General features: G+C 37.0%; 10 protein-coding genes, 2 long non-coding RNA genes and 2 other non-coding genes across 22 annotated transcripts; 7 read left to right on the plus strand and 7 right to left on the minus strand.

Annotated features, from left to right (window-relative positions):
* Positions 1 to 14,342: 14,342 nt before the first annotated feature.
* Positions 14,343 to 16,328, minus strand: LOC147485692 (mediator of RNA polymerase II transcription subunit 7a-like). The gene is made up of 5 exons (XM_086571352.1): positions 16,188 to 16,328; positions 16,029 to 16,098; positions 15,027 to 15,193; positions 14,874 to 14,947; positions 14,343 to 14,733 (listed from the first exon to the last, which is right to left on the minus strand). Exons 1-5 carry the CDS (start codon positions 16,323 to 16,325, stop codon positions 14,673 to 14,675), a joined length of 510 nt encoding a protein of 169 aa, XP_086427478.1. The 5' UTR covers positions 16,326 to 16,328; the 3' UTR covers positions 14,343 to 14,672.
* A 131-nt stretch (positions 16,329 to 16,459) lies between these two features.
* On the plus strand, positions 16,460 to 17,663 carry LOC147485693 (small ribosomal subunit protein eS28). The gene is made up of 2 exons (XM_086572259.1): positions 16,460 to 16,585; positions 17,280 to 17,663. Exon 2 carries the CDS (start codon positions 17,289 to 17,291, stop codon positions 17,484 to 17,486), a length of 198 nt encoding a protein of 65 aa, XP_086428385.1. The 5' UTR covers positions 16,460 to 16,585; positions 17,280 to 17,288; the 3' UTR covers positions 17,487 to 17,663.
* A 1,805-nt stretch (positions 17,664 to 19,468) lies between these two features.
* Positions 19,469 to 19,541, plus strand: TRNAR-CCU (transfer RNA arginine (anticodon CCU)). The gene has a single exon. It is a non-coding gene; the product is annotated as a tRNA-Arg (tRNA).
* Positions 19,542 to 19,600: 59 nt separating this feature from the next.
* On the minus strand, positions 19,601 to 19,673 carry TRNAK-CUU (transfer RNA lysine (anticodon CUU)). The gene has a single exon. It is a non-coding gene; the product is annotated as a tRNA-Lys (tRNA).
* Positions 19,674 to 19,849: 176 nt separating this feature from the next.
* Positions 19,850 to 22,848, minus strand: LOC147485696 (protein SOSEKI 1-like). Its single transcript, XM_086571613.1, has 7 exons — positions 22,819 to 22,848; positions 21,946 to 22,070; positions 21,773 to 21,842; positions 21,561 to 21,661; positions 20,709 to 21,441; positions 20,516 to 20,614; positions 19,850 to 20,177 (listed from the first exon to the last, which is right to left on the minus strand). Exons 2-7 carry the CDS (start codon positions 22,064 to 22,066, stop codon positions 20,039 to 20,041), a joined length of 1,263 nt encoding a protein of 420 aa, XP_086427739.1. The 5' UTR covers positions 22,067 to 22,070; positions 22,819 to 22,848; the 3' UTR covers positions 19,850 to 20,038.
* A 199-nt stretch (positions 22,849 to 23,047) lies between these two features.
* Positions 23,048 to 32,579, plus strand: LOC147485697 (WAT1-related protein At3g18200-like). 5 transcript variants are annotated; one of them, XM_086572161.1, is made up of 7 exons: positions 23,048 to 23,520; positions 23,839 to 23,901; positions 24,036 to 24,362; positions 24,468 to 24,626; positions 24,731 to 24,882; positions 24,979 to 25,108; positions 32,190 to 32,579. In XM_086572161.1, the coding sequence occupies exons 3-6, from the start codon at positions 24,315 to 24,317 to the stop codon at positions 25,076 to 25,078; spliced, it is 459 nt and encodes a 152-aa protein (XP_086428287.1). In that variant the 5' UTR covers positions 23,048 to 23,520; positions 23,839 to 23,901; positions 24,036 to 24,314; the 3' UTR covers positions 25,079 to 25,108; positions 32,190 to 32,579. The 5 variants fall into 5 exon arrangements, with proteins under 5 accessions (XP_086428287.1, XP_086428285.1, XP_086428288.1 ...); XM_086572159.1 differs by having other exon boundaries at positions 24,979 to 25,116; positions 32,190 to 32,577; XM_086572162.1 differs by having other exon boundaries at positions 23,048 to 23,377; positions 24,979 to 25,116; positions 32,190 to 32,577.
* A 21,227-nt stretch (positions 32,580 to 53,806) lies between these two features.
* On the plus strand, positions 53,807 to 57,428 carry LOC147485698 (protochlorophyllide-dependent translocon component 52, chloroplastic-like). Of its 2 annotated transcripts, none has more exons than XM_086575249.1 (7): positions 53,807 to 54,354; positions 54,429 to 54,616; positions 55,362 to 55,448; positions 55,583 to 55,763; positions 55,861 to 56,046; positions 56,651 to 56,838; positions 57,009 to 57,428. In XM_086575249.1, the coding sequence occupies exons 1-7, from the start codon at positions 53,860 to 53,862 to the stop codon at positions 57,301 to 57,303; spliced, it is 1,620 nt and encodes a 539-aa protein (XP_086431375.1). In that variant the 5' UTR covers positions 53,807 to 53,859; the 3' UTR covers positions 57,304 to 57,428. The 2 variants fall into 2 exon arrangements, with proteins under 2 accessions (XP_086431375.1, XP_086431376.1); XM_086575250.1 differs by having other exon boundaries at positions 55,864 to 56,046.
* A 415-nt stretch (positions 57,429 to 57,843) lies between these two features.
* Positions 57,844 to 67,510, minus strand: LOC147485699 (cytokinin riboside 5'-monophosphate phosphoribohydrolase LOG8-like). The gene is made up of 7 exons (XM_086575251.1): positions 67,217 to 67,510; positions 67,032 to 67,129; positions 66,704 to 66,734; positions 66,494 to 66,593; positions 66,326 to 66,396; positions 62,610 to 62,753; positions 57,844 to 61,820 (listed from the first exon to the last, which is right to left on the minus strand). The coding sequence occupies exons 1-7, from the start codon at positions 67,310 to 67,312 to the stop codon at positions 61,755 to 61,757; spliced, it is 606 nt and encodes a 201-aa protein (XP_086431377.1). The 5' UTR covers positions 67,313 to 67,510; the 3' UTR covers positions 57,844 to 61,754.
* On the plus strand, positions 57,959 to 59,861 carry SUB1 (calcium ion binding protein). Its single transcript, XM_086575248.1, has one exon. The coding sequence runs from the start codon at positions 57,959 to 57,961 to the stop codon at positions 59,630 to 59,632; it is 1,674 nt and encodes a 557-aa protein (XP_086431374.1). The 3' UTR covers positions 59,633 to 59,861.
* Positions 67,511 to 78,914: 11,404 nt separating the features above from the next.
* On the minus strand, positions 78,915 to 82,794 carry LOC147485701 (uncharacterized). The gene is given in 5 exon segments (XM_086571430.1): positions 78,915 to 79,289; positions 79,424 to 79,618; positions 79,729 to 79,954; positions 80,396 to 81,491; positions 81,494 to 82,794. Coding segments are annotated over 2 exon segments (2,190 nt in total). The 5' UTR covers positions 82,656 to 82,794; the 3' UTR covers positions 78,915 to 79,289; positions 79,424 to 79,618; positions 79,729 to 79,954; positions 80,396 to 80,463.
* Positions 82,795 to 82,805: 11 nt separating this feature from the next.
* On the minus strand, positions 82,806 to 95,178 carry LOC147485702 (P-loop containing nucleoside triphosphate hydrolases superfamily protein). Its single transcript, XM_086571429.1, has 32 exons — positions 94,836 to 95,178; positions 94,656 to 94,745; positions 93,922 to 94,040; positions 93,208 to 93,321; positions 93,035 to 93,116; positions 92,859 to 92,926; positions 92,670 to 92,744; positions 92,292 to 92,437; positions 92,106 to 92,208; positions 91,919 to 91,999; positions 91,667 to 91,735; positions 91,523 to 91,582; positions 91,270 to 91,431; positions 91,060 to 91,116; positions 90,404 to 90,658; positions 89,992 to 90,054; positions 89,704 to 89,889; positions 89,476 to 89,580; positions 88,393 to 88,479; positions 88,081 to 88,230; positions 87,801 to 87,914; positions 87,637 to 87,723; positions 87,339 to 87,542; positions 86,476 to 86,646; positions 85,702 to 85,908; positions 85,461 to 85,550; positions 85,229 to 85,369; positions 84,443 to 84,540; positions 84,233 to 84,311; positions 83,798 to 83,911; positions 83,649 to 83,723; positions 82,806 to 83,311 (listed from the first exon to the last, which is right to left on the minus strand). Exons 1-32 carry the CDS (start codon positions 94,957 to 94,959, stop codon positions 83,087 to 83,089), a joined length of 3,801 nt encoding a protein of 1,266 aa, XP_086427555.1. The 5' UTR covers positions 94,960 to 95,178; the 3' UTR covers positions 82,806 to 83,086.
* Positions 95,179 to 96,097: 919 nt separating this feature from the next.
* Positions 96,098 to 98,770, minus strand: LOC147485703 (hypothetical protein At1g04090-like). 2 transcript variants are annotated; one of them, XM_086572480.1, is made up of 3 exons: positions 98,665 to 98,770; positions 97,912 to 98,024; positions 96,098 to 97,800 (listed from the first exon to the last, which is right to left on the minus strand). In XM_086572480.1, the coding sequence occupies exons 2-3, from the start codon at positions 98,003 to 98,005 to the stop codon at positions 96,224 to 96,226; spliced, it is 1,671 nt and encodes a 556-aa protein (XP_086428606.1). In that variant the 5' UTR covers positions 98,006 to 98,024; positions 98,665 to 98,770; the 3' UTR covers positions 96,098 to 96,223. The 2 variants fall into 2 exon arrangements, with proteins under 2 accessions (XP_086428606.1, XP_086428605.1); XM_086572479.1 differs by having other exon boundaries at positions 98,581 to 98,692.
* Positions 98,771 to 138,510: 39,740 nt separating this feature from the next.
* On the plus strand, positions 138,511 to 139,974 carry LOC147485704 (uncharacterized). Of its 3 annotated transcripts, XR_015202493.1 has the most exons (4): positions 138,511 to 138,859; positions 139,064 to 139,211; positions 139,300 to 139,437; positions 139,755 to 139,974. It is a non-coding gene; the product is annotated as an uncharacterized LOC147485704 (long non-coding RNA). The 3 variants fall into 3 exon arrangements; XR_015202492.1 differs by having other exon boundaries at positions 138,511 to 138,955; positions 139,300 to 139,974; XR_015202491.1 differs by having other exon boundaries at positions 139,300 to 139,974.
* Positions 139,975 to 140,425: 451 nt separating this feature from the next.
* LOC147485705 (uncharacterized) lies at positions 140,426 to 143,493 on the plus strand. The gene is made up of 7 exons (XR_015201781.1): positions 140,426 to 140,544; positions 140,649 to 141,053; positions 141,171 to 141,235; positions 141,692 to 141,871; positions 142,167 to 142,238; positions 142,387 to 142,541; positions 143,353 to 143,493. It is a non-coding gene; the product is annotated as an uncharacterized LOC147485705 (long non-coding RNA).
* The last annotated feature ends 686 nt before the right edge of the window (positions 143,494 to 144,179 follow it).

The raw sequence follows: 144,179 nt of genomic DNA on the forward strand, positions 1-144,179 counted from the left end.
ATTTAGCCCCGGAATGTACTACCAAGAAGTCCCGATCTTTGTGAAACATGGGTCGGGTTGATCTGACCACGTCCGGATCATCACAATGCATGGCAGGACCAGTTTTCAGCAAGTTCGGCTTAATATACGAGGTACGGGGCTTGGTGAGGGCAGGTCCAACTTTACAATTCCATGTACTGAAGTAATGCGAAATTTTGCCGATACATTCCACAGAGAAAGTCGCATACATAAGGCAAGCGTCCATTTTACCGACCCTTTTTCCTTAAGGGTTTGATTCACAACCCATGAATAAAAAAAAAGGGGGCATCTGTGTGTGCATATTTTAGCAAATAGATATGCAACACGTGGCAGTATCTTCTTAAGTCTCGGATATGGTCTTGGTATGGGTAGAAAGTACCAGAACATATCTCAAGTCCAAATCCTCTTACTTCCTAGGTTCGGAAGTAAGATACTTCCTAGGTTCGGAAGTGAGATAAGAAGAGGAGGTTCGTGGGCTTTGGAACTAGTTGGAGTAATAGGTTCGTATAACCAACTCCTAACTATGAACTCCAAATCCGGAACTCAACTACTAGGTCCGGAACAGGTTCGTGGGCTTTGGAACTAGTTGGAGTTGTAGGTTCGTATAACCAACTCTTAACTATGAACTCCAAATCCGGAACTCAACTACTAGGTTCGGAGCAGGTTCATGGGCTTTGGAACTAGTTGGAGTAGTAGGTTCGTATAACCAACTCCTAACTATGAACTCTAAATCCGGAACTCAACTACTAGGCTCGGAGCTCTAACTACTACTCCGAACCTAAACATGTTTTTCTGTTGTTTAAGTCAATAAAGGAGACCTATTTGACTTGGGAAACATGGGCTTCTAGAAGAGTCAAGATGAGACTTAACAAGAGACAGTTTCCTAGTTAAACACTAACTGGGAAATCTTATCAATTCATCAAGATGATATTTAACAAGAGACAACATCTTAAACGCTCCAACATCAATTCTGTGTGTATATATTTTAGCAAATAAATATGTAACACGTGACAACATCTTCTTAAACGCTCGGGTATGGTCTTAGTGTGGGTAGGAAGTATCAGAACACACTTTAAGTCTAGGTCCTGACTAACTCACCTCCTAGGTTCAGGAGTGAAATAAGAAGAGGAGGTTCGGAATTGGTTGGAATAGGCTCGGAGAACTGGAGGTTCGAAACTAGTTCGAGTACCAGAACACACTTCAAGTCCAAATCCTCTTACTTCCTAGGTTCGGAAGTGAGACAAGAAGAAGAGGTTCGTGGACTTTGGAACTAGTTAGAGTTGTAGGTTCGTATAACCAACTCCTAACTATGAACTCTAAATCCGGAACTCAACTACTAGGTTGGGCTTGGGGTTAAGTGGGCTTTGGAACTAGTTGGAGTTGTAGGTTAGTATAACCAACTCCTAACTATGAACTCCAAATCGAGACTCAACTACTAGGCTCGGAGCTCTAACTTCGACTCGAACCTAAACATGTTTTTGTTGTTTAAGTCAATAAAGGAGACCTATTTGACTTGGGAAACATGGGGTTTCTAGAAGAGTCAAGATGAGACTTAACAAGAGACGGTCTCCTAGTTAAACACTAATTGGGAAACCTCATCTATTCATCAAGGTGATACTTAACAAGAGACGGTTTTCTAGTTAAACACTAATTGGGAAATCTCATCTATTCTTATAAATAGAATAGTTGAACTACGCTTTGAGTTTGATTCCTATTCACGGGGATCGTGGGCGACCATTAAAGAGCGTGGTTCAACTCATCATCTTCTACATCTCTTTTTCTTCTTGATCTAATACTTATCATTGTTCTTTGATCATCAACAAAATATTTGTGTTTCTAGATTAGAAAAAATCATCACACAATTGGCGCCGTCTGTGGGAAAAACTATACAGAATTGATTTGATTTCTTGGTCGAAATTTTTTCAGTTCTAGGTTCTCCTACCCACCAAATTTTTTTTTGGGTTTGTTGTTCTTTAAAAAAAATATATATATATATTTTCTTCACTTTGATTCAAAATCATAGTTCTGCAAGAGCCAATGTGAATCAAAGTAACGAGGGGAATAACGAGATCAATAACCCCGTGTTACTTCTCAAAGACAATCGAGCGTAGAGGAGATCATCGTTTTTTGGCCGGTCGTGAAGAATATGAGCCTAACAACGATACTCCCCAATTTGCCATAACCAACCAAGCCATCATGGATGTTGTGATGGCCGAACGTGGTCGACAAGAGGCTCGTTTACGTTTTTTACAAGACTACTACCGTAGTGTTGCCTCACGATGGAAACTTCGAGGGGGCAGTTATGGCCACCAAGTCTTGACCATAGTGAGGGTTACGTCCCTACGCCTTATATCCCTTACTTCGTTGGGTATCATAGCGACCAACCAAATTCGGATTATAATATGAAATTGGATCCAACCCGACACTTGAGTTCACCGAAACCGACCTCTCTTGGTATTCAAAGTTCTAGAGGTGCGAGGGATGGGCGTCGAATGTGTTTTTCCAGAATCCACAACTATCAAGGTCACCACCGTCGAAGAAAACTTTCAGTTCAAAGGGAACCTTCATTGCCTCGAAGAATCCTCCGGTTCCCGATCAGGTTTGCAAACTCCTCCACTCGATCTTGGGATCGAACCCACGTTATCATCGAGATGAGAACTATGAGAGTCTAGGTCTGAGGTATAACAACGAGAGAACTCAAATTCATTAACCGACTACTCTTTTACGGCAAGGCACAAATCTTTGGAGGAATTGCGAGGTTGAAACCAACTAAGATGGATGAGTCGGTTGTTCACCAAAGAATCGAGGGAGGCGTTGGAACTCCTTTTCACGACATGTTATGAGTGGATACATCCCCATTATTATAAATCACCGAAGTTCTCTAAATTTAATGGCAAAGGTGATCCGGTCTCTCACGTGCTCGTTTATCGTCAAGCAATGGTGGGTCTTTCTAAGAAAGATCATTATTTGTGCGGTAGGTATTTTGCTTCAAGTTTGACAGACTTGGCACTCATCTAGTACACGAAGCTGCCCAAGGGCAGCATTCACAAGTTTAAGGTGTTATCCATCAATTTCATTGTGAAATTCAGTTGCAACCGACCCTACATTAAAACCGCTGATGCACTATTTGACATGAAGATCTGAAAGGACGAGCATATTAGGGATTTCACCAAAAGATTTAACAAGGTGCAATTGCATATTGACAACGTCGATAAGACCCTCGCCATTGTGGCCTTTAGCAAGGGGTTAGATCCCACTTCTGGTCTATACATGTCCTTGAAGAAAGAGGAGCCTACGAACATGACAGAGTTGTAGGCTCGGATCGATAAGTATGCGGAACTAGAAGAAGACCAATTGGATAGGGAATCTTCTCATAAAAGAGTGATAACCAGTGTCACCTCCGTTTCTGTTGGTAGGAGCTCGCTAGTCATTATAATGATAGGAAGTCCGAGGAACCACAATCGAGACACAAGTTAGTCGACGAGAATTCCTATCAAGATAAGTCCAAGAGACGTAAGACTAGTGATACGTTCGAAGTAATAAATTACCCCACGGGGATAGGGACTTTACCACTTTAACTTATCCTTATGAGGACATCTTTGAAGTTAACTAGGAACAAGATGTTCATGAAAGATCCTCCAAATAAAGGTGAATCTCGATGCTAACATGTCTTGTTCCAAGTAATGTTATACTACTCTTAGCTTCTAAGAGACAAAATTTTCACAAATTTGGATTTGCTTCCACTATCTTGGGGAATGATCTATGCCAATCAATTCTCAATAAAAGTTATATTTCTCTTTTTGAGCATTGTTTCTTTTATAATTTTCTGTTGTGATACTTTTTGGATGTTGGGTGAGAGATCCCATATGTTGACCAAAGTTGTAGAAACTTTTAGAAAGCTTTCACCGGGATGATGAGTGAAAGATCTCATGTGTTGTTTCCGTGTGATGGAAAAAGTTTAACTTAGCTTGGATTTTATCCTCCAAGCAAAGCAGTTCTAATGCCTTATGCTTATAAGTGTCGGTTTATGCATTAGATATCAAATCATTTAAGTACTTTATAGGAAATAATACAGGGGCACACCCTACGTTCCTACAAAGTCTTATTTCTTAACAAAACTAAAGGTATTTACAGGAATTGACACAGGGGCAAACCCTATTTTCCTACAAAACCTTGTTTTTCTAAGATTCAGAATAATAATTTGTATAAAATATAATTCGACACTTTTGTCATTTTTCTTCAACGGTTGAATGTGCAACCATCGTTTGAGAGAAAAATGGGGCATCTGTGTATACATATTTATGCAAATAAAGAGAAAAGAACACCACTTCCTAGCTAGTATGGAACTTCACGTTCGGAACTTGTCCAAGTTCGAAACTCCACTTCCTAGCTAGTTAGGAACTCCACGTTCGAAACTCTACTTCCTAGCTAGTCTGGAAATCCACGTTCGGAGCTTGTCCAAGTTCGGAACTCCACTTTCTAGCTAGTCGGGGAACTCCGAAGTTCGGAACTTGTCCAAGTTCGGAACTCCACTTCCTAGCTAGTTAGGAACTCCGTTCGAACTCCACTTCCTAGCTAGTCGGGAATTGCGTTGAACTTGTCCAAGTTCCGAATTTCACTTCCTAGCTAGTTAGGAACTCCACGTTGAACTTCGCCCAAGTTCGAACTCCACTTTCTAGCTAGTCGGGGAACTCGCGTTGAACTTGTCCAAGTTCGAATTTCCTTCCTAGCTAGTTAGGAACTCCACGTTCGAATTTGTCCAAGTTTGGAACTCCACTTCCTAGCTAGTCGGAACTCCGTTCGAATTTCAACTTCCTAGCTAATAAGGAACGCGGGGAAGTCCAAGTTGATTACTACTCTCTCAAGTAACAAACCGAAACTATTTTGTGGATGGAAGAATCTGAAACTACATTGTCAATTACAATACCCGGTCTATCCGAATTGCATTGTAACTTGACATATCCAAACCGGCTTGATAATTGAAAAGTCAAAATGATCGAGAAATTGGTAGTGTGCAATCAATTGTCAAAGCCGGAACTGACCATTCAAGTTCTTAAAGAGGATGATGTGGCTATTGTCACTAAATGCTTCAATTTCCTCTAATACAAACTTGAAGAAGGACGATCTAATGCAAAGAGAAAGGTGTTGTGTGGTGACAAAGCAGCTTCAACAACCCATTAATGGTGGTTTCATAGAAAAGAAACCATCCAATCTTTAGACAAAGGTAAACTGTTGGATCCAAAATTAGAGCTTACTGTTTTCTTTTCGGCGAAATCGATAGACGTCGGATGTAAGCACAATGCTACAAACTTAAAAAGATGTATGGGATGCTTGAAAGGGCAGACACAACCAAATTGGTTCGGGCGTGAAAGGACTTTGTGGATGAGATAGATTAGTAAGTTTACTTTCTATTTCTACTATTTAAAGAGAACAAAAGCGATTCAGGTATGCTAAAAGAGGAATTCAAGCGGGTGAAGGAGTTATACAATAGAAACAAAAAGGAATTCAGCAAAATGCGTGAGGAATTTCAGGGAGTTATACTTGATTATTTTCTCTTCGGAATTAATAAGGAGTTATAAGGAATTTCTCTTCCAGTTCGGATGAGTCGCGGCTTACAAGTTACAACTCGGATGGGAACAGTTATAAGAAATCAGACTTGTCCCACGCCTAGTGAGCAGTTATGGGCTTATGGGATGTGAGCCCATATCCGGACGCATACAAAAATGAAAACAAAGAGAATTAGTTCGACTCACAATCACATACGCTGATTTAGTGATTTCTTCTTCATCTCAAGTCCGGGTCTTGTGCGGCATGTGCTCAGTCGAGGTTATCATGAGGCTTGGTCGGATCTACCCAAGTCCGGGTAAGTAAAATAACAAAGAGTTACAGTTCCTACGCTTTGACACAAATGATCTATATATGCGTGCTATATAGGCGGAGTTTATCTATCCAAAGTCCGGGTCATGATGATGTGAAAAAGTCGATATGTTCAAGTCAGGGTTATTATAAGACCAGTCAAGTGGTGGTCATCGTATATCGGACTTGTTTCTTGAGCTGCGATAATGGCCAATTTTGTATATAAATTACAAGGAGCAGATAGAGGTATATTGCTCGTTGCTTTTTATATGATTGCCGCGTGATGAGTGTCTACCTTTTTATCCTTTTTCCTTGAGGGTTTGAATTATCACCCATGAAAAAAAAAAGAGGGGCATCTGTGTGTATATATTTTAGCAAATAAATATGTAACGTGACAACATCTTCTTAAACGCTTCGGGTATGGTCTTAGTGTGGGTAGGAAGTATCGAGAACACACTTTAAGTCTAGGTCACGACTAACTCACCTCCTAGGTTGGGAGTGAAATAAGAAGAGGAGGTTGAATTGGTTGGAATAGGCTCGAGGCTGGAGGTTGAAACTAGTTCGATACGAGAACACACTTCAAGTCAAATCCCTCTTACTTCCTAGGTTGGAAGTGAGACAAGAAGAAGAGGTTAAGTGGACTTTGGAACTAGTTAGAGTTGTAGGTTAAGTATAACCAACTCCTAACTATGAACTCTAAATCTGAACTCAACTACTAGGTTGGGCGAGGTTAAGTGGGCTTTGGAACTAGTTGGAGTTGTAGGTTCAGTATAACCAACTCCTAACTATGAACTCAAATCCGAGCTCAACTACTAGGCTCGGAGCTCTAACTTCGACTCGAACCTAAACATGTTTTTCTGTTGTTTAAGTCAATAAAGGAGACCTATTTGACTTGGGAAACATGGGGTTTCTAGAAGAGTCAAGATGAGACTTAACAAGAGACGGTCTCCTAGTTAAACACTAATTGGGAAACCTCATCTATTCATCAAGGTGATACTTAACAAGAGACGGTTTCCTAGTTAAACACTAATTGGGAAATCTCATCTATTCTTATAAATAGAATAGTTGAACTACGCTTTGAGTTTGATTCCTATTCACAGGATACGTAGGCAGCCATTAAAGAATGTGGTTCAACTCATCATCTTCTACATCTCTTTTTCTTCTTGATCTAATACTTATCATTGTTCTTTGATCATCAACAAAATATTTGTGTTTCAAGATTAGAAAAAATCATCACACACTGTATGCGAACAAAGAATACAATAAAGAGACAAGAACAGCAGTAACAGGGAACAACTAAGACGCGGATTAGGCTGTCCTTAAGGAAAGATTTCGCCCCTTCCATTGGTGCAGAAAGACAACAGTGACGTCTTCCTCACAGGATACAATAGTTTAGTAGGCTGACTTGCACTCGAACAGGCTGCTATCTAGAATGGCAATATAACTCTCTCTAGTGGCTAACCGAAAGAAGAGAAGAAGAATAGGGTTTGTGATGTGCGAGTTTTGTTTCTCTGGATGTGGAAGTACTCTATAGACGCACAATCCTAATTATATAGAGGTAAGGTTGGTCACATCTAGTCAATTTCCAAAATAGATAGGCAATTGGCCAAGCCACTACCCACTAGCTAGACACACACACAGAAAGCCCAAGCCCGACTCGACGCGGTGTGGGCGTGCGCGCATGTGTGGCTTTGTGTGAGTCCTCCCTCCTAGCACAAAAGCCTTTGTACCCTAAGGGCACGCCCTTATAGTATAGGAAGTCATCATATACTTACATAGCTAGTGGTGGATAACCAATGTGGGACTATCTTCTATGCACAATAGTGGAGGTAACACTCTATGTTCTTCTCCTCCACTTTGCACACACTCACTAATAATTTGAAATACACAAGAGATTCAAACAATCCCCCACTCTTTTGGAATAGGATATTACAAAAGAAATGGGTTTACGAAATGCCTGAGAGAAACGAAAACGCAATGCCTAAGATACTGGTGTTTTACGGGCTTAAACTAGTCATAGGGTAACATGTCTTATATCCCGTGAAAGTGGTGGATTAAAAAATATTTGAACCAACATTCCCTTGTTGTAAAATAGATGACATGCACCCACACTGTTTTTTCATTATATGTCAGTTCTGCGGTATTGCGCTTTTTGGCCCTGCGCTACCTGTGTTTCATGAATGCTCTATAATACATGCCTAAATATCCATAAGAACCGATCCAGTTCTACATTCATATAGGGGGATTTCCATCAAGTGTACATTGTAGTTAAAATACACTATCTCATAATAAAAATGGAATATAGATTCCAATAAGAGAAAAATAACTCGTCCTTACTCATTGCAATTCAAGTTATACAATGTATACAAAAATACTATCTCATCATAGGGGGGGACGTCTCAAAATAAAAGATTATAGTATATCAGAGCGACTATGTGACTTGTTTTTCCTTTTGAACATACTTCATGAGATCTCCAATCACATAGGTAGGGTTGCCGTCAGTATCACCCTATATTTTAGGCAAAAGTCCCATCCCCCTCGACATTTCAACCACTTGCCTCCTGCTAAGTGGTTTCGTCAGAGGAACGGCCTAATTTAACTCTGACCCTCACATAATCTAGAGCCACAACTCCAGATTCTAGCAGCTGCTTTATAGACTTGAGTCTCAGACGTATATGTCTGCTTTTCCCATTGTACAATTTGCTATTTGCCTTTGCTATTGCAGCCTGACAGTCACAATGCATAGGTACAGCTGGAGGCAGTTTTGTACCAATAGGAAGAATTGCCAAGAGGTTTCGAAGCCACTCAGCCTCAACATTTGCTTTATCTAAAGTAATAAGCTCAGACTCCATGGTTGAACGAGCTATCAAGGTCTGCTTAGACGATTTCCAAGCGACTGCACCTCCACCAAGGGTGAATATATAACCATTAGTGGACTTGATATTATAAGAATCAGATATCCAAGTTGCATCACAATAACCCTCTATCACAGGTGGAGTTTGTCTAAAACATATGCCATAATTAATTGTTCCTCTCAAATACTTTGCTAGTATCTCTAAAGCACTCCAATGTTATTTGCTAGGACAATTAGTGTATCTGCTTAACCTGCTAACTGCATAAGCAATATCAGGTTTAATGCAATTCGTCAAGTATATGACACTACCAATAATTTGGGCATATTTAGACAAAGAGACTATGTTGATTATTTTCCTTAAGTTCACTATTTGCCTCATAAGGTGTCGACACGGGCTTATTATCATAATAGTTAAAAAATTTCAAAAACTTCTCAACATAATGCTCTTGTGAAAGCATATAACCATCACAATTTCCGATGATTTTGATTCCAATAATCACATCAACTTTTCCCAAATTCTTAATTTCAAATTGGGAGGATAAGAACATCTTGGTGTTTCTCACAACATCAAGGCTAGGACTCATGATTAACATGTCATCCACATATAGACAGATAATCACATATGTATTCACATCAAAAGATTTAAAGTAAATACATTTATCAGCATCATTAATTTGATATCCATTGGATATCATGACATTGTCAAATTTTTTATGTCATTGTTTTGGCACTTGTTTCAACACATATAAAGACTTAACTAATTTGTATACCTTATGCTAATTCCCTGGTACTATAGTACCATCAGGTTGCATCATATATATTTATTCATCAAGATCACCATTCAAAAATGTAGTTTTTACATCCATTTGATAAATAAATAAATTATGAATAGCAGCTATAGCCATTAAAACTCTTATAGTTACAAGAGCATAAGTATCAAAATAGTCAATGCCCTTTTTTATGGGAGAATCCCTTGACTACTAGTCTAGCCTTGTATTTATCGATGGAACCATCTAGTTTCAGTTTCCTTTTGAAGATCCACTTGTAACGTATAGGTTTCACCCCAAGAGGTAGATCAACTATCTCTTATGTGTGATTTGATATAATCGAATCTAGTTATGAGTTGATAACATCTTTCCAGAAAGGTGCATCTCTAGAACTGATTGCCTTATTATACGTCACAGGATCATCATCAACGAGAAACGTGTAAAAGTCATCACCAAAATTGGTAGATTTTCTATCTCTTTTACTCTTCCGAATTTCTTGTTCAGAAATTTTAGGATTTGTTGATTGTTGTTCACTAGGAGCAACTAACCTCTCAATGCCAATTTTCAAAGGAAACATATTCTCAAATAAATCAGCATTTTTACTCTCTATAATAGTGTTAGCATCGACAAGGTTATTATCAGATTTTACTACTAAAAATCTATATGCAACACTATTATGAACATACAATCAACAATTCTAGGTCCCAATTATATCTTTTTAGGTTCATTCACTATAACCTTTGCAAGACACCCCCACATTTTGAAGTATTTCAGGTTAGGTACATGACCTTTCCATAATTTGCATGGTGTCTTATTCTCTGTTTTCTTGTTGGGTACCTTATTCTGTATATGGCAAGCAGATAGGATTGCTTCCCCCCACAAGTTCAGGGAAGCTTCAGAACTTACAAGCATATCATTCATCATCTCTTTTAGTGTTATGCTTTTTCGTTATGCTACTCCATTAGACTTAGGAGAGTATGGCAGAGTAGCCTCATGAATAATGTCATTCTTGTCACAAAAGCCCTGGAAGGGGTTAGCCAGACTCGTATTCTCCACCCCTGTCAGACCAAAGTCTTTTAATCTTACAGTTAAGTTGGTTTTCAACTTCAACTTTGTACTTGAGAAACATCTCACCTGCCTCGTGCTTGTTTCTAAGTAAATATACCATGGTGTACCTAGAGAAGTCATATATGAATGTAATATAATAAAACTTTCCTCCTCCAGACATGATACTTCTAAATTCACCAAAATTCGTATGAATAAGGGTAAGTAATTCAGTTTTATCTCTAGAAACAGTTTTGCAAGGTTTATTTATAGCTTTAGTCTCAGCACATATATTTCACATTTATCATTAGAAAAATTAGAAATATCAGACAATGAACCACATGCTTTCGTCCTTTTTATATATTGAACATTCACATGTCCTAATCTATCATGTCATATATCAAAAGAGTCAAGCAAGTAAAGCAGAATCAGATTCATTCTCATTAATAATAATGTTGTCAAGTACATTTAACATGAAAATATCATTGTTATTACAATAACATTTCCTAACAAAACTCTTATTCATACTCAGAACAAACTTGTCACTTTCAAAAGTCATATTGATGCAGCTTTTCCCAGTAATGACACAGAAATCAGATTATGACGAATCTTAGGAACATGGAGAACATTACTAAGTGAAAGGGTTTTTCCTGAAGTTAACTTCAGAAGAATCTTGCATGTTCCCTCAACAGGAACAAACCTTGAGTCACCCATATAGACATTTTCATCTTTCATTAGCATGTAGTCTGAGAAGGGTTCAACATCACCATAGATATGGCAGGTGGCACCAAAATCTAGTACCCAATTCTTCTTCCTAGTGGCCATAAAAACCTGTGACACTACAACAACTATGATGTCCTTTCCCCCAACTAAATTAACGCTGGGAGGATCATCATCAGTGTCTTTCTTGTGCCTGCACTAAAAAGCCATATGTCCTGGTTTACGACAAACATAACAATTTCCATTGCCAGTACCACTCCTTTTAAAAGAAGTGTCTTTGACCTTGAAATTCTTATTTTTGTTGTACTTTTGCTTTTTAGAGTTTTTGTTGTATTTGCTAGGATTACCTTCAACGATATTGGCTTTGGAATTGAATTCCTTAGACAACACGTCATCCCGAGTCTTATTCTTTTTCTCTATGTGAATATGAATGATCACATCCTCAAGAGTCATCTGTTTGCGTTTATGCTTCATACTATTCTTATAGTGTTTCGAAGACTCTGGGAGTTTCTCAATTAAACATCCAGCAATAAAGGTCTCGGGTAAATCAATACCCTCAGTTTTCAAATCATTAACTAGCACATGAAAATCATGGATTTGAGACGTTACATCTCTATCCTCTCTCATCTGGAACTTTAGAAAATTCCCTACAACATATTTTTGAGTACCATCATCTTCAATTATGTATTTTTTTGTTCAAACTCTCCCATATATCATGTGCATTCTTGTTTGAACAATAAATATAAAAAATTTCATTAGATAAGGTACTCAAAATAGCATGTTGACATACATTATTTCCATTGAGCCAAGCAGCTTAATTTCTTTCGAAATCAATAGAACCCTCCATGGGTGCTGTATCAGTGAGATGCTTCGCATAGTTGAGTACATCTAAGGCTGAGAACACCCTTTCTCTCCATCACTTGAAGTGTGAACCGCTAGAGGATTCAATCTTTGACACATTGGGTAAGTTGTGAGCAGACAGTAGAGGTGCAACATCCTTCATATTCGAAGTAACCTCCATGACTCCAGAATTGGTTTCTTTGTTCGGCATGTCTGGTGGTGTAGACATATCGATTCCTTCCTTAAGATTGTTGTATGTGAACAAAGAATACAGTAAAGAGACAAGGGCAGCAGTAACAGGGAACAACTAAGGCGTGGATTAGGCTGTCCTTAAGGAAAGATTTCGCTCTTTCCAGTTGTGCAGAAAGGCAACAACGGCGTCTTCCTCACAAGATACAATGGTTTAGTAGGCTGACTTGCACTCTAACACTCTAGAACGACGATATAACTCTCTTTGGCGGCTAACAAAAAGAAAAGAAGAAGAATAGGGTTTGTGATGTGCGAGTTATGTTTCTCTGGATGTGGAAGTACATCTCTATATGGATGTGGAAGTACATCTCTATATGGACGCACAGTCCTGATTATATAGAGGTAAGGTTGGTCACATCTAAGGAAGAGGAAGCCTCCTAGGAATAAAAGTCTGAAACTTGTTGAAACCAAGGCAATTGGCCAAGCCACTACCCACAGAAAGCCGAAGCCCGACCCGACACGATTCGGTGTGGGCGCGTGTGGCTTTGTTCGAGTCCTCCCTCCTACCACAAAAGCTTTTGTACCCTAAGGGCATGCTCTTATGGTAGAGGAAGTCCTCATATACTTACATAGCTAGTGGTGGATGACCAATGTTGGACTATCTTCTATGCACAAAAATGAAAAGAACACTCTATGTTCTTCTCCTCCACTTTACACACACTCATTAGTAATTTAAAATACACAAGAGATTCCATCACATCTTTCTCGCTTAATCAATATGGATATCGTATTTCAATCATCGTTTTATATACTTGCGTTTGAGTATATTATTCTATGGACACACTCCTAATGACATTTATTTTATTTCTTTACGAGTCATGTTGAGGTAAGTTCCTAATCGGTGACAGTAGAATATTTTATTCTTTTTGTGTGCAGAAGTTTTTTACGTATGTAGAAATGTCCTACGATTTGCTATGGAAGCACTCCTAATGAAATTTGAGGTAAGTTCTCAATATGTGATTGTAGCATATTTTCTTCTTTTTTGCGTGCAGAAAGTTTTTTATATATGAAGAAATATCCTACAATTTGTTAGAAAAATTATTTGCTCAAATCTATTTGAGATATGAATGAGTAATTTGTCTCCCAAGTTATCCCATATTGATATGAAATGGGTTTCTGAAAAGAAACAATACGTAAAGTGAGAAAAACCTTTTCGAAAGGGTGCACTGGTTCGAAACAGTGCATTATACCAAAAAGGTGCGACCTTTCGAAATGTATCTTGGTTGAAGCGATTGCATTATCTTGAAAAAGTGTGACCTTTCGAAATAGGCACTGGTTTGAAACAGTGCTTTATACCGAAATGGTGTGTCTTTTCGAAACATGTGACTTTTCAAAGAATTAATTACTTTTTCCCAAGAGTCACTGTGTTGTTTCGAAGAGGCACCACTCACCTATAAATAGTGGATGAATTTGGAGAGAAAGACACACCGGATCACAATGAGTTCTGATTTTTCTTCTCCCCCTGTTTTTAGTCAAATACTATGTTGTGTTCACGATTCTATAGAATTGAAGTCTTAGCTTTCTATAGAAGGAAATCCGTTCTATCTTGGGAGACGGTTCCCATCAACCTTTAAGCACCGTGAGGGGGAAAATCTGTCTTAAGGACATAGTGTATCTACACTAGGCTCGGATTTAACAAAGAAATACAAGACACGTACAAAACAAAAAGTTTGTATAGGTTGGTAATTGGTAAAGAGTAAGTACAATTAAGTTGTATATTCCTAACACAATTTGCTATAGAAACCTCCTAAAGAATTTTCTTTTCTTCTTATTTTTATTTCAAGGAAGGGGAGGGATGGATAACTGAATTCCCAATTTCAGGATACACACTGAGGCTAATTGAGTTTCAAGGTTAAAGATGTCCTGACATTCCACTTGGATAAATTACTGTGACAAGTTATGGGGAAGTACTCCAATTAGATGTGAACACAATAATGAAATATATATTTGTTGCTAAGTTATTAATCAGACGCATCTCTGAGAAACACCCTTCGTGACATTGAATCCCATAGTGCCATTTTGTAATTGAAGAAGATTTGTATTACAGAAGTTCTATCATTTTAATGACACTGATATTGCAAACTGCAAAGTAGTGCTAAACTAAACGACCAAACTGCTCATCATAAATATCAATCTTCCAGTTGTATCAGTTAAAGATGTTCTATTAGTTCAACACACAGATCTTGAGCAAGATGATAAGCTTGAATCATGTCAAACGTGGTGCTATCACAAAAGCTGCATATGGTTTGGAGTTGTTCCGAGTGTCTTCATCAAGTTGTAACTTATGGCTGGCGTCCATTGAAGGTGGAAGTTGTAATTCATGGCTACTGTCCATCTAAGGTTCCGAGAGACTCCTTAAGCAATTTCTGTGCATCCTCTCTTCTCCTAAACAAATAACCAAAAAAAATGTCAGCACAATCCATTATTGCATTACAGAGTACAAGTGCTAAGGATCACATTGTAAAATAAATTACAAATACAAAAACAGCGCAAGTATTAATATGCCTCTAGAGAGAGAGAGAGACCTTTTAATATCCTCCACGGCTTGTTTACGACGTTGTATTTGGAGTTCAAGTATGTGGATCAGTGTTGCTCTGGCCTGAGCAAGACACAAAATGATCAAGATGGCGAGAAGAAATGAATAACAGTATATATGAAATATGTAAATAACAATTTACCTGATGGGGACGCAAAGCATTGAGAAGGTGGTGTAAGTTTTTAAATATAAGAGAGATGTCCTCCACCCTCCTTGCATACTGGGAAGGCCTCTCAACAAGAACATCTGCCAGTTCTAAAATATGTAGCTGCAGTTCTCTGTTCAGTGATCTCAGCTCCTTCTTAAAATCTGTTTCGCGAACATTTTACAGACACCAATAGCAGAACTGAGGTCAGTGTTAACTGAAGATGACAACGGCCACAAAGTCATCATACATTCTTCTCAACGATTTGACATTAATATCGATTACAACATATATTTTAAACAAACATAATTCTTCATAATTGATATTTAAATTGTTGCTTTAGTGAACAATAAAACCAGAAAAAAGTAGAGCACTGCCAAGGGATTCTGCTCGTATCACAATACCTGACTGTGTTACGTGGTGGTTCGCAAACAACAACAGTGTCCACATGCAAATTGATTTTGTGGGCCACGACCATGACAAATATAAGCTACGTGCAACCAAAGAAACCCTTTACATCATCTTCCATAGATAGACTTCAGCACTTCAGTATATCTCCACTAAAAATTTCTAAAACATCTATACCTAAAGCTGTGTGTGTCAAACTTCCACTAAAAAACCATTTCCCAGTGCCTCTCTAAGAATGTTACCACCATGTGTGCCAAACTTTATTGGCGTCTCCATTATTCCCTTTCATATAAAAATGAAAACGCAGACATACATAAAACAGATGTTCTTATATAGTAAATTTCCCACTTCCAAACCCACAAAAAAAAAAAAGGTAAGCAAAAGCATTTCCTCTTTCCCTTGCTATCTAAACTGAATGATACACTCATACGAAAGAAAGTTCTTAATACAACATCTCAGTTCTTGGGGACAATCACAAGCAATCTACTAAAAATCAAGCAATTATGAACATAATAATTACAATTTCTACATCCATTGGCAAGATAGAGGTTTCTAAAGTGCAAATGCAAGATTTAATTACTTCCAGCATACCAATATTTGACCCTTTTGGATACAATTGACGAACGCCTTGATCTTCTAAGCTCGGGAGCACTTCATCAGTCTGAAAAAAAAAAAAAAATAAAAAAAATCAAACAAACAGGTTTGGAGCACATGGATATAAACAGTGGGCATGGAGGAGAAGAGACTAACAGTGTAATTAGCACCATAGAGAAGGTAGGTCCCTTGAATTGGAGGTGGAGGTTCTGGTGCTGACTTGGGGTTTTCAATGTAATCTTTGTATAGTCTGTAATATGGTGGTGGTGGTGGATATGTGGCCGTCGCTGCCATGTTTCTCTCAATCCGGAATAACGATGTGGAGGTGTTTCTCTAAACTCTAAACTCTAAAGTTTGTAATTGGGCCTGGGCTTGACCCAAAAGCCCAAACACACACCGACACACGTACGATAATTTGTTGAGGGTATTTTAGTAATTGGATAATGAAACCTAGGTTTTCATTCTATATAAATAGAAACGAAATAGGGTTTTGAGAGGTCCTCTTATTCTTCACCAGAGAAAAGTTTCTTTCGTGCAAATCAATTTAACAAAAGGTTTGAACACCACTATCTTTTCTATTCTCTTCTATGTTATTGATTGATGTAGCTATTTTGTGTTTGTTTGAGCTAGCTTTATTACTCGTGTTTTTGGTTAATTTAATTGGTTGAGAATGTTTGGTTATGTTTTGGTCTAATACAAAGATTAATTGGTAATTGAGGTTGCTATAATTATTAACTGGAATATGTGTTGATTGTTGGTATTGAGATTGATAAACTAAATCCCATACTTGGATTTAGATGTTGCGTTTGAAAATTTGATATAGCTTCTTTTGCTTTTGCTGATGCTATATTATCCCCATTTTGAGTATGCCCTTGTTTATATAGCTGAGTAGTAGTTGTATATACCTGTTGAACACATTGAGACAGTGATATGTTTGTGTTAACTTGTTTGGTTTGTGTAGTATGTTTGTGTAGAAATTTTGGAACAAAGGTGCTTTACGTGTCACTTAATGCTATGGCTCAATTGCATGTGCTTGTTTGTCTAATTTATATTTTATACGTACTGTTTCCTTTTTTGTGTTTCACCTGCCAATTTGAGAATTTGGTTTCAGTTGTTAAACTCGAAGACTGTCAGTTAATTTTTTCTCAGATTATTAGTACGCAGTTTATTTTATATAGTATTTGATTGCTTCCTGGTGATTTTGTTGATTAAGTTGGAGCAGCCTTCTTATCTTTTTCTTTATTGCAGCATTTAATCATGGATTCTGGAGTGAAGTTGGCATCAGTTGTGAAGGTGATGGGTCGAACAGGATCAAGGGGTCAGGTGACTCAGGTGAGAGTGAAGTTTATGGATGATCAGAACCGTCTCATCATGAGGAATGTCAAGGGACCAGTCAGAGAGGGGGATATCCTTACCCTGCTTGAGTCTGAAAGGGAAGCAAGAAGGTTGCGTTGATTGGTTTCTGTCCTTTTTGTTCTCAATGGACCAGTTACTATTATATTTCCCTTCTTCAAGTCTGTTGTCTTTACCCGTGTTCTTATGTTGAATTTGGATTAATTTTTTTTATGGATTAGACTTGGTTGTGTTTTGGATTATGATTTTTGAGAAGTTATGTATGGGTTTGATATCTTACTACCTTATGTTTCCATATTTCACTATATGTGCAGTTTATCAAAGTTTATTATATACACAAGTGGACACTCTTATGCACTGAAATTCCTTTACTTTTTTATGTCAAATCTATGCAAATACATGCGTAAAATGTTAAATTAATGTTGTTAGATTTTTTTTTTTATCTTTCTAAAATTAGTATAGTCTCTTTCATTTTTTTTTAATGTTTGTGTTGCTATGGAAGTTTAATTTCATGTCTGTTATGGTTTTTCTTTTCTTTTTTTCGGTAAAGGTGAGTAAGATGTTTATATCCAGAATGTGAGTACTGCAATTATATCATGTTCTTAATTTTTGGAAATGTTGTTGTATATTAGTCAATCTGATAGTTTGTTATTTTCATATTCCTGCTAATATATTTCTGATCAAATAAAGTTTTATTGCATAACTAAAGGTTACAGTTTATTATCTTGGGCAGGGTAGAGTAGATATTCCTACTAAATCAATTTTGAAATTGTATATTGCTGATTAGTAAAACCACCAGTAACAACATTAATTTATGTATGATGGATTGCAAATTGATTCCATTAGAATAATGCCTTGGGATATATATGTGTTTCACTGATTATTCTGACCTAGCCTAATTAGGAGGTAATAAAAGTTGGTTTTGCGAACTGCTAGGAAGTTACTCTACCAGTCATCACCCAAAACTTATTCTGAGCACTAACCTGGCAGAAGTGAAACACATACACAGTTACCAACACATACACAGTTACCATTTAATTATGATGAGTAGAGCAACAGCTTTTAAATTATACTGACATTTTTACTTAGTATGCGTATAACCTGGATCTGCAAAATCAAGTTAGATAGTGTTGTATGCATTGACAAAAATTGTTGAATTACGAGGTTCATAACCAGCCAGTATAGAATGAATTTTGCCATGATCAGCTTCAATTGTTATCGGAGTGCCCCAGGGGGTGACCTGAGAGCACATGTGAAAATTGATATTTTCCTTTGCGGCACTATCACCACCATCACTTGTGTTTTCAGTGCCGCTTCTATTGGTTGTACTTGATTGGATGTAGCTAACGATGCTTCATGTGGTGGAAGACCAAACAAAGGATTTACAGAATCAGGCCCAATGTTTATAGTTGATTGTGCATGGTGATCGTGAAAAATCTAGCTGTCATCTAACTAAGTACCATCAGTGTCACCCAAACATTACTAAACTTGAGATCCACACTCAAATCTATCAAAAAACATTGAAGACTTCAAGTACAATACCTAAATGCGAAATTTCTCTGGTTTCTAGACCTTTGGCACGTAAAACAGTTGAAATACATGTTTTCCTCTATTGTTTTCTTGGTTTTCTGATCTTTATATGAAACAAGAAGCTTCAACTTTTACACTGAAGTTTTCTGACTTTGGTGTTTAAACTTTAGAGCTCCACAATGATTTAGTGAAACTATCGATCTTAAATCCTTGTGTTATTATTGGTGTGGTTCTCTTTGCTTGTTGATATTATTAATTGGGTTGTGTGTTTGATTATTGTTGGAACATTTATTTTGGTATAAAGGTCACACCTTTGTGGTTAATATGGTGTTGTTGACACCCTTCCGCATTTAGTAGCAAAAATTTTAACATAAAATATTATAGAATTGAGCGGTAGTTCAGTTTGAAGTTAAGCGTGAGGTAAAAGTCTCTCAGAAATTGCAATTGTCACAATGTATTGTGTTTACAATTATTTGCAACCAACACCAATCAAGCATTGCAATTGTCGCAATGTATTATGTTTACAAATATTTGCTGCAGCCAACACCAAACATGCGCCTGTAGCTCAGTGGATAGAGCGTCTGTTTCCTAAGCAGAAGGTCGTAGGTTCGACCCCTACCTGGCGCGTTTTGAGTACTTCTTTTGCTTCTCTTTTTGGATGTCCCTTCAATGTCAAAAAATTAGAACGCCCACCGTGGGGCTCGAACCCACGACCACAAGGTTAAGAGCCTTGCGCTCTACCAACTGAGCTAGACGGGCTTCTGCTTGTTGGGTTAACAATAAATAAAGTACTCTAGGCATGTAGGTATCATTTGTGCGCAAATTAATTCTTGATAAAGACGGAAGAATTATTTCTTGCTAAGATGGTTGAAAGTGTAGTATTTCACATTGTTGAGGACTTGAAGGCATATATCATCAAACATCACTACATCTGCTTTCACTAAAGCATATTTTGAAATATATTTTCAGAAGATAAGAATAACTTTCTTCAGATTTTTTTTTTGTTCGGACATAAAGGGATATAAAGGAAGCGACACTAAAAAAGTTCTACCAAAATTCTGATGTTTGTTAAAAGATATAACATGCATCTGGATTATTATAAACCAATATGGAGAGCAATTTGATCAACAACCACCATTCTCTGCTGACATCCTTTCAACAATAGAAGATGCCACTCTATCAACCTTGCCTTGATTTTTCAAACCTTTACAAGTCTTCATGTGTTTGTGTAGTTTATCTGGCTTGAAACCTTTTCCACATTGCCTGCAATTGTTCATCAACAATCTATCAGAAGTTTGATGAAAAATCTACTTGCATTTAAGTATATATCATAAAGATTAATTTACACCCTGAAGTTGCCAAGCATGGAACATATATCGACTGTTACTCATTTCCAGAGTTTGTGTCAAGTGACAAGATATACAATAACTTGTAAGTCAAGTTACAACACGAGAAAATGATCAAAAACGTACTAGGCCTAGAATTTACTGCGTCTCGTATAAGACACCTCTAATGCAAAATGCAAAATGCAAATTATTGAGACACTCATTCTGTGGGAAAAATTGAAGTGTACGTAAGTCTTATCTCGATAATTAACTTACGAGCAATTCGGTACCATAGCAGGCTTAGTATTAGACCATGTTTTGTGGATAGTGAATTCACTTGATTCCTCAGGAGTCATCATTCCAATGCAACAACCCCTGGAATAAAAACACATGCTAGAATCAAATTCCATTCAAATACTAGACTTAGTTAAGCTTTGTTCGATCATTGTGAGTCCTTATTGTGACCTACCTGGTGCTATGCTGTTGTTTGCGAGCAACATTTGAGATTTTCCCAGACTCACGCAACATATTATTGTTACTTGTGTCATCTGCTCCAGTGGAAGGACTTGTTGAATTCTTCTTGATCACCTTCATAGCTGAATCATTTGTCTCAATTACACCGCATGTGAGTAAGCTTAGGAGCACATTTGAAGTTCCACTAGAATAACTCTTTTTCTTGGGAGACATGTACTGTGATGGCGGCGTTATGAACAATTCATCCCTCTCAATAATCTCATTCTGAAATAGACCTGAAGACGCTTTAGAAGAACAAGAAGAGCTATTTTCTGCGTCATCAATCACTTCATCTATCTCTGATACCGTTGTCATCCAGTAATGCTTTCCCTCTTTAATTGGAAAATTCCATTCATTGGTCATCCTTGATATCTCTGACTCACTTGGTCCTGCTGGAGATGGCATGGTTAGTGGTTCTTCAAGGTTAAACAGTTTGTTGTTTAGAATTCTTCCATAAAGAGGTTTTTGTAGTTTGTGTTGCAAGGGGTATTGCTTGTTGTTCTGCTTTGGTATGGAATCCACATTTGGCTTAACTGGTGACTCCAAGGGAAGTAATCTTGAGGAGTTCTTTTCAGGTTCGAATAACTTGGTGTATGATTCAATCATGGTATCTGGGATGGTTTCTTCAGGAGATTCTTGTGGCCCTACTCTTTGAACTGAAACTTTATTTTCACCACATGCAATAGAATCTGTTAATCAATAAAAATTCACATTGAGAATTTTTGACAAAAGGAAAAGAATATATGCTACATGAACTTATATAATGCAGACTGAAATTGATCAACTTCAAGTATGTCTAGGCTATTACCGGGGATTTGCGAGCCCTTGAGGACATATTCATGGTCTGAGTTGGGAGAGACAAGGTCGTCATCCATTAAGTCTTGCCACACATAACCCGTCCTGTACCTTCTAACTCAAATAAAATCAGTGTCTAATTAGCAAAATAAAAATCCATGATGCTTGTTATGATTAAGAACATGAGCACGACGCTACTAAAATCACAAAAAAATATATATAAACCTTTTACAAGACCAGGCAAATGAATCTGGCACATCTTTTCCACGAAAGTCTGATATCCATTTCTTCACATCTTCAAAGAAAGTAACAAATGAAATGCTTAAAATCTAGATCAATTAGTAAGTTAAATAGACGATCAATCAAGACGAGGATCTAATTTAATGTAGTTTTAATACCTCGTAAATGGATATCGTTATGAGTCAGGTGATTAACTCGGATAAGATGAGGATGCTCAACTCGACCCATATGACTTAGAAAATATACAACATCAATTGGATTTATCTCTTCTTTTCCCATTATTCTGCATTAACATCAAAACAATCATGTCTCAAATTTCAGTGGAAGTTGAAAAAAATATAATAAAACCGAACAAGTATCACCAGTCTTCAGAAAATGAGAAAAATTCTTTAAAATTTAATATTCTCAAAGTTACCAAATTATATATCTAACTTTTTGGCGGAATTAACTTCCCAATACGGGAGATGTAGAAACTAACGATAACTTGCACGGTGGCACTACAAAAAAAATGCAAATCCTGTTGAAGGAATGATAGATTCCAGGCTATGATAAGAAATTAAGAACTGCATTGAACTTATCCGAGTGTTACGATTGATTTCCCGGGAAAATTGTACAGTTCATTACTTAATTAGTTGACTGAGTTTAACAGAAATATTGTGCTTAGATGACACATTCTTGGCAGGTATTTAGGCAGGCAATGACGTCTCTGACTTTTTCTTCCATAAACCATTTCATGCACATGCCTACTTTTTATATACTCAAGGCCAAAAATATAAAATTTCCCACATCTATAGACTATAGGTGAGAGGACAATATCATATCAAAATACAGCAAATTGATAGAATAGGGCCCTGCTATGAAGAAAGAAAAACGGAGTATATACTATATCTAGTGACGTTTAGGTGTATTTTGATTTTTGACACAGTGCTAAATCACTAGTCTTACACTGGGGGAAGAAAAAGAATCAAGTGGGAGGGACTGTGGGAGCTCACTTTAGAAAATGAAAGAAGAATCTCTAATCACCAGATTACCTGAACAAAGTTCTGAATCCCAAGACTTGATTTTTGTGTACGGAAATGGAAAATTTCTCAATTATGGTTCAAGTGCGTAAGTTTTAATCCTTTCAAAAAAAGGAGTGCACGTAATCGCTGATAATTAAACAACTCCTAAATCCTAATGACGTTGATGTATAAAATCTGAGATGGAAATTTGCCCACTATGGTGTTCCTTTTGTTTTTGGCTGAAATAGGGTATAAAAATGTCAAAGTTCTAGCATTTCTATGATGTATGATAATTCTTTTTCTGGTAACTGATAGGCAATCTCTCTTGATATAGCTCCCAATACAATGTTACATAAATTCTTCTTTTGCAACATTTAACTTGGAAGTTTGACTACAACCTTTGTTATAAAAGATGATTGATACAAGTTAGACGTCATTAGTTTATTGTAGTAAGAATTACTAAACTGGAGAAACTTTGAGCTGTGTAGCTTAAATAGAATCTGTAGGTGAGGAAGTAATGACGAACAAAAAGATGGACTGGTCCAATGTGAAGAGTTGTGCAGAGAAGATGGCTCCTTATTGCTTCATGGTAATGACTCAGCTTATGTCAGCTATATGTACAATTCTGAGTAAGCTCATTTTTACTCAGGGAACTAGTGCTATTGTTTTCAATGTGTATCAGTCCATTGTGGCCTCCTTGTTCATGGCTCTTCTTGCTTATTTTCTTGAGAGGTACTATCGGGATCTCTATCTCCTCATCTCCGTCTATCCATCCATTTATCATCAAACTTCCACTAAATTTTTATGCATACACCCCATTATTTGATAAAAAAAAAACTCAACGAATTGATCTTCGTCAAAATTATTTGGATTGATTAACGATATATTGTTGGTTCAGTGAATACCTTACTTTCCTAGATACTATCCTGTTCTAGGGAATTATATGATGTAATACTTTAAAGGGATTTTAAATTGGACTTCTGAGCCAAGCTGAATTATCAATTTCTCCTAGGAGTAAGGCCTTTCAGCAATTTCTTTCTTATGATCCAGGAAATCAAGGCCTCCGCTTACGGTTTCCATTATATGTTGGATGTTTTTATTAGGCTTACTAGGGTAAGCACAATATGGATATCTCTCTAATTTTGTACCAGTTCTTATGATGTGTTTCCATTACTTTTATGAATTTTCTTAGTACCTAATTTTCCTGCGCTATTGAAGAACTAATTATTTTGAACAACTATTGGCAGGGGAACATTGGGTCAGAGCCTTACTACTTCTAGCTTGGACTATATTTCAAGTGCATCCCAATCTGCTATAAGCAATTTATTTCTTGCTTTCACTTACATAATTTCAATTGTTTCAAGACAAGAAAAGGCTGAGTTAGATACTCTAAGGGGCATTGGGAAGCTACTTGGAACTTTAATATCTCTTTCTGGTGCATTTACTCTGATCTTTTGGCCTACGGAAACAACTTATTCAATCATCTCAGTGTCTCAGAATACGGCTATAGGATACATTATGCCATTATGGTGACCTTGGGAATATTTGCATATAGTGCATGGGTTATTTTCCTAGTGAGTTACATTTTGAACCTGATTCACATGTTGCACTTATTATTATATGCATGTGCACCAATATAATTACCTTGACATAAAAAAACACTTAAATATGTTTTGCAGCGTCCAGCGGCAACAATGTACCCAGCTATACTATCCATAACTGCCATGGCGTCTTTTTTCGCAGCGTTACAAACAAGCGTAATAGCAGTATTCCTTTGCCGAAACATCTCAAATTGGAAACTTAAATGGGATTTAGAGCTCTTAGACATCTTTCTTGGAGTATGTTTTAATTCAAATATATGTCTAGTCGTACGTATAAGAGAACTGTTTAATTTCACTACTCATAAATCATAACGAAAAAGCATCCTGCTTTGACGATATAGGGTGTGTTGAACTGTGGACTAGGAAGCTATGCTTATATTTGGTCTGCGAGAAAGAAAGGGCCACTTTTTGCAGCTGCATTTGCACCCTTGTATTTGCTACTAACAGCAGTCCTGCAGTGGGTAATACTTGGCAACAGTATGAATGTTGGAAGGTGAATTTTAAAAGAAAGGCTTGCATACGTATTCTTGCTATGTATCACTTCTTAATTCTTGATTCAACTGGTTCTAATTTCTATTTCGTTTTGCAGCACTGTGGGATCGGTACTAATAGTGGGAGGCTTGTATCTATTTCTTTGGTCGAAGTCAAAAGAACAGACAAATGAGGCAAAGGATACAAGTGGACTTTGACTCTACAAATAATAACGAACTCATATTAGGGTGGGCATGTATGAGGGGCGGATGGGCAATAGGGGTATGATATCATTCTGAACAGTTTTCTTTAGCAAATATATACTCATAGATCCGCCCCTCCATGTATCATTCTGCATTTCTTTAGATACTAGCCTGAAGTTTGCGAGTTTACAGAAAGGATGAAAAAGAAACATAAACTTAAAGTATCTCTTTGTGGTTGAATAAATAACAATAACAATATTCTCTTAACTTTTAGATAGAAGAAAATCATTTTAAGCTCTCAGTTTTATAAAATCTATCTGTTGAGAATAAGAGAGAAATCCAAAATCAATTGCTAAAATGAAAAAGAAGGAGTTTTAAGAACGGGTTAAAATGGAGATAAAATTTAAGAATTGAGATAAGATTTAAGAAAGGTTTTTATCTAAAATTCAAATTTTGAATCGGAAATTATTATGTCGCGGTTTTTCACACTTATTTTATGCTATTTATCCGAAACCGAAATCAATCGTGTTAATAAAAAACTCCAATTCTAAAATTCAAATTTGAATCGTTCATTAAAATTTTTAATTCCCGACCCGATTTGTTGCTCTAGAAAGAGGTCCCACTAACCCACTAATTTAGACTAAATATGTTAAATTTGTCGGGATAAAAAAAATAAATTAATTAATTAAAAAAAAATCTGAAAATTTATTTGAAATTTTAAATGGAATTGTCGAAATTTCGAATGGCATAGGTTGTGGCATGGGTTGTAATAATAGTGTGAAAATTTCTCCAAAATTTCCGATGAAATTGTCAAAATTTCGGATGGCATGGCTGTGGCATGGGTTGTAATAATAGTGTTTGGTGAGGCTGGCCAAATGGCGTTTGAGTCGTTGACATGTTCAATGGTCTCTACTGGAAGAGTAATAAACGTCTGCAATAAATGGCGTTTTAAAGATAAAAAATACGATTACCTAACCCACCCACCCCCCAATATTTACAGAACACATAATCACGTATCCACGTACACGGAAATTGAAAAGAGTCTAAGTGCATGGAGAACCCACTCACACAATTTACAAAAATCAATACCGAAATGAGATAGGTTATTATGGAGAGCAATAAATATATGTGGAGAGAATAGTAAGAAGAATTACACACCTTACATTGAGGGAGTGATATTAGGAGGGGGTGATATTGAGGGAGGAAGAGTCGGTGAGTCGGTGATTGTTTTTCCTTATGTCTCTTGCGTGAGCAAATTTTCTGGAAAAAGAAAAATAGGCGAATGCAAAATTGGAAAAAAGAAAAACGACGTATGAAAGTACTGTAATTGGGGAGTAATCTTTAAAGTAGTTTTCTGGAAAAAGAAAAATAAGCGAGGGCAAAAAAAAAAAAAAAAAAAAAAAATGAAAGTACTATAACTGGGGCGCACTCTTTAAAGTAGTTAGATTATAGTTGTACCCTCTCTTGGCTCTATTTTTTGAACATTCACAGAGTTTCCAATATTTGTAAAACTCTTTGGCTAATTACGAAAAAATAGGAGACTAATATAGAAAAATCAGACAATTGGAGCACTCATATCGACTCCAGTTTTTTCTAAACTATATTAGGGCATCTCCAATGGAGAGTATATATATACACCTCCACATAAGTGCCACATAGGTGCCACTAGGATTTTATGGCCCCTCTTACACGTTAATAGTTTCCACATCCAAAATGGTATCCAATGCAACAAAGTTTAAGAGTTTGTAAAATTAAAAAACTAAGAAAAACCGACGGTCAAAGTAAGTCGCAAGGGGTTTAACCAAAAATAAAATAAAACGCATGTCACTTTGAGTAACGTCCATAGTTTATTAAAACTGGGCCAACCAATAAATAACGGTCTTTACCCGTCGCAAATGTTATAATTCTAAAAAAAATAAAACAGATGTGAGTTTAAGTGACGTCCGAATTTCTTTTTAATTGGGACGTTATTTCAAGTGACGCCTGAGATGTTTATTAACTAATAGCCGGATGGGAAATTCCCCACCCCCTCTATTAGCTATTAGCTTATCACCTGGGATTTACACCCCCATTGGAAACATGTTTTTGACATTTAGAATGTAAATTTTACACTTTAAACAATTTACACCCTCCATTGGAGATGCCCTTACTAATTACGAAAAAATATGATATAAAAAAGGAAACAATCCCATCTAGAGTTTCACAGATTCTCCAACTTTTTCTAAACACTATAGCTAATTACGAAAAAATAGGAGACAAAAAAACTAAATTGCTAAAAACAATAGCTTCCACCGAAAACGATTTTCCTAAAACTCTTACGCCACAAAGAATAGATTTCCATACTAATCTTAGGTGAAGTTTAACATAACAAAGTTTCTTTTCTAAAAAAGACAATGAAATAACGAAGGAAAAAATGAATTGAGTTGTCTAAACATTTACTTTCTACATTTATTAACCTCACATGTGACCGGGACAAAAAAGGAAAAATAAAAGTCAACTAATTATAAAATAAGTAACAGTGTACACCTAAAACTAAGCGGACAACAAATAAAATTATATTGTATGCACTATATGTGTATATGAGCCTAAACAAATAAAGTTGGATATATTTAATGCACCATCCACTTTGGGATTTAGACATTTAGTCATCGTTAAGGATTTCAAAAAACACAGTAATTACGACATATTCCAATTAAATTTATGAATTTATAATTTTTTTTTAACACTATAATGTAATTTCCAATTTTATAATATACCAAACCAAAACAAATTACAGTGGAAAATTAAATTATACAAAAAATAACATCACAAAACATATAATAGAAAATTTTGCATTCATTCTAATGCAAGCTCACATATATATAAAAAAATAACAGTAAACCAATAATGACAAATATTTTAAAATATATATAATACTACATGAAAATAAACTCAAAGAACAATTAATGGGAAACCGAAAACTGGATGCAAATGCATCAAACTAACCTCAAATAATTAATATTTAATGGAAAATCAAAAACTTGATGCAAATGCAAACATTAAACTAATCTTAAAAAGTAATTAATGGGAAATCGGACTATGGATACAATTGCATTAAACTAACCTCAAAGAATAATTAACGAAAAATCAAAACTTGGATGCAAATACATCAAATTAACATAAAAAAATAATTTTGTCGAGAAATCGAAAACTGGTTAGAAATGCATTGAACTAGCCCTCAATGATTAAATTAATGGAAAATCAGAAACTGGCTGCAACTGCATTAAACTAAAATAAAAAAAAAATTAACTATAAATTAGGAACATAATGCAAATGCGTAGAACTAATCTTAAATAATAGTTAATGGGAAATCGGAAACCGGATGCAACTGCATTGAACTAATCTCAAAAAATAAACTGGATGCAAATGCATTGAACTAACCTCAAGAAATAATTAATGGAAAATCGAAAACTGGATACAAATTCATTGAACTAATCTCAAACAATAATTAACGAGAAATCGAAAACTAGATGCAAATGCAATCTTATCAAATAAAAAATAAAAAATAAAAAACTGGATGCAAATGCATTAAAATAATCTCAAAGAATAATTGACGGGAAATAAAAAATTGGGTGCAAATGCATTGAACTACCTCGAAGAACAATTAATAGGAAATTGTAAATTGGATGTAAATGCATTGAACTAACCTCAAAAAATAAATAACGGGAAATCAAAAACTAAATGCAACTGCATTGAACTAACATAAAAAAATAAATAATGGAATCGAAAATCAGAAACTGGATGCAAATGCATTGAACTAATCTCAAAACATAGTTGTGTTATATGTTGTGGGACTGTCTCAATAAATATAGTTTTGCATTTAAAATAGTGTTTATCTTATCTCTTTTCGTATGATTGGGAACGTCTTGCTATTCAAGTAGCTTCAATAAATTTCACCTTATTAGGCAATCTCACAAAACTTCAATCAAACTTCTATTATTAAACAACAAAATAAAGTTGGAGGGTTTTATCAAAGGTGAGTTTTTTTTTTAATAGATAGTGGGGTTTTCATGTTATAAGAAATTTGGATGAGTGATCAATATAATATTCATATATAATACTTCTGCATATATAGTTGCAAATATTTTTCAGAATAATTAATATAACATCACACGTTCGTAGATAATCTTTAAAAATCTCACATAGTGAGTCATGTATAATTTAAAGAATAATTAACGGGAAATCGGAAGCTGGATAATTTTTTATGATCCCACATAGTAAATGAAACTTAATTTATTTTTATGTCCTGTTTGAAGTTGGTATTACACACCACATTGGATAATTAAAAGAAAATCAGAAATTGGATTCAAATACATTTAACTGAGCTCAAAGAGTAATTAACAGAAAATCAAAAATTTTATGCAAATATAATAAACCAGACTCAAAAAGTAATTAACTAAAAATCGAAAACTGGATGTAACTACATTAAAATAACGTCAGAGAATAACTAACGAGAAATTATAAATTGGATGCAAATTTTTAAAAAATATTTAACAGGAAATTGGAAACGGTATGCAAATACATCAAACAAACTTTAAATAATAATTAATGGGAAATTGAAAACTGGATGCAAATGCATTGAACTAATATCAAAAAATAATTAACAGAAAATAAAAAATCGAATGCAACTGCGTTGAACTAACCTTATAGAATAATTGGTGGAAATCAGAAATTAGATGCAAATGCATTGAAATAACATCAAATAATAGTTAATGAAAAATAAAAAATCGGATGTAATTGCATCGAACTAACCTCAAAGCATAAATAATCAAAAACTAGATGCAGATATATTGAACTAACCTCAAAGAGTTATTAACGAGAAGTCAGAAACTGTATACAAATGCAATGAACTAATCTCAAAGACTAATTAACGAAACATCAAAAAATGGATGCAACTGCACTGAACTAATCTCAATGAATAATTAATGGGAAATTATAAATTTGATGCAACTACATTGAACTAACCTCAAAAAATAATTAACGGGAAATCAAAAACTTGATGCAAATGCATTGAACTAACCTCAAAGAACAATTAACTAGAAATTGAAAATTGGATACAACTACATTGAACTAACCTCAAAGAATAATTAACGAAAAATCAGAAACTGGATGCAACTTCATTAAACTAAAATAAGAGATTAACTAATGGTAAATCAGAAATTGGATGCAATATCTTGAGGAATATTTAACAGGAAATCATAAACTTGATACAAATGCATTGAAATAACTCCAAAGAATAGTTAACAAGAAATCAGAAATCGGATGTAACTGGTCAAACTAACTTCAAAGCATAAATAACCATAAATTTGAAACTAGATACAAATGCATTGAACATCGAACTAACCTCTAAAAATAATTAACTGGAAATCAGAAAGTGGATGAAGATGTATTAAACTAATATGAAAGAGTAATTAACGAGAAATTGGAACCTGGATGGAAATGCAATGAACTAATCTCAAAACCTAATTAACGAAATATTGAAAATTGGATGCAACTACACTAAATTAACCTTAATGAATAACTAACGAGAATTCATAAATTTGATGCAACTGCACTGAATTAACCTCAAAGAATAATTAACGGAAAATCAGAAACTTGATGCAACTGCATTGAATTAACCTCAAAGAATAATTAATGGAAAATCAAAAACTAGATGCAATAACTACATTGAACTAACCTCAATGAATAATTAACAGAAAATCGGAAACTTGATGCAAATGCATTGAACTAACCTCGAAACATAGTTGTATTATTTGTAGGGGAAATATAATGTCTCGACAAATATAGTTTTACATTTTAAATTGTGTTTATCATAATTCTTTTATTATGATTGAGAGTGTCTTGCAATTCAAGTAGTTTCAATATCATCTTCGCCACATTGACCATTCTCATCAAACTTCAATTATTAAACCTAACAACTAAAAGAAGTCGGTAGGTTTTATCAAGGTTTGGTGTTTTCTTTTTATTGAAGTTATATATATCATAGTTATGCATAATTGCTAATATTTTTTGAATAATTTAATATAACGACACTCGTTCGTAGGATGGATTCGAAAACTAGTTCACTACTTAAGTTTCTACTATAAGGCTTTGTTTTGTTGGATGCAAAAGATAGCAAATTTGGAGATTATTGTTTTAGAAAGTTTTGTTTTGGAAAGTTGTTCAAAAGAATTTTTTGTACATATTTCTACACATGTTTGGTTGAGTTTTTTTTTTGAAGGTTTTAGGATTCTTAATCAATTTGGGTTTAGAATCCTAACAGTCAAAAGTAGAGTGAGAGAGAGGAGAAAATAGAGAAAGTTCAAATTTCGCGAGATGGAAATCTAGGAAGAAAACCGGCAATGGATTTAAGGAAAGTTTTGGAAATCTAGGAAGAAGACCGACAATAGATTTCAGGAAAGTTTTGTCGTGAGTTTTAAACTACAAAAATATCTCTACATTTTAATTCTTTTTAGAAATATTTCCACGGGCCCATCTTTTCACAACTCAACCAAGCACCAATAAAGCAAACACGTGGAAAACTTTCTAAAACAAAGTGTGACTAGTTAACTTAGCTTGTACATGTTTACGCCACGTGTGGTCAGTTGGTTTGGGTTGGCCGACAGCACAAAAATACACATTTGAATTTTATTGTACAAATTGACATATTTACCCCTCCATCAACTATGTTATTACATAATGCCCTTTTGACCGTGATCTTAATAATTAAAACCATATAGAAGTATAATTGGAAAATACCACTATCCACCGAGTCATTCTCTTTAAAGTAGTAAGATTTATGGAATAAACAAACGAACCCTAAATCTCAAAGTTTTAACATTATATACACAGTACACTTAGAACTATTGGCTGATAGTACAATGGGAAATACTCAAATATGCGCCAAATTGCGAACTTTTACAAATATTTGAACGAGATGAAGTGAAAAGTATTTGAACAAGCATGGTCTTCCAATTAATTTTTATAGAAGCTTTCAGAAAAAATTACAAATAAATTGGGTATTTCCAAAGAAGTTAAGTTTACTCTAACAGATAGAATACCATATTTTTCGGTTGATACTTGATAGCAATTGGTTCTTTTCCACCAGATTGAGTTACTGCAGGAGGTTCGAGACCGAATCTTACATGTGCCAATAATTATCCACTGCAAAATTGGTCTGTCGAGATCGAAGCTTGAGGTGCATGACAAACATGACTGAAAGAATTACATGCTTGCAGGGATTAGTTCGGTAGAGATGGTGGAGTTTGGTTTACACTTGCTACATTTCCTCATGCATGAAACCTGTTGAGTTGTAATACCAACACCACCGTACCTTTAGACTGTTAGTGGTCTTTGGATGGCTTTGTTGGAATTGTTAGTTTCAACATGTTGCATTATTCAGTTATATCTAATGAGAGACAACATGGTTTGTAATTTGGTTTCACTTGACTAGCCAAAAAAATACAAAAAATTAAATAAATATAGGGTAATCTTAGTCACACCCAAAGAAACTGTCGCATAGCCCAAATGTTTTACAAACTACTAGTTTTATCCTCTATTTATTTCTTGGAGTGTGGCTAAAAATAAAAATAAAAATACTAAACTATTTTTTTTTCTTTTATTTATTCATTTATTTTTTATTTCTCAACCAAAATTCTTCTCAAAGCGCTATCACCTCTACAATTTTCAATTGAAACTGCTTCTTGTTCTACCTAACCAATTTTAACGATGACACTAATATTCCTTCTTTTTATTTCCTCATTCTCAATTTTCCTCTCTTTTTAATTAGGGGCGGACCTAGGACTTCAACTCTCCTCGAGCTAAAAGCCTAAAAGATGATAGTCATGCCATTGTGTAAAATGATATACTTATTGACAGAACTACCGAGTTAAGAAAATGGAGCACATGCCATTGTGTTTACTATAGAATTGTTACTTATGATTATGAGGGAGAAAGAGGAATAGGTTCATGATAGTTCCCTAGCAAAATATATCTCTAGTATAATTCCGATAAAAACAAAGCATAACCAATAAGAAGAAAATACTTGAAGTCCCAGACAATTGCATCAAAGCAACTTATGAGCTAGATTAACAACCACTCCAGAAAAAGAGAAAATGAAGTTGATTAAGCACAACATTTATTCATTCAAAACATATCTCAAGAGCAACAACAATAAGTAACAATTACCATTAAACAAAACAAATTCAAGACTAAAAATAAATAAGGCCAGTAACATGAAACTAGAATCTTAATACAAAAGTCATTTGTTCTTTATTTGAAACATCTTGTTACTCATCAACAAGAATACAAAACTTAGCATCTCTAACTTCCTCACGAATCTTTCCCCTCACATGATCACTAATAATGTTCAAAAGCTCTTTCGGAATCTTCAGAGAAGTATAATTGGCTTTTTTGGAAGAATTATCTAAGATATATAACAACATCAATATTATGATCCAATTCAGCTAAAAACTCAATAAATTCCAAGAAAGTTTTCACGATTACTTGACTTGATTGATTCATCATGTCCTCTAAGTGCACAACTTTGTAATACAAGCCATTGGAGAGTCCGTAATATTGTTTTCAACATAAACCTATTCTTCACTACATCCTGTTTGTATTGGGCATTTAAAAGATTACCAATATGTCGAGATGAATTCACTAGATCCTCACAAAAAGCTACAACAGACATATGAGCAGAACAAGGGCCTCCAACATGTTGTAAAAATGCACATTTAACTCCACAATTAACTATCTTCCAACTTCTAAATCCATCAACAACAAAATTAGAATGACTAGAACCAAAGACAAAGCAAGGAAAACAATAAACACTATCTTTTTATTCATAATACTCTAGCCATGAAAAACCATCAAACCAATGACGATTAAAATAGCGGTTTTGCTTTCCATCTTTGGTGGGTGGAAATTCGTCGAGTTTGGAATGAAATGGGCCCTAATGTGACATAAGCTCATCGAATCCCATCACGTTGATTAATAGGATATTCACTTATACAACGCAACCCTGAATCACGTACCAAAGAACTAGTAATACCGGTTTTGCTAGATTCAATCCCTTGAGAGTTGGGGCGATCTTGTTCAATGGGTTCAACTCTTTGAAACTTTGAACGACCTTGATCATCCTTTTCAATAGTACTAGCAATATTTGATATCTCAGTTTCTTTTGGTTTAAAGAAGAAATCTATTTTTGTACTCCCTTCGGCATTGGACATTTGTTTGACATTGATTCTGAAACATTAATAATAATTAATATAAAAAAATACATATAGAAATAAATAATACCAAAAGTCCAAATTAAACCCTTCCTAAAAAAATTCAAACCAAATACATTATAATTTAATAATTTATACATACATTGACACACAATCACAAAATCATTAACTATGTAACTAACAAGTAACAAACAACAATTGAATTGATGAAAAAAAACAAAAAAAAAAACTATACAAAAACAAAAAATAAAAGTAAATTATAGGGAGAATGAGATAGGAACATGTTGAGGACTTGAGGGGAGTTAACTATTCAAATTCATTCAACTGAGAGAGAGGGATGTTAATTATAGGGAGAACGTACTGAGATAGAGAGAGAGCAGCTAAAAAATAAAGAATACTTTGATAACAAACCATCTTTATTATCACGTTTAATGTCAGTAGCAAATACTTTTGACCTTTTGGACTATTAATTCTTCAAGCCCAACTTTTAAGTATGTGGGCAGACTTTTTTGCCTTGGGCAGTTGAGCTTTAGGTAGTAGATTTTTTTTTTCGTAGCAAAAGGACCCCGGGCTGAAGCCTGGTCTAGCCCTCTCCTAAGTTCGCCCCTGTTTTTAATAGGTCTCAAAATAGGGTTTTTAAATTCCACAAAAGAATATTATTCTTTTCAATTCTCATTTGCAGGCCAATTCAACAAGTTAACTTTTAAGTTTTGGGGAGATGAAGAAAGTATAGTAATTGTAGGGTTTTTTTTTATATATAGTATATATATATATATATATAAAATGATATAATTGACAATTTGTAAAACATATATATATATTTACAAATTATCAATACTTATTAGAAACCCTACAATTAAATACTTATTTTAATTTAAAATAAATATTTAAGTAAAATTTCACCAATAAAATGAATTCAAACATTATGTTTTGTGGATATGTTTTACTCACTATAAATATTTAAAATAACAAAGCAGTCGGTCAATTGATATTCAAACATAATGTTTTGTGGATATGGGATTCCATCTAAAATGGATAAATCAAAGGTCATGATAGCACTATAGATTCCATCTAAGGGTGTGATAAGATTAGAAATTGAGTGTGTGCAAGATTAGAAATGTAGAATTAAAAAGTTCCTTTATTAATTATTAATCATTAATTAGGCATAATTATTTCTAAACAGTTATATATCTTCATCTCCCCACTCCTTACTACTTTTCCTCTCTTTCAACCTTAATCTTTCTCAAATCACCATTAGTACGTCTCTCTCTCTGTAATCAAGGGTGAGAACCCAACGCCAGATCACTGAGCAAGATTAAATTATTAAATGACATTAAATTAGCACAATAAGATTTAAAGTTCGCAATTAAAACCATTCGTCTTTCTAAAACAAATAAAAAAAAAATTAAAGAAGCAGGCAACTCCTCATCTCTTGATCTGATCTAAACTCTCTTCCCATCCGTTCATTTGTTTCATTTTTGTAGTTGCGCAGGAACTCTCAACCCAAGTGTAGTCTGCCTCTCATCTCTCATGGTCTCTCTCTCATCTCTCATGCTCTCTAAACTCTCTCACATGAAACGGCTATCCATGCACGCAGCTTTCCAGCAGCCTTTCACCATCTGGAGTGGAACTTTTATATAACAGGTTATTATTTCCATTATTTATTATTTTAAATTGTGTGATTAGTTCCATTATAAATTACATTTTCTATTTTGTTTTCTGAGTGTCTTTCCCTGATTGGTTTTACAATTTGATGTTAGTATTGCTTACTCAAATCATTGTTCCCGGGGATCTTTATCTCAGGAAATATACCCACTACTTGGTATGCATGTTTCTTTCTCTTTTGTGGATATGTATGCTCTTTGTTCTGATCAAAATTATTTTAATTGTTCAAGACCTTCAATAGTCATGTTTAAACTTTCAAGATAATTGGTTTCACCTTATGGCATGATTGGTTATTAAATGATTTGTGTTCCTTCTTTAGTTATTGTTATCTTCTGATGACGTATATTGTTTGTTTGCTTTGGGATCTTGAATTTGGTATCATAACGTTAGACGGGGTTCTGTTAGAGATTAGATGTTGTTTAGATCAATTAAGCCACTAATTCAATATTTCTTTTCTTTTCATACCAACACTTATTTTAGGAATGCAGTGAATTGCTAACAATTTAAAAGTACTTCTTTAGTTATTAGCTCAAGTAAATTTCATATCTGTTGACAGGAAAACACTTTGCCGAGATTTAATTTCCTCCATTGGACAGTTTATTTGTTAGTCTTGCATTTCCTGATGACCAAGTTCATCCTTCAATAAGTTGTTGTAAGCAATCCAAAATACACTACCTTCACACTTTCATGTTATACTTATTATTCAAATTATTGCAGTGTTATGTTTGAATCATAGATATATCATGTGGATGGCCAACACAAAACTTGATGATATTAGAGATTAATGCTCCCCTCCCCCCCCCCCTATTTTCTATTCTCTTTAGATGTTGTTTATAATGTGGTTTTCCCTCACCTATTCAAATTTTTAGCTTCGGAAACCCCATCGGCAAGAATATGCGGTATAGTGCCCCGCCACAATTTTAATTCGATTAGAAATTAATTGGGATATTAATTTGAAAACCTTGGAAGAAACCTTTGGTTCTCTCTACCACACCCATCGGTTCTCAACGAAACGAATGAGGCAATTTGTTCTCCTTTCGTCTCTTACTTTTTCTTACTCCTCGAATCATATAATTATAAATTAAATGTGAAAATCTTCTTTCAAAGAAAACTTGTTGGTTTCCCTTTCGTTCTCATTGTCTTGGCTTATGTTTATATATATTTTTTATAGATACAGGTTCCGAAGGCTTATGTTTGATTCTGCCTCCAAGTAAGTTTATTCTTCCATTTTATTCGAACTTTTATTTTGTTTAGTACTCAATGGGTTTATCATAGTATTGGGCTAGATCACCTGAAGAAACTCGAAAGCTAAATGCAGAATAGCTCAATGATTGCAATTGGAACTGGGCATGAATAGGTTATTTATTAGGAAAAACAATGTAGAGATTGATTTCATCTATTGTGGTAGTACAAATGCTAGATCTGCTATACTGACCGGAGTTCAAAAGGTTTAGAAGTTGGCATGACAACATCTTAGATTAGCATGGAATAAACTATAGCGAAGTCAGATTGCAAGAGAGCTATACAAGTTAGAATGGGTCAAGAAGAATGTCCTATTGCCTCCTTGGTTTGCCATAAACTCCAAAAGCTTATATAAGTACATTGATAGCAAAAATTGAAAGCATTTAGTTTTCTTATCTATTTAGAAAAGTAAGTAGAACAATTGTCCTACTTCCTAAGTCATGTAATTTGAACGGAAAGGTATTGTTGTTCAGCATACCTCAATTTAAAGAAATTCTTCATGTATTAGTAAAAGAGGTGTTAGGGGTAAAATGTACTTGAGATTACGGAGTTAATATAGGTTGGAATCTCCATAAATCCTATTTGTTTATAAAATGACAATTGTATTCTTATTTTAGTATATAACTTCAAAAGGATTTTGGAATTTATCCAAAAACAATTATCGAAAGTATTTTAGAATTGGTAATACTACCACTTAAGCCTATGAACTTGTTAGAATATTCCACTTTACCCTATATACTTTTTTTAGAGTGCAAACCACCTTAAACTTGTAATAAAATTCCATTTTATCTATTGTTTCGGCAGTAAACTGCTTCAACACAACGAGAGCAATGGTAAAGAACGCACTAAGAAACAGAGGAATTTGATGTTAGGGGAGATGAAACTGAACCAAATAATGGCTGCCTACGTACCCAAGATCTATTCTCTAGGGATCAAGTTTCAACGTAGTTCCTTATGAAAAATAATGTGGTATTTATATAGGTAGAGTAGAGAGTCCTTGTAGCTCAAGTAATCTTGTAGCTTGAGTAATTGTGATAGAATATAACTGTCAACTGATAATTATCTCTTTGATAATAAATGAATCTGGACATAAATTAATGTACATTAGTGGCAAGCCATGTGGCTAAGGTTCAGCCTTAGACACATGAGTTAATGGGCCTGTACATCGATTCATGGTATTGCGAATTGGGCTTTAGCCCTGTCGATTAAATGAATAAAGTGGAGACCCCTACTAATGGACGTTTGCCACGTAGGTGGGGGTCGAAACACCGCCCCCTCTTTGGCATGCGAACAAAGGTCATATGGCAAAGAAGAAAGAAAAATGAGCGGAATGTATAACAAAGTGTCATGCGAAAAGAAATAATTGGAAAATTGACTATCGAAAAAAAATCGTGAATTAGCGGGAACGAAATAATGTCAAACTAACGTATACGGGACGTAATGTAGTTAAATAAAAGATGGCCGAAAATGCACAGAAAAAAATAAAATATGCACAGAAATAAAATTGCAAAAAAAGTCGATTGGCGAAAACTGTACCGAACATGTCATGTAATAATACGAAAGTTGAATTCGACGATGCGTGCCAACGGAAGAGCGATACTTGGATTATACCGTTGAAAATTAAACGTAGGGGCAGTTTAGTAATAATAGTAATAAAAGGAAGTTAAATACTAATTGGACTCAAAATGTTCGGATGAGATAAGAATGTGGAGGAGATAAGAATTGAGATTAGAGATGAAGTTGGATTTAGAAAAGAATCCAACCAGCAATGTAAAACTAGATCTAAGAAATATTATATAAGTGTTGGCTAAGCTCCATACGCAAAACAGTAGACGAAAAAAACTAAGTAGAGAAAGATATACAAGGGTGAGCGATATGGCGTGGCAAGGCAAGGTAGCATGCGATGAGGAATCAAGTTTCGAATCGGTGGCGTTTATGCAGAGACAATGAAAAAGAAAAGGTTAGTACAAGTGGTGAAGCCGATGCATGCATGGTATTTTCTTTTTCTCGTTCGTATCTGCCTCTTCTCAAAATGATAGGCGTTCCTGCCTCTTCTCAAAAACCATATTAACCTCATCGATTAATTATCAAAGCAGAGATCGATAGAGAGAAAACAGGGTTAATTTTGGCTATCTTTTTTCTCTCTGCACCTGTTCTCTTCAATAATTTCCAATATTCAATCTTTATCTTTCAAGAACGAATCTAAAGCAAGAAAGAGATGAGATCGTTAGAAGATGAATTGTTTCCATCTACTGAAGATTGAAAGAACAAACATGTTAAACCGACAATTCTATAGATGTTTGGCATCAACAAATACGATGTTCTTATGGGCATTATTCTTGATAGCATTAACAGCTTCCTATCTAAGTTTCCATAGTTTTGTTGATTCAGGTTTGAAGTATTGAACAACATCATGGGGTGGTATTCAATGAGATCATTATCCAAGCAAAAACCCACGCTGACCTTAAAGATTGAATGGTGGGGTTATGAGAAAACTTGCTGGAAATATAAGTGGGAGGAGTGGACGCAAAAATTTGTGGTGGGGTATATATCTCTACTGTTGAAGAGAGTCATATCAAACAAAAGGAAATAGATTAACTAAGAACCAAAGAGAAAAAAGACAAATTAAAGTGGGAAGGCAAACAAATATCGAACAGGAACTTAACGAATTCTTTAAGTTAATAGGATTGTTGACTTGTTGACTTTGGTAGGAAGAACGTATCTGACGTTGTTGTTTTTTTTTTTTAATTTTATTTATTTATTTTTTCTTATTTATTTATTTATTTTTTGCTTCGTCCTGCTGTACTGCCTTTGAACGTTGGAACTCTGTCCTTAGGATGTCTTCTGTATGGAACATGTGGTGGCGACACAAAAAGGAAGACATTTTGGTGTTGTGCGCGACTTCTGCATAAGCTGTTGAAGAGTAAAGACAATGATGGCGTTGTATCCAAACCAATATCAATCAAACATGATATGGTGCAATGCCTTCTAACGAAGGGCATCGTAACCGCTCTTATATAAACTGGCCCGGTGCATTCGGAAGACTTAGTAATAAACAAGATATGGTGAAATGCCCTCTAAGGAAAGGCACCATACCTATGTCCCATTGAGTTGGCCTGGTTCGTCCTTGACACAGTGAACCCGGTTTCCGAGCAATCTGACCCGATTTTGCTTTTCTTTTTGTGCAGGTAGAACTACCGTACTATACGGGCGAAAAATACTCAAGAAGAAAACTCGATGACGATCGCAGACTTGGTGAGGTGGAAAGAAGGTGACAGATATAACGACTACACGAGGCCACGGCATAATCTAGCTCAGGATCGAGCAGCTTCAAATTGGATCGGCTAGGATATTAAGCTTAAATTATTGAGTTTCGATAAAACTTAAATTTGGCCTGTCGAAGAAGACGAAGAAAACGGAGAAAAGTGTGGAGAATATGACAAAGTGGTGTCGGAAAAAGATATGTTAGTATTTTTTTTTTATCAATTATCGTAAAATTTTGGTTAAGTCTGAAAGATTGACGAAAATATTTATATTTTTGTCGTAGGTTGAAACGGTGGAATTACGAGCAAAAGATATTGACGAAAAGTTTCGAGCGGAAAATCTCAATGCCTTAGAAAAAATAAAGAAGCTGAAGAAAGGTTTTGCTCAGGGTGATCGCGCGGCAATGCCGTAGAAGAAATAAAGAAGTCAGAGAAAATTTTCGCTCGGAAAGATTGGCTCAATAAAGCTGTCGGAATGATTCACTCAGAAAAATCATCTCGTTGCCTTAGAAAAAATAATGAAGCTGGCGGAAAATATTTAACCGAAAGCGCTAAGCGAAGCGAATGTAGATTTCGAATAAGAAAACGAAGATTTAATCGAGCGACCATAAGACAATTGGCAGAAACAATTAATTAGGTAAATGTATGAATGTAATACCATAGAGCGAAAAATTCTTTTGATGAAAAATAAAAATAAAGTATAGGTTTGCTATTGAATATTGTTGTTGGATCAGATAACATACCTGCGAAAAATTGACAATATTGTAGATTTATGCAGTTGTAATGAAATAGAACGAGACGCCCCCACGTAGAGAAAAACGCCCCTAATGCGTACTTAACTTTGTAAAATTAGGCTAAGCGAGCATAAAAACGTTCAAACTTAGGTTGACGAAGCTAAATGTGGTAACCTCGGCAGATTTTGTCGGAACAATAGTAACGAACTAAGCGAGCGTAAAATCGTTCAAACTTAGACTGACGAAGTTAAAAGTAGTAACTTTGTCAGATTTTGTCGTAGCGATAGTAATGACTAAGCGAGCGTAAAAAACGTTCAAACTTAGACTGACAAAGCTAAATGTGGTAACTTCGTCAGATTTTTTTCCGTAATGATAGTAATGAACTAAGCGAGCGTAAAAGCGTTCAAACTTAAACTGACGAAGCTAAATGTGGTAACTTCGTCAGATTTTTTCGTAATGATAGTAATGAACTAAGCGAGCGTAAAAACGTTCAAACTTAGACTGATGAAGCTAAATGTGCTAACTTCGTCAGATTTTTTCGTAATGAGAATAATGAACTAAGCGAGCGTAAAAACGTTCAAACTTAAACTGACGAAGCTAAATGTGGTAACTTCGTCAGATTTTTTCATAATGAGAATAATGAACTAAGCGGCGTAAAAACGCGTTCAAACTTAAACCGACGGCTAAATGTGGTAACCTTCACGATTTTTTTTGTAATAAGAATAATGAACTAAGCGAGCCGTAAAAACGCGTTCAAACTTAAACCGACGGCTAAATGTGGTAAACCGTCCGATTTTTTGTAATGAGAATAATGAACTAAGCGAGCGTAAAAACGTTCAAACTTAGACTGATGAAGCTAAATGTGGTAATTTCGTCAGATTTTTTCGTAATGAGAATAACTTAACTAAGTTTGGCGTAAAACGCTCAATTTTAGACCGATTTAAAAAGATGATCGCAAAAGTGATATGTCTTGATTCTTCGCTTCTAACGGCGGCGGAGAGATAAGCCAATGAATCGGCATAACGTAAGTCATTTCGAGATTTTGAGTGATAGAGAGGCTATCAAATTGTCGAGCAAGACTATGTATTAAACTAAGATAAGCCGCCATACGCTCATCTCTTGCTTCAAAAGACCCACCAAACTGATTGGCAACAAGGCGAGAATCTGTGTATAACTGGAGCTTTTGCGCCCCCAGTGTCAAAGCTGTTCTCAAGGCACAAATGGCAGCCTCATACTCGGCTTTGTTATTTGAAACGGCAAAGCCAAGTCGCACAGATTTCCCAATCTTTTCTCCATCGGGTTTAACAAAAATGCATCCAACTCCAGACCCAGATTTACTATGGGAGCCATCTGAGTAAACAATCCATAGGTCAATGGGATTAGGAATTGCATTTTCATGTTAGTCTTCGTTGCCCCCAGTTAGTGGCGGCAAAATGTCTTCCATAGATTCATCCTAGCGCAAGAAATCGTCAATAGGAGAATCATCAATCAAAAAATCAGCTATCAAAGAAGCCAGAGCATGTCCTTTTTCAGTAGTACAACATCATTAATGAAAAGAACAACACTAACAGCTTGAGTTGTAGCTGCCAGGTATATGCCACTAAGTTGACCCGTTGAAGGACTTGTCAATATAGGAGGACTGACCAAGTATTTCTTCAGTTGTTGCAATGTCATCTCACAATCAATGTTTCAAGTTGCCGCCCTCTTTAAAGTTTGGAAGAAGGGATGACAACGATCGGAATATTTAGAAATAAATCTATGAAGAACGGCAAGTGATCAGTAAGTCGTTGAATTTCCTTCTTATTTTTTGGTGATGACATATCAATAACGGCGCGTATCTGATCAGGATTAGCCTCAATACCTCTATGAGTCATGAGGTATCCCATAAATTTTCCAGAAGAGAGGTCAAAAGAACATTTGGTAGGATTGAGTCTCATGTTATATTTGTTAAACCTATCAAAAACAAGTTGAAGATCGGAAAGATGATCACCAGTATGCTTCGATTTAACAACTATATCATCGATATAAGCCTCCATTATTTTTCCCAACAGATCGGAAAAAATTGTATTGACAAGCTTTTGGTAGGTTGCACTGGCATTTTTTAGACCAAAAGGCATAACAGTGTAGCAGAAAATGCCTTGGTCGGTGATGAAGGCGGTGAACTCTTGGTCATCCACATTCAAAGATATCTAGTAGTACCCTGAAGAAGCATCCATGAAAGATAGGCGTTGGATGCCCGAAGTGGCGTTCACCAGTTCGAAATTCGTGGCAACGGATACGGATGAATTAGACAAGCTTCGTTAAGGTTCGTTAAGGTTCAGATGAATTTTATGATGAGTGGGAAGTTACATCAAGGGGACTTCGTGTTAAGTGGGGTGAAATCCATTTTATCCAGAAGATTTAAACAGACAGACGCCCCCGGTCGAGCCTATGTGGAAGATGACACCTGCCATTACCTCTTACAAGAGTTAGAGATTTTAGGCGGTACACACGTTCAGGTCCAACTAGAGATTGTCTTTTTCTTTGCGTATAACCAGCCTATCTAGGTCGGTAGTTTGTCTGGGATTGTGGTCTTCCCTCTAGTTGCTTCTGTGACACCTTCTTTCCCCCACCTTTCGGACGGACATGCGGGATGGCAATTTTTCTCAAATCTGCGAGGTCGGCCTTCCCTGTCAGGTCGGTCCAGTCTAGGATGAAGGTTTTCCTTATACTTTCTTCCGTGACACCTTCTTTTCCCTGTCTGGTCGGACCTGTCTAGGATGGCGATTTTCCTCAAATCTGCGAGGTCGGCCTTCCCTGTCAGGTCGGTCCAGTCTGGGATGAAAGTTTTCCTTATACTTTCTTTCATGGCGCTTCTTTTTTCGAACCTGTCTAGGATGGCGATTTTCCTTGCGAGGTCACCTTCCCGTCCGTCGGTCCACCGGGATGAAGGTTTTCCTTATACTTTCTTCCGTGGCGCCTTCTTCCGGGCGTTTGTGCCGCGTTCGCGGTAAGCGGCGCGGCGTGTCTGCTTGCCTTCGAACCTAGTAACAAAAGTACGTAACTTGTCGTCACGTTGTTGCTTGATGTTCAAAAGTGAGTCGACATCCTTTGGCGTCTTTCAATTATGGCAGAAACGATTAACAAAATGATTTTCTAGTTTATTGTATTGGTGAATTGATCTTGAAGGCAACTCACTAAACCAGGGTAATGCTTCTCCCTTTAGAGTTGATGGAAAGAGCTTACATATGAGCGGATCATCTCCACCCCATAACACCAATTTATTTTTGAACGATAGAACATGCAAGCCGGGATCTCCTCCCACTCATCATAAAGTTCAAAATCGGGTTGTTTGAAGTCGGGATGGTGGTAAGCTTCCTGAATGTCGAGCGAAAACTTATCAAGTACGCCATCATTGACTGTCAAGTTTTTCATTCTTACATCCCTTGACTCTTTATCGTTAAGTTCTTTTGCAATCAAGTCTTTCAACTGTTGTTCTGTTAGAGTTAAAGTATTGGCTCGAATAACTGGAAGCCCCCGGTCGTGCCCACGTGGAGAAGGATACCTTCAATTATCTCTTATTGGAGTTAGAGATCTTTAGTGGTACGCACGATCAGCTCCAACCCGTGATTGTCTTTGTCTATCCCAGTAAGAAATGTCAGGCGGGTTGTCACCCTCGCCGGGTGGTCGGTATAATTATACCACTTCTCCATGTTTTGTTGCTCTTTTGCGGGATGCCGCGCTTTCCGATCATGTCGGACATATCTCGGATGGCGGTCTTCCCTAAAATTGCTTCTCCTCGAGGTAAATCTTCCCTTTGAGATCGGACATGTCTAGGGTAGTAGTTATCCCTACCAATCGATTCTCTCCATAAGTACGGGTAATAGGGTCATTACTCTAGAGCGCTTTGGTTAATTGTGTTTGAGAAATAACACGTCATTCGATGACGATGAAGTGGATCTTCAAGATGGTCCCATACACTGGAATGGCTGCGTCCCCCGTGGTCGCCTTGATGTTGTTGAATTTGCGCAAAGATCGCCCACCGCCTTTGCCTCTTTGCCGACTTCCTTCTCAAGTTCATATTTAAATTTTTGACTCGTCGTAACTCACGCTCAACCGTATTAGGGGTGAATTGGCTGTTACTATCACCTTTTCCGTTAGTTGGTGTGAGAGTAATGTCCACGTCCATATCCATGTCAACTGAAGGATTGACATAGACAGACGGCGGACCGCATGGAGGATTACTGACTTGACGGTTTTCTTGTTACAAAACTGTTAGAGGTGGTGGCGGCACTTGTACTGCCTTTTGCGGTGGAGGTGGCGGAGGCGGTGGCGGTTGTGCTGCTACAGTTGGATGTTGAGAATTGATCCTACCACTAGGAGCAACTTGATTGTTCAACGGTTCTTGCATTGGCCGATTTGAATTTCGAAGGTTGCGATTCCTGTTAGCAAGGGGAATATGTTGACTATTTGGTTTGCTTCTTGTGCTTACCATCTTGATTGTTTCACGTGATAATGAATTCTAACTCCCCCACAGACGGCGCCAATTATGTTTCGGTAGTAAACTGCTTCAACACAACGAGAGCAATGGTAAAGAACACACTAAGAAACAGAAGAATTTGATGTTAGGGGAGATGAAACTGAACCAAATAATGGCTACCTACGTACCCAAGATCTATTATCTAGGGATCAAGTTTCAACGTAGTTCCTTATGAAAAATAATGTGGTATTTATATAGGTAGAGTAGAGAGTCCTTGTAGCTCAAGTAATCTTGTAGCTTGAGTAATTGTGATAGAATATAACTGTCAACTGATAATTATCTATTTGATAATAAATGAATCTTGACATAAATTAATGTACATTAGTGGCAAGCCATGTGGCTAAGGTTGACCTTTTAGACACGTGAGTTAATGGGCCTGTACATTGATTCATGGTATTGCAAATTGGGCTTTAGCCCTGTCGATTAAATGAATAAAGTGGAGACCCCTACTAATGGACGTTTGCCACATAGGTGGGGTCGAAACACCTATCCAGCCCATTCCATTTATTCGACACAGTGATGTGGTAGATGATACATGTCTTGTATCATCGTGCTACATGTCATGTATCATTGTGTAAAAGAGTGATACATGCCATATATCATGATGATATATAACATGTATCATCCGCCACGACACTGTGTTAGATAAAGGCAAAAAACACGTAGGTGTAAAATAAGACACATCAACAATCCAGTGCCTGAAATGGGCCGGATAGGTAAAATGGAATTTTATTACAAGTTTAAAGTGGTTTGCGCTCTAAAAAAAGTATATGGGGTAAAGTGGAATATTTTAACAAGTTCATAAGCTTAAGTGATAATATTGCTTTTTAGAATTTAGAGGCATCCATTCATGTGTTCCTTGTGTCCGTCTGTTTTTGTTGAGATGTTCGTTTGGTCAAGACTACTCTTCATTATTAGTTACCATAGAAAGTTACGACATGCTTATTCTTCAAGAATACATTAATTCACTATGCATTAAGGAATGAATGTGTAATTTTATATCACAGAGGATGCCTCTTTGTGAAATCCGTGCGAAAGCATGGGCATTAGGTAATGCGATATAACTAATGAGATATTAGCCCTTTTTGTTTTCTTATGGATTTGGTGGGTCAACCTGTATATGACCCAGATCTACAATATATCCCAGTTCCAAGTCTTCCAACTTCCAAGTAACCATTAAGTAGGGGTGTTCATTCGGGGATTTCGAGCTAGTAGGGGTGATAATTTGGCCCTCAGGCTCTCAACCCGTTTTATCATTTATCCGAGGATTAACATATTCATTTTAAAATTGCATGTCAAACTTCATTAACATACCAAAAGTTGGCCCTCCTCACCTATAAATATATTCACATATTTTAACATTTAGGGTCTAGGTTTGAAGCATGGGCCCAACCCTCATTAAGCTATGTAATAATAAGTAAACCCTCATATTATCATTTGGCCCTCATACATTTTCTTGTTATTTTACAATACATTTATGTATTTATCTAAGTTGTTATAAAAAAAATCATTAAATTAATTTTCAATAGGAGATAGATTATAACATAACATATGCGTTTTTTGTAATTGATTGAAGAATAGATATATAAATCATACATAAAAGCAAATTCAACCTAACAACATAGTTAAGTACGAAAAATGTATATATTCATTTGTAAGCAGAAAAAAATGATCTTGGCGTAAGAGAGGTAATGGGTATCTTGGACAAAACCAAATTAGTTGGTTTACGTAGAATCTCGTCTCAACTTCTCTCATTTTTTTTCTTTGCCCCAATACCCTTTCTCCTTCAAAGGTGGTTAGTCTCTCTCTCCCCGCATCACCCAACTCTCTCCCCCCCAGCTGATTTATCTGACGCTCGGCTCACTCCCACTACACGCCATGAATATACTAGTTTAAGAATATCATCTCTTTCACCATACGTAGTTAAAATTAGTTTTGTATACGTAGTTAAAATTGATATACATAATCAAAATATGATAAAAATAAATAAATAAACACAAAAAAAATTAAATAAACTAGTAAAGTATAATTCGATTGGGTCTGACCCAGCCCTAAAAAATGAGGGTCGAAAGGGGCGGATTAAAGACTCGAGTTTTCATGCATGACCCTATTCCACCCGGTCCTTAGTACAAAATAGGGGTGGACTAGTTATGAGGACTTTTATGGTTCGAGGGCCGGCCCTTTTATCACCTCTATTTCGGGGTAGTCGAAAGTTCAGGTTTTTGTCGGATTCAGGTTTTTGTCAGATTCGGGGTAATCCGGAAATCTAACGGACAATTTCGGTTCGCCTCGGGTTCAGGTAGACAAGGAAAACAATCACCGAATGACCGAAACCTATCCTATATTCCACTGGGTCGGGTATTCTGTCGGTTTCGGTTTTGAGTAACCCGATTAAAACCCGGTTCTTCACCACCCAAAAACAAAAATCTGAAGAGAAAAGGATGGAAGATGGCGGCGGCTCAAACAAGCTATATGCGTGAAAAAATCATTTACAAAGCTATAGACTTCAAGTGGTGTTGTGATAGTCATCTTCAAGGTGTGGCTAGAAATATAGACTTGTGTTGGCTTGATGAGAACACTTGTCGATCTCATTAGTTTTCAGTAAGAGGGTGGAAGATGATATCAGTTTTGATGATAAGGATTTTGATGAGTGGTCTAAAATTCACCAAAGAAATTAAAGTTGTTGGAGATGGACAGACGGTGGAGTGAATGTTTGACTTGTGAGGTCTGCTTTTTTCTTTTGTGTTTTTTGATGGTTCCTTGTTATCCTATATTTGTTCACGGCCAAATGCTAAATAAGCCAGTAGACTGTAGACTCAACATTAGAGCATTGCAAGTCACAAACATTCATTTCTACTTAGATAGTATTTTTTCTCTTTTTCACCGTTTTAATAAAAAGCAAGGTGAGGCTATCCAATACAAATGTGAAAAATAATTTCGAATGGGATGTTAGATTCGTCTGAATGTAAAAATTGAAAAAATGCGCTGGACGTATGAAACATCCCGTTAAAAAAAAAAAAAAAAGTCGAAAACACGCGAAACGGAATCCAACATCCTGTCCGAAAAACAAACCGAATTTTTAAAAAAAAACACACAAGACAGAATCTAACATCCCGTCCGAAATTCACAACTCAGCCACTATCTCGGTTGAAGGTTTCACCCTCGTTTTGACTTGGAAAAATAGTCACCGAGATATTCACTTTTGCATTGGGCAAAAATGTTAAACCATAAAGAAGTGAATAAAGTCACATTCCCACCATATCCACCTGCATTGTGAATGCTCTTATGACAAATATCTACACAAGACAAGACAGTACTAAACTATAAAGCAAGAACCAAAAAACGTGGACACTAAAATAACAGTACAACATTGTAATTTTTTGGAATTTGTCAGTTTCGGGTTAAAAATAAAGGTCGGGTTTGGATAAGTTTTGGGTTTAGGGTTTTATCAAATCCTCACCTAAGGTGATAATTAGGCCATTAGGCTTTCAACCTAGCCTTGAAAAATGTTTGCAATAGCTCTCAAAAGGTGGCCCTAATAGATTTGAGGGGCGTGCTAACCCATTTTGTCCTTCATACCTATTAGGGCTAGGGCCTAGGTTCTGGAACATGAACCCAACTCTCATAATTTTTTTGTTATTTTACATTATATATATATTCTAACTTAATTATCTTGGTTATATCAATTTTATTTCACTACAATTAGTATTCAATAAGAATTAGATTATAACATAATATATACATTTTTTATAATTAAATGAAAGAGATATATTATTAAAAGTGTGAGACTCTCATCTCTTCCACCATCTCTATATCTCATTTTCTAAAAGTATAAGAATAAATTTTATATCCTTAGTTGAAATTGATATACATAATCAAAAGTATAATAAAAAAATATTAAAACCACAAAAAAAAAAAATAAGTAAATTAGTAGTGTATAATTCGATCGGGCCCAGTCAGGCTCTCATTTGGCCCTCAAAATTGAGAGTCGAGAGATGAATAAGGGTTTGTGTATTTATGTCATGACCCTACTCAACATGCCCTTGACACACATTAGGGCACGGGCTGGTCCGACTCTTAGTCATGAGGGCTTTTATGGTTTGAGGGTTTTAAGACACCTGTGACCCCACGGCCCACCAAATCCTATACTTATAGGTAACCCTACTTATATGTCGGTAGGTTTGGGTTCGAATTTTATCGGGTGCGGGTCGGTTTTTGGGTCCATGCGAACACCCCTGTGGCCCTGTCCTCATTAACCAAGGTGTTTGTTACTGTCGGACCCCATATTGTGTTGGGCAGACCCCAAAAATAAAAACAATTATTAAAAATATGTCATTGGCCCCAAAAGTTGTTTTGTGTTGGGCACCTCCCAAACCAAAGTGAATTTGACTTGTTGCAACCTTTTCAACCCTTCTCTTCTATTCTCTTCTTTTCCACTATCAAAAATCTTAAACCCTTAAACCCTTAAACTTTAAAGAAAATTATATCCTAACACTAACACTAATGGAAGAGCCCAACCCCATTTTAGAACATGAAGATTAAGAAGAAAATGTAATGCATCATGACCCCATTCAAGAAGAAAATGTAGAACAAGTTCCAAGTGACCCCATTCAAGAAGAAAATGTCATTTGGGACTTAGGCCAAACGGTGTGGCCATGTCGTTTGGAACTTAGTCCAAACGGTGTGGCCACATCGGTCAAGAGCTAGGCAAAAAAACAGAAGTTTGGGATTTTTCAAAGTTCAAATCCCAAACGACATGGCCACACCGTTTGGGACTTAGGCCAAACGGTGTGGCCATGTCGTTTGGAACTTAGTCCAAACGGTTTGGCCACACCGGTCAAGAGGCAAAAAAACAGAAGTTTGGGATTTTTCAAAGTTCAAATCCCAAACGACATGTCCAAACCGTTTGGGACTTAGGTTAAACGACATGGCCACACCGTTTGAACTAAGTCGCCAACGGTGTGGCCATGTCGTTTGGAACTTAGTCCAAACGGTTTGGCCACACCGGTTAAGAGGCAAAAAAACAGAAGTTTGGGATTTTTCAAAGTTCAAATCCCAAACGACATGTCCAAACCGTTTGGGACTTAGGTTAAACGACATGGCCACACCGTTTGGACTAAGTCCCCAACGGTGTGGCCATGTCGTTTGGGATTTGAACTTTGAAAAATCTCAAACTTCTGTTTTTTTGCCTCTTGACCAGTGTGACCATGTCGTTTGGGATTGAAATTTGCTGAACCTCGATTTCTTTTTTTCTTAACTTCCATATTCAACTTCCAACAATTCTAACACTTCCAAATTCAAAACCAAACACATAAAATTGAATCGCAACATCAAATTCAAGTATTTTGAAATAAAATGGAATCACAAACACATAAAATGGAATCGCATAACATCAAAACCAAATTCACATAACATCAAATAATATTTTGAAATAACATACGACAAAATCAAGTATTTGGGTACAGATATCACAACGTCACTCTTTACAACAAAAGCAATCTAAACAGCCTTATACTACTAGAACTCCAGAGTTAAGATCAATGCTCAAGCTGCTTCTTCATCTATGCTCCTTCACGATATCGTCCGCCAATAAACTTGCACCGGGTCAAATTGTATGCCTCTATGAACTCGTTCCGTGCATCGTCTGGAGTCGCAGTCCCACCAAATTGCAGGCCTTGATTGAGCAAGCGAGAAATTTCATCGACCATGGGGTGTTGTCAAAATTAAAACGAAAAACTACATTAGTATATACATTTATAAAATACCAAAACAAAAAAAAAACAAAAATATCATCAATTAATGATTAACCCGATACAAATATTAACTCGATTCAATTACCGCTCAACAATGCCGCACAAATATATTAATAGAAACACAATCTATAACGTTAAATTAGTCTAGCAAATCACAAGCAACAATGTCGCACAAAGACCACAACACTTCATACAAACTTAATACAATTTACGTACACTTCATACAAATTTAACATTTTACAAACTACAATGCATAAAAAAACTCACTTTGAAATTAGTGTTGAAGCGTGTTTACGTGTGAGGAACCAAATAGAAGAGCTTGAGGTAGTTTCAGATACTCACCGAACTCACTAATGGTGGTTTTAGTAAAACACTGTTTAGTTGATCGACGAATTGGGATCGAGATTGAGCAGTAATTGGGTGGGTTTGATCGAGATCGAGATAAAGAATCGAGAGTTTGATGGAAACAAAGAATTGAAACAAATAATCGAGATCGAGAGTTTGATTTTGTGGGTTTTTGGTCGAGTAGAAATCGCGAAATCGAGGGTTTGAAGGACGAAAAGTGGTAGCCGGTTTCTCAGTTTCTTGGGTATTTGGTTGGGGGGTGTATGATTCGAAGTTGCGCCCAACACAAACTCGGGGTCTGCCCAACACAATATGGGTCAGGCAGTAACAGGACTCTTAACCAATCAAAAAAACACAATTTAGAAGAGCTAGGCAAAAAAACAGAAGTTTGGGATTTTTCAAAGTTCAAATCCCAAACGACATGGCCACACCGTTTGGGACTTAGGCCAAACGGTGTGGCCATGTCGTTTGGAACTTAGTCCAAACGGTTTGGCCACACCGGTCAAGAGGCAAAAAAACATAAGTTTGAGATTTTTCAAAGTTCAAATCCCAAACGACATGGCCACACCGTTGGGGACTTAGTCCAAACGATGTGGCCATGTCGTTTGGCCTAAGTCCCAAACAGTTTGGACATGTCGTTTGGGATTTGAACTTTGAAAAATCCCAAACTTCTGTTTTTTTGTCTCTTGGCCGGTGTGGCCATGTCGTTTGGGATTAAAATTTGCCGAACCTCGATTTCTTTTTTTTCTTAACTTCCATATTCAACTTCCAACAATTCTAACACTTCCAAATTCCATATTCCAACAATTCTAACACTTCCAAATTCAAAACCAAACACATAAAATGGAATCGCAACATCAAATTCAAGTATTTTGAAATAAAATGGAATCACAAACACATAAAATGGAATCGCATAACATCAAAACCAAATTCACAAACATCAAATAATATTTTGAAATAACATACGACAAAATCAAGTATTTGGGTACAAATATCACAACGTCACTCTTTACAACAAAAGCAATCTAAACAGCCTTATACTACTAGAACTCCAGAGTTGAGATCAATGCTCAAGCTGCTTCTTCACCTATGCTCTTTCACGATATCGTCCGCCAATGAACTTGCACCGGGTCAAATTGTATGCCTCCATGAACTCGTTCCGTGCATCGTCTGGAATCGCAGTCCCACCCAATTGCAGGCCTTGATTGAGCAAGCGAGAAATTTCATCGACCATGGGGTGTTGTCAAAATTAAAACGAAAAACTACATTAGTATATACATTTATAAAATACCAAAACAAAAAAAAACAAAAATATCATCAATTAATGATTAACCCGATACAAATATTAACTCGATTCAATTACTGCCCAAGATATTAATAGAAACACAATCTATTACGTCAAATTAGTCTAGCAAATCACAAGCAACAATGTCGCACAAAGACCACAACACTTCATACAATCTTAATACAATTTACGTACACTTCATACAAACTTAACATTTTACAAACTACAATGCATAAAAAAACTCACTTTGAAAGCAAAAAACTCACTTTGAAATTGGTGTTGAAGCGTGTTTACGTGTGAGGAACCAAATAGAAGAGCTTGAGGTGGTTTTAGATACTCACCGAACTCACTAATGGTGGTTTTAGTAAAACACTGTTTAGTTGATCGACGAATTGGGATCGAGATTGAAAGCAGTAATTGGGTGGGTTTGATCGAGATCGAGATAAAGAATCGAGAGTTTGATGGAAACAAAGAATTGAAACAAATAATCGAGATCAAGAGTTTGATTTTGTGGGTTTTTGGTCGAGTAGAAATCGCGAAATCGAGGGTTTAAAGGACGAAGGGTGGTAGCCGGTTTCTCAGTTTCTTGGGTATTTGGTTGGGGGGTGTATGATTCGAAGTTGCGCCCAACACAAACTCGGGGTCTGCCCAACACAATATGGGTCAGGCAGTAACAGGACTCTTAACCAATCAAAACAAAATACATAGAAAGTTAGAAACCAAACGCTTAACGAAAACAGCCATGGAAACTCTTTCAACTACCACTTGTCTAGCTTTACAACTCACATCAAGCTCAAACAGACTTCAAACAAACTTGTTCCATAAACCCATCTTCTCATTTTCACTAACTCCACAAAACAAGTTCAAACTCAAGCTTTCTTCAGCTACTTCTCCAACTGTTTCCACAACTCCTCCATTTTCTCCAGAACTTGAAAGTGATGGAGAAGAAAACAAGTTTGATTGGTTTTCACATTGGTATCCTATAGCTGCTATATGTGATTTAGATAAGAAAGTGCCTCATGCTAGAAAAGTTATTGGTCTAGATATTGTGATATGGTGGGATAGAAATGAAGGGAAATGGAAAGTGTTCGATGATAGTTGTCCGCATCGGTTAGCGCCGCTTTCTCAAGGAAGGATTGATCAGTGGGGTAGGTTGCAGTGTGTGTATCATGGTTGGTGTTTTAATGGTTCTGGTGATTGCAAGTTCATTCCTCAAGCTCCTCCAGATGGTCCCCAGGTAATGATTCTAGGATGATTTAGTAGGATTACTATTGTGAGTCACTTGTGTTGACATTGAGCTACAATGTACAGATTCATACATCCAAAAAAGCATGTGCATCTGCTTATCCAAGTTTTGAGCAGAATAAAATCCTTTGGTTTTGGCCAAGATCTGAGCCTCAGTACAAAGATATTGGTGCAAAGGAACAACCTCCTTGCGTCCCAGAGTTGGATGACCCATCGTTTACATCTTTACTGATGTCGAGAGATCTTCCCTATGGGTATGTAAATGTCAATTGACTATTGGAGGATTGTCCAGAACATGAACACCTAATTTTGTTATGTTTATGTTATGCTAAACAAGAACTTTCCTTAGGTCCTCAAGGGTAGTAAGAGAACAAAATCTGTCTCTCAATTGGTACCAATAAAATTCCCCTGCAGCTATAGGTATGGCATTTTGTGTAGAATGGATCACATGCATCTTTGCTTAAGGTTTGGTTGTGTCCGATTAACTAATAATCAAGTGTACACATGTATGGAGTAGAATTTGGGTGGTACCAATAGTACATTCCCGATTATGCATGTAAGTAGGTTGTGTTTGGTTCATATATATGAGAATTTCGTGCTAATTCCCAACATTTAATATTTCTCAATAGCAAAGGGCAAGGTAATATCTCGCTGTCGATCATTAAGTTTAGTCTCTTCAGTAGCTCATAGGTTAAAATCACGTTTCACATTATGATAAGCAACTGGCACTTTTGTCTTTGGTACTTCATACTAGGGTCTTCTCCCCTTTCCAAGGAAGACAACTCGTACATATTACACATGTAGCATGTCTATGAAGTCCCTGCCATTTGCATAGTCTCTGTATGTATGCGCTTGGCTATATGGCTATATGCTTTTGGTAGGCAAGGCCTTAACTGCATATGCTATCTGTGGTTTTGTTATATTTGTGTTCTGAAGGTCAAGAATATTGAGTTCTATATATTTACCTAAAGTTTGGATGGAAATTTATCTGCATTATAGGTATGAAGTTTTGATCGAAAATCTAATGGACCCTGCTCACGTTCCTTATGCACACTATGGCATTTTAACACCAAGTAGAAAGCCAAGATAAGTATTACATGAAATTATTACCCTCTTATACATTTTTGGATTGTGAAATATTTTCTTTGATGACCAGATGTTTTCAAAATGTTGTTCATTTTTCATTTACCTGTTGTTACTAACACACTCGCTTTTTCCACTGTAAAGGCTGATCGAGAAGGAGGGATGCCTTTGGAGATAAATATAACGAAACTAGACAAATATGGTTTCTTAGCAAAGCAGGACAACGGATTCAACAAGTTCGTGGCACCTTGTCTGTTTTACTACTTTTCAAGTTTGTCATCAGATGGTGAGCCATCCAAGTCCGGTAGCATTAAAAAGGTAAATGGCGTAGGTTGTTGATTCTTTTCATTGAACTCATCTTGATCAAGGTTCAGTCACAGGTGTATCTAATCATTTTTGAACTCGGTTTATTCAGAAGACATCACAGAAACAAATACTTCTCGTTTTCTACTGTATTCCTGTTAGCCCCGGTAAAAGTAGGGTACTTTTTAGCTTCCCAAGAAATTTCGCAGTTTGGGTTGATCAAATTATTCCACGCTGGATTCTTCACATTCGTTCAAATCTGGTTCTAGATTCAGATCTGTATCTTCTTCACCTGGAGGTGAGTAATCTGTCGTTATTGGTTATGTATAGGAAATTGTCTGCACTGGCTAAGTAATAGATTTCTACTGTAGGAGCTATTTTAAAATTTTCATGACAATATGATTTGTTGCAAATAGAGAATTACATACAAGAGATAATGAAACATCAGTTTTTTTCTTTCTTATCATTAGTTTGGGAACATCAACTGTTAATGTTTGTTATTTGAATCTATTGATGGTTCCTTGGCAATTATTTATAGGTACTTTGTTATCTCTGCAGTTTTTTCATAGAACAACAAAACAGTAAGTAAACAAAAGAAAGATTGTGTGCCACATCCCTCAAGACTACTGTTGTCGATATTAACTGTGAACTGACTTAAAAATAGTTCATAATGTATCTTTACTAAGAAAATCATGGATTAAGTTTCTGCTGTTATCATTTATCTTCTGTACCTGAGAAATGTACAGCAATTATGATGAGTTTCTGGATGCTGTTTGTTGCTTTGAACTATTTTTGGATTATCTGTACGGTTATATTGGCACTCTTCCTAGATTGATTACCTTCCCTTATTGCAGATGATATTTTCTTATTCTTATTCTTTAATAACTGTGTTTTATTTGCAGGAGCGTAAACTAACTGAAATCGGTCATTCTAATTGGCAAAAAATTTGCTTTGTTCCGACGAAATCAGATAATTCTGTCATTGCCTTCAGAAACTGGTTGAGGAAATACTCTGGCAGTCAATTTCCTTGGGGAACCAAGTTCAGTGCAGAAATGCTTCCGACTCCTCCCAAGGAACTGCTAATGGACAGGTATTAAAACACATCATAGCATAAAAGCAAGTGCATATATTCAGAGCTACATTAGTACATTTTATGACCGAAATTAGAATTTGGTTAAGCTACTATTTTTTTAAGCCTATAGAAATCTTCTTCAAACTACAAGGGAGTGGAGATTTTGATCCACACTATATATGTCCCAGGTACTGGTCTCATGTGGTGAACTGCAGTAGCTGTAGTAAAGCAGTAAAGAGACTCAAGGCACTTGAGGTCGCATTGCAAGTTATCTCCATAGCTTCAATTGGGATCATAGCAATCAGGCAGAGTGTGATGTCAATGGCTGCAAAAACTTCTGTGGTCTCCTTCGCCGTGTTGTGCTTCGCTGCTTCAAGGTGGTTGTCCCAGTTCATCTACAAGATATTCTATTTCCATGACTTCAATCATGCAGTTAAAAGCACAGTTCTTGATTTAGAAATTATCGGAATCCGGAACTATTAGATGAATTTAACTGACGCATTCTCTGCAGAAATTATTATGTTGGTTTTACATGCATTGTGTATGAACGTATTGTAAATTGATATACTTCACTGTATTATAATCTTAGATGTATAATTTTCACTTGATTCGCCTGATATCATTATTAATTAAAGATTTCTGAACCTACTATAATTTCGACCATAGAATGTGAAGCAAGGTCGCATCAACAACATCCGGAAAATGGAATGAAAATGTGAAATCTAATGCATGTCCCCTTCCACCTCAACAACTACGATAGTTACATGCCAACATCCTCACCTATTTAGCTCTTCTATTCAAACTTCAGGTCCCTCTGCAATGCAAAATATATATATATTTCAATAATCACTAACCACAAACAATAGTGTTGAGATTACTTGATTATATCGGCGTTTTAAAATGTCATGCCATACCTCAGATCTCGAAATATATCACTGGCATGTTGCACACGTGGCACTTGTTTTATTGGCTTGAAACAAAATCTTCTTCTTCTTCTTCTTCAGTCCAACACACTTGAAAACTAAGCAAACAAAATCATCATAAACATTCAAAGATAAGCAAAACCTAAATTCCCCCAAATTAAATTTTCCATTCATTTGAAGATCTCAATCCACTATATTTCATTCAAACTAAACCCATGAAAGAAACCAATTCATTACCAACAACAACAGACCCAATAGGCCAAAATCTCATAAAGGTATTCAGCAACGTGTGTTTTACATTTTTTGTATTTTCAGTTTTAATATTTACAGTTATTGCCATTACATATAAACCACCAGATCCATGGCTAGAAACTTCAAATGCATTGACACTAGCATTTACACAAGTCGAAAACGCGACATTTAAAACAGACACTTCTGTAATTAGCACTGGGGAGGATTTAGTCCTTGCCCCAGCTGTTTCGCCATCTGCCATGTTAATAACCGAAGACGCGATAGAGAAGTCGGAGGAGAGAGTTATTGGGAATTTAAGTAGTATATTGGATTGCGATAATGGGGGTGTGGATATCGTGAATTGTTCGGATCCTAGGGTGTTGTTTGTTATTGAGAAGTTTAATTTGAAAGTGTTTAAGTCGATTGTGTTTTTGGAGTATGGAGTGCCGGTTAATGGATCGAAAGGGAATGAATGTGATGTGTCGTGGAAGTTTAGGAATAAGAAGGAGAAGTCGTGGAGGAAGTATAGGGATTTTAGAAGGTTTAGGATTGGGTTTGGTGAGAATTGTAGTTATGTTGTTACTTCTGCTAAGGGTTGGCATTCCGGGATTAATGCCAGGCAGCCTATGCGCCCGAGAGTGGGGCGGCGTGGGCATGGTTTACCTCGCACTCAGGTATACCATGATGACCAAATCAATGATACGATTCCAGTTGTTGGATCTGATTCGACTTTTAGGAAGGGGAAGTACTTGTATTATTCGCGTGGAGGGGATTATTGTAAAGGGATGAATCATTTCTTGTGGAGTTTTTTGTGTGGTCTTGGGGAGGCTCAGTATTTGAATCGTACGTTTGTGATGGATTTGAGTATTTGCTTGGCAGCGACTTATAATCCGAGTAATAAGGATGAGGAGGGTAAGGATTTTCGGTATTATTTTGACTTTGAGCATCTCAAGGAGGTAGCTTCAATTGTCGACGAGGATGAGTTCATGAAAGATTGGAAGAAATGGGATGCTAACCATAAAAGGAATATACCGGTCAGGAAGATTAGAAGCCACAAGATTACTCCGATGCAGCTTCAGAAAGATAAGAGCACGATATTATGGAGGCAATTTGATGCACCTGAACCGGAGAATTACTGGTACAGAGTCTGTGAAGGAAAAGCTGCAAAGCACATACAGAGGCCTTGGCATGCTCTATGGAAGTCAAAGAGACTGATGAATATAGTGTCTGAGATTAGCGGGCGAATGGACTGGGATTTCGATGCTGTACATGTAGTTCGAGGTGAGAAAGCACAGAATAAGGAGCTCTGGCCTCACTTGGATAGTGATACATCCCCTGACAACCTTCTTACCAAAATTAAAAACATGATTCAGCCGTGGAGAAATCTATATATTGCGACAAATGAACCATTCTACAATTATTTTGATAAGTTGAGATCTCAATACAAGGTACATTTGCTTGATGATTACAAGGAGTTATGGGAAAACACAAGTGAGTGGTACAACGAGACCAAGACCCTTAATAACGGACAACCAGTTGAGTTTGATGGTTATATGAGAGTGGCAGTTGACACTGAAGTCCTATACAGGGCTAAGAATCGGGTCGAGACATTTTATAATTTAACAAGCGATTGCAAGGATGGCGTCAATACATGCTGAACCAGGTGAGGGATATTAGCCCGAGTATCCGAATGCATGAAGGTAGTGGGTAACACAGTTACTTTATGCCCAGTATGTGAAATCTCTTGGATTATTTTTTCGTTTTGAATTTAACCATTGTGAAGTCCATTATAAACATTTTGTGTTACTTCTTTTATTGTATTGATTTGCACGTTCCTTGTTGATTGCATAAACTCTTCTTGTATGATATATTCATCAATTTTCATCATTGAAGTGCATAGGTTTATTTTTTGTCAAGGTGTCCCTTTCTCCCCTAAACAAGTTCGTGCTCCCTATCTCCAGTTATAAATATAAGTGTGTTCATTAAGATTAGAAGTTTTGCTGTATAGGTGTTCAAGTTTACTTCAACAACTAAATGGTAATTGCTTTGACTTTTGACTTGAAACTGTATCTAGCTATCTTTAGGAGTGAAACCTCATGTATGCATAGGAGAGGGTGCCTGTGCTCTGTACGCAAATGAACAATTGGTACACAAGCTCTTTTATGTTTCCACCATAAGCTAATCTCAAGCTACGTCAGATGAGAATCGATGCAGATTCTTAGATCTCCAACTTTGAAACATAAGAAACTTACACCCGCCGGAAGAACAGAAGATTCATCACTATCAGGACCCTTTCTAATTCCTGGCCTACATTGAGTTACTGTCTAAGACTCAAGTAGATTCTGAATCATACAGGTGCTAAGACTAAGGTATAGAAAGGGGGAAAAAAGTAGGCAATGATCATGTATCTGAGATCATCGTTTTTCAAAAAACAACTAACTCCAGAATGTCAGCATTCAGGGATAAGCGTCTCAGTTAGGGAGATATAAAAAAAATTCAGCAGTAATTACCCCTAGCCTCCTATATCTCTGTGGTTATTGTACAGGAGACTTAGTGAAAGAGAAAAGTTTGGTATTTATTGGATGATCTAGTTTCTGGAACTTGAAGTTTATGGAGCTTACAAATAGGCCACCATAAAATCCCCTCAGAGCATGCAACCATGCAGGGTAAGGATTACACATTTGGCATTGACTTCAGCCTAGTGAAGTTGTTACTGTCCAGGTGTTTGGGGGAATATGAGGGCTTTCACTGAAGTCTTTCTATAAATCATGTATACAACTAGTCTGGATCACCCAGTCATGGCTTTGGATCTCGAAGGAAGCTATAGTGCGATGTAAATTTATGCTAGGTTTCTTGAATCATACATTTCTTATATCCCTTCTCCAAATATCAAACCCAATTGTCCAGATTTTGGCTAACCACTGAGGAGTACTTTGAAGTGTCCCAGGACACATCTGCAAAGTGATAGAGCTTCGCTCAGAGCATGCAGAGTGGGATTATGCATTCGATGTTGACTTCAGGCTGGAGAAGTTCTTGCTGTTCGGGCATTTGGGGTATAGGAGACCATTTACTGAACTCTTTCTGCAGATTATGTATATTGTATACAACTAGTCTGGATCCTCACCTCATGGCTTTGAATCTCAAGAGAAGTTATAGTGCCAATTATACATGTATTTGCAATTTTGTAAATATCATACGAGTTGTCTAAATTTTAGCTTCACCCCATAACGCACAGTTCTCTGAAGTGGCCAAGACGTTTCCACAGAGTGATAGAGCCCATCATCCGCGTATCCATGTTCCCATCTAACTGGGGGTATGCATCTCAAAACGACACAGGAATCTGGATGAGGGGGATGATGCGTCATGCACTTATGCTTCGAAGTATTTTACCTCACTCATTGCCTCATTGGTGTATGTTGTACCAGCATACATGGAAAGTATTGGAAACCTAACATATATGCAGCCACTCGTTTTGTTTCGTTATTTTGGGTCAGCCAAGACCTTATTAATTAATTATGACAACTTTGATCACTAAGATCGATTATATAACAGATACGTCCAATCCAACACTACTAATTTCAATCCACTATAAGTTCTGAACATGTATTTTTCTTTTAGCTGATTTAAAATTCATGTGCCAACAACAATTCTTCAATTTCAATTACAATTACAATATTAACAAATTGGATACTGGCTTTTCCAGCAGAATTCAGGTAACAAATCGCACAAGAAATGTAAAAAGAAAAAAAAATATGTTTTGCTGGTGATATGAAGGTATTCTTATGAGTCTCCAGCACCATTCCAACTGTTAGTTAGGGCAACTTGAGCATGTACTGGTTCGTATTCCTACACAATCATTCGCAAACAGTTAGAAGCCGGCAGGGTGTTACAACTTACAAGGCCATAAATTGTATTGCCCACATACAGTAACAAAAACTTAACAAAATACATAGACACTGCACCCACACACGCACGTGAACTCTGTAGTCTGTACCATCTACAGTTACAGTAAATAGTACCACAGGTCCAAATGACATTTTTCTTTGGCTTTGCTGCCATTATGCCATGATTTTGATTTCTATTTTTTCCGATAATAATGATTGAGAGCGAATCTGTAGACAGACTTGTCCACAAACAGCAGCTTTTTATTGGTCCAACCATTTGTGCGCAAAATAAAAAGATTTTTCAAGCAGCTAAACAGTTTTTCCTAGGCAGACATGAGGTCTTGTGGATAACAAATAGTAGTATGTCCACAAATTTATTCTGATAATGATTTTGGTTTCCATATACGTAAATGTAAAAGGGCTCCACACGCATGTAAACTGTGTACCATCAACAGTTACAGTAATTAGTACCACCGGTCTTTACCCTCTTGCTTCCATTATGCATTGATTCTGGTTTCCAAAATACGTCAGTGTAAAAAGGCTCCACTGGCATTTTGTAGACATGGTTCGGTTATTCCTATTTGTCACTATCTATTGGTCGGGGAGGGCCCCCCATACACACACCACCACCCTAATGTTTTTGCATGAACGCCTCCAGGCTTACCTTCCTGGCTAATATGGCAACATATTTGTTAAAATTGCCTGAATAAATAGTCTTCGGGAAAAAGACATGATTTGAAAAAAGGAATACCTCCATCCTTTGAATCAGATCTTGAGGCGTTTCAGCGGAGATAACAATATTCCTATCAGAAGAACTTATGAATCCATTTTCAACACCATTATCGAACAGTGCTAGCAAGAAGTCATAGTATCCACCTACATTTAACAGACCCACCTGCGTAAACAACATTAAGATACTAACGAGAGAGCTTTAGCGGAGCGGATATTTTGAACGCTAAAGTAATGCAACAATTTTAATATGCAAATGCTGACATCTAATATAATAATTAATATACTGTAAGTTATTTTCAGTTAAAGACTTCATAAGAATATAAAACATATATGCTTAAATTATTCCTAGTAATTTAAGATGTTTTTCGCTTATTATAATTTATGATAGTATAGATTACGCAAAAAAAAATTATGATAGTCTTAACTTCTACAAGCGTTTTGATCCAACTTTGAAGAAATCACTCATATGTTTTACAACTATAAGGTAGTAGGTAGTAATCACTAATCAGAGATTCATTGACAACCTCTGTCGTGTTTTGGAAAAATTGACACTTGAGGGTTCAGCTTTGCCCACCGGTCCAAATTGAACTCCTAACTCCTAAGAAGGTGCTCTCTTTGTTTGAAATGACAGCAATGATACATCCATTTTATACTACTTTTTTAGGGGAAATATTAGGATTGGGTGTAGAGGCTAGTCTCAAGTACAGCCTTCTAAACATGTTTAAGGCTCATACTTGTCAAGTGATAACGTTGCGGTGGGTGATTGCTACTCGAGACCTGCTCTTGATTGACTAGTTAGTTATTTATTAGTAGGCTTAGACATTGAGTTGGTTTTTATATGGAACCTTAATTATAAATTTATAATAACAAAAAGAAAGAAAGAAAGAATAATAAAGTGAACAAAAAAAATTGCTCTTTTGTGTAATCCGGAAAGCACAGACGTGCAGGGAACGATCATGGTTCATTTTTATTATTCCTGATATTTGAAGAGAGCTGCTTTACAACTTCACATCTTTTTCTTGTTTCTTTCCGTGTAATGAAATAATTTGCAAAACTCACAATTCGGTAGTGCATATGAACAGATTTTGGATTAAAACATTAAATTTCAAATTCATTTATGTAATCCGATTCTGCAATTTATAAATTGTATGTGTTTAAATATTGTCATCCATCCTAATTTGTTTGATTTAGTCCAAAATAATCGTGGATAGGGCTGTCAATAGTAACCTGAACCAAACCGATAAAAAATGGTTTGGATTTTAGTAATTTGGTTTTTTCTCCACCAACCCGAAATTAAATTGAACCGATAAGATATTGGTTTGGTTTTGGGTTTGTCCTCCACCGAACCGATAAGATATTGGTTTGGGTTTGGGTTTGCCCTCCACCGAACCGATATGAATCCGAACCGATAAGATATTATTTTAGTAATATTTATGATTAATTTTTTTATATGTTTATCAATTGTGTGGTTGAAATTAATTAATTCAATTTAGGATTTAATTGATTTTATATTTTTCGGTTCGGTTTCGGATGAAATGTAATATTATCGGTTCAATTCGGTTCGATTTTGAATTCCCAATTTTCTTATCGGTTCGGATTTGGATTTTCTATAACCCGATCCAAACCGATCCATTGCAAGCCATAGTCTTGGAGGACTTGATCGGTTAGGATAGTTACTCCAACACCAACATGCGTAAAAAAATATATATGAAACAAATAGTTTGACAAATCTTCTACAAGATCACCGGGATTTTGTTAGTACTCTAAAACCCTTTAAGAGATACTCTAGTTTCGCTTTGGTCATATGAGGGAACTGTTTGCACACAAAACTAGATGTTCATGGGTCGGTTTCGGTCTTTATTGGTTTCGATCAGTTCTATTTTTAACGGTTCCTACCAAGTTCAGTTCTTTTGTTGTTGTTGTTGTTTTTTTTTTTTAGAAAATCCGAAACCATACCCATTAATTAAGTTGGCTCTGTTTCCAGTTTTGGTTTCACTTCCTTCTCGGGTTATACATTATTATTGCTAAAATTATTTTTTTTAATTGCGTAGCTGATATAAAAATTGGTTTTTAGTGCGACCGATATAAAACTTAGTTTTTAATTACACTTGCCACCGATATTTTTGTTCTCTCATAAAAAATAATGGTCTTAAATCATATATGTGCATATATTAACTCGCATTTTAAATCAAACATGTGTACACTATACTATATGTACATACGCCTTATATAATTATATCACACTAAATTTTAACACATAGAATAAATATGTGTACGTATCACAATTGTTAGCATTATACGTATGTATTCATTATCTCCTATATATATATATATCAAGCACGTGCACTATATATATAAATATTATCATATATTACACTATTGTAATATATGTCGCGCACATGTATTAATATACTATATTAATATATATACTAGTGTATTAGTTAATTCATAGTATATTAATACACGTTGATTATTATTAACATTTGTAAAATACATACATATTCACACACACACACACACACACACATATATATATATATATCAGCCAGGCTCTTAAAAAGACCTTAAAATAAGTACTAAACTAAGTACCAAATCTAAAACAATCCATAACTTCACCTATAAAATTATTTAAAACATTTTTTTTTGTAGAAATAATCTACTGACCATAAAGATCATTTCTATAAAAATTTAACTCGTTTGATATCCTCTAACTTAAATAAAAATTGTTGTCTACTTTTGAGAAAAAAATCTAACAGTTTAGAAATGTCGAGTTTTTGCAATCATCTTTTACCAATGTTAAAAATTGTCAAATGAGTTGAATCTTTATAGAGATGATCTTTGTAGTTAGTAGATCATATCCACAAAAAATTAGGTTTTAAATAATTTTATAGGTGAAGTTGTGGGTTGTTTTAGATTTGGTATTTAGTTTGATACTTATTTTAAGATCATTTTAGAATCGGGCTATATATATATATATATATATATAATAGAATTTTACACCTAAATAAATACTATACTATAATATTTGAGTTCATATTTGTTAAGTGTAATATATTAGTAAAAGAGATCACTTAGTAAAATTTATATATCAAAGTCATAATAATTGGTGTCGGTTCGGGTACTATGGGTTTTAACTATTCGATTCTAACGGTTCTTTATCGGTTTGGTTCTTGAAGACCCACTTTTAAAGGGTCTAACATTTTAGGACCCAGAACTGCTATAAACAGTTCCGGATCTGGTGGATAATCAGATACCCATGCACATAGAACCAACCCCCCCTCCCATTTTGTAATTTATCAATTTCTTTTAATAAATTAGCCAAAAAAAAAAAAAAAATCTTAATTTGTATAAAAAAATTATCATTGTTATAGTCTCATAAACATAGTATACCAATTCAATACACAGATGTTATTAAACGGAGAGTCAATCTTATTCTTTTACAAGGTATATCAGATTCTACAATCATGAAATAAAGAATAAAATACTACAACATAATTTTTAAGTTCTACTTGACCAAAGCTGTACCAAATACATTATATAATTCGACAAATAAAAATACAATTGTTATGATCATGAGGATGATTGTAGTATCATTTTAATAATTTGAAATTTGTTTATGCAAGTCTTATTTACTATGCATGGTTCCAACTTCCAAGAATATATATGATACAAATAACTAAACAGATCGAAAGTACGCCCTGCTATCAGTAAGAAACAAGAAATCAACAAACTTACTGGTTTATCATGGATTCCAAGCTGTGACCATGTTATCATCTCAAGCAACTCCTCCAAGGTCCCATACCCTCCTTCATTAGTAACAAATTCCCCACATTACCAATCAAACTTTGTTTTGCTACTTACAAGGAAACTGTGATATATGATCATTCTGAAGCTGGCACAGACCTGGTAGGGCGATGAAAGCATCGGCACGTCGAGCCATCTCAGCCTTACGCTCGTGCATGTCCGTCGCAATCAATACTTCACCTACTGCATGGCCTGAAATCTGCAACAAATTTCACTAACATGAAATGCCCAATGCAAAAGATATGACACAAATTAAAGAGATGAATAAAACAGGTGTACGTAGTTAGAGAATTGAAGGATTATATATACCTCAAGTGGAACAAGAGCTGTTGGAATAATTCTAGTAAAAGAAAAAAGATGAAAGTTGGAAGAATTTATCAGTATGTAGAGAAAGCCATAATTCAAATAAGAATATATCAGTATGTGGAGAAAGCCATAATTCAAATTTATCTTGCTACAAAAAGAAAAAATGTATTCAGATTAAATACTAAATACATTTTTCTATATATAGAAGTAATAGTGTTCTTTGATTATTTCTATATTTGGTAGAGTTACGGAGGAGAGAAAATCCATTGACTTCATAAAAAGGAAAAGAGAATATGTACTAGAATTAGAAATTTTCCATTTCTTCACTTACCCAAGGACATGGCATCCACCATCATAGACAGTTTTTGAAACCAATCCCATTAGCCCAACACTCCCTCCACCATAAATCAGATCAATCTTTCTCTTTACCTGTCAGCGAGAGCACTTAATTGGATTTCAAACTCATCACCTACAAAAACGAAATAGTAACCAGAACTAAACAACACTAAAACCAACCAGTTCTCTTCCAAGATCAAGAGCTGCATCACTAAATATCTGTTTATTTCCAGTATTGCTACCGCAAAACACACAAATCTTCTTGAACTTTTCCATGGTCTCTTCAACCCCCAGACAACTAGAACAGTAATAACTTTACTTGAAAAACAACCCCTCAACCTCTTAAAGGTCTCTACTCTCTAATATGTAAGGGTAGGGCATGCATGACATATGAGAAAAATGAGGTCACACATGACCATGCACCATGAATGAATAATGTAAAAGTTATAGTCAATAAGATTCTCTATTTATTTTCCAACTTTTTTTTTTATTGCCTACATGTTTGGTGTACCAAAAAATAGCATAGGTAATTGATCGATCAGACTGCTTAATTTGCTTATGGAGATCTCTTTCTTTGCTGATATATAAATGCGAAGTGTTTGGTGCTTAGTTTTACATCAAACAAAAAAAAATTAAAATTAGTTACCAAAAAAAAATTCTTTAGTGATAATGTAACAACGTCAACTTAATTAAACTTCAAATCTTCTGATAGTCCTTGAGAAAGTAAGGTTTGAATATTGAAATATGCTAAGATACACATCAGTGAAGAACCTTCCTCAGAAAGTGTTGTAGATTCATGCCTTGCCGACTTGTCGCGTGGTGCCTAGTTTGGTTAGTTTGGCCATGAGAACATAATGAATTTTAGCGCATATAAATCCATACATGCGCATGCATGTGCTATATATGTATATTCTGTACCCTTACCAAAAAGTGATAGAAACGGGTAACAGTACTGTTCCGAGATACTGAACTATATATCTTGAAGACGTGGTATGGCCAGGGGCGGATCTATGAGTTGGATATGCTCAAAATTCTACAGTGGTAACTATTCACAAAAAAAAAAAAAAAATAGTGAGAATTAGTGTTAGTAGCCCCCCCTATTGTTGAATCCTGCATCCGCCCCTGGGTATGGCAGTATGGATATGCAAGTTCTACCACTTTTCTTTTGGTAGTGCGACTTACTCTAAAGTCAAGTCGCGGAGCTAAGCTCACTTTGACGACATTACTTTGGAACAACGTCGTTAAATATTGAAATGCATACGTACATAGTAACATAGCCACATACGTGCGCACGTAGACTTGTTATCTATATAGGCCCATCTATATAACAAATTAGAAAGGCCTCCCATCATATGATATGACTCAAACGGCTTTTCAAGTTCTCATACTATTATTTGTGACACGACGGAATCTAGAGTGTTTTTTGGTGGTATGTTGTTTTAGTAAATTTAAACCGGTTTATAGGATCGTTATTTTTGTAAGTCACACTAATAAAATATGGTACCTAATAAAATAGTGGTCAACAAAATTTTTATTGACTGGACACTCTAATCATTTGGGCTGAACTTTTTACGCCTGGGTATATTTACACTATTTGGATTGTTGCAATATTAAGTCCCTAAACACTTTGTGATTGGACATTATAGCCATTTGGTTTTGACTTTTTGTGTCCGGGCTATCTGGGCTGTTGACCTTTTTAAGTCGGTGAACCTGGGCTGTGTTTTTCACCACTGTGCTGTTCGGCAAGTAGTTTATGACAAGGAGAACTTTGTTCATCAAACAATTAAATTTTGACGTACTGTTCCTAGCGTCCAATTTTAATGCCCACAATGCATAAAAAAAAAACTTTAATGCCCACAAAATTGAAGTGTCCCACAAATCCCATGATTATATCAAGCAAACGGCATGGACTTGGCTCGTGATTCATCATCCAAGCACTCACCAGAGTATCAGAATCTTTGCATTTAATGTGATAATTATTGGAGTTGTCTTATCATGCATATTAGTTATTAGTTTAATCTCATTTTAATACGGATTAGTGGTCAAAAGGCTTTGGAATGATCACCGCGGCCTATTGAACCACGTATGACACTATTTCTAAAAGAAAGGTTTGTGTATGTAAGTAGGACAGGCGCCAAGATTCTTAATCGTATATATAATCATGGTTATGGAATAATGTAGTCTTCGAATTATCTAGAATTAATCAACAGGCGTAGTGACTTCGCGATGATTGAACATTTCGAAAATGATATCCGAAGCTGTCAGATCCTCATATAGCAAGCGATAATCAATCAAGCACGATGGACCAAAACTATTTAGTGATTTTTAAATTTGCTATATACTGATTTTTTTTTGATAGATTAACTAGAGAGTTTCTATAATGGATGCGTCAATCATCATGCATGTGATCGAGTATATAAGAACCTTTTTTATTGTGATTAGTACTTGTCTCTGTTTCAGTTTAATTTAATCATTAGGTACAAATACGCATGTGAAACTTTTACTATATTTTTTCATTCTTTATAAAATTCCTATTTGTGTGCAAATAGTTTTTTTTTCCGCTATAAATCACACATTTATATATTATAGAATTATAGGGGTATATTGAAAGTCTGAGCAACATTTTGGTAAAATATTTATATCAGAAGAACTATAAGTCTATTTAACTAGATTATGAGCCTCACCATTAAAACATCTTCTTAACCATCTAAAACATGAAAATTTAAAATTATTAGCAGTTCTGATAATTGCTTTTGTAATGCTTTGTAAAGACCAAGCAATACTAGACTCCTCGAAACTCAAACTGTTGATAACGTTGATGTTGTCCCCTCAAAAAGAAATTTTCCTCCTCCTAAGTGTTGCGCCAGCTTCACTGCTATCTCCGCTGCAAGATGTTTATTCTCCTCTGTTGACTTTGCTGTGAATCTCCTCATTGCAGCAGCAAGTAAAGTTCATTCTTGATCCAAGTCATATCCCATAGCAGCAACAGATCTTGATAGAGATCTTTTATTGAAAGCAGCATCAAACCTAATATTTACAGAATCAGGCATGTGAGCAGTGTTACTTATATGATAATGTAAAGTAGATATATTATTATTGTTACTAGTAGATATTAAAGCATGTGGGCTATGGTTTGAATTTATATTCCTAAGTGTAGTATTAACAGAAAAAGTAAAGTTTGGATTCTCCCTATCAAAAACTTTGAGTCTTCTTTTCCATTGAATCATAGTAGCGATTAGTATAGACCCCATATCTGCTGCTCTTTTATCAAACTTCTCCAGATTCCTATTATTCCACATAGTTTGCATGCATACACACCCATATTTGCCATGTTAGAGACCTTGTTTTCACACCATTCCATGATCTCATCCACCCATCTTCTAATGGGTCATCCTTTGTTGACCTCTGTTCATAAACCCAGTGGCAAAGCAAACCACAAAGCTTTAACCTAATCTCTTTCAAAAAATGTGTGTTTCGACCCCCACCTACGTGGCAAATATCCATTAGTAGGGGTCTCTATTTTATTCATTTAATCAACAGGGCTAAAGCCCAATTCGCAATATCATGGATCAATCTACAGGCACATTAACTCATGTGTCTAAGGCTGAACCTTAGCCACATGGCTTGCCACTAATGTACATTGATTTATGTCCAGATTCATTTCTTATCAAAGATATAATTATCAGTTGACAGTTATATTCTATCACAATTACTCAAGTAACAAAATTACTTGAGCTACAAGGACTCTCTACTCTACCTATATAAATACCAAACTATTTTTCATAAGGAACTACGTTGAAACTTGATCCCTAGAGAATAGATCTTGGGTACGTAGGCAGCCATTATTTGGTTCAGTTTCATCTCCCCCAACATCAAATTTCTCTGTTTCTTAGTGTGTTCGTCACCATTGCTCTCGTTGTGTTGAAGCAGTTTACTGCCGAAACATAATTGGCGCCGTCTATGGGGAATTTAGAATTCATTATCACGTGAAACAATCAAGATGGTAAGCACAAGAAGCAGACCAAATAGTCAACATATTTCTCCTGCTAATAGGAATTGCAACCCTCGAAATTCAAATCGGCCAATGCAAGAACCGTTGAACAATCAAGTTGCTCCTAGTGGTAAGATCAATTCTCAACATCCAACCGTAGCAGCGCCACCGCCACCACCACCGCCTTCGCTACCGCCACTCCTAATACAGTTGAGCGTGAGTTACGACAAATCAAAAATTTAAAATAGGAACTTGAGAAGGAAGCTGGCAAAAAGGCAAAGGCCGGTGGACGAGGCTGCAAATTCAACAACATCAGGCGACCACGAAGGGACGCAGGCCATTCCAGTGTATGGGACCGTCTTGAAGATCCACTTCATCGTCCTCAACAGCGTGTTATTTCTCAAACACAATCAATTTAATTTAATCATTAGGTACAAATACGCATGTGAAACTTTAACTATATTTTTTCATTCTTTATAAAATTCCCTACTTGCCGTCCTTCAAATCACACATTTATATGTTATAGAATTAAAGGAATACACTAAACGTCTTAGCAATATTTTGGTAAAGTACTCGTGTCAGAAGAACTATAAACCCATTTAGCTAGATCATGAGCCTCACCATTAAAACATCTTCTTAATCATCTAAAATATGAAAACTTAAAATTATTAGCAGTTCTGATAATTGTTTTCATAATGCTTTGTAAAGACCAAGCAATACTAGACTCCTTGAAGCTCAAACTGTTGATAATGTTGATGTTATCCCCCTCAAAAAGAAATTTTTCTCCTCCTAAGTGTTGCGCCAGCTTCACTGCTACTTCGGCTGTGTCAGTACCCTCCACTCTCAACCACTCGTGGCAAACCACGTGTCCAGACTACTAGCAGGTCGTGCATACGACCTAAGGTCAGGTCGTCCAAACGACCTAAGAAACGTAACTGCTACAAGCTAGTCAACAGCATCATTAATGACAGATTATTATTTCGTAACGGAAAAAGTAAAAGCAATCATCAAAACAATGCAAAAGGGGGATCTATGCCTATAAAAGGAGGCGTCTTCTCCATTCTCGAGAGGAGGGGGTCACATTCTCTCCATCTCCAACTCAATCACTCAAAATGAACTACATCTGACTTGATTCCAGTTAATCAGAGAACTGGAAACGTAGGCAACTCAGAGCACCGACCTGAGTTCAATCAAACATCTTATACAAACCATATTCTCCGAGATTGTAAGGTCATGACTAAAGTGTACCTCTACATTGGCGTCGTCTGCCGGTTCGTTTTCTTGAGAAAAAGCATTCACACTATTTTCTCAAGCCTAGGAAACTTGGTAAAACCACAAGGGAAGAACAATTAACATTCTTCCATTCAACTATCAATGGCAGCAAGCGAAAAGTCAGCGTTCTAAAAGATAAGTCTACATTCAACTATTCTTTATTTATATTAATCTTTAATATTTGGATCAGTTTGGATAATCTATGCACACTTCTATCTTGCAAGATATACTTCTTACTTACAGATCACTTGCAGTCGATCCAGTACCAACTCGAGGGCTGCAACTACCACCATGTCACACATTCCTTTACGGCGAATTGGTGACAATACAGATCCAGGAATCCAACTTACAGGTTATTCCTTACCAGGTCCACTAAGGTGTTGGTTCAACCAATCTCAAACAAAAATTTCATAGCATGCCAATCTATGGACCTATATCAATGAGGAAAAGTGCACACCAACACACAAAGCTATATCAAAACCTCAACCAGATCTCATGCAAAGACCTCCTCCAGGTCGTCCTCAGCCAGGTCGTCCTCCTCCAGGTCGTTTTCCGCTAGGTCGTTCTCCTCTAGGTCATCCAATCTCCAGGCCGTCCTCAGCTAGGTCGTCCATAAGATCTAGTGACAGCGTGCGCGCCGCCGAGATCTTTCCGAATTGGGGTCGCACGCGTGATTTTGACAACTGTAGCCAAAGTTATGGCCAAAATACCAAAATGCATCCAGCTAGGTCGTCCTCCTCTAGGTCGTCCATCTCTAGGTCATCCTCAGCTAGGTCGTCCATCAGATCTAGTGACAACGTGCGCGCCGCCAAGATCTTTCCGAATTGGGGTCGCACGCGTGATTTTGACAACTGTAGCCAAAGTTATGGCCAAAATACCAAAATGCATCCAACTAGGTCGTCCTCCGCCAGGTTGTCCATCTCCAAGTCGTCCTCAGGCAAGTTGTCCATCAGATCCAATGACAGCGTGTGCGCTACCAAGATCTTTCCGAATTGGGGTCGCACGCATAATTCTAACAACTGTAGCCAAAGTTATAGCCAAAATACCAAAACGTATCCAAACTTATTCCAATTCCTCCGCCAGGTCGTCCTCAGATCAATACAACCACCATGGAAGCACAACTATAAGCTATGGTAGATCAAGTCAAGTTCCTCCAAGAATCATTCACCAAGCTCCAGCAAAAGAACCAAGCTATGCGCGAGCAAACCACTTCCAACACCAACAATGTGACTCCAAACGCCATCGACAACAACACGGTCACAACCCTCACTACAACCACTAATCAACGCCTTGACAATCTCACCCAACGACTGGACAAAATAGGCGAAAAAGCCAGCGCAGCCTAAATCATTCAGAAGATGCTCCAGTCATACAAGGCGTCATCATTCACCACAGAAGTCAGGGACAAGCAGCCTCCCATTGACAACCATAGTATCATCAATGTGCAATCTGACAACTTAGCATCATTTGACTCAGACCCTCCTGCATCACTCAGCTCAAGTCGTTCTCAAGTTAGGTCATCCTCAGATCAGCTCATTATCTGATCAGGTCGTCCTCAGCTCAGTCTTCCTCAGGTCAAGTCATCAAAACGAAAGCTCACTCCTTTGCAGTTTATTGCAATCCAATCAAGCTGGGGGCTAGCCATAGTATAGCCATCTCCGAACTGGGACAAGTTATTGACATCTAAACATGTCAACCAAGCTCCAACACTGGGGCTAAACAACATTAACACCCACAAAGAGCTGCTTCTACTACGAACTGGGGGCTATCGATAAACACATCAGCTCAAGGTTAACGATTAATCATAGTAATGCCCCCAAAAAGCTTACTAATCAGCCAACTCAAATGACATCTACGACAACAATAGCGCCCCCAAAAGGCTAGCTATCAACCAATCAACTTGACGCCCTGCTAATGATCAAGTTCGAACTATGCACTACGATGTCAGATCACAATCAAGGACACTCAACGGGAAACAACCATAGTGCCGCCCACAAAAGGTTAGCTATCAACCATAGTGATGCCCCCAAAAGGCTAGCTAACAACCATAGTGACGCCCCCAAAAGGCTAGCTATCAACCATAGTGACGCCCCCAAAAGGCTAAACTATCAACAAAAACGCCCCCAAAGGCGTACAATCAACTTAACACCAATGCCAGGGTTAAGCTTGATTCAACTGTAATTACCACTTAAAGGTTAATTATCAGTCAAAACCAATTTACGAACTATGATCTACGCACTACGAGCTACGCATTACAAGCTACGATCTGCGCACTACGATGTAGGACCTATCACATTAACTCCCAACAAAGCTTTAAGCAACAAATGACATCCAGCCTACAAACACAAAAAAGTAAGACACGCGGTCTCTTTTATTATCTTTCTTTACACAACTATTCTACAAACAATAATATAAAGAAAGGGGGCTATATATGTCAGTACCCTCCACTCTCAACCACTCGTGGCAGACCACGTATCCATACTACAAGCAGGTCATGCATACGACCTAAGGTCAAGTCGTCCAAACGACCTAGAAAACGTAATCGCTGCAAGCTAGTTAACAACATCATTAATGGCATATCATTACTTCGTAACGAAAGGAGTAAAAACAATCATCAAGACAGTGCAAAAGGGGGATCTACGCCTATAAAATGAGGCGTCTTCTCCATTCTCGAGAGGAGGTGGTCACATTCTCTCCATCTCCAACTCAATCACTCAAAATGAACTACGTCTGACTTGATTCCAGTTCATCAGAGAATTGGATACGTAGGCAACTCAGAGCACCGACCTGAGTTCAGTCAAACATCTTATACAAACCCTATTCTCCGAGATTGTAAGGTCATGACTAAAGTGTACCTCTACAGGCTGCAAGAAGTTCACTCTCCTCTGCTGACTTTACTGTGAATCTCCTCACTGCAGCAGCAAGTAAAATTCCTTCTTGATTCCAAGCCATAGCAGCAGTAGATCCTGACAGAGATCTCTTATTGAAAGCAGCGTCAAACCTAATATTTACATAATCAAGCATGTGAGCGGTGTTATTTATATGATAATATAAAGTAGATATATTATTATTGTTACTAGTAGATGTTAAAGCATGTGGGCTATGGTTTGAATTTATATTCCTAAGTGTAGTATTAACAGAAAAAGTAAGGTTTTGATTCTCCTTAACAAAAGTTTTGAATCTTCTTTCCCATTGAATCATAGTAGCGATTAGTATAGACCACATATCCGCTGTTCTTTTATCAAACTTCTCCAGATTCCTATTATTCCACACAGTTTGCATTATGGTACATGCATACACACCCAAATTTGCTATGTTAGAGACTTTGTTTTTACATCATTCTATGATCTCATCCACCTATCTTATAATGGACCATCCTTTGTTGACCTCTTCGTAAATCTAGTGGCGAAGCAAACCACAAAGCTTTAGCCCAATCTCATTCAAAAATATGTGTTCCACTGTTTCTTTTTAATTGCCTGAAGCAAAAGCAATACATAGTATCATTGTTCTTAATCCTCTTTTGTATTTTCTTTCTAGTTGGCAATATGTCCATGTATAATTTCTACATACAAACTTGTTCTCTAACTGCCAGACGAGCTCTCTAAATTTTTCTGATAGTTTTTATTTGAAAAGTAGAGTCACTTCCCTTCCAATCTTTTACTTTGAGTATATAAAAAGCAGATTTGAAAGCGGATTTGACAGATAATTTTCTTTTAATATCGGGCCACCAGGTTAACCTTGCGTGCAAATAGGTACAAATATGCAAGTGTTTTTTTATCACGAGGAATCTTTGAGTCATGAAATACTATTGCTGAAATCTGATTCATGAACCATCGATATGCTATTCACTTGGTCCGAAAATAGGCTAGTTCTACACTCTAAAATATGTCCCACTTTAAAATGTTCTACACTCTAAAATATGTCCCACTTTAAAATTTATAACACATTTGACTTGGGACTTTGTTTTTTATCAAGTCTTGTCGATTTCTATGTTTCTCCCTGTTGCACTGGTAATGCTGATAAAAGATCCATCAATAAAACATGCGTTTTTTTTATTTCTTTCAGTATTAGTAGTTCCCATAGCATGCCTAGATCATTTTGAATTTTCTTCTTGTTGGGTCACCTAAGAAGCTAGGAATGATACCACCTTATATTAAAATACAAATTTAGATAGAGACTAAGCATAATATTGGAATGGGGCTTAAGCGTGATGAGAGATGATGATAGACTATAGAACCAAAGGGTCCCAACAGATATAAACTCAGAAGTCTCATTCAAAAGGCGACATTCTTTACTGAGTTGGTTTGAATAAAAGTGAACTTGAAACAAATTATATCGCCCCTAATGCTTTTAAATTTTAGTCAAAGCAGTATTTAAATGTATATTAAAATCTAATAAGCCTTTTAAAACTCAATTCAGATTACCAAACAAAGATATTAACCAAATTTTAGCTCCATGAGTTAGGAAGCAGATATGCTTCTAGCAGTTCTTCACTACACATGTGATGATTATAGGGTTTAGTGCAAAATATTGGGATATGAGTTTTATCGATAAAAAATTCTCAGATAAAAGTAGTGTTTTTATATATATATATATTTTTTAGAGATATTTTACATTGTTTCATATACAAATATTATAGATATATCTGATACCCGCTCTTCAAAAAATTTATTTTTTTTAAAATTCACGGTTTTAGTCGCTAACCCGTTTTTAATTTTCCAACAAATTGTTTTAATTAAATTTTTAAAAAGATATTGTTTTAATAAAAAAATAATCAAATTTTTTAGATATATCAAGATATATTATTTGTTTTTTATATTTATTTGAAATATACTGTTTTAGTCGCTAACTATTTTTAATTTTATAACAAATTGTTTTAAATCAATTGGGAGAGAGATTATGTTTTAATAGGAGAAATAAATATTAAATAAAATTTGTTTTAATTATCTATACAAAATATCAAAATACCCGCTTTTTATAAATATCGTTTTAATAAAAAAAATAATTCACATTTTAATTATATTTATTTCCATTTTTATATATTTGAAAAATAATTTTAAATATTTTAATGAAAACATTTATATTTTAAAAAAAAATCGGACTATTTTTATAAAAAAGATTATCGTATAATCCGACTCAAAAGACCGCTCTTTTGAAAAAATTTGATTTTTTAAAATATATTTAATTCAAATTGTTTTTAATATTTATATATCATTTGAATTTTTGAAATCTTTAATAGATAGATATCTAAAATATGATAAATATTATAGATATTGAAAATATTTTTGATATATCAAGATTATTTATATTTATGAATTTAAAATTAGGATAAATCTATACAAAATATCACCAATATGTTTTTATAAATATCATGAGAATTTCATTTTATATATTTCTAAATAATGTTTTAATATATTTATAGAAGAAAAATATAGGAGAAATTTGCTTTTGAAATTTTAATAGAACTGAAAAATCGCAGGAGCTTTAATATTTTAGATGATTATAATAGAGATGAATTTTTGATAAAAGATAAATTTATTTGAAATATAATAATAAATATTAAATAAAATTATTATCTATACAAAATATCACCAATATTATAAATATCACTGATATTTACAGTCTTATATATTTCTAAATATATCACGATATTTATATATCATTTGTTGAAATCTTAATAGATATCACATTTTGTTAGATGAATTTAAAAAGGTGGATAAGTAATGTCATAAATTGCAATTTTTGCAATTAGTGGAGTAATGTCAGCAATTTTTTTGCACTGAGTTGCTGACAATGGCCAGATTAAGAACAAAATAACATTATCATGGCCGAATCATAAATTTACCTTTTTACCTTTTAAAACACACATACTTTTGAGAGTCCGGGGGATGAAGAGAGATCGATCTCCCCGCCCCAAGGAGGGCTTGTGATTATAAACTGTCACATAGAAAGCAAATCCCATCCCGAACAAGTTTGCTAGACCTAGACCTAGTGTGACGTGGCTGCCAATGACAAGTTACAAGAGACACCAAACAATTTAAATAAAAAAAAAATGAAAATGACACTTATAGCAAACCAGTATCCAATAGTTTTATCTGAGAATTTTGCAATGCTGGATCAGCATCAAAATTACTACTTTTAATAAAAACACATGAAAAAACTTGATTTGTGTAAAAAAGGTCGTTCGTTAATGGTTAAATTCATTACCACGCATGACTTCATCCTTCGAGTTTTGATTATAGCAAAAGAAGTGAACAAAATTGATTAAAATCATTCATTAAATTTCGTTAGTTCAATCTAATTGATTCGCCGGTGTCGACTAACAAAGTCAGTAAAACTTTTAGGTGATAATACCAAAAGTCTAGAACTCGAATCCCACCATCATCAAAAATTCAAACATCCTTGTGATTTCGTATAGATTGCTAATTTAAGTTTTCTGTTTAGGATGGAGGAGGCATGGAGGGAACTAAACAGAGGTTATTAAGGGAAGAAGATAACCTCTTTTAAATTTTCTTTTGTTTATATGTTGACTCATCCGCGAGATTTGTGTCTTCTATCTTACGGTTCGTAGCCAGGAGAGATTGATCTCCCATTCTCCCCTTATCATTTGCCATATTTTAAATGAGAAAAAGGATTATTATACTGAAGTATATGACAGGTGAAGAGAGGTTTAGGATCATTTTTGCCCATCGTCCCCCATGAGAGCGATCATCTCCTACAGGGTGCAGAGACAGTGAGATCAGAATTTAATAAACATAACCGAGCACTCTACTTTTACTAAAAGAATAAATTTGGCCACTGAAAGTAACGTCTCGATCAAGTGGCACAGGAACTTCGATCAACCCTCTTCGAAGTCTTCCAATTCTCAAAGAATGGCGATTCAGAAAGGTGATCCGACCAAATAATGCCATTTCTGGATGCATAAGTACTGGATCTGTGTGAAGTCGTCGTTAGCATGCACCTTTGTCAATGCGGTCATCCATTTTAAAACTGTGTCAAACAGTGAATAAATCAGTAATATGTACGCATTACTGTAATAAATTCTTTACCTAGCCAAAAAAATTGAAAATGTGTTTTGCTACTACTGTATAGCACAATGGATATTCTTGGCAAAAGAAAAATACCTTCTGCATGAACAGCATTGTACCTTTTTTTTTTTTTTTATGGTGAAACCTAGCTCCTTTCCAGCAACGGCACTGCCATGAACATTGTACCTCGATGTCTACTCACTTCTCCAATTAGTTTGCAGCGCAAGATGATGGTAGTTCTAGACAAAACCTCCTTTCCAGCAACGGAACTGCCATGTCCGCCCTGATGCTCTACAAGGTATATATGCATTATAATCTGCCGAAGTAAGAAACAACTAAAGAAGTAAAGAACTATATATAAATCAATCCGATCGATTTAAGCAATTAAGCCCAATGCGTACCTGCATTAAATTGTCCTATTTGGGGAAGAACTACAATCAGTTTATGCCAGAACTAGAAGACACTCTCCTTCTTGGAAGAATACAACATCATCTTCATTTCAAATGAGGTCTGCTGGCACACTCTACAGAGAGTCCTCCGCAGAAGAGAAAGGCAGCATTACTTTCTCTTGATATCATACGTTTAGCACTATGGAAATTTGTGAATGCTTTGAGGGGGGCTTCTAACCTGGTCACCTTTAAACAAATGGAAAATTACAAAACAGAGAGGGAAAAGGAGGGAAATTCAATTACAAACAAATAAACGTTACCAACAATTCAGTAACAATAGTGTGCAAAATAAGTGGGAAAGATTAGTACTTCCTAATCAACATTAAAGAACAATGTTGGTTATAAACTGTAGGGGCATGCAGATATTTTCTTCTCAGTTGAGATTGTTTACAATTTACTTTAAAAGAGAGAGCGAGAAAGGTCCATTATTGCGAAAGTGCAATAAAATATGAGCCATGGAGTCACATTAGTACATCAAACTAATACCTCAATAAGAGAGAACGGCATCCTCAACTTTAAACTATCAATGATCTTAAGAATAGTTTCGACCAAATTTATGTGATTTTTGCCAGTTAACAATACAAAGAAATCATTAAATATGAAAGGTGAAAGAACTTGCCTTCATTATACCCGCCAGGTGTTGCTGGAAGAATATGTGTTACTTAATTGACTGAACAAAAAAATATTTTAGAACTTATCATCTGGCACAAAACCTTGTTGGAGCATTTCATCATGATACCGAAATGCCTCTTTCAAGCTATCCTGGGAAACATGACCATTTATCAATGATGTATACGTCAATTTATCAGGTTTTAAACCTCTCCCAATCATATATCTGAAGACCTGTTCAGCATCTTGCATTCTACCCTGTCGGCAGAACCCATACAGGATTAAATTGTATGTCACAACATCTGGTACTAAACTTTGATTCTCCATTTTACTAATGAAAGCGAAAGCGGAGTCCATATTTTCTTCATTTACAAACCCTTGAATAAGAGTGTTATATGTTCTACTATCAGGAACGATACCCTCTGCAATCATCTTATTCAGGAACTCATCGGCCTTTGCCACATTACCCAATACACAATAGCCTTTAATAACAGAATTACACGTCACAACATTTGGACCAATACCTTTTTCTACCATCTCATCCCACAATTTGAGTGCGTCAGTAACATGCCCTTTGCTACACAGTCCATTAATTAAAATACTATAAGAAATATTGTTTGGAGATAGTCCTCTAGAGATCATGTCATCCCACAACTCATTAACCTTCTCCATGTCACCATCCTTGCAAAATCCATCGATCAAGGTATTGTACACAACAATATCTAGCTTGAGATTCCTCTCAATCATCATCCGAAACAGGTTCAGTGCTTTCTCTAAATAACCTTCCTTGCAGTACCCATGAATAAGTGTCGTGAAGGTGCAATAATCAGGAGATATCCCCCTTCGAATCATCTCATTGAAAAGTTCATCAGCTTCAGATAGTCTTTTTACCTTACACATTCCGTTCAAAATTATATTGTACGTAACTGTGTCAGGTAGGCAACCTTTAGCAACCATTTCATCACGCATCTTAAGAGCACCTGATATATTTCCATTTCTACAAAATCCCCCAATAAGCATAGTGTACACTACACTGTCAGGCACCAACCCCAACTCATTCATATCTTGAACATATACAAGTGCCTTGTCAACATCTCCTTTCCTGAAAACAATCCGATAAGCAAGCTGAAGCTAACTATATCAGGAACAAGGCCACGATTCAACAATTCATCAAAAAGTTCTTCTGCATCAGTCACATCATCCACTCTACAACACTCACCAAGCAATACATTGTATGACGTTGTAGCAGGACACAAGCCGATACGCAACATCTCACCCAAAGTGTCCTTTGCATCTGCATACTTTCCATTCTTACACAAACAATTCATAATAGAATTATAAACAGCAATGCCAGGTTCAAAGCCCTTGGCTGACATAATATTCTTCAAATCAAAAGCTTCTTCTAACAACCCTTTGCGACAATATGCATTGATAAGCGTATTATAAGTCACAACATCAGGAAAAACCCCCCTCTCTTCCATCTCAGTCAAATACAACACAGCATTTTTAACTTTCCCTTCCTTACACATTGCATTAACTATTATATTCAATGTATAAACATTCACTTCGGTACCACTTCCAACCATTTCCCTATAAATTTCCCATGCCATATCGATCCAATCAACCTTAACAAGTCCACCAAGAAGACTATTACAACCATTTATCGGAACCATAAAACCCCTACTTTTCAAAATCCTAAATGCCTCAGAGGCCTCACGTAACTTCCTAGCTTGAACATAAGTCCTAATTAAAAGATCAAAAACCACCAAATTCGAACCACAATTATGGTATGTCAAAACCAAGGAATCAACAATTTCAGCTCTCGAAACTCCACTTTTTCGTACCATTCTCAAAATCAAAACCTGGGCATCACTTATCCTCCTACTTCTAACCAATATATGAATCATAGCACTCAACGACAGCGACAAATACTTAAAACCCGATACATTACCCAGTAATCCAATAAATTTCTGCCCTAATTTCAAATCCCCACTACATTTATACAACACATTAGCTACAACGAATGGATTTAATTGGTTTTGAAATTGAGATAATGACTCAAAATTTGATCTTTTCAGGTTCAATATAATCTTATCAATCAGAATTGAATCTGAGAGTGAATCTAGTGTTGGTGAATTGCCCTTTTTGAGATTTGTTTCTATGGTTTGAGTTAAACTAGGTTTAGGGTATGAAGCAAATGAAAAGGAATGAGAGTACCTGAAGAAGTGAGGAGTTGTTGTACTCCTTAAGACAGTTCGAAGAGTTGCCATTGGTGTGTATGATTGATTATAGCCGTTGGGTTTCAAAATTCCCGCGTTTGGTTTTTTTGTTGCAGAGCCGAGAAGAAATGAGGTGGATATTAACTCAGCAGACTTTGAGTCGTAACCCAGTTAAATTCAAAAACCAGAATAGGAGAAGGGTACCCAGTAAGAGAGATTAAATTAACATTAATAAAAAAACAAACACCTTCAGAATTGCCAATACAGATGATACAATACACAATTTGAAGATGTTACTATGACAATTCAGAATACATAATGTACAACGGTATGGCAACCAATGCTACTATAATAATATACTTGTGTCCCTGGCAGCAAGCTTCTTCTGTTGCTGGAGCATTTGAACTCCGCATCCAATACCACTGTAATATACTCGTCTTCTTTACTAGCCATGAGACACAGAATACAAAGAACGCCACCTGTTATCTGTCCCGGGAAACAAGATCCTTCTTGAGCTGGAGGATTTCAATTCCACATGAGGCCAATTGCTCCTTGAGTTTTGTTGATGCTTCTTTGTATTTTTTGTTCATATAACCAATCTCATCTATGGCTTCCTTATGTCTACCTCTAAATGCGTCTAACTTTGCTTGTGTACCCCGGAGTCTCATCCTGAGCTTAGCTCTCTCATTGGTGGTGTGCACCGTATCCTTTTACAAATAACAATCAAAACATTAGACTTGCTAAAATATTTGTGAAAGTAGCCACTTAACAAACTAAGATACTTGATCTTTAACAGCCCAGTTCTATATCTGGCAAACTAAATTTAGATATTGGCTATTTTTAACAGAATGTCTGGCCAATTAAAACCCTCTATAGAACCACCGAGAATTAAATCAAAAGAAATTCAAGGCTTTGAGGCCAAGACCCTACACCCGACCAATTTCAGTCCCTGCTTTCTAAAACTCTAAAGACCCAAAACATTAAGCAGTGTAGAGAAAACTTTGGCCAAAAATATTAATAATATCTTAAGGATGAAAAACTCACACTGTGCATCTTCTTGGCTTCCACGCTGGAAATTCTCGCTGTCAATTCCTCTATATGAGCTTTTGCCTTGAGATACTGCAACAAAATCATGAATAGGTTATACTCATCAAAAAGAAGTTGAGCCCAAGTGAAAAGGCCAAGCATCATACCAAGTCCTCACTGTGTTTTGTATGGATTTCCACCTCAACCATATGTCTCTGCTGTTCTTCGTTCTGAGCCAGCAACTTATCCCTTTCCATAATAAGAACTTCAATTTTAAGATCCTGTTTCATGAGAATTTGACAGTTATGTATCACACAGTTAAACGTACGGAGACATGCTAATAAACTTATTTGATGAATATATATGTGAATAATGTAGGATGGACTCACTAGATCCCAAATATACAAGTACAAGTCGAGAAATTCACTTTCTCCAAAATATTTGTCTAGATGGGATTAAGAAGCATTTTATCCTAAAACATGATGTGAATTTCAAACTTTTGACTCTGAAGGGGAAATCTAAACAGGCATTTCAGCCTATTATACTATTTTGATGCTCTGTAGCCCCAAAATTCAACTAGTGAGGACATCAAGAAGTCTTACATTTTGAGCTTTTTTTCTCTCAGATTCAAAAATCTTAAGGTCCTGTCTCAGCTGATCAATCTCTGAAGATTTCTCCTGGCTGAAGCAGAAATATAAAATAAGCGTAGGGAAATTAGAAATCACAAATAGTGGCAGGTTCTTACTGGAAATTAGTGATGGACAAGGGCACCGTCAGAGTTATGTCATCAAGAAACACGACATGATACACACCTGCATTTTCTTTCGTATTCTGCATTTTCCACCGAGAGAACTAATTTTTCCCTTAGGAGTTTGGATTCTTCATTACAGGACTCGAGTTCAACCCTCACCTTAAACAAGAATACATCCACTATCAGAATACGTACGAACATTACCTCCAACAGAAAATATACAGTCTCACTTTAACAAAGTAGTACAGAAAAATTGCTCTGGTCCTAGCTATTATTAAATGGTTATTAATGTTGTGAAGCATTTTCAGAAGTTATTACACAACCATCTATTAATTAACAGATGTGATATGATGATTTACTTGCAAAATATTGTTGTGCTCTGTTGAAAAACAGATTAGCTAGCCTTTAAACTCCCAATCATCATCATCATCCTAGCCTTAATGAATTCTCTTTTTCCAGTCTTTTCTATTGTAAACCATATGATTTTTTGAAAATCATTTCTAATAACCTCATCCCACATTAATTTCAGTTAAAAGAAGAAGACTGTAAGCAGTAAGCTTCTGTTTGAAATTTAAAACAAGAATTACATGTTTTTCTCTAAAGCTAATTTAGATGAGAAGTGAAGACATCTGCTAAATAAGACGATAGACAGGGATACCTTCTGACTAATATGTAAATGGAAAGAGGTGAAATCCTCAATTCTATCTCCCAACAAAGAGGACATGTATTCATTTTATATTTTGCACAAATGTTGGATTCCCTAATCTGTTATGTAACAAATGGACGTTGGAAAAAATATCAAAGAGACATGTGGAAACTCATTGAACTTGTCAATTAGTCAATATACCTCTTGCAACTCCTTTGATAGCACTGCAAGCTCAGCATTCGATAATTTTGCTTTCTCTGCAATAGATTCAATTGAAGCTTTCTCCTTGGTCAACCATATTGCTTTTTCCTCCTCCAGTTCTAAAAGGGCATCAGTAAGTTGCTGTCATCACAATCAACAAAAGAAGAGAAGAATGTTAACACCCATAAAGCAGAACAAATTTAAGAGAAAAGTTTGAGCTTGTTCATGAAACCATTGCCAAGTCATCTTTTTCTTCTTGCAGCGAACTAATAAAGCTTTCCAATTTATGATGAGAAGATTCCGATTCCGCCAACATGATTCTCTGGAACAGGGATGGTAAGCATTAGCTCTCTCACACTAGATAGATAGATAAAGGAGAAAGAAATGGCTTTAAAAACATCAAGAATCAAAGGTGGTTGGCTTCTACTAAAGTAATGAAAATTATAAGTTAGAAGGAAACAAAGAAAGCTTACAATGCTTGAAAATTCTTCCTGCAACATTTTCAATTCATAGCTTGTCGTGCTTAATTTGTTCAATGTTTCTTCCAGTTCTGAAACTAGAATGTCATTGCGAAAAAACGCTTCCTCCTTTTCTCCATTACTTGCTGCCAATTGTTCTTCCAAAGAAGCAATTGTTGTCTCCATCTCAAATGCCACAACTTCTAGCTTCTTATATTCTCCCTTAACCAACATGAAAGTAAAATAAGACATTAATTTATAGTAATCTTTTGTGAAATCAGAGTGTTAGACAATAATTGTTTCTTGAAACACTTCCCCTGAACTCTGGCATTGATATACCTTAATCATTAGCATCTAGTTTCGAAGATATATATATATATATATATATATATATATATATATATATATATATATATATATATATATTTTATATATGAGGCAGAGCAGTGATTTTGCTACAACATATATGCTTACATAATAAGAAAATAGCATCTGGAATCTATGCTGGTCCTCTTGAATTTGGAAATATATTGGTATACCAACATACTTCAAGAGAGTACGTCAAGAGGTGAATATAATTGAGAGTTCTAACCACAAAGTGCACCAATAATGGTTCATATGTGGTACATTCAAAAGGTTCAAGAACCAAAGTTACTACACATAGAAAGACAAAAGTTCCACAATAGTTCCAACACAGTGCCTAAACATCACAAGAACAACTTTGCCTACAATAAAGCAATCATAGACATTTCTTTCATCAACGGACGTCAGATTTTCAAACGTAGTTACCTGTAGCGCCTGTTCACACTGGAAAGAATTCACTCTAGCTTTATTCGAATCAAATGCCTTTGATTCACGCCTTTTACCCACAAGCGAGTCACGCTTGCTGATATCACGTTCAAGAAGAGTCTTCTGACCATGCAACTTCTTCATCTCTCGTTCAGCTTGTGCTTTCTCACCCTATATACATGTATCTTCAGCATGCAACAAGAAAGGGTAGGCGACAAAGTTAAAAGTATATGTCTTTCAGAACATTTTAGTCAGACATCTTATTATTTCTAGCATTTATAAGTTAGCTCATTAAAAGGTTTGGAATGTTCAAGATGAATTCAACAAATAACAGTGAGATGTAAAAAATAAACATGTTATAAGCTTACAGTTTTCTCCGAGCTAACAATTACACTCTAATTATCTTCCTTGAGACTAAGGAAAGGACATCCATTTTTTTTCTTCTGATTCTGACACCGTTCTCAGTTCTCTTTTGTGTTTGTGCTCTTGTTTCCTACTTTTCCTATTTCCAACAGTGTCAGATTCCGTCACAGTGCTCCTCCAAATGCTTTAGATATGGAGATCTAACAGCCCAAACATTTCACCTCTTCCAAGACTAACCATATAGTGATGGAGGAGAGAGAACACAAAAGTGCAAAAAAGAAAAAAATTAAAGCTATTGGAGTTAGGGTTGCATAATAGATGTCCTATCCCCACAAACCTAACAGAAAGTATCCGCCCTCACCCTCTTCTGCGGAAAATTAAAAATGAAATTCAGTGCTCAAGATCTCCGGGTCCATTTGAAAGAAAAAACTTAGTGTAACAGTATTGAAGATTTCAAACAAGCAACTTAGTATAGAAGGCGCAAACAAGAATATTGAGACCTCAAGTTTAGTTTTATCCTGGATAGCATTCTTAAGCTTAAACTCAGTTTCCTTCAGTTTTATTTTTGCTTTCTCAAGCTCCTTTCTCAATGTTTCCTTCTCCCTTGTTAAAGAAGTAGACGACAAGCACATAGTCTCCTTTTCAAGATTTTCAATCAGCAAATGCAAATCAACTTTCTCCAAATCATGTTGCTGGCATCGTTCCTAAGGAAGAAGGAAAAGAAGAAAGACATTAAATCTTAAGGAACGCACAACCTTGCCAATAAAAACAGGTATTGCATATCAATTGGTTACCCACCATCAAGATCCTTTCAGATTCATTTAAATTATGTTGAAGTTCTTGAATCTGCTTACTGAGATCGACTGACTGTCTGTGCATAGTGGACTGCACTCAATAGATGTTGCTCACTAATTAGAAAATGCACATAAGCACAGTTCGAATAAATCATTTAACAATCAAACCTCATTAGTTTCAAGTTCACTAATTTTTCTTTCCATGAAATTGCAGATCTTCTCGTGGCTGCACATGATGGTTTTCAGATTTCCAGAGCACTGGCATGGAAATGACTTCAGTTCCTGCAGTTATAGCACAGAAATGGCTTAAACATCATAAGTTAAGAACAATGAGATATCGGAATCTAAAACAATAAAACATAATGGTATTAACTCTAATATGACAATATTTTGAATATATAAATATAACAATGTTCCAAAAGATGATTAGCAAAATGAAAGTACTCACAAGAAGTATATCTGAAACAGCAGCAAAGCTTTTGAATAATTCATCAACAACAGAAGAAATACTCTCAATTGCATTTTTAGATTTCTCAACCTCAAATACTATTTCTTGAACTTCCATCAATAATTCCACATCGGATTCAGCATCGTTCTCCTAAAAGTTGTTTGTGAAAATGTATTAGATATGCTCAGTAACCACAAAGTTAAGTAGGATAAAATTAAAGATTACAAATTCTTATGGAAGTATCATACTCCTGGGAATATTTTGAGAAAGAACATGACACTAAAAACATTTAGCATAAGAGTAGATGTAAACCTCGATTTTTTGAAGAGATGCCTGAAAAAGAAGTTCCTCTTGAGCCATACTAGCATCCTTGCGTGCATTTAGGAGTTCTTCACAAATCTAACAAATAAAATAAAGACATCGGTTTCTACATCACAGAACTTCCCAGAATAAAAAATATACAACAGAATGATAAAGAGAAAACAATACTGACTTAAACCAAGGTCCATATCTCAACAGTACTTGTTTCAAATTTTTAAATAAATCTCTTAACAGACAAAAAGAAAAATGAAAAGAAAGGAGGAAAGAAAAGAAAATGCAACTATGATGAATACCCAATGTGGAAGGGTATTAAAGATCAGATTAAGGTCAAACGTAAAGGGAATCATTCAAGGAAGAACTATTTAATACAAGGAGAATTCAACACAAGAAAAAAGATTGCAAAAAACGGAAGAGGTTCTCAGTTGAACTGACTTGACTATTAGGCGGACCAACAATGAAGGAAGCAGAGAAAAGAAGCAGTGGCTACTGATGTTATCCTTGTGATGCATCCAACTAAACACCCAATATCAGAACATATAAAGCAAATAATGATCTGTCACACGTATTTTCTAGCACCATCAAATAACATGAGTCATCTTCCACAAGATCAGAGCAATTTGGAAAAAGAAGGCAACACCAGTGCTTAAGATAGTCCATAATACCACAAATAGAAACACATTGGATTCCTCTGAAGTCACATCCAAATTATTAAAGTTGGACTTCTCAGCTATTCCAAAAAGTTACCACACACACACGATCCAAGATAACACAATCAATAGCAGAAACCAACAGAATTGGGTTCCGCAACCAACAAACACCACCATACAGAACTAAACAACACTTAAGGACCACAATGACAATAGAAACATGGGATGAGTTGCTGTAAATAGCACTTATAGCAGCAAGCACAAAGAAATATTCATTGTAATGTTGAGAATATACGATCAACGTAGCCTTGCCATATGAAAAGAAACAAAAAGGAACACACAAAACCGCCTGGGACTTGACCACCATGCAATTAGGATAGAAGGCCAAAATCAGATATGACTTATTAGTAACTTCAATCTCACTAACCTCTTTGTACATCTCTCCAGCAGATATGTTCTGCTTTGTTGCCAACTCAATCACATCATCTAAATTTTGTTGGATTGAAGATTTCTCAATCTCTAACATCTTAACCTGCGTAGTGAAATATGCAACAAACAACAAACAACGCTGACATAAAAGATGCAATTAGAATAATATAAAGTACAATTAATCCAACAAAATGCAGTGTCCTCATAACATAGCTAACTTAAAGACCTGTTCCTGCAGTTGTTTAATTATGACAATTGCCTCTGATTCTCTTGATGTGATGATTCTATCCACATGAGATGTACTTCCGTCTAGCTGACATACGGAAAAACTACTACTTCTCATGTCTGCATGGCATTCTGCTGCAGCTAACCTTTTTGTCAAGCATTCAATTTCTATGTCTTTTGTTATCCCCTGCACACACACACACCGACACAAAAAAGTAAAAATAAAATAATAAAAAATAGTGTGCTCACATGTTACAGAGAACAGAAACAAGAGTGGTAGAACAAAAACCTGAGTTTCAAATTCTACAAGTAATTCCTCATAATCTGTCTGCAATCCTTCTGATCCGTTTTCCTGTGGCACATATAAATACTTAGATGCCAAGTGACGTTGACATGTAAAATGATTTTTCTATCTGTCACCTTTCTTCTCTTCTCTTCCAAATGCTACTAGATGAAGGGAACTAAATCTTTCTCTTCTCTCCCCTTGTTTCTCATTTGTTTTTTCTCTGTCTTTTTTTACATCTCCTAAAGTGAAAAAAAACCAAAACTACTGCATCTGTGTGTGTCAGTGTATCCAACACGAGTATTGCTGTGTCTGACACAGAATTTTTGGAAAATATGAAGTGTCAATATTACATATTTAGATGCCAAATCTCCACTAAGAGTAAAATAGAACAAATATGGTGTGTTAGTAAACTTACAAGTGAGTTTTTCTTCCTGGTGTGTGGTTTTCTTCTGTTAGTTACATTCAACAATGAGCATGCATCAGGAAGAAGGCAAACTTCCAACAAGTCATTGCTGGCATATTTACCTGGTGTGCAGTTACTTTGAGGATTCTCAGATTTTACAGATTCAATTTCATTCACTAAATCTTTGAAAGGAAGAGGCAGTCCCATATCTCGCTTAGGCCTTATGTGTTCCCCAGCAGAAGATTTCAGTTGAGTTGTAGCCAACACCTGGAACCAACTGGAACTTGTTAACCTACTTTCAATCACATTGAACTCATCAATACCAAGAACTTGTAAAAGAACCTCACTGTTAGAGGTAGTTCTCACACATGATTGTGTTGGAACTCAGAACAGAGTTAGTAGGTTCACTAAGTACTTCATAGAGTCTGTATAGGAGCTTGAAGACAATTGAGTGTGTTTATCATGCTTATTTATATTATCAGTATTTATACTTGCAATTAAAACACTCACAATATTTCATGGGATCCACAAAAGCTTACTGATACCCAAACTAATCATAATATTTTCAAAACAAACTTTGTGTTGAAGATTACATAATATAGAATTAGTGACCATACTTTAAAAATATTTCCTCATAGTATACCTAACTGCACACTTAAAAAAGTTACCTTTCCACGAGTATCATGTGACATAACATTTGGACACCATGTTTCCCTCCTCTTACCCTACAACAAGAAAAAGGAACGGAGTTGGGGAAAATAATGAAGGTAAATAACTAAATAAGAACGAGACACGACAATGCAAATCGAAGGAAGAAGAAAAGGAAAGAAAATGAAAGGTATTGCTATCAGTCGCCATTCTCATTAAAACCCAGAAACCTTTTTATGTGTAAAGCGATTTTCATCTACACTTGAGTTCAACACCATTGAGCTTAAATTTTCAATTTTCTTGGCCTGCTCTTGTAACCTTCTCTCTCTAAGGGCTTGAGCTTTCTTTTCCTCCTGCAACTCCAAAGCTATTCGCTCTCGCTCCAGTTCACTCTACATTCAAAATATAGGAAGGAACTTCTAAGAGTTAACCAACATAATTCTTGGAAACAAAAAAATACGGTGGACCAGAACATAATAGAACCTGTAACAATGTGTTCCGCAAGTTGAGAATCTCCTCTCCAAAATGCTCTGCATGAGAACCCTATACAACGAATTTAAAGTTCACACATTAGCAAATGTTTGGAACTACTACAAAAGAAAGTGAAATGTACCAGAAAAGACAAACCTGCAGTCTTGCTCGAAGCTCTTCAATCTCTTTCTTTTGACGCTTCAGCAAAGCTGCATCTGTCAAAATCTGCAAAAGAAAAGAATGATAGGAGTTGTTACCAAAATCACTATAAAATCTCACCACACCAACTCAAGCGCCACACACATGTTCTTTTGAGAGCGAAATTCATAAGAATAAGAGTTGGAGACTTTAAGAGGTCCCAAAGAAAAGAAGAAAATGCAAACAATGAAAGATAAAGTGCAGAAAGACCTCATTCACACGTGCACAGTTTGTAACACGTAACGCTCTACTTGCAAACTGAAGACTACTTTTTGTTTCATCAGCATGAATCTGCAATCACATGGCAAATAGTATAAGCATAGAGTTGCCCAAATATATTTATCTTACGCTATGCAGGGAAACTAGTCAGAACCATAGTAAATTTAGAGAAGACTACCTGTGCAAGGGTTATATTACATATGATTGCAGTGTTTGCATTTCCACCAAGGGAAGGTTGCAAAATGCGCGTCAGCTTGCTGTCACGATATGGGACATGTCCCCTACATCAGATGGTAAAGAATGTAAGGAAATAGAAGATAAATCCCAATAAATCTATGTGTTAGAACAACTGAATAAAACCTACCCTTGGCTCTCAACACCTTCACTTAGCTTCTTTATCACAGTCCCAAGTGTCATCAGGCTTTTATTTATATGAGATCCCTCTTTCAAGCGTACTCCTTCAGCACCAGTCTTAGCAGCACGCTCTGAACCAGCTAGGTCAACTAAATTCTACAAACAAGATTTATTAGGACTAACAGAATATTGAAAACACGAATAAGTATGTTAAGATGTCCCACATGGGATATGTTAAGCCTTGCATAAAAAAAATATAAGTTCCTGGGCTTCTCCACTTATCACCAATTGGTTTTAAGTTGGATGCCCATCTTTAATAAAGTACATGCTCTGGTTCAGAAATTTATTCCGAATGAAATTTAAGAGGATCGTTTTAGTAGATATGTACCACAACTGAAACACGAACAGCATCGCAGGAGGCCCCAACATTGTCATCTTCTGTTTTAACCCGGCTCTCAATAATCTGTAGTTTTACCAAATTGGAGAATATAAACAAAATAAGAAGTAATTAAGTTTAAGAAATTTGGTAAATGCAGTGTGTACAGTACCAACAAAGATATCGTAAATCACGCCTTACCATTCGAAAAATTGTGTGAGACCTACTACTGTAAACATTCATATTAGTCTCGCCAATGTGTCGATGAGCTGCAAAGAGGAATATAGTATCAATAAGTACAACTGTACTACCAATTTGACTGCCAAAAAAAAAAACAAAAAACAAATGAGGAAGAGAAAGACGGGGAAGAACAATACATTCTCCAAACTCCATCAAATCAAGAACCTGTTCTGGGGTGGCAACAATCTCTTCCTTCAATCCAGCAACAAATATCCCCCTCTTCAGAAGAATATAATCAATCACCAATGTTAACTATTATTCAAAGATATATGTAATACCAGATTCATTTACTAAATTAGGAGATAGGTACCTCGAGGTTTTCATGAATCTGTAATTTTCGATGTTCAGGAGCTAACAAGTCGTTGATCTCCTCATTGTAAATTTCCATGTAGGACATGCGCAGAAGAAATTCCCGATCCAAATCCTGAAATTAAATAAACATCAGTACACTAAATGTTAGTGGTGACACTTCTGAGAAAAACTTATAAGCAAACTTGAACAGCCTCTCCCCAACCAAAACTTCAAAGGTGAAGAAAAGTCCCACCCTTGAGACAATTTCAACATACTTGCCACAGAATTTTCCACTAAGAGAAGAACATAGTCATGGACGAATTATTCATGTGAGGATTCACTAATCCTTCACTCAGTCGTAAATTTTCCATTTACTCGTCCATTCAAAAGCTAAGAAACCAAAGCTTAGCCTTTTGAGATACCGAAAAAAGTACCAAAAGTATTATACTCCACATAGAGGAAAAGAAGATGGTGATGCTATGTCATTTTAATAAGTTATTTTAGCATCTTACAGGCAGAACAGAGAGAAGGTCTTAATCCTGTATGTGATAGTACTTGCCAATAGGCTATGTGGGAAAAAAAATACGAGAAAATTCATATCATCAGGTTCCAAAGTTTCAAGTGCATGATCTATTATATAATCAATATCTGAAAAATGATTCACATAGGTAATATATATATACAAAAAAAGATAGAGAAACTTTTTTCAGGCTCATATTTGTAATATTGCTACCTCTTGTATAATATCAAACAAATCCCGAATGGCAAGTCGAATAACCCCTGGTTCAACAGCTGACCCACGCATCGTATGTGTTTTCCCACTGTTGGTTTGCCCATAAGCAAAAACAGTGCCTATGAGAAAGCAAGCATGAGATAGCAACCATGAGTAAGCAGGTCTTCATATTGGTGATAGAAAAGCAACAATGAGAAAATACAATCAGCTGAAACATTCCACTTTTGTCCATTGCATCAACTTGCATACCCTAGGTCTTCATGTTTCTTGGTGATAAAAAAAAGTATCTAAGGTGGTCTCAGGTTACACAAATCAATGCAATTACATCACCAAGACAACAAGTATTACAAATTTAGTCCCTAGTATGTTAATACAATGTTATAACTGTAAAGCTAATCACTCCCTTGTGTTGCAAGAATCTAGTCGAATAGAACCATAATCACAAAACACCCCACTACTAATTGCCACTTCACCTCAAAATATCTACTCCCCAATATCCATTTTTACACTATTTTAAAATTTTTGCTTCAACTTGCGAGCCAAAAATCACAAGTATAGGTCTTTGTCAATTGTCATACACCAACTCATCCTACCACAAAAACTATAATCACACAACCAACGCCGCCACTTTATTTCACTACATAGTATGCATTAGAAGAGTAATAACCGTGCCCCTTCATACATAAAATAAACCAAAATGCCCAAAAAACTAAGACAAATAACTAAACATATACCGTTAAAACCACGAACAGCAGCGGAAACAATATCTTTAGTTCGAGCTTCATAAACTTCCTCAGTTTTACAATCTTCTTCAAATATCCTATCTACAAAACAACCCAAACATCTCACTAACAAAAGTAACAAAATTTTCAAGCAGCAAAACGTATTTAATAACAAAAAATATATATATTTACCAAAATCGAACTTGGTAGATTGGTTAGAAATGGAAATTGAGTTGCCTGAAATCCTCCAGGGACTTGACTTGGCATCTTCTGTAGAAAGTGGTCTGGGTCTAACCGTAACGTAGATTCTCTCCATTGAATTTTTATAATATTTGAAATCCAAACCCTAGAATTTAAAGAGTGGTAAAAAAGTTTTAAATGAATTTGACAAAGGAGGGCAAAAAATAAAGAGTGGAGAAGAAAGAATTAGTGAGGGAAATGGAGGACAAAAGAGGAAATGTAGAACATTTGGAAAAGTGAAGAAGAATGCCAAATCAAGTCTGGCGCTAATTTCTCGTTTTGAAAACTTGCGAGGGAAGAGACAAATTTCAAAGTGTCGACTCTATAAGTCTATAGTGAACTGGACCTGGGTCCCACCGAGTACGATATGCCGCAATATAAACCAAATTTCTGTGATAGACTGACCAGACTATATTTTTCCCTTTTTCTAATGGGAGGGGTTTTAGGGACATATTTTATCTTAATACATAAACAAACTCAAAATTGTTAGGATATTTAGAAGTTTTGAATTAGGCTAATTTTTTGTAAATATGATCTCGTAACTATTATAAATATTGTCACAAATAATCAAAAAATTCAAACTTGTCAAATGTAGTTAACAATTTACAAAAGTTTCTTAATTGTAGACCGTTTATTTTCACTATTTTTTATATTATATTTAGCAAGTTTGATTTTTTTTTTTTTTTTTTTTTTTTTTATATTTGTGACAATATTTAGAATAGTTATGAGATTATATCTACAAAAAAATTAGCCTAATCCAAAATTTATAAATGTCTTAACGATTTTGAGTTTGTTTGCGTTTCAAGATAAAATACGTTTCTAAAACCTCTCCGTTTCTAATTACAGTAGTTGAGAGTTTGAGACGTAATCTGCCTTGTGACCCATGCATCACAAGTTCTCAACTCTAAGATAGGGACTTTATTTTTTTATAATAACTAGTGTGACAAAACTGACAATGACCTTCAAAAGTTCAAATTACTGAAAAATGGTAAATGCTTTTTAAAAAAATTATACTGATTTCGATGGAAAAATCAATGGATAGAATATATATATTGGGGACAGAGTAATGTTCGCTTACCTAATTAATACCTACCAACACCTTATTTTCCTCTATGATCAACTAATCCACGAATTAACTAGAAACAAATTAATTATTGACTTGTATTTGATTCAACTTTACCTCCTAGTTTACGGCATTAACAATTCAGCCAATGTCCAGAGAATCAAATTTATATTTATATATACATAGTAATAAGACACATCAAATCTTCCAGCTAGCGATTACAAACAATCGTGAACTTTATGCTACAGAATCAAAGAATACTGAATTGAACCAATTTTCAAACGTCATCTCCATTCCAGTTGTTCTTCACTTTGGGGCCTGTAGGCCCTTCTTCCCCTAGAACTTCATCCGGGATGGCACCAATAATAGTCGTGAAAACCGACTTGAGCTCCCCAGGAAGTAGATTCTCGACCAAACTTAGCTCATTCCCAATGGCATAACTGATTTCCGGACCCCATTTCCGATAATAGTTCAGCCATGGAGGCTCAATGACCTCACTTAAGTACTCTGCTGAGATTACTTCATACCTCATGCTTGTATCGATAACAATGTTACTCTTGGCAGTGTCATTTCTTATTCCGATGTCCAGATTCGAGTTTCCTTGTAGAACTAATCCTGGTTTTGAATAAAATGCATGACCATGTAATGAAGCATAAGCTACAATGTTATTAGCACTGTGGTACTCAACCTCTGAGGCATTCACCCAAGTTCCTCCGCTGTGCTCCGAAAAGTATACTCTCCAGAGCTCCCCAGTGAAATTACTAATCCTCAAGGTCACGTGTTCCCAGTCACCAACATGTTCACCTATCTTCCCCAAAGGGATATTTATAAGTCGTAACTTCGCTCTTCCCGGACCATTGAAAGGATAAAAAATCCATGTCGATACGTCAGTAAATGTTGCACCTAGCATTGGCTTTATATGTAAATAAGCTGTTGAGCTTTGTAAGTCACCTTTCATGACTTCATCTCTGGCTCCTTCATCAACAGGGAGGTCCAACCAATACTCCCCGTCATTTGAACCGCCTTGAGGGAGGTTCGAGCCATTAGGATCAATTGAAACAGGATTTGATTCATCCCCTTTTTTGTACAATAGAGCTCCATTATTGAAGAACCAGTTTACAGAGGAAGCCATGTAAGTCTCATCTGGATGTAAGTAAATGGATGGAGAATAAGCTTGTACTAATGCTTTAATTTGGGTAAGATTAGGCATACAAGAGAAATTTGAGTCTGCACTCTTTAAACAAGACAGAGATAAAGCTGTATCTACCCCGGCCAGTTGAACAGTAAATGTACCTATGGAAACACCAAGAGCTCGGGCGCCCCTAATGGTTGGTCTTAATCCATAGACACTGACTTCACTTGTATTGCTCTCCGGCCTCTCCCTATCCGTTCCCCATATCCATGTATCTTGCTCACACAAGTCAGTAAGGTCTGAATGAACACAGCGGACCTTTTCAAGTGGAGGCTTAGTTGGGGAATTCGTAAGGATAAGGCCTCCTGCAGTATAACCATCAGGAGGGATTGGCAACCAAATGTAGCCATTGCCTTCTTTCTTCATTTTCATCGATTCACTGCTCCACACAAGTCTGTAATCTACTGGCATCTTCAGTGTTCCCTGTGAGGGGTCATTTTGGACGTCTTTCCCAACGAGAACCCACCCGAAGAGAGACTTGTTGTTGGGTTGAGCATAGCAACCAAGCATGAAAAATCCATCGGGTATTGGCCATGGTTCGAAAAATGTAGCACCAAGGTTGTCTGGTCCTCCCTCTAAGGTTGCCCAAACTTTTTTGAAGGTTGAAATCTGGCGGACCTCTAGGCCTCCTATATTTATTCCTCCACTTGCAAAGCCTCCACCTATACTTCAAAACCAATCAATGAAATCATATAAATAAGAAGAAAACCAGATTTTTAGGGAAAAAATGCATTAGAGTACTTAGTTTATTTAAGGGTGCTTATAAAGTGAACCTTGTGGCCAGGGAGGTACTTGAGAAGGTAATTTGAAAACTGTCTCAATAGGAAGAAGGCTGTTGGAAGGAGCTGTTGGAAGACAATTACCCATGGTGAAGATATAAGAGATCCTGAGATAGTACACTTTCAGACTTAGAAGTAGACTAGATCGATTTTGATATCCACAAAATTCTGAAAAGAATCAATTCAAGAAATATTGTGAAGGATATTCCTTCTGTTAAGGTTGAAGAATCAATCAAAAACAAAGAAAGAAGACTCCAAGTCGTGTATTATACATATATATCTAGCTAGATGTGAATGTGTCGCGCGTACAAGCAAGTAATTACTTCTGTAGGAGGTACATATATATACGAATACAAAGAATATTCAAACATCATTTAAAGGTTAATTAATGAACACGATTTTTTCATGTGCGTAGATAATGAAATTGAGGTAAGATAATAAGCGGGGAAGAAGAGTTTGTTGCGTGGTGCAAGAAAACCAGTGATTTTGCGTAGTCAGCTTTTCAACTAACTTTTACTACTACCACCATTTCTCCATATTAAGCTGGTCTATCACCCGATTGACTTTTTGCTTTTCGATGTTCGACTACTAGTAGAAAACAAATCATTGTTAGTTGGGAAAATTTAGAACTACCAAAATCATATAAGAGGCCAGGATGGTAACCTTCATTTCTCTATTGAGAAAGTCCGTATCCGTATATAGATTAAAGAGTTACAATAGACTAAAGTTGCAGCTAAGAGAATAAACCTATTCAATCATATTTCTTTGACTTCTCTCTTGGATAACTATTTTTTCTCTCCTTCAGAACTGACCATTTTGTATTTCAATGAAGTCTTTCGGGGATACAGCACCTTACTTATTAAGATGATGCAGAAATTTTAGTATTTAAGGTGATGCAACTCGACCAAAACTTTGTTGCCCATTGCTAGAAAATAAAGTACAACCATTTGATTGATGCCGTAACATATATAAACCAGTATCGATCTGTACCAAGACAATTAACAGGTCCTAGCCCCACAAAGCGCAGCCACAGCTGGCAGAAAAAAAAGTTCCAGCAGGGAAAGCAGAAAGCTCTGCCTCTATATGTTTATCTTTTCCTCAGCTAGTTTCGCTGCAATGGCAGGACAAAAGTAATTTCTTATTATCTGGAAACTAAGCAGTCATTTCGGACTTTAAGAACCAACTCGTGGAGACATGCATTGGCAGCGCCCAGGATTTTGACATCTAGATAGGTAGTTTAACCAACTGCGCTGCTCATTGCAATGATTGGTGGTTATCCATCCAGCTAGGAGGACCGGCCTGCATGGGTTATTAAAAAAAACGCTAAACAAGAGGTACATGGTTTTCTCTTAAACGAGACGGACATTTCATATAATGTCTTGAGCATAAACAGTGTCTTGCACAGTTTATATAGTTTTGTCCGTTAAATAAGTTAATAAGCGTAAATTAAAAAATTGTTTAAAACACTATATAAATTGTTCAAGACACTATATGTCCACGAACATGTCCGTTTAAGAGAAAATTTAATACATAATGTGAGTGGTATACATTTTAAATTGCTTCTTGGACGTTATATATTTTTTTCAAAGTGAAATTGCCTACGCGGACAAGTTGTTTAATTTGCAACACAACATGTGATTTAAGCCAAAAAAAAAAAACACGTGTGATTTTCAATGTATAAAGGACTTCAGATAGGTTCTTTAACCCCAATTTAATTTAGTTTATCGATAAAAAAAAACCCAATTTAATTTGATAAACTAAATAAGAAAGAGGAAAATTATAAGTCGTAAACAAATTCTCCAGATAAACCACCACTGGACAAGATTCGTTGTGGTTGCTCAGACCTTGTCGGATCATCTGATCGAACAAGACACATGGATATATATGGGGATCAGATAATGCGAGCAACACAAGTGGAATCAATGTTATATGATTTGAGACCATTCATAAGGGGCACTCAAACTTTCTAAGTTCAAGTAGCTAGGTACATTTGTTGTTCAAGTTAATAGATGGGGTAGCTACACATTTGTCTCTACCTTGTGTAATGGATACATGCAAGTTCTAGCTTGTATTGTATGCCTAATCCAATTCAAACAGAAGCACTGGTCCAAGTACAACCTTATTCTGCAAGGATTTATTTTCATACTGATGAGCCATACGGGCATTAGGGCATGCCCTCCTTCCTCAGTTAACTGGTACTTCAGTAAGCAAGGAGTCTGTTGGGCTGTGGAACCGTCGAGCGAATGAAGCTCCGGTATCTCACCAGCAAGTTTTAGAGTTCTGAAACTTTTCGGAATTTTGATGATTTGTCGATATTTTGGCCCCAAGCCCATATTTCTCACCTTTTTTCTATGTGTACCTATATAAATGAAATAGATTAGGGTTTTGAGATAACTTTTTGAGAGATTCATTTCTTGGGTATTGTGGGAGCTCTATTGAGCTAGGGTTTGAGTGAGGCCTCTTGTTCTTGATTCTTGATATCTCTTGTAAACTCTCCAATCTTTACTATAAAGGAAACTCGGCTCTTGTGTGGATGTAGGTAACATTTACCGAACCATCTAAATCTTTGTGTCTCTTTGCATATTTACTTCCTTATTTATTATTTGCTTGTTATGGGTGATGATAAATTAGTGGCTTTGCTTGTTTGAGTTTGTTGTGATAACTACCAAAGTCTTGGGTGGGTGATTTCCTTGGTGTGAGCTCAAGTTGAAATCATTTGGGATAGAAAGTAGCTAGATTGAGGTGTGACTTTCTAGTGAAATCTCCCAACAAGTGGTATCAGAGCTATAGTTGAATTATTGGAACAAGGTGTATGAGGAAAGTTTCCATCTTTAGCAGAGAAGGCTAGGTGTTTGAAGAAATTCCTCTGAGAGAGTCTCCACCGTTGTGTTGGTTCAAGTGGAAGTCATGACAACCTAAAAAGAAAAGCTACAAGATAGAAGTTTGTGGAACAAATTTTGGCTATTGGAAGATGCAAATCGAGGGGCGTACTCTATCAAAAGGATTTGATGGAAACATTGATTAGTGAGAAGCCGATGAGATTCCATGAGAAGGCAAATGGGATTTGCAAGATAGAAAGGCATTTGCCACAATCCGATTGAGTCTCTCGAGAAGTCGGTAGCCTTGATATTAAAACCGAGAAGACAAAGAAAGTCTCTTATGGAGGCACTTACTACAATGTATGAACAACCACCGACTTGAACAAAGTCTATTTGATCACCAAGCTATTTAGTATGAGAATGTCGGAGGAGACCTCCTTCAAGGATCACCTAAATGAATTCAATCAAACTAAGGACCAATTGGAGTCGGTTGAGATTACATTTTGTGATGAGGTGCTAGCTTTGGCGATACTTGGACAATTGCCTCCAAGTTGGAAGGCGACTATGGCGGCTATTAGTGGCTCTGCGGGAATCACCAAGTTGAAGTTTGAGCACGTTGTTAGTATGGTACTAATTGAGGAAATCTGGAGACAGGATTGTCCTTCATCTTCGGGGTCAACTTCAGGGTCGGCATTGAGCATTGAAAGTAGGGGAAGAAATTCAAGCGAGTCGTAGTAAGAAAAAAAGTGGGGGAGATCGAAATCTCAAGCCCCGATTACAAGCGTTGATGTCGCCGAGACCCAACACACATCAGGGGCGTGGAATGAATCTCGAGGCCGACACCTATCCCGATTCTACCGAAATTTGTGAGAGTTTCCTTTGTTTGATCGGCGTTAAGTAAACCCAAAAACACTGTCATAACTTTGTCATAAACTGTCATAACCACGGACACTTCATAATACCCTTCCAACAACCATATATATACAACCCAACCTTCTAAACAACATCACATCCCATCCACCAACTATGTAAGTGTAAGCGCTACTTAAATACATCAAATTTTACATCAAAATGGCTGAGCTCTATATATATACAACAAAAGAAGGAACTATCTCTATACATCCAAAGAAAAGAGCTATGCTCATTATCTCTGACAAAGAATAACCTAGATTATCTCTATACCAAAAAAATGTAAACTTGACTCTCGTCTCTCGTCAAGCATAAAGGGAATCCTCCCAAATCCCCATAACCCTCATCGCTAGGGTTAGGAAAAGCCTCCTCAGAATCGCTCGTGCGAAATATTAAGTAGGATGAGCAAACAACTATGCCGATGAAACATACATAACCGATACTAGACTACTTATACAAAACATTTAAAACATGCGGGGTTTCTATAATAGTATTCAAATATCATTGACTATACAATAAATCACTAGCTAGCATAAATCATATCGGCATGCTTCTTTAATATTCAAAATAGAGTTTTCCACGGATCATCATACAACTATTGTGGCGTGCATCCTATTAGAATGGTGAGGGATGCGGTATTTTCGCCCCGATCCGCGAGGCAATCTCGGTTCAAGACTTCCCGATTGTGAACCATGCACCGATTGTTTTCGATTTTACGGCGAGGGAGCTGAAATGCCGTTGTTGTGTTTCAGACACACAAAATCCCCAAAGCTTTTAGGGCTCGGTGGGCCCGTGACCACGACCCATCACGGAACGTCACCTAACTTACGGTGGTCAACCGTTCGGACGATCGCAGACTGTTTCGGGATCGACACACATCCGGGAGTGGACTAAACTCTCACTCCTCGGCGTAAAAACCTCATCGAGGTAGCATGTAACCCCACACAAGCTAATCACCATACAAATGTGGCATTACAAACATGGTTATCTAGAAAAGTAGAAAAGGAATTCCCGGACTACATCCGTTGATGCATCCCTTTAAAGGTGGCCCACCACCTCGAAAGGTGTACACCACAGTTGAAATCTAGAAGCGAACTACCGCCGTCTCCGGAAATGCGACAGCGGTTCCTTTCTTTATAGAATTCACGGTTCCTTTTCTAAATCCCGTGATAAACATAGTAATATCTATATATATATATACTCGTATTATTCGATTGTTTTCAAATACTCTAGTTACATATCTAGTTTTTCTTTTTAAAGCTGTTGATTATATAGGTGTGAGTTCTGGATTTCCGAAATCGAGTAGAACAACCTATGACTCCCAAAACGGGCGGTCATAGTAAAATAAACCGATGATTCCCAAACGGCGAATCATCGTAAATAAATAACTTCAACCATTAGGAAAAATCAAGAACCTTCGACCTAATTCCAAACAACCGGAAATCCTTTCCAAGCATTACAAAATCCATCTCGTCTCCTTATCGAGACAAGAGGCGCGAACCTTTCCCCAAAACCAGTTTTTCACTTTTAACAAAGAAAACAATCCCTCGCTACCCGATTTTAGAGAAAACCATTTCGCGAAAGCTATCTATATACTTAATTCATATCGAGGAAAACTACAATGCAAAACATGAATATCATATATACATGCATGGTTGATCATGAAACTATTTATTAACATTTTAAACAACTCAAATCATGCATGAAAATAAGCGGACTATATATTGGTATGTAGGTTCCTACCTTAGCAAGCTCCGTTCTCCTCCGACCCACTTAATCGAATCAATCCGGCTTAACCTAATCCACTCGAATTCATTCCTATAATAGCATATACAAATCGTCGATTATTAGAATTGATCGAACAACGAGGAATTCTTATCTAGTGTAAGTCGAGAAGAATTTCGGCGTTAAAAATGGGTTTAGGATAACTTTCCATCTAACTCTGGATTAGCAGAGAGCTACTGAGGCCATTTCTCTCGCATCACTCGGACGGTCTCTCTGAACTATTTAGGCCATTGCGGGCCCTCATATCGACGCCAATCCTATTCCATCCTACTTTCGTTCCCAAATTTCAACTACAACCAATCCCCGCCCGATTCATATTAACTCTAACAATAATATCGGGTGTTCTTTATCCCTCACTCATTACTCATTCAAGTCTTAAACAGTTATAAATCAACATGAATTGCTCGAAATTGGATTGAATAATCAAATTCTTACCAAGTCAGCCACAAAATCACTCCTAGCTTGCTGCTCCACCAAAATCGCAGCTCTCCTTCTCCAAACCGAGCTACTGCCGAAACACCACACCACCGTTCAATATTTTCAGTAACACATCAATTCCATTGCAATGAGTTTAAACTATCGATTGAAGCAAATTAAACTCACCCGGCAGCGGCGGCAGCGGCGATACGACGCAATCCAATAATTTTCGGCTGATTTCGTTAAGCCATTCCTCTCCAAATAGCTACTGTCGAATTATACAACCCCCATTCAATATCTCTCATCAAATACAACCTCAAGCTATTGAATTCGAATCTAAACATTAGTTTGAAACGAATTTAACTTACCTTTCGCGAAAATACGACGCCAATTCTAATATTTTTTCGAATCCCCACGCTTGATTAAGGGTTGTTAGTGATTGGGTGTTTAAATTTTTGGGTGGAATCGATTGGAGACGCATTCACTCACCCGGCAGCGGCGATTTGGCTTCGAGATGCTCAATTTTCAAGAGATTTCGAATTCTCTCATTTGGGTTTAAGGTTTCTAAGGTTTGAGTGTGAAGAATTGTTGGTTTGGAGTGATGGAATTTGATGAATTCGAATTTCTCTCTCCTAGGTTTTGAAAGTGCGAATTGGGGAAGAAGAGGAAGTCGCGATTTTCTGTTTTTAGCGATTTTGGTTTTGCCCGATTTTTGATTTTTTCAATTTCGCGATTTAGGCCGATATTTTTGGGCCCAAGCCCGATCGATTCAATTGGACTTAAGGTCCTAATCGCCTAACCACCACTTTCGTTTGACGCCGCTGTCGTAATTATTTTTTCGGCTCATCCGCTAAATTTAATCTTCTATATTCTATCTCTCCTCCAGGGCTATAACAATAACCACTCATGCGTGTAAAAGCCGTTAACTTCGTGCCCGGCCGGCGCTGAAAAGCCGCTTAACCGACATTTTTGCCAAATTTCCGCCTATAATTAAACACCTAAGCGTGACTTATGAGTCGAGTTAAGTTTTAGTAAGTTACATTATGGGTGAAAAATAAACCCGACGACCAATTCTGAGAAGGGCCCTAGAGTTGATATGAAATTTCTGAAATACCCTTAATAATAATTCAGGACTTTACATCCTACCCTCCTTAAAAGAAAATTTAGATCCTCGAAATTAAATCATACCTTATTGCTCGAACAATTCTGGATATTGTTGCCTCATATCGGCTTCTTTCTCCCATGTTGCTTCCTCTACATTGTGATTTCTCCATAAGACCTTTACCAATGGAATGACCTTGGACCTCAGTCTCTTCTCTCTGCATCTAGGATCTGAACTGGCCCTTGGGATAGGTAATGTCTTCTTCCAACTCTAACGATTCCAAATCAACAATATGTAGTGGATCCGGCTCATACTTGCGTAGCATCGAGATATGGAACACGTTATGAACACGTGATAACCTTTCTGGTAGCTCGAGCTTATAAGCTAGCTCGAGATCTTGAATAATCGGGGAATGGTCCACATATCTAGGTGCAAGTTTCCCTTTCATCGAACCTCTGAATGCCTTCTTCGGAGATACTTTCAAGAATACCCTGTCACCTTCATAAAATTCCAAGGGGCGTCACGCCTATCCACATAGCTTTTCGGCGGGCTGGGCTGTGAGCAACCGATTCCGTATCACTCTAATCTTTCGGTGGTGTCACTAACCATCTCGGCCCCAACATAATACTATCTCGGTTTCAGTCCAATGAGAGGTGTTACGCAAGATGCGCCATACAACGCTTCAAGCGGTGCCATACCAATACTAGATTGTAAGCGTTGTTGTAGGCAAACTCAGCCAATGCCAAATGAGTCTTCCAACTACCCCCAAAATCAAGCACGCAAGCCCGAAGCATATCTTCGATGATTTGGATGACTCTTTCCGATTGCCCATCGGTCTGCGGATGAAATGCTGTACTGAATTTCAGTTTGGTCCCCAATTCCCTTTGAAGACTTCTCCAAAATGAACCGGTAAATTGAGTACCTCTATCTGAAATTATAGATAATGGTGCCCCATGCAACCTCAGTACATCTGACATGTAGATTCTACTTAGCTTTTCAGCAGAGTAAGTAGTCTTAACAGGTATGAAATGGGCAGACTTGGTCAGTCTATCAACAATGACCCATATAGAATCCATTCCCTCACTGGTCCTCGGTAACCCGGATACAAAATCCATGGTTATATTCTCCCACTTCCATTCCGGAATCTCCAGAGGTTTAAGAAGACCGGTGGTCTATGGTGTTCGCTTTCACTGTTGGCATGTGGCACACTTCTTCACATATTCAATAATGTGCTTCATTCCGGCCACCAAAACCGGCGACGCGAGATCTCGTACATTTTTGGTACCGCCCGGGATGAATGGTATACGCCGATCTATGGGCTTCACTCAAGATATTATTCATAAAGAGTGATCAAAGGCACCCAAATTCTTCCTCTCGAATCTGATGCTTCCATCTCCGGATTTTTTCCCAATCAACATCCTCGGCATTATCCACATATCCTCGGTACCTAGGTCCATCCCTCGATGTAGTCCGAAAGCATCCACAATCTCTGAACCAAGGTGTTTTTGCCGTCACTGTCGTCATCCGTGCTAAATAACAGCACTTATGAGGATCTCCACCTCCATTTCCGTGATCTCGAAACCATAAGAAGCAGCCGGACTCCAAAGAATTGCCACTCCTTCATCATCATCGAAGCCGCGGACATGTTCTCGCTTCCTACTCAATGCATCGGCAACTACATTTGCTTTACCGGATGGTATTGCAATGTGAATGTATAGTCCTCCATGTACTCAACCCATCTCCTGCGCCTCATATTCAAATCTTTTCGAGAACAAGTACTTGAGACTCTTTGTGATCCGAGAATATCTCAAACTTCTCACCATACACATAATGCCTCCATATCTTTAGAGCATGAATGATCATTGCTAACTCCAAGTCATGAGTAGGATAATTCTTCTCATGGGCATTCAATTGTCTAGGACGCATACGCTATCACTTGGCCTTCTTGCATTAAGACACATCCTAACCCGGTGTTAGAGGCATCGATTATAAATCACATAGCTCTTTCCGGATCGGAATAGTCAAAACTGGCCATTTGTTACCAATGGCGTCTTTAGCACTTGGAAAGCTTTCTCACATGCTTACGTCCATTCAAACTTCACATCATACGTGTCAATCTAGTTAAGGGCGACGCTATGCTAGAGAATCCTTCTACAAAGCGGCGGTAATACCACGCCAATCCCAAGAAACTCGATTTCCGTCGGACGCCGGGTCGACCAATTATTCATTTGCCTCTATCTTTGAGCGGTCAACTTTGATTCCATTCTCCGATACAACATGCCCTAAGAACCTCATTTCATTCAACGAGGAACTCACACTTCTTTGAACTTGGCATAAAGTGATGATCAACTAATGTTTGGAAGACAATCCTCAAGTGTTCCTTGTGTTCAACCCTAGTCTTGGAATAAATCAAGATGTCATCTATGAATACGATAACAAATTGATCTAAGTATTTCCACATCACTTTCGGTGCATGAGATCCATAAATGCAGGTGGAGCATTTGTCAATCAAATGGTAACACCAAAACTCAAAATGCCCTAGCCGTAATGCGGAAAGTTTGTCTTTACGTATATCTTCTTCTCGAATTCTCATCGATGGTAGCCTGTTGGGAGATCTATCTTCGAGAAATACTTGGCACCCTTTAAGCGATCGAGCGGTCATTAATCCTAGGCAACGGATATTTGTTCTTGATAGTCACATTATTGACTTCAGATAATCCACACATAGCGAAATGACCCATCCTTCTTCTTCACAAATAACACCGGTGCTCCCCAAGGTGGTGGCTTTCCCCTTATAAACCCCAATCTTTTCAATTCATCTAATTGGGACTTGAGTTCTCATTTCGAGAGGAGCCATTCGATAAGGAATCATCGAAATAGGCGACGTTCGATTAGATCTATGACAAAATCTATCTCCGCGCGAGGGAGGCAATCCGACAATGCATGGGAACAACGCCCAAAACTCACTAACTTCTGAGGGAACAAGCTCGGAAGATTCGAACCCGACCCTTGGAGACTAAGACCAGCTAACAATCCATTATCTATCATACTTGAAGTCGGACTTGGTCTTCACCACTCGAGACCGTATTTCTAATCCCCTCAAACACAACCTCAGTCGTCCGGTACTCTAAAAGCGCCACTGTCTTGGCAAAACAATCTACATGGGCATGATACTTCCCTAACAAATCCATCCCTACGATGACATCGAAATCTTTTAGGTCCATCACCGTTAGATCGACTATCATCTCCTATCACCTATCTTTATCACACAATGGTGACAAACTTCAAAGAACATAGTTTTCTTTCCTAGAGGAGTAGATAGAATAAGCTTCCTCCGGTATTAACTACATCAAACCAAGAATCTCCACCATATTTTTAGCAATGAATGAATGAGTAGCACCCGTATCAAACAAAACATGCACCTTATGAGTAAACAAACATATCATACCTTCCACCACTTGATCGGTAGCGCGATATCTGCCCCATAGCATTATATACCGTGGCTTCCTCTTGGTGATCACGGGATCCACAACTTCTTCCTCTGGCACTAGATAATACACCTTGGCCACGTGGTCTCTGTTCCACCCTGAAGTGGACTTGGGACAAAACCGCTTGATATGCCCGACTTCACCATGAACCATAGCAAACCACACTCTCCCTCCACGGTGTACTCACGGGGTATTACAGATTGCAATCTAGCTCTCGACCGGAGGCCTCAAATTCTGCTTGGTGCTGCAGTGCGAGAAGGAGCGAGGGTACCCTCGGTGGCCCTCGTGATCCAGCTCATCGGTCACCAACTGGTAGACTCGTTTGGCCTAACCACATTCAAACCCACATTATGCGGTGGTGCCCTCCAACGTGGTGCTGCTGAATGGCCTATACATCTGTTGTGACCACTGAACCACTACCCCGGTAAACTGCCTCTTTCCGTATCCCCGCCCCCCCGAGATGCCGAATTGTCTTACCGCTTCCAACCTCTTTGCCTCTGTAGCAATAACGATCATCAACTCTTTCAATTCCTTGAGCTCTTCTCACAGCCTCGGATAAGTATCGATCCGAAGGACCGACATCTTGCTCTGCTGATATCACGGTTTCAAACCGTCAATGAATTTCGAGCCTTAGCTTTTTTCGTGGAAATCATCTCCTTCCCGTGTATCGTGAAAGAACGCGGTGAATCTCTCTTCATAATTGGCCCCACGGTCATGTTTCCTTGTTCTAACTTGAGGGAATTCCATTCGGCTTCTTATCTCGCCCGCCTCGGTGACATACCTCTCAAAGGAAGAGTTCCTCAAACTTAGCCTGACTTCGTAGGAAGCGTCTCCACATCCTTAACAACGATCCACCGGTGTTTGGCTTCACCTCTAAGCATGAAGGCAGCCAAAGTGACCCGTTCGCATCGGTACACATCATGGAGTCCAAAGATACTAGACATGTCTAACAACCGGTCTTGGCTACTTTAACCTCGGAAGACCCCACAAATTCGGTGGGCGTAACGATGAAATTTGCCAGAAAACCCGACGATTGACTTTTGCGGTGGTGGCGAACTCCTCAACCCTCAGCGTGGTGGGGGGGATGCTACCTCGGTGCTACACCAGGTGGAATAACGATGGATGTCGAGGAAGAGTTTGGGGCTCGTTCGACTAGCCCTCAAACTTTTCGATCTCGACTCTCATTTCATTACAGGTGGCGAGCCATTTGATTCATCATAGAGAGGAGCCTATCCATTCGGTCCTCCCGACCACGATCCGTAGCATCATCACCACTAGTACTTTCCGGATCCATGGTGACTATTCTACACATACACAACGAGCCAACTCAGTGTATGATACATTAGAGAGAATTTCTCAAAATTATGCAAGAGCATAGGCCGCGCCCTATTGAATTCACATGCATAGAATGAGCGTGGGTAGAATTTCAAGAGATGAGCGCAGGTCGCGCTCTGCACCTCGAAATGAAAATTCACTCCGACCTAATGGTGTCCGATTCGTCAAATTCCTCCGACACGTGTCCACACTCTCCGCTGTGACAAGACAACTACCCATGCGACGTCTCGACATTGCTAAACTAGTATTAACGCTTAACGTACTAACTAGGGGTAGTGTATCTAGGGTTTATCGGGTTCCGATGAAACTTTAGAAACGCGTCGCGACCGAGTCCCCCACTACAGCTCCCAGACGGATCTAATAGTGGACGGCTCGATACCGTTTTCATCATCACGAGGAGACCCAACACACATCAGGGGCGTGGAATGAATCTCGAGGCCGACACCTATCCCGATTCTACGAAATTTGGCAGAGTTTCCTTTGTTTGATCGGCGTTAAGTAAACCACAAAACCTGTCATAACTTTGTCATAAACTGTCATAACCACGGACACTTCATAATACCCTTCCAACAACCATATATATACAACCCAACCTTCTAAACAACATCACATCCCATCCACCAACTATGTAAGTGTAATCGCTACTTAAATACATCAAATTTTACATCAAAATGAGCGGAGCTCTATATATATACAACAAAAGAAGGAACTATCTCTATACATCCAAAGAAAAGAGCTATGCTCATTATCTACTGACAAAGAATAACCTAGATTATCTCTATACGATTTAAAATGTAAACTTGACTCGTCTCTCGTCAAGCATAAGGGAATCCTCCCAAATCCCCATAACCCTCATATTTAGGGTTAGGGAAAAGCCTCCTCCAGAATTTGGCTCGTCGAAATATTAAGTAGGATGAGCAAACAACTATGCCGAGAGAAACATACATAACCAATACTAGACTACTTATACAAAACATTTAAAACATGCGGGGTTTCTATAATAGTATTCAAATATCATTGACTATACAATAAATCACTAGCTAGCATAAATCATATCGGCATGCTTCTTTAATATTCAAAATAGAGTTTTCGGTCATCATACAACTATTGTGGCCATTTTGCATCCTATTAGAATGGTGTGAGGTACGACGGTACTTTCGGCCCGATCCGCGAGGGCAATCTCGGTTCAAGACTTCCGGTGTGAACCATGCAGATTGTTTTCCACGATTTTACCTGCGCAGGAGCTGAAATGCCGTTGTTGTGTTCAGTACACAAAATCCCCAAAGCTTTTAGGGCTTCGAGGTGGGCCCTGTGACCACGACCCCATCACGGTACGTCACCTAACTTACGGTGGTCAACCGTTCGACGACCGCAGACCGGGATCCCGACACACATCCGGGGAGTGGACTAAACTCTCACTCACCGCCTAAACCTCATCGAGGTAGCATGTAACCCCACACAAGCTAATCACCATACGGTGACCGCATTACAAACATGGTTATCTAGAAAAGTAGAAAAGGAATTCGGACTACATCCGATTGATGCATCCCTTTAAAGGTGGCCCACCACCTCGAAGGTGTACACCACGCGGTTGGAATCTAGAAGCTTAACTGCCGTCTCGAAATCGACAACAGTTCCTTCTTTATAGGAATTCACGGTTCCTTTTCTAAATCCCTCGTGATAAACATAGTAATATCTATATATATATATACTTTCATTATTACGATTGTTTTCAAATACTCTAGTTACATATCTAGTTTTTCTTTAAAAGCTGTTGATTATATAGGTGTGAGTTCTCGGATTTCCCGAAATCGAGTAGAACAACCTATGACTCCCAAACGGGCCAGTCATAGTAAATAACAACCGATGATTCCCAAACGGCGAATCATCGTAAATAACACAACCATTCCGGGAAAAATCAAGAACCTCGCACCTAATTCCAAACAACCGGGAAATCCTTCCCCCGCATTACAAAATCCATCTCTGTCTCCTTACTGAGACAAGAGACGCGAACCTTTCCCCAAAACCAGTTTTTCACTTTTAACAAAGAAAACAATCCCTCGCTACCCCGATTTTACAGAAAACCATTTCACGCGAAAGCTATCTATATACTTAATTCATATCGAGGAAAACTACAATGCAAAAACATGAATATCATATATACATGCATGGTTGATACGCAAACTATTTATTAACATTTTAAACAACTCAAATCATGCATGAAAATAAGGACTATATATATTGGTATGTAGGTTCCTACCTTAGCAAGCTCGTTCTCCTCCCACCACTTAATCGAATCAATCCGCTTTTAACCCAATCCACTTTCGAATTCATTCCTATAATAGCATATACAAATCGTCGATTATTAGAATTGATCGAACAACGAGGAATTCTTATCTAGTGTAAGTCGAGAAGAATTCTCGACGCGTTAAGAATGGGGTTTGGATAACTTTCCATCTAACTACCGATTATCGAGCTACGGGCCATTCTCTCGCATCATCACTCTGACGGTCTCTACGGGCTATTTAGGCCATTCAGCCCCCTCATATCGACGCCAATCCTATTCCATCCTACTTTCCCGGTCCCAAATTTCAACTACAACCAATCCAGCCGCCGATTCATATTAACTCTAACAATAATATCGGGTGTTCTTTATCCCTCACTCATTACTCATTCAAGTCTTAAAATGGTTATAAATCAACATGAATTGCTTTCGAAATTGGATTGAATAATCAAATTCTTACCAAGTCAGCCACAAAATCACTCCTAGCTTGCTGCTCCACCAAAATCGCAGCTCTCCTTCTCCAAACCGAGCTACTGCCGAAACACCACACCACCGTTCAATATTTTCAGTAACACATCAATTCCATTGCAATGAGTTTAAACTATCGATTGAAGCAAATTAAACTCACCCGGCAGCGGCGGCAGCGGCGATACGACGCAATCCAATAATTTCAATTTGATTTCGTTAAGCCATTCCTCTCCAAATAGCTACTGTCGAATTATACAACCCCATTCAATATCTCTCATCAAATACAACCTCAAGCTATTGAATTCGAATCTAAACATTAGTTTGAAACGAATTTAACTTACCTTTCGCGAAAATACGACGCCAATTCTAATATTTTTTCGAATCCCCACGCTTGATTAAGGGTTGTTAGTGATTGGGTGTTTAAATTTTTGGGTGGAATCGATTGGAGACGCATTCACTCACCCGGCAGCGGCGATTTGGCTTCGAGATGCTCAATTTTCAAGAGATTTCGAATTCTCTCATTTGGGTTTAAGGTTTCTAAGGTTTGAGTGTGAAGAATTGTTGGTTTGGAGTGATGGAATTTGATGAATTCGAATTTCTCTCTCCTAGGTTTTGAAAGTGCGAATTGGGGAAGAAGAGGAAGTGCGATTTTCTGTTTTCGCGATTTTGGTTTTTGCCCGATTTTTGATTTTTTTCAATTTCGCGATTTCGGCCGATATTTTTGGGCCCAAGCCCGATCGATTCCAATTGGACTTAAGGTCCTAATATCTTTAACCACCACTCGCTTGACGCCGTCGGCGTCGTAATTATTTTTCCGGCTCATCCCGCTAAATTTAATCTTCTATATTCTATCTCTCCGCAGGCTATAACAATAACCCACTCATGCGTGTAAGTCGTTAACTTCGTGCGACTTCGACGCTGAAAAGCCATTTAACCGACATTTTTGCCAAATTTCCGCCTATAGTTAAACTACCTAACGTGACTTATGAGTCGAGTTAAGTTTTAGTAAGTTACATTATGGGTGAAAAATAAACCCGACGACCAATTTACAGAAGGGCCCTAGAGTTGATATGAAATTTACAGAAATACCCTTAATAATAATTCAGGACTTTACAGTTGAACACAATCCTCGAGACATAAGTGAAGTTGTATGTTACAATTGTGGTAAGCATGGCTACTATAGTAACAATTGCCCGGCACCAAGAAACAACAACAACATTAATAAGAACAAGAAAAAGAATCAAGAAGCTAATGTTGTTGAGATAGTAGATGATGCTTTGATATGTTCGATGGAGCACAAGAAGGAGTCTTGGGTACTTGATTCCGGCGCATCTTTCCATGCTACCTCACATCGAGAGTTCTTTGAGAACTACACCGAAGGTGACCTTGGAACGGTCTTTCTCGGTGATGACCAACCTTGTGACATTGTTGGCAAGGGTGACGTGCATGTCAAGATGAATGGCTCGTCATGGTTATTAAGGGACGTCAGACACGTTCTGGATTTGAGGAAGAATTTGATTTCTGTGGGGCAATTGGCAAGTGAAGGATTTGTTATAGTCTTCACCGGTGATACTTGGAAGGTCTCGAAGGGTTCAATGGTTGTTGCAAATGGTAAGAAAGATGGTACTCTCTACATGACTGCACATGGTTGTGAGTCGATTGCCGTGGCACATGGCAAAGAGGATCCGAATGTTTGGCACCGCAGACTTGGTCACATGAGTGAGAAAGGAATGAAAATCCTTCACTCTTCTGGTAAACTCCCAAAGTTACAGTCGACTGAAATTGACTTCTGTGAGAACTGTGTATTTGGAAAGCAGAAGCGGGTGAGTTTTCAGAGAATGGGTCAGACTCCGAAAGCTAGAAGGCTTGAGTTGATTCATACAGATGTCTGGGGGCCAGCTAATGTCTCTTCACTTGGCGGAAAGTCATATTTTGTGACTTTCATTGATGACCATACTAGGAAGGTATGAGTCTATTTCTTGAGCCACAAGTCAGAAGTATTTGAAGTGTTCAAGACTTAGAAGGCCATGGTTGAGAATGAGACAAGCTTGAAAGTAAAGAAGCTGAGATCCGACAACGGTGGAGAGTATGAGGATTCAGGTTTTAAGAAGTATTGTGCTGACAATGGCATCAAGATGGAAAAGACTTTGCCAGGGACACCTCAAAGCAAAATGGGGTTCCGGCGGTTGAATAGAACACCGACAGAGAGCTAGGTGTATCGTTACACTAGAAGGCTTGCCCAAGCAAAGGCGGCAGAAAGTGTTACCCGCAGACTTACGATCAATAGAGGACCATCATTACCTTTGAATTTTAAGATTCCAGAGGAAGTGTGGAGCGGGAAGGATGTGAACATTTCCCATTTGAAGGTGTTTGGTTGTGTGTCCTATGTTCACATTAGTGACCAAGCTAGAAGCAAGCTTGATGCTAAGTCACTAAAGTGCACCTTCATCGGCTATGGCGGTGATAATTTTGGGTATCGCTTTTGGGATGATCAAAATCGAAAAATCATTCGTAGTAGAGATATTGTGTTTAATGAGAAGGTGATGTACAAGGACAGAGATGAAGCACAAACCAAGGAATCGGGTACAGAGAGCGGCACATAGTATGTTGAGTTAGAAGACTTCGATGTAAGTCATGGTATAGTGGGAGCCCCACAGTCAGAGGATGACATTAGTAGTGACTTAGAGAATAATGAGGATACTACACCACCGAGTCCATCTCCACCTCGTGCCCCAAGGAAGACATCTAGGCCACATGTACCGAGTACGAGATATCCACCCTCCACCTATGTGAATTACTTGCTACTTACTGATGGTGGCGAGCCTCAATGCTATGATGAAGCATTGGAGGCGAGTGATGCAAGCAAGTGGGAGCTTGCTATGCAAGATGAGATGAAGTCCCTCATCTCTAATGGCACGTGGGAGTTAGCCAAACTACCCATGGGTAAGAAGGCTCTACAGAACAAATGGGTGTTTATAGTCAAAGAGGAACATGATGGTTCCCAAAGATACAAAGCGAGGCTAGTAGTCAAGGGTTTTCAGCAGAAAGCAGGCGTTGACTTCACAGAGATATTCTCCCCAGTGGTGAAACTGAATACCATTCGGTCAGTGTTGAGTATTGTTGCAGCGGAAGATTTGTATCTTGAGCAGTTGGAGTTAAAACTGCCTTCCTCCATAGTGACCTAGTTGAGGAAATTTACATGCAGCAACCAGAGGGTTTCATCAAGAAGGGTAAAGAGAATATGGTATGCAGGCTCAGAAAGAGCTTGTATGGTTTGAAACAAGCCCCTAGGCAGTGGTACAGGAAGTTTGATAACTTCATGCAAGGAAATGGCTACTATAAGTGCAACGCTGACCATTGTTGCTACTTCAAGAGGTTCGACTCCAGCTACGTCATCCTGTTGCTATATGTTGATGATATGTTAGTAGCGAGTTCTGATATGTCAGAAATTGGGAGATTGAAAGAGAAGTTAGCAAGTGAGTTCTCTATGAAGGACTTGGGTGCAGCGAAACAGATTCTAGGGATGAGGATCAGAAGAGATAGGTGTTTCGACCCCCACCTACGTGGCAAACGTCCATTGGTAGGAGTCTCCACTTTATTCGTTTAATCGACAGGGCTAAAGCCCAATTTGCAATACCATGGATCAATGTACAGGCCCATTAACTCATGTGTCTAAGGCTGAACCTTAGCCACATGGCTTGCCACTAATGTACATTGATTTATGTCCAGATTCATTTCTTATCAAAGAGATAATTATCAGTTGAGAGTTATATTCTATCACAATGACTCAAACTACAAGAATACTTGATCTACAAGGACTCTCTACTCTACCTATATAAATACCAAACTATTTTTCATTCAGAACTACGTTCTTGAGACTTGATCCCACTGATAATTTGGGTAATGCGAGGCAACCGCAAGGTACTGCCCTCATCATTCCCGATCACCATCATTTTTCTAATTACTTTTCTCTCTCTTCGTCTTTTTCATCAACACTTGGTGTTTTGATCATATTTGGTCGAAACATAATTGGCCGCCTCGTGGGGTTCTTATGCAAAACCGACGATCACGTTTCTACAAAAAGTTATGACGAATACTCGACGAGCCTAAGTTCTCGATGCACTTATCGACGATCATCATCGAATGTGCGGTTCCATGTCAACTCCGGGCGGTATCGAACTACTCCCTCCTATTCCTTTTCAACATCCGATTGCATACTAACCGACTATCGTTCCAACCGATCGCCAAATTATTCAAAGACGGAAGTTATTGCCTCGACGATTCTTTTTCGCCATCCGTTATGGATAATGTCCCTCATATGTCTCGAGGCATTCTTGTATTGAAAATATTACACCGGCCTTGTTTCATGTTGTCGGACATCTTAAGCTTATTTCAAAGAAGGAATAGTCAAAGTTTATACTTGTCAAATATCCACGCAAGAAGTTTTTTTTTAACGCCTACGGATCGAAGTCGCAGAATGAAAAAAGTTACCTTAGCGTTTACAACATTGTCTCCGACACTCATACAATTAAACGAGACAGACTTTGGTTTAATTAATGACTGATTTTCTTATTGATGATATTCCTATGTCGACAAAGATTACTTTCGATGAGGAAAACGCCGATCTCTAATTGTCATTACCTCCGGGGCGATGACTTGAAATATTTATCGGATATATCGCCTACTTGCTAGATTTACACCGATAGTTCGCGATAATAAGTCCGCCACCGGTTTTGTTTGTGTCATCTTGAAGCTGAATGAAGACATAATTGAGAGGTCTCTACATGGGGATTTGACACGCCAAATAATATGGCCGAAGTCCGAAACCGTCATTTGTGGTATACGACAACTCTTCACCGGGGCTAACTAAGTTACGATTAATTATTTTAAGCTAGTCGTTAGCCAATTTGAATGATAATATGCGCATTTCAATGATATAATGGACGTTTATTTAGACTTCGCTCAACAAATTGCATGAAATTTTACATCTATCATTATCGCACAAGATCCCGTTATGATATAAGGCATCCCCGATTCTATCGCGATATTTATCCGTGGAAAATCAAGTCGCCATCGTTATGACAACACCGGATTAAACACTTATGTCGTAAGATGATTCCAACGAAGCTTAGTAATCGATAATGTCTCGGTATCTACCGACGACGATCATGCAAATGGACGATGCTCGGGAATTCGATGATTAGAAACTCTATCACAAGAAGACAAGTCTCAATCCTATCCTTCGTTGTTTAGCGTAGCTAACAATTTACTAGGCCTCGAAGAAATTCATTCGGGGACTATGTGAACACCACTCCCGGGCTAAGTCTCGCTCACATAGCAATGACCCAATGGTATTGGTGGCCATACATGCCAAAGGATGTTAAGCGTTTGTCCAGAAGTATGTGCCTTGTCAAACACATGATATATGATATGGGTCAACTTCCCCGGAATGACGTCATCCAATCCATAAACCTTGGTCATTTGCGAAATGGGGCCTTGACATTGTTGGTTTATTTTCAGTACCGACGGTGTTCGTTTCTCGCTCGTCGCAACAAATTATTTTACTAAGGGGCCGGACAAAATAAACAAGTTGAACGAAAAACCGGACAAAAAAATTTGTTCGATCCGTTTCTAGTTCAATAGTTTCTTTTTCCGCTATTATTTTTGCACTTTTCAAGATTTGGTGCTCAATAAAGTCTTTCTTTCACTTCCGGTTCTAATGGTATCATTTTGTTTCCACCGCGAACATTATTATCATTTCACGACAAAATCGACGGTTACCACGTTTAGCTTCATCGGCCTAAGTTTGAACGCTTTACGCCGCTTTTAGTCGTTACTATCGCTACGATAAAATCGTGAAATTCCCACATTTAATTTCGATCGATCCTAAGTTGAACGCTTTCGCCGCTTAGTCGTTACTATCGCTCCGGACAAAAATCTTTTAAATTACCACGTTTAATTTCATCGATCCTAAGTTGAACGCTTTTTTCGCTTAGTCGTTACTATCGCTAATAAAAATAACGGATTTAAATTACCACGCGTTTAATTTCGCCGGGTCTAAGTTGAATGCTTTTACGCCTTAGTCGCGTTACTATCGCCGACAAAAATCGACGAAATTACCACGCGTTTAATTTTCGATCTAAGTTGAACGCTTTTACGCTCGTTTAGTTCATTACTATCACTACGACAAAATATGGCGAAATTACCACGTTTAATTTCGTCAATCTGTTGAACGCTTTTACTTTTTTTAGTCGTTACTATCGCTTTAACAAAATCTGGCGAAATTACCACGCGTTTAATTTTCAGATGGGTCTAAGTCGAACGCTTTTACGCCGCTTTTAGTCGTTACTATCGCTACAACAACCAAATTTAAATTACCACGTTTAATTTCGTCAGTCTAAGTTTGAACGCTTTTACGCTCGCTTAGTTCATTACTATTACTACGACAAAATATGACGAAGTTACCGCGTTTAGCTTTGTCAGTCTAAGTTTGAACGCTTTTTACGCCGCTTAGTCGTTACTATCGCTATACGATAACATCGTCTAAATTGCCACGTTTAATTTTCGGCCTAAGTTGAACGCTTTTACGCCGCTTAGTCGTTATTATCGCTAATACGACAAAATCGATGAAATTACCACGTTTAATTTTAATGGGTCCTAAAGTTGAACGCTTTTACGCCAATTTTAGTCGCATTTACTATCGCTACGATAAAATCGTGAAATTCCACGTTTAATTTAATTTGGTCTGATTGAACTTTTACGCCGCTTTACTCATTACTATCGCTACGAAAAAATCAATTTTAAATTACTACTTTTAACTTTAATTTAAGTTTGAACGCTTTTACGCTTTGCTTAGTTCATTTATTATTGTTCGACAAAATCGGACGAGGTTACCACGCTTAGCTTTGTCCGCCTAAATTTGAACGCTTTTATGCTCGCTTTAGCCTAATTTTGCAATGTTAAGTATGCATAAGCGCTTTTTTTCATGGGGGCATCTCGTTCTATTTCATTTCAACTATATAAATCAACCACATTGTCGGGTTTTCCATGGGTATGTTATCTATCACAACAACAACATTCAATAGCAAACACATACTTTATTTTTATTTATTTTTCATCAAAAGAAGTTTTAGCTCTATGGTATTACATTCACACAATTACCTAATCACTTGTCTCGTCAATTATCTTCACGGTCGCTTCAATTAAATCTTCATTTTCTTCTTTCGAAATCTGCATTCTCTTCGCTTAGCACTTTCGGTTAATTATTTTCCGTGATTTATTATTTTTTCTAAGGCATTTGCTTTTCAACGAAACTTTCCTTCGGTTTCTAAGGCATTGGGCGATATTTACGAGACACATTTTTTCATCAATTTTTCCGAGCTTTAAAAATTTTTCTCCGACTTCTTTTATTTCTTCTACGGCATTGCGCACGATCACCCTAAGCAAAACCTTTCTTCATCTTCCTTATTTTTTCTAAGGCCTTGTGCCGAACTTTTCGAAAGTACAACTTTCCGAAGTTAAACTTTCCGACAACTTCATTATTTAATTTCTTTTACGACATTACTTGACATCTTTCTTCAATAAAACTTTTCTCCGTCGACTCTTTTGTAACTATATTTTGCTCGTAATTCCGCCATTTCAACTCGCGACAACAATACAAATTTTTTCATAAATTTTCGGACTTAACCAAAATTTTACGATAACTTATAAAAAAAATACTAACATACCTGTTTCATGTTGTCAATAATCATTGGCACCGCTTTTTAAAGTATATTTTTGAGTTCATCCACGTGAACGACACTTTTTTTTTAGCCATTGGTTTTCGAATAGTCACCCCGACATTCTCTATCATTCTTTCCTTTACAATCCAACTCTTTTATTTTCCGCTTTCGTTAACTATTTTCCACTATCGAAATATGCATTCGCCGCTTCGCTTCTAAAGCACGGACCTTTACCTATCAATGGCTGTGTCCATCAGCGGACACGCTGGCGTCGGACGCTGACACGGATTCGGACGCTGCATGGACGCGTCGGACGCGGTCAACACGGTCAAGACGCGATCAACTAAACCGACGCAGTCAAGACTTTTGACGCTGGTCAACATGGTCGGGACGGATTTTGACCAAAAAAAATAAAAATAAATCAAAATAATATTAAAAAACTCAATTTTTTCAATTTTTGTTTTGTTAAGACTTATGATATGTTTTTAAAATTTGATTAGGAAATATTAAACTTAATTTTATGGTTATTTATCTTTAATAGTTTTGAATTTATGAATGTTGATACATTTAATTTAGTTTATAATGTTTAATTTATATAAAATAAAATTATAAATATTAATTAATTTCTGCGTCCTTTGACGCGTTTCGCCCCTACTTTTTGAGATATAATCGAAGTCATTTGCGTCGATGTCCGGCGTCCGGCGTCTTTTGTCAGCAATCCGTGTCCATGCAACATAGCTTAGCGCTTTTCGGTTAACTATTTTCCGCAGTCATTCTTTTTCTATGGCATTGTGCCGATCTTTCTCGAAAAAAATTTTCCTCCGAAAGTGAAAATTTCGTCACAAATTTCATTACTTTTTCTCAAGGCATTCTCACGATCTTTCACGAAATTTACCGACCGAACTTTTTGACAACTTCATTATTTTTCTAAGGCATTAAGTTTTAACTTTCGAGCGAAACTTTCCGAGGCTCGTCCAACTATTGTTTTCTCCGCGGCGCAAAAATTCAATTACGTTAACTTTCTAAGTGAAAACTTTATTCAGACTTCTTTATTATTATTTTTTTCTACGGCATTGTGATCTTTCCGTTGAAACTTTTCGCCAATATCTTTTGTTAAGTAATTCGCCCGTTTCAACCTGGTGGATTATAAATACAAAATTTTTCGTTAGTCTTTCGGACTTAACCAAAATTTGAAGCTAACTGGAAAAAATAAAATACTAACATATCTGTTTCCACACACCGCTTTGTCATATTCTCCGAACTTTTCTCCGTCTTCTTCGGCAGCTCAAAATAACTAAATAATTGCTCAATTTTTTTGCTTAAATTACACTCCCGCAATTTAATTGTGTGTAAGTCATTACTACTTCATCTTCTTCGACTTTCGTTTCAAACTCGTACACTTCATCCATCTCAAATTTCTCGAGTCCTAGTATTTTCTGTATTTCCTTAAGCGACCATCGACGCGGTTCCAGATGGTCGCTATATCTGTCACCTTCTTTCCACCTCACCAAGTCTGCGTTCGTCATCGAAGTTTTTTTCTTCTCGATTATATTTCATCCGTATATTACGGTAGTTTCTACCTGAAAAAAAGCACATAACATCGGGTCAGTTAGGTCGAAAATCGGGTCAGAAAGCTCAGAAACCGGCCCAACAAAACAAAATAGAACTGGTCCCAAAACTTAATTAAATTGGGCCCAAACAAAACATTTAAATTACGACCCACACAACTTAAAATAGAATCCGGGCCCAAACCCAACCGACCCACTTAGTCTTGACCCAAGCCCAAGCCCAAGTTCGATTTGTTACTGTTCATCTTCTCTAGCTCCATCAGCCACTAACAATCCGGCCACCACTACAGCCACCACCGGCCACCTTTACACAAAAAGAACCCAGCGGTTTGGTTCTCTGTAAAAACCCCTATCCACCGATACCCTCAAAACGCGATTTTGTTATACTGACAAAATCGAGGTCGACGCCATTAATGGCTCCTCTGGAGCTTCAACAGTTTAAGAAAAAAAAAAAAAAAAAAAAAACACTTGCGTCTTCTTCCTCATTCTTTTCAGTCCAGAGGTTCCACATAATTCAAAACGGCAGAAATTACAATGGGCAATAACCATATGAACTTCAGCTGAGAATCCTGAGATTGGGATTTTAAATAGTGCAGTAAAGGATGAACTTCCTTAAGCTGTGTTTGTAGATTTGAATGCACGCGGTGAGGAGGAAAATTCTCCTTCTTTGGAAAATACACCTGTGATGTGATTCCTAGAGTGGATATATTGAATCGATCTGACGACCTCCAACATCATTGGCCGTTTCTCTGGCATAATAGAAGTGCAACTAAGAGCTATTTCTAGAGCAGTTGGTTTTTCAAGCCGGGGAAAGACATGCACTGGAAAACCTATATGAATGGATCTTGAGGCAGCGGGGAGGAAAGTTCAAGAGTGACAACATCGATATTTTTCTTATTTGCGCAGAGCGAGCTTGACTATGATGGTGAGAAAACATACTGGCTAGTCAAAGCGCAGACGGAACAAGCTTCAAAACTTCTCTTGCGGCGTCTATTACGTTGGATGAGAATACAATTTTTATGGATTGGGATATGCGACCAAAGACTTATATAGGATTACGCGGGTTTTCCATCTTTGGTGGGATTCTTCTCCAACTCCAACTTTATCTAGACTCTCAATTCTTATCTCATCCGAACACTTTGAGTCCAATTCATATTTAACTACCTTTTATTTTTTTTATTACTAAACTGCCCCTACGTTTAATTTGTAACGGTATAATCCAAGTATCGCTATTCTGTTGGCACGCATCGTCGAATTCAAATTTCGTATTATTACGTAACGCGTTCGGTACAATTTTCGGCAATCGATTTCTTTTGCAATTTTATTTCTGTGCATATTTTTTTTCTATGCATTTTCGCCATCTTTTATTTAATTATATTTGCGTTTCATATCGCAGCTAGTTTGACATTTTTTAAGTTCGATAATAATTTTTTTTTTTTTTTTTCGACGATCAATTTTCCTATCATTTCCTTTCGCATTGACGCCGTTATAATTGCTCATTTTTTTTCTTTGCCATATGAACTTTGTTCGCATGCCAAAGAGGGATGTTTCGACCCCCACCTACGTGGCAAGCGTCCATTGGTAGGAGTCTCCACTTTATTCGTTTTGATCGGCGGGGCTAAAGCCCAATTTGCAATACCATGGATCAATGTACACGGGCCCATTAACTCATGTGGTTGTCTAAGGCTGAACCTTAGCCACATGGCTTGCCACTAATGTACATTGATTTATGTCCAATTCATTTCTTATCAAAGAGATAATTATCGGTTGAGAGTTATATTCTATCACAATGACTCAAACTACAAGAATACTTGATCTACAAGGACTCTCTACTCTACCTATATAAATACCAAACTATTTTTCATTTGAACTAGGTTCTTGAGACTTGATCCCACCGATAATTTGGGATGCGTAGAGGCAACCGCAAGGTCTGATCTCATCATTCCCCGATCACCATCATTTTTCTAATTACTTTTCTACGTTCTTCGTCTTTTTCATCAACACTTGGTGTTTTGATCATATTTGGTCGAAACAATAGGCAAAAAGGTATTCTGGAGTTGTCTCAGGCTGAGTATATTGAGAAGGTATTGAAGAGGTTCAACATGGGTAGTGCGAAACCAGTTTGCACACCTTTGGCAGTCCACTTCAAGTTGTCCAAGGAACACTCTCCCAAGACTGTTGAGGAAAGAAACTTCATGGCTAAGGTACCATACGCCTCTGCCATTGGAAGTCTTATGTATGCCATGGTTTGCACGCGTCCGGATATAGCCCAAGCAGTGGGAGTTGTCAGTAGATTTATGTCTAATCCTGGCAAGCAACATTGGGAAGCCGTGAAGTGGATATTGAGATATCTGAGAGGTACTACAAAGAAATGCCTATGTTATGGAAGGGGTGTTGTGAACCTGCAAGGGTATGTGGATGCCGATTTTGCAGGAGAAGTAGATCGCAGAAGAAGCACTACTGGTTATGTCTTTACAGTAGGTGCTACTGCAGTGAGTTGGATTTCTCAGTTACAGAAGATTGTTGCTTTGTCTACCACAGAAGCAGAGTATGTGGCCGTTACAGAGGCAAGCAAAGAGATGATCTGGTTACAGGGATTGATGGAAAAGCTTGGGATGAAGCAAGAGAGAATGGAAGTGTGTTACACGGTGTGGCGGTCGAGTGCTATACATCTTGCTAAGAATTCCGCCTTTCATTCTAGGACCAAGCACATTGGTCTCCGATATCATTTTATCCGATCTCTGTTGGAGGATGAGGTTTTGGCACTTGAGAAGATCCAAGGGAGTGAGAATCCGGCGGATATGTTGACCAAGACCGTGCCTACTGAGAAGTTGAAGTTGTGTTCAACTTCGGTGGGTCTTCTTGCTTGAAGACCATGATGGATGAGCCAAGTGTTTCATTAGTAAATTGGATTTGGATTGAGTTGTTACAATTGAGATGTGATGTGCATGTAGAATCTCGAAGGTTCCAAGTGGGAGATTGTTGGGCTGTGGAACCGTCGAGCGAATGAAGCTCGGTATCTCACCCGCAAGTTTTAGAGTTCAAACTTTTGGAATTTTGATGATTTGTTGATATTTCGGCCCCAAGCCCATATTTCTCACCTTTTTTCTATGTGTACCTATATAAAAGAAATAGATTAGGGTTTTGAGATAACTTTTTGAGATATTCATTTCTTGGGTATTGTGGGAGCTCTATTGAGCTAGGGTTTTAGTGAGGCCTCTTGTTTTTTATTCTTGATATCTCTTGTAAACTCTCCAATCTTTACTATCAAGGAAACTCAGCTCTTGTGTGGATGTAGGTAACATTTACCGAACCACCTAAATCTTTGTGTCTCTTTGCATATTTACTTCCTTATTTATTGTTTGCTTGTTATGGATGATGATAAATTAGTGGCTTTGCTTGTTTGAGTTTGTTGTGATAACTACCAAAGTTTTGGGTGGGTGCGTGATTTCCTTAGTGTGAGCTCCAAGTTGAAATCATTTGGGATAGAAAGTAGCTAGATTGAGGTGTGACTTTCTAGTGAAATCTCTCAACAGAGTCCTATTGTACCAAGAAGTGGCAATGATTCAAATCCTATTTTGGTTGAAGCTAACGGTTCGAACTTTCCACAAAGTGGTTCATATGATGGGCCTACTCGTTAGACCTTCCCATCGCCTAAGGCGCTAAGGAAGAAGTCAAGAAAAGTAACTTATTAGAGCATTCCCAAGCAAGCAACTGTGAGGGGAAATAGCAACTTGTCACCTTTAGAAGTCAAAAATAATGGCCAATGCAAGGGTGACAATGAGAGTAACACTTTTTTTTTTGGCTGGGTAAGGTTAAATGTATTAAAATAAAAATAAAGTACATAGGGTATTTAGAGTTGCAACATGCTACACACTCTAAGGTCAAGCCATTTTAAGCATCTACTACTCCAACTAGATTTGAAATAGTTTACATTTACTGAAAACGATAGAAAGTTTGGAATGATCCTTCCCATTTGTGAAGCAAATCAGGTTTTCCTTCCCACACTACCTGTTCATTAACAGCAAGAGATGTTCCAATCTTAGCCAATATATCCGCAATAAAGTTGGCTTCCCTAAAAATGCAAGTAATCTTTATGTTCGGAACTGCAAGTATGCAATTTGTTCACCTTGCTTGCAATTTCCTCAACACATCTCCACTATTAAAAGCCAATGCAGTAACCTCAGAGTTTGTCTCCACCCATAGGTTTAACCATCCCCTAGATACTGCAATCTCCACCCCTTCAAGAATGGCCATACACTTTGTCCAAAAGCTTGTGCCATTGCCAATGTTCTTCCACACAGTAAGCTTGAAAGCTCCCATATTGTCTCTGTAAGAAATGTCAATTCCAGCCATTCCCGGATTACCCAGCGAAGCCCCATCTGTGTTCAACTTCAATATATTTGGTTCGGGAGGAATCCAAATACATTGCTTGATACTTGGTACTCTCCGTGTTTTAGATCCAACATCCCAGAATTTAAGAACACTATCTTCAAATTGGGATCGCTAATTATAAGTGTTTGACAAGTTGCCAGTAATTTTCACCTGTGTGTGAATGTAGTACTTACACTTATGAATGTTAAGCTTCTTTCCCTCAAAATGAACCAGATTCTTCTGCTTCCATATACCAACTAGAATAGCAACCATACAAGCATTCCACAACTACTTCACTCTTGGGCTCCACTGGTTATTCACTCTCAACACCTTATTCAGATTCAACATCGGAGTGGCATTAAAAGCTGTAAAGATCGATCCACTGCCACAGTTGTTGGGAGGAACTACATTGCTAAAATAGGTGCTCATGTGTCTCTGGGCATTATCTGCATAGTCTACAACAAGATGTCATGTGTAGGGTGTATAGTCTACAACAAGATGCCATGTCTGCATAGTCATACGAAGGGCATTGTCTTTACACTCTATCGTCAGTTGCTACACCCTTTTGCAAGATCTTCCAAGCTAAAGTTGCAGGCCTAGGGTGTATATAACTGTTTAGATACATTTGCTCCATTGAATCACCTGTTCCTTCTCTCTGATCTCTTCATATGCTGATTTTGTAGAGAAATTGCCTTTCGTATCAAAACACCACACTACATAATCATTGAAGATTGAATCACACTTCTATACTGACGTAATGTTCACATTCACACTCTCCATCACCTCCTGTAAGACTGAAGGAATGGACCATCGATCATCTTATAGTAGATCACAAACCTTTGTTCTACACCCTTTCAATTCCACTAGATTAATGTTAAACAATTGTTTCAGAGACTTAATTAGTTTCCAACCAGTTACTTCTCCACAAATCCACAAATCCACATTTTCACCATCTGCCACCACCCATTAAGATCTTGGGATCACTTCATTTAACGCCTCTTTGATGCCAGCCCAAATAGAAGTAGGCTTATGAAATGTGATTATTTCTCCATCTTTGTTGAAGTACTTGGCTCTAAGGAAAATATCCAGATCAGTATCACCAGCAAGAACCCCCCATGCCAATTTCATTAACATTGCTGGAATAGAGTGTGTAAGCCACTGACTGAAGGTGGAATGAGGGTAGCACTTGCTACTGAGATTGTTGCTGACTTTTGATTTTCAGATGGAACCTTTTGTCTTTTTTCAATTTTTTTTTCCAGACTCATTATGTCCAACGTGTTTTTTTTTCGATATCTTTTCATTTTTTACATTCAGATGGAATAAAACATTCGGTCCGAATTTTAAAGTCACATTTGCATTGGACAACCCTTAGTAGCTTATCACCAATGAAGTAACTATGAGGGAAAATAGTCTTATGTGGAGATAGCAAGTTGTTACTTGCATTGGGAATGTGTTGTGAATAACTAACAGCGGAAATAATATTATCCACTACAAATAGATCAACCCTACACAAGGATTGATCCTTCTCACTAAGCAAGACTTCAACACCCTCCAAGTATTATTCCAACACTTCTCAATATCAATTAACTAGCATGTAAAATAAAGAGACTAATACAAAAGAAAACAAACCACAAGACACGGATATAACGTGGTTAGACAATGTGCCTATGTTCATCAGCGAATTCCAAGCTTTACTAGATGTATAGAGTATCAGGTTACAAGAGCTCTCAATTCACTCACAAAGAATAAACACTCACTCTCAAACTTTCTCTCTATTATAGTATTGGTTAGGTTAAGTTTTTTAGGGAAAAAACTTATATTTATACTGTTTTCGAAAACAGACGAAGTCCTGCTAAAAATCTGATGGAGCCTTGGTAGGCCTTGGCGAGGAAAAGTCGAAACAAGTGCGACATATTGTTCAGATATCTTGTTTTTCTTTCTCTCAACCCAAATTTTGGCTAAGTAAGAAAAATGCCAGAGAGAGAGAGAAAGAAACCCAAGCCGAACACATTCAATAAGAAGCACTAGTCCCGGAACTCACCGTCAACTGCCCCGAAGGGCCATACCCACAAAGGGCTCTTTCAAACATGTAGGATTTAGAGTAAGTCCAAACAGTGTTGGAACTTAACTCCGGTGACAACCTTCGTCAGCACATCAGCAGTGTTGTCATGGTTGTCCACTTTCTCAAGTGCTATATCACCATCCTCAACGACATCTCGTACAAAGTGATAACGGACATCAATATGCTTGGTCTGAGCATGATGAACGTGGTTCTTCGCCAAATGAATATCACTATGACTATCACAATACAAAGCAACATTGTTCTGCTCAATACCTGTATCATTTAGAAGACCTCGAACCTATAGTGCCTCTTTCACTACCTCTGCCACTGCCATATACTCTGTCTCTGTAGTAGATAGAGCAATTATAGCCTGTAGCATAGACTTCCAACTAACCAATGCACCATGCATCATAAACACATAACCAGTAGTTGATCGTCGTCTATCTAGATCACCAACATAATCTGAATCCACATAACCACTGACATAACAAGTACCTCCACTATAAGCTAATCCCACATCCAAGGTACCCTCGAAGTACCTCAATACCCATTTCACTGCCTCCCAATGCTACTTCTCAGGATTTGTCATATACCTGCTTACAACACTAACTACCTGTGAAATATATGGGCATGTGCACACCATAACATACATCAAACTACCCACTGCACTAGCATAAAGAACATGAGCTATATGTTTTTGTTCCTCCATCGAACTAGGAGAGAACTTAGCTGAAAGCCTAAAATGCCGAGCCAAAGCAGTAGAAACCGACTTTGCATTCTTCATACCGAAATGAGAAATTACTTTCTGAAGATATTTCTTCTGAGATATAACTATCTGTTGCTTCTTCCTATCTCTGTCAATCTCCATGCCCAATATCTTCTTGGCTCCACCCAAGTCCTTCATCTCAAACTTAGAGCTAAGTTGAGATTTCAACTTGTCTATCTCCACCATACTTTTGGAAGCAATAAGCATATCATCCACATAAAGCAAGAGATAGATGAAGTCATTACCACGAAGCCTACGAAAGTAAACACAACAGTCATACTTACTTCGGGTATACTCATGTTGCATCATGAATGTGTTAAAGCGCTTGTACCATTGCCTTGGTGATTACTTTAAACCATACAATGACCGATTCATCTTGAACACATGATCTTATTTCTTAGCAACAACAGAACCTTCATGTTGTCTCATATAGATCTCTTCCTCCAAGTCTCCATGCAAGAAAGCAATTTCACATCAAGTTGCTCTAACTCCAAGTCGAATGGAGCAACTAAACTTAATAACACACGAATGGAAGTATGTTTGACCACTGGGGAAAATACCTCATTGTAGTCAACTCCTTCTTTCTGTGAGAAACTCTTTGCTACCACTCTTACCTTGTACTCAATACTGTCAGACTCAGAAAGAGGTTCTTTCTTTCTGAACACCCATTTACTGTCGATAATCCTTTTGCCCTTTGGCAATAAAACAAGATCCCACGTGTGATTTTTATCATGAGATTCCATCTCTTTCTACCTATCAACCAACCAATCTCTGTAATGAGTACCTCTAACAGCTTCCTTGAAGCTATCTGGCTCATCATCTTCAATATTCAGTACATATGCCACTAAATCCACCTGACCATAGTGTTTCACCGGCTTATCGTGCCCATACTTGTACACTTCCTTAACTTGTCTCTTTGGCCTAGGGTCAGCCACTACAAGTTGTGGATGCTCATGCTCTTCTTCCTGTTGCTGCGTGGTTTCATGATCTAGTACCTCATCATGAACCAACCAGTTATCTGCTGCATCAGACAACTCAAGCTTAGTAGCTTGAACTTCTATAGACTCACCATTCTGCCCAACTTTTTCCGGTTTACTGAAAGATAACAAGGAAGTCTCATCAAAGGTAACATCTCTATTGACCAGGAACTTGTTGTCTTCTAGACACCACAATCTATATCCCTTTACCCCATTTGCAAAACCCAAGAATATTGCCTTCTTAGCTCTAGGATCTAGCTTGATCGATTTCCCTCACATGGTAGTAAGCAGTCGATCTAAACACTCACAAAATACTATAATCAGCTGGGTTACCTGACCACACCTCATAAGGCGTCTTACAATCTATAGCTGGAACTGGTGACCATTGTCCACGTAACACACCATGGACACTACATCTGCCCAATACTCTTTGCCTAGGCTGGCATTAGACAACAAACACCTCGCTCTTTCAAGCAAGATTCTATTCATCATCTCTGCCATTCCATTCTGCTGAGGCGTGCCCCGGGACGTCGATTAATGCGGCAATTCCCTATTACAAGACAAAACTCTTGAAAAGGCCCATAGGTATACTCAGTACCATTGTCAGACCTTAGTGTCTTTACCTTCCTATCTGTGCAATTCTCAACTCTTGCCTTCCACTTATTAAATATCTCAAACACTTCATCATTCATTTTCATCATATACACCCACACACAGCGAGTATGATCATCGATGAATAAGATATAATAGCGGTTACCTTCTTTTGAAGCCACTCTGGAGGGTCCCCAATCAATCTGTATGCACATAATCAAGGATGCATGTTGTCGTGTGCTTGCTTGAACTGAACTTGACTCTGCACTCCTTCCCATAGACACAATACTCACCATACTTGGCTTCTTCAAGTCCTTCAATAACTCTCGCTTGCACAACTTAGACAAACCCTTTTCACTCATATGCCCTAGACACATATGCCACATCTTAGTGCACCCAGAATCATCACTACATGCACCTACTGCTACATTACCAGTCATCATACTACCCATTGATAAGAGCCCAAAACTTTAGTTTAACCCCTTAATATCATTACATTTAGACCAATTATGTGTATAATAAATAAGAGTTAGTATTGTTTATGTGTGTTATGTATTTCAGGCATTAGAGTCAAATATGTGAAAAAACATGTCACTTTTGCGAGATAAAAGAGCAAAGGTTGGTTGCTAAGAAGTTCTATGATTAAAGGCCAAGATTCAAGGAGAAAAAATCTTTTTAAAACCCGGTCAAAGTTGAAAAATCAAAGTCAACGCGGGCAGAAATAGAGCAGAAAAGTCAATAGAACTTCCACAGGCTGTATCTTTGGACTCAGACCTCAGAATTGGGCCTATTATATGTCAAAACGACCGGCTCAGAAAGAGCTTTCTAACGGTCCATCCCTTGACCCAATAAGAAGAGCAAAAGTAGATAAAAAAGCTGTTTTAGTAATGTCTAGTAGAGAAACCCTTTTTAAACTTATGTAATTAGGTTTTGGGCTTGATTCAAAGGCCCAAAACATGGTTCCAAAGCCCATGCACGAAAATGTAGACCTAGCCTCTCTTTTATAAAGAGGACTAAGGTATAACTCAAGATATACTTAGACTTAGATAGATATAATTAATTAGAGATAGATAATTAGTTTTTAGACTTAGTTATTAGTTTAAACCTTAGTTAATTATCGTTCTTCCCAGTATTCATTAGATTAATAAAAGTTCGTTATTGATTCTTCATTATGTCTTCTTCTTATATATTTGTTTATGATAGTCTAATGACATCTAGCTAAACCTCCATTAGAGGGGTTTGATGAAGCTTGATGAAGACTTGATATGTTAGTTAGAATTATTGTTTGTAAAGAGTTTCACTCTAGAAGGATAGTTGATTCACCATGAGAATGGGTTGGACTTCCTCACATGATAATTATTAGTTGGCAAAGATTGTCATGAGTAATTAGGGATCGACACTTAATCTTATTTGATTAGAACTGCAATAATCGACACTAGCATATTAAGAATACATCAAGTGGATTCGAATCTCCCTAATCCCTTCTCCATATTCACATTTCAATATTCTATTATCATAGTATAAGTTAAACAATCTTAGTTAAGTTCAATTGTCATTGTAGTATAATTTCAAATCATTACTCTCATTCTGTTTTGTTAGTAGCGATTAAACTAGCGGAAACTTACGTTTAAAGGACTAGGAATGGAACGAATTCTCTACTCCATTTATTACATGATTCAAGAGAGTAGATAACTTTGATAATCTAGAATGGAATTACTATAGCATTTACTTTTGTTTAAGTTTAATTAGTTAAGTAGGAGTAAACAATAGTTTTTTACGTTTATCACCCATCAAAGAATATAAGGTTCCATGTCTTTGACCCTTCATAACAACTAAAGAGCCACTAACAATCTTTAGGACTCCACCTTCTCCCACAAACTTGTGGTCTTTGGAATCTAAAGTACCAAGAGAAATAAGGTTCTTCTTTAGCTCAGGAACATGCCTCACATCGGTTAAAGTCATCACTACACCATCATGCATCTTGACCCATATAGTTCCAATTCTTATTGTCTTACAAGCAATGTCATTACCCATAAAAATGGAGCCACCATCAATGCTCTCATAAGAAGTAAACCACTTTTTATTCGGGCACATATGGTAGAAACACCCAGTATCAAAAATCCACTTTTTGGCCATATAGTTTTGTGTGGACACACAGAGACTCACATCATCCCCTTCAGAGCTTGAAGCAAAACTTGCCTAAACTTTAGCCTTATCTTTCTTCTTACCATTGTTTTTGTTATCTTTTTTCGGGTGAGGACAATTACTTGTGTAATATATGTCCATTTTCTTCGCAATTGTAGCACTTCACATGTTTCAGCGGCTTCTTTGACTTGGACCTATACCTCTTATTGCTTGTAGAGGCATGTTCATACGACCTTCCTCTTGCCACTAGACCTTGTCCTGCATCAATGCTATTCTCAACCCGTGTCTTCTTCATCAACTCATAAGAAAGAAGAACACTTTGAACATCGTCAAGATCAACATCTTCTCTGTTCATAAAAGTAGTCATTAGATGCTCATAGCTTTCGGGCAAAGAGAATATTAAGCATGCCGTTTGATCCTCATCATCCATCTTCATACCAACATTCAAATAATCTGTTAGGCGTCGACAGAACTCACTAATGTGCTCTTACATCATTGAACCATCCACCATCATGTACCAATAAAGACGATTCTTAAGGTACATCTTGTTCGTCATGCTCTTGGTCATATACATAGATTCTAGTTTGAGCCAAATACTGACAGCGGTATTTTCTCCCATCACATTATATATGACCTCATTTGCAAGACACAACCGGATTGATGAATAAGCCTGTAGATCAAACTCTTCCCAATCATCATCACTCATATTCGCCACCTTTGATTTAATCCCCTTTAAAGCCTTGTGCAAACCTTGTTGGATGAGGATGTCATTTACTTGGACTTGCCAAATCCCAAAATTATTCTTCTCATTAAATTTCTCTACTTCAAATCTAGCATTTGACATCTTAGAAGTCATTTTTCAAGTCACACACAATAACCCAAAAAATATCTCACTCAGGAATTTTATCGAACACCTTGTCTACGCAAATTCCGAGCACTACGGTTCTTCACCAAAACTTAAAATCCTGGGTCATAAACCTGGCTATGATACCAATTGTTGTGAATAACTAATAATGGAAATAATGTTATCTACTACAAATAGATCAACCCTATACAATGATTGATCATTCTCACTAGACAAGACTTCAACACCCTCCAAGTACTATCCTAACACTTCTCAATATCAATTAACTAGCATATAAAGTAAAGAGACTAATGTAAAAGAAAACAAACCACAAGACATGGATGTAACGTGGTTAGACAATGTGCCTACGTCTACCGACAAATTCCAAGCTTTACTAGATGCATAGAGTATCAGGTTACAAGAGCTCTCAATTCACTCACAAAGAATAAACACTAACTCTCAAACTCTCTCTATTATAGTATTGGTTAGGTTAAGTTTTTTAGGGAAAAAACTTATATTTATACTGTTTCCGAAAATAGTCGAAGTCCTGCTAAAATACAGTGGAAAGCGGGCGCGCCCTTGGCCAGGCAAAGTCGAGCGCGCGCGCTTGACATACTGTTCGTATACTGTTTTTCTTTCTCTCAACCCAAATTTTGGCTAAGTAAAAAAAATGCCAAAGAGAAAAAAAAAACCTCCTTTTTCTCTACAGGAATGCTCTTACAAGGCTCAATGGCGCTAAGGAAGAAGTCAAGTACGTGCTAAAAAAATATGTAGACTTTCTACACTTTCAAGTTTCAAGGGACCTGCAAAGCCCAAGGTACAACTTCAAAATATTCGTTGAGGGAGGACAGATGAACACATCAGCGACTAGGAGCATGTTACCATAAGAATTAGTAATTTCAAAGGGGAACTCGGGAAGGGAAAGTGCACATTTCACAGCATATCAAAGGGTCTTTGGTGAATCCACCAAAGCTCCAGTTAATTTCAAGATGGAAACAAGGTTGTAGCATATGCTTCGTTAAATGGTCACGCATTTCATCCAAAAGAATGATTACTACAAGCGAACTCAACTTTGAGAATTGTAATCAGGAATGACACTGCACAGAGTAACAGTGTGATGGATGTAGGGACAACTGGACAAGGTATGCAATAGTCTCGGCCGAGTACTTGGGTACCATAATTGAGACTCCATAGCTAAATTATACAAGGAAATGGGGACCGGAAATCATCTAAGACTACATTTTCGATGAGACCGGGATGGTTTGAGGCGTACATCTCAAGGCACACCTTGATGCAATGCGTACCTAAAACGCCATAAAAGCGTTGAGTAATGCGTATGTGCATAGGAAGCGTACACTTCAGTGTGTGAGGCGTTCCTAACGCGTTGAGCCATTCCTGAGGTGTACGCCTCAGTCAGTGGCGGAGCCAGGAATTTATTCCAGAGTGAGCCGGTGAGCACTAAAAGATTTCAACTCAACTCAATTTGTGTGTACACAACTACATGAACTTAGTTTGTTTTATTTTAGTTCAACACTGTTCATCAATATATATAAATATTTTACGTAAACAAGCACTTCTTAATTTATTTAGTCAATATTTGAAAATAAAAAAAATTATGTTAATATATTTAGGTAATGGAGATTTCCTAATTTGTAAGTAGTGTTGAATTTGGTTACAAGTCACAACTCATTGCAACTAGTTAATCAAGTTTAGCCTTAGTAAATTGGACAAAATGAGATCCTTAGTATTTATTTATTAATAAGTCATGTATCTTGTGTTTTTTCACCAATTATGATAAGTCAGTTAAAAATTCTACATGGTTTCCAACAAAATTAAATTTAAAGAAGCATGGAATCATATGATATGATCAGCTTACTGTTTCTAACTTGAGTACTCTTCTAACTTTTCATTTTAACGGTAGGATGAATCCATCAGCTCAACAAATGAAATATTATCTTTACCAAATAACCCTTCATAGTTCACTTTTTTACAACTAGCTAAAGCCTTTTATTCAAGGGCACAAAGAGAAAATTCAAAGCATAATAGATGCACTAAGTACCAACTCAAAGTATCAAAAGTACTGTTTTTAGAGGGTGAGCCAGGGTACCACTGGACCCCAGCTCATGCGGCCTCAGTTTGTTAGGCGTAAGTCTCCTTGGCACAGACTTTTTTTTTTTTTTATTTTTGAAATTTTTGAAATTTGTTTTCGAGTAGACATCAACAGTAAGTAATACTAATGTATCAACTAACCCTCAGTAAAAAGATCTCAAACTTTAGTAATGACATATATTACTGGTGACATATTTTTATGGTGAGTACATCATATCAACAAGAAATTAGTTTTGGATTCATTTTCTAGGTGAAATTTTATCTTACGTACTTATTTTAAATTTAAAAAGTATGTACTTCTAAGAGCGGGACGCAAAATCGTACCGTTATGCATATAAGTATGTAATGCACAATAGAAATTGTGTCGTAGCGTTCACTTCTTCTCCTTTTAACATAGTTGACGTAGCAGAAGCGATATTAAAAGTTCATTAGAACATTAAATAGATAAATTGAAACATAAGGGGGTGTTTGGATCCTATTTATTTATTGCCAAAAAGTGTTTATTAGTGAAAAAGCATTTTTTGAAAAAATAAATGTGTTTGGTTTCTATTTAAAAAAAAAATAGTTTTTCATCCAAAAAACATTTTTTGGTCCCAAAAACTTGTTTTATGATAATTAGGTAAAACTTGTTTTTTAAGTTAAAAAACTATTTTTCTTTGAAGGAAACACTTTTGGTGCTAAAGGCAAATGAACTCCCCGGATGTTTTAGACTTTAGTGATTTATGCCACGATATGCCATAATATATCGAGAAACATAATGTAAAATCTGATTTGATAAAATAGCTTTTAAGAAAAGTCACAACCAAACATGTTTATTGAAAAACTGTTTTTAGAATAAATACTTTTTCATAAAAGTGTTTTTTAAGAAAAAATAATTTTTTGAAAAAATGAGAACCAAACACCCACTAAGTTTATTGATAATATTGAAGAGTTGATTACAATTTTCGTCCATAAAACTCTTTATATAGATAACTCCATCAAATCATCTTAGAAAACCTACTAAAACACTAAAAAGTATTTTCCTAATCTATCTATATCATAATATTAACTTTCTAAGACTATTAGAACTCACAAACTAGATTTCTAGACACTTTTAAATTAGGCTTAAAGAATAAACACGAAAATAGCTTGTTTTTTTTGGATTTACTAAAACAATTAGACAATAATATGGCTCTATGTTGTACACCATTCTCCTCTTCTTTAAATTAACTTGCCATCGAGTTATGCATAAGAATGACAATTATTCGATTGGAGTAAGGCGAAGTAGACACAATAGTTTGATTCTTCCATTTTTTTTCTTTTGACAATCTGACACAAAATTCTTGAGGCAAACCGAACATCAAACAATTTTTCACAAAACGTTAAGTATGGGTCTTCACAAATAAATTTCTTTAGAAAACTATGATATACCATATTCTCCTTATCTTTAACAATTAACTCGTCCTCGAGTTCTTGCTCAAGATTAGAAACCTTGACAATTGTTTTAGCAACAAGTGACATTAGCTCATGCAAATCAACATCATCTCCTAAAACTTTAGCAACATTAATCTTCCCTTGAATATTTTTTTTATCCTCACAATAAATATCTACAGTTTGTTCATTCGAGATCTCCACAATTTGATTTGATACTGGAACAATTGTAAGCACTTGAACTTATTTTTCTGCGGAGTAAAAAGCACTATACAATCACAAACTTCAAGAGTGGATGTAGAAAATACATTTTCACATGTTGGTGGAGATGGAGATGACTTCTTAGTAACAAAAGCTCGACTTTCAAAAATCACTATTTTACTCATGTTAGAAAGTCATTGTCTTTGTTCTATTGTCGTATTATTTCCTTTTCTTGTTGCAATCTATAGTGACTCTCTTCTTTTTCTCGTTGCAAACAACGATAATTCTCTTCAGCAAGTTGTTCAACATACATCTGTTTTTTCAGCAACTCTTTGTGCGAAAAATTGTTATTGTCTAATATTCTCTTGACGACGAAATTCATAATCTTGAAGTGCTTGAGAATATATACTTTCTATGGGCAGTTTGTAATTGAGACAACTTGTAAGAACAATTAGAATAGTCATGTTGATACCATAAATGATCATAGTAATTATGGTCAAGAGATTTGTAATACTCAAAATCAATATCTCAAATATCGACTTGTAGCTCACATATTTTTGTTTCGATAGCACAAATTCGAGCATGAAGTTGTTGTGGATTTAACTGATAATTTTATTATTATTATTATTTTTTTGGGTGGTGGTGGCGGTTTAATGAAAACAATGGTGGGTAATTTAAGGACTGTTGGTGGTAGGGTGATGGGGGAGGAAGATGAAAAACGTGGATGGTAGAAACTCAAACTTAACCTGAAGATATAAAAGTTGCACTATAGTTGGTGCGTTGGAATTAATTGAAAATTCCTACCTTTGACTTCTTGTTGTGATCTTCAATGGGATAATATTGTATCAACACTAGGTGGTAAGACACAAATCCTTCAATAAAAATCTTTAATCCAAAGATACTCTAAATATATGAAAACCAATACTTACGTTATGGGAGCGTTCTTCAACTTCGAACTGGATATCAACCCTAGAACACCGTCAAAATCTGATACCAATTGATGTAGCGGAAGCGATATGATATTAAAAGTTAATTAGAACATTAAAGAGATAAATTGAAACATAAGTTTATTAATCTCTACTAGTAGTATAGCCTATAATGATCGTGGCTTCTTAAATTCATCCGGGTCTTTTTCTGACGCATAATACCCTTGATGAATAATAAAATCAAATGCCTAAATATTTATTAATGAGGACTATTTAGTCTTTTTATGTCTTTATAAATTCTCAGTACCGATATTGTCCTTAAATTAAAATATTGCTTAACACCTTTGAATAGGACCAATCAGTCTTTTCATGTGGTGGTATATTAAAAAACCAATTCCACGCCCATTTTGAATTGTACGCTTACCATAAATTTACAATAAATGACATTTAATTAGTAATGCAATAAATACACCTCTACGTCTCCCCTCCCAATCTCCACCCTTACGTTTCTCTTCTTTTGCAAACAGTACAAAAAAAAAAGTTTTGCAACAAAAATTAAACAGAGCCATCATTCTCTCTCCCCCTCTCTTCAAATTGAGTTCTCTCATTGCAACAAATTCCAGCCATTCATTTCAATCGAGGTAAATATTATTCGTTCATCATGACATGACTTCAACTGGATTTCTAATAATCACACTCTCATCAAAATCTCTTCGAAGTTTCATGTCAAGTGGAACGTAAGAACAAAACAGTCCGCACCTTCAGCGTAGCTAAATGCGCTTTCTTCTATACTTTTCACTATGATTATGTTAGACTTGTAGATTAATCTTGAAGTGTTGTTGCAGCGAAAAATGGTGGAGATGATTGCATCAAATCATATGATGCTTGAACTTCAATCTTTAATAAGATTTTGGACATAGCTGGGAATGTCAATGCAGATTCACATGTAGTCAGGTTCACATGTAGAGTGGTTGCACGTAGTCAGGTTCACATGTAAGCAGATTTCTGAAAGGTTTTGTGAGCAGCTAATTCACGATACATTAAATGAATCAAAGTTTGGTTTCCATTCTCGTGATTGCAGGTTTCAGGAAGAATAACCTACAATGGACATGGAATGGATGAATTTGTTCCGCGGAGGAATTCTGCTTATGTAAGTCAGGATGATCTCCACATTGGAGAAATGACAGTGAGAGAAACCTTATACCTGTCTCTCGAAAAGGTATGCATTTAGGCCAAGTCTATGCTTTTTACGAAACAATTTTTTCTTCTATGATCGATATAACTTATTAGTTCATCACATGATATATCGACGTGCCCATGAAATAACTGATGAACTGCCTACGACCATGATTCTGACAATTATGCCAATTTACACTGTTTTGTTTGGCTATATATCAACAATATTAACGGCTATGCAAAGTTCGGTTTTTGGGCGTATATCGAAAATAGTGCTGATATTCGGTGATATTATACACCAGCTTATAGAAAACCTACTGCATGAGGGAGTAGTGATTGGTTTTGTAATTTTGGGTGTAGCTACTTAGTAGTTAGTACCTCGTGGTTTTGGGTGTATTGGGCATCAATGGAATTACTTGCTCAATGGAGCCAGATAAAAACTCGTTGGCAACGACCTATTGCACTTTAACTGAGGAGCCAAACCAGGATAGGAGCGGTGTCAATCGTCAAGGCTCATCTGTGGAGGGGGTTGAAGAAGAAGGAGATGACTTACCAGATAGTCCAAAGTCAAGTGAATTTGAGGGAGCGATCTTGGTTTGGATGAAAATCGGTATGTTGAACCACGTGCTCAACTGGAAGTAGAGTTCAATTCAACAAATGAAGGCTCGCAGTTATGTAGGTTTTCCAAAGACAATCGAACATATGGATGTCTTAGTACAAGAGAACCATCTAATTAGATCTTTAGATCCATTACAACAGCCCCGCAGCAGTTAGACATAGAGATCGACAAGCGTGTGCTCAAGAAGAAAAGCACTGATCAAAGCACAAGATCCATTAGAACATTCACAGGTGTGCAATGAGACAAGCCACACCGAACGAAGCATGTTATTGGATCACTAGATCTATTACAGCGATCCACAACAGTTGGACATAGAGACAAGCTATGCTCAAGAAGAGAAGCAGCTAATGGATCACAACATTCATTAGAACATCCACATCCGCACAATGCGACAAGCCATCTTGAAACACGAAGCATGTGATTGGATCACTAGATCCATTATGATCGCACCATTTGGATAATGAGACATGCCATGTCCAAGAGAATAAGTCGGAGGATTCTAAATCGAAGCCACAGAGGGAAGCCCAAAAGGTGAAAGGCCAAAACTCTTCTTCACAATATGTTTTCCAGTTTATCTGTCAATACATACATAGTGAGAAATTAACTAAAATTTTCTTTGAAAATGAACTTATCAGAAAATTCTACGTTCTAAGGACAAGAGTACGGAAAACACAGAGAAGGAACCAACGAATCCTACAAAGAAAATAACACATACTTCTCTCCCAAGAGCATCAAAGCCTGCACTAGGGTACCCCAGTATATCAGCATCCAAGCTTTAAACCAGGAAGGAAATTGGTCCATCTGTAACAAAGAAGCACACTATGCCGGCTGTTAAAAAGAAGCCACCCTCGCCTAACTCACTGCATATGTCGCTTTGTTCGGAACCCACAAAATCTGATTTCGCTTTTCCTGCCTCAACAAGAAGATCTTTTATTGTGGAGAAAATGGCAGATAAGGATATTGTAAAGTGAGCTTTCAGGGAGAACAATTTCAGCTTATCTAAACCTTCTATTGAAGAAAAGTCCTCTGCTTCTCCGCAGGTTTGTCTTCATCAAATTTTAATTTTCATCTAAATATTGATCCTGTGTAGTTGTATATTAGCTAGATTTGTCCATGGCAATAAGAAAATGGGTGATAAAAGGTTGTTCCTTTTACAGCTCTCTGCAGAGCGAACAACAAGACTTGCTTCTTCTGCAATGACTCCACAAAAGGATGAGGAAAGGTAATCCCTGTGGATTACAAGTACATACGTATTGGCTGCCAGTCCATGCACATCTTTTTATCTGATAGTGGTATCGTAATGAACTGGGGTTTCAGGTCACATATTTCGATTAGCAAGTTGCATATTGTCCCCTGTGGTATTAGAACAAAACCAAGTAGATTACTAGGTTTCAGGTCGATAAGTGTGCCTATTCTATTGGAAGTATATCTTTATAGATTCATATGCTAACGTATTAGAAGCTATTGCAAAAATCTTAAAGTGGGATGACTCATGAATGAAGCCCTATTTGGTGTTTTTTTACATTTTGTATCTTTGTTTTTTATTTGTTCATTAGCATGATATTTATCTATTTTATTGTGTTTTCTTTTGAAATTTGAATACAAATATGAACTTTATCATATGAGATTCTTTATTAATCTATTTACTAATTCTGTTGATTTTCAATTATGGTACTAGCACTGCTATTGTGTCGGCGGAGATTCTTCGAGTTTCACAAGTTGCAAGTGAAAGGGTTGTCAGAATACTCTTCAGTTTGCAAGTTTTCTGACAGTTCAAAAGTATTCTTCATGAGATGTTGCAGTTTAGAGTATTGTTTCAAAGACCAAGGAGAAGGCCAAGGAAATCCATAGATTAACGGTAATTGCCTTCCTCCATTATTGCTCTGTCGGTATCCTTCTTGAGCTAATGAGGGAATATGATTTCCGTGTTTTTTTTCTTCTTGGAACAATACTAGATTCATTTTTTCAACGTTAAACAATACTCGCAAAATGGTTTTTGGGTTCATCATGCGTGTGGCGTTAGCATATATCAGTTGATTTCCAATCTGCACATTTCTTGCATCGGGTGCATTTTGTTTTTTTTTTACGTCTTAGGTGGCGAACATTAAAAGGATGAATGGCTGCTTGGTCACTGATCTTCAAATATTATCTAGGTCACTACAGATACGATTACTAGGACGACATCCACCTTCACATATTTTTTCAAATGGTTCTGCCACACCAAGGTAAAACTTTCCTCATTTAGATCATTATATAGGATATTGGTTCTTCAAATTTTTAGCACTTTAAGAAACTTGATTATGAATGACATACCTTTTGTTAATTGGTAATTATGTCTGTTAGTCTGAATATCTTTGTTAAGCGCTTCAACAGGGCAGTAAATCTTGGGAATTCATTAGTCTCAAGAAGGGTACAACATGGGTGTCTGCCATTGTAGTCCGTATCAAGTCAAAGCTAAAACTTGCTACAAACCATTGGAGGATTCTGTAATGGGGTACATTTGGAAGAGAGATGATTCAAAGATACAAGTAAGTTATGCTTCTTTCTCCGCGACTTAATGTTGTCTTTTTCTTTGCCGGGTTTGAGAATCTCATGTCAATTTTTTTTTGAGTTTTTGGTTGTTATATGATATTTTATTAGGTAATTAACCATTATTACACAAGGATGAGCTTCAAACTCTTTACAAAATATATCTCATTGGTACAAAGAGATTTTCAATAACTTACCACAGGTGCGCCTAAAATACAAAGACATTGATTTTTGTATTCTTCCTTTACGAGCTTCACAACCTAATATAGAAATACCGTGCTCATGGATTTGTGTACTATCCTTTGTATATTCGACCACTTTTGAGTCCTACATTTAAAACTTAAGCACCTCCACCTCCACCACCTGCTTCTGTGAGTGAGAGTGGTTTGGTTAGCCTAAAGCAACAATACATATGTAAGAGAAACTCCTGAATGATAGGATTGGAAGTCGATTACTATAAAATTATTCAAAAATCAAACCTGGCATTATTTGGTTTCATGTGAATGATTTATACTTAGGCCTTTGCTCATTGTCTACTTAGATTCTTGATGGTTTTAGCCGTAGTAGCAGGGAGAATTAGACCTGAGGTTAACTGTGGAAGTTGGTCTATGAGAGTATATGAGCCAAAAAAAAAATACATGAGAAAAAGTCCATACACAAAATAATGATCCAGAAACCCTTAAGTGGCAATTTGAAATTCTTTGATCTTGCTACTCACCTGAGCAAGTATGTGTTGTGTTAACAGTAGGAAGGCACAAGGCATTTACACACACACCAAAATGCAGTAGTTGATTTGGATTTTGTACGCAGGAAAAAGAAAAAGGAGTGATCAGCTAGCTTTAGCTTTCAGCACATATTTCTATATTAAAGAGTAGTTTTATCATGTCTCGAATTCAATATGGCTGTGAAGGGTGAAGTTAAGTCTACAACTATGGCAAAGCAAGTGAAGGAAAGGAAAAGCAAGGTAGCAAAAGAGTGACCAAAGGAGAAGAAATCTACTCCTTCTCATCCACCTTATTTCCAGGTACCCTTTGTTTATTTCTTACCAATTTCTTAAATTTTAGTGTTGGGTTGTTGAGTTATTGATTGGGTATGTTTGGTTTGTGTAGATGATTAAGGAAGCACTGTTGGCTTTGAAAGAAAAGGGTGGTTCAAGTCCCTATGCAATTGCAAAGTACATGGAAGAGAAGCACAAGGCAGTTCTACCAGCAAATTTCAATAAGATGTTGGTACATTCGGTTGAAGAACAATGTTGTGAAAGGAACACTGGTAAAGGTCAAAGCTTCATTCAAGTTATCCGATCTTTGCTAAGAAAGTTTCAAAGCCCGATGTGAAACCCAGAGAGCCTGTTAAGAAGAAGGCTGTTTCAAAGGCAAAGGCTTCATTCGCCGTTCTTGAGAAGAAGGTGGTGAAGAAGCAACCCGTGAAGAAAACCGAGAGAAGAAGGTGAAGAAAGTTGGAACACCCGTGAAGAAGAAGAGTAAGAAATTTTCGCTGCTGTGAAGGAAAAATGACCCAAGTCTCATTAAATTTCCTGCCGCTAAAAAGCAAAGCGTTAGATATTAGTTTGGATAATATTATCTTGAGAGTATAAAGGCGAGAGGTGTAAACGAGAGCGTAACATAACAAGTAGTTTT

Source organism: Coptis chinensis, chromosome 7, assembly GCF_015680905.1.
Source record: "Coptis chinensis isolate HL-2020 chromosome 7, ASM1568090v1, whole genome shotgun sequence".
NCBI classification, from domain to species: Eukaryota; Viridiplantae; Streptophyta; class Magnoliopsida; order Ranunculales; family Ranunculaceae; genus Coptis; species Coptis chinensis.

Coding starts and splice junctions, on each gene's coding strand:
- LOC147485692 (XM_086571352.1), bottom strand. CDS start 16,325: ATGGCAGCGACGGCCACATATCCACCACCACCACCATATTACAGACTA. Junction 16,099..16,187: donor TCTATGGTGCTAATTACACT/GTTAGTCTCTTC, acceptor TTTTTTTTTCAG/ACTGATGAAGTGCTCCCGAG. Junction 14,948..15,026: donor ATGCTTTGCGTCCCCATCAG/GTAAATTGTTAT, acceptor TGTCTTGCTCAG/GCCAGAGCAACACTGATCCA.
- LOC147485693 (XM_086572259.1), top strand. CDS start 17,289: ATGGATTCTGGAGTGAAGTTGGCATCAGTTGTGAAGGTGATGGGTCGA.
- LOC147485696 (XM_086571613.1), bottom strand. CDS start 22,066: ATGGGAAAAGAAGAGATAAATCCAATTGATGTTGTATATTTTCTAAGT. Junction 21,662..21,772: donor TTTGCCTGGTCTTGTAAAAG/GTTTATATATAT, acceptor TATTTGAGTTAG/AAGGTACAGGACGGGTTATG. Junction 21,442..21,560: donor CAAGGGCTCGCAAATCCCCG/GTAATAGCCTAG, acceptor ATTGATTAACAG/ATTCTATTGCATGTGGTGAA.
- LOC147485697 (XM_086572161.1), top strand. CDS start 24,315: ATGGTGACCTTGGGAATATTTGCATATAGTGCATGGGTTATTTTCCTA. Junction 24,627..24,730: donor TCTTAGACATCTTTCTTGGA/GTATGTTTTAAT, acceptor TTGACGATATAG/GGTGTGTTGAACTGTGGACT. Junction 24,883..24,978: donor AACAGTATGAATGTTGGAAG/GTGAATTTTAAA, acceptor TTCGTTTTGCAG/CACTGTGGGATCGGTACTAA.
- LOC147485698 (XM_086575249.1), top strand. CDS start 53,860: ATGGAAACTCTTTCAACTACCACTTGTCTAGCTTTACAACTCACATCA. Junction 54,355..54,428: donor CTCCTCCAGATGGTCCCCAG/GTAATGATTCTA, acceptor TACAATGTACAG/ATTCATACATCCAAAAAAGC. Junction 55,449..55,582: donor ACACCAAGTAGAAAGCCAAG/ATAAGTATTACA, acceptor CGCTTTTTCCAC/TGTAAAGGCTGATCGAGAAG.
- SUB1 (XM_086575248.1), top strand. CDS start 57,959: ATGAAAGAAACCAATTCATTACCAACAACAACAGACCCAATAGGCCAA.
- LOC147485699 (XM_086575251.1), bottom strand. CDS start 67,312: ATGGAAAAGTTCAAGAAGATTTGTGTGTTTTGCGGTAGCAATACTGGA. Junction 66,594..66,703: donor CAGCTCTTGTTCCACTTGAG/GTATATATAATC, acceptor AATTTGTTGCAG/ATTTCAGGCCATGCAGTAGG. Junction 61,821..62,609: donor ATCTGATTCAAAGGATGGAG/GTATTCCTTTTT, acceptor ATGATTGTGTAG/GAATACGAACCAGTACATGC.
- LOC147485702 (XM_086571429.1), bottom strand. CDS start 94,959: ATGGAGAGAATCTACGTTACGGTTAGACCCAGACCACTTTCTACAGAA. Junction 94,041..94,655: donor TGCTGTTCGTGGTTTTAACG/GTATATGTTTAG, acceptor GCTTTCTCATAG/GCACTGTTTTTGCTTATGGG. Junction 84,541..85,228: donor TATCAAAGGAGTTGCAAGAG/GTATATTGACTA, acceptor TTCTTGTTTAAG/GTGAGGGTTGAACTCGAGTC.
- LOC147485703 (XM_086572480.1), bottom strand. CDS start 98,005: ATGGGTAATTGTCTTCCAACAGCTCCTTCCAACAGCCTTCTTCCTATT. Junction 97,801..97,911: donor AGTACCTCCCTGGCCACAAG/GTTCACTTTATA, acceptor TTTGAAGTATAG/GTGGAGGCTTTGCAAGTGGA.